The following is a 118,683-nucleotide window of genomic DNA, read 5'->3' on the forward strand; positions in this document are numbered from 1 at the left end:
TCACACTTGGTACTCTTATCCTAATTCTCAGGCTCCATGAGGTTTGTGAGAACAACTTCTTAGTAGTGAGGATAGTAGTGAATGAAATTGAATTACCTTAACAATAAGAATGAAAGAGTTTCCATAAGACTGATGGTGGGAGAATATTATTTGAATGAAGCAGTATAATTCTAAGAAAGATTCTAAATATATTAAAAAGTACTTTGTAAATGAAATGTTGATCACTCTAAGTTAGTGTGGATTTACTAGGAATATATTTTGCTAGACCAGTAGACCAGTGTTACCTATACTGTTGTCCCTTAGATTATTGAATGTTAATAGGGTAGTTCTGCAAAAAGAAAATATGTCTTCTATGACCAATCAATTTAGGAAAGATGAGATTAAGCAAAGTGAAACATATGTCTTCACATGTACATGTGAAAAGCCACATGCACTCTGTAAATTCTTGCAGAGTTTTAATACACTAAAGTGTATTATAGATTTCCAATAGGGTAAACATAATATATAGTCTTTCCCAAATGTGAGCACAAAACTATTTTGTTGTGTGTATGAGTGCATTGCTTATCAACATTATTTCAAACTAATATTTTATAAAATACAGTTTTGGAAATACAGTGCTAATTTAAGTTTCTTTATAGAATCACTAGAGTAGTAGAAAGGAGAATGAGCAGACATATTATATTTTAATTTTTGGAAGGAATTTGAAAAAAATTATTTTGTTATTAGTATAAGATGGAAAAGTGTCTTCTAGATCAAATTTAAACATTATGCTTTCATTCTTTCTAAAATATTTTTGAAAACATATGTATCACTCACATTTTTAAATAGACAGAAAATGTTTTTATCATCATTTTTAAATTATTTAAAATATTTTGGATCTCAGATGCACAGAATTGACTTTATTACAAATATTTTCACATATACACTCTCTTGATTGTTCTCATACATGGAGTACTTTTAGTTATTTATTTTAGTAAATCAGTTTTTATAATGTAATAAGCATGCACAAACCCAACAGCCAAAATGAAAGTTAGACCATGACAATGATTTTACATTTAACCATATATTTTCCTCCTGCTATTCCACTTCTTTTTTTTTATTTATTTATTTTATTTTTTATTTATTTTTTTCCACTTCTTTGGGTGACTTACCTTGATTCCATGTTTAGTGTTCCCTGGATTTCTACTTTATTTAGCTTTATTGAATTTAAATGTATTCTGAAGATGTATATAATTTTAGCTATTTTTTTAATTTAAGAAAGATTTATGCCATAAGTAATCTTTTAAAACTTAATATTTTCATGCAATGTTATATTGCTAACATTCATTAAGTTTTTATGTCTCTTTAGTTTATTATTTAAAAAGAAACATTTAATTATGTAACATATATGAGACATACATAACAAGAAAAGTGTCCAAATCAAATGTACAGCTTCATTAACTTAAATAAACACAACTATGTAACTACTACCTACATCTACATAAATAATAGCTTTATTATTGGGGAATGAGAGACCTAAGATGGTGGTGTAGTAGGAGGACCCTAGGCTTGCCTCATCCCTCAAACACAGCTAGATAACCACCAAATTAACCTGAATACTCAAGAAATTGAATTGAGAGCTGATAGAACAAACTGCACAAGAGGGACAGGAAAGGCCACTTCAAGGAAGGTAGGAAGTGAATGCTTTGGGGGAGAAACAGATCATGAGTGCTGTGGAGGGGATGGAGCCCTGTTTGCAGAGAAATGCAAGAGAGAGAGAAAGGAGAACACAGGAGATTGCTTAAAGAGAGCACTTTCCCAAAGGCATTGGCTGGGGAAAATGAAAGGGAGTGATTTTCATGAGTTTTTGCAACCAGTGGGGCTCAAAGACTGGAGTCTTAGAGGTTCATGGCATGGCTGGAATAGAACCCTCAGGGCACTGCCCTATTTGTGGAGAGAAGGCAGGCAGGTATCCCTGTGGCAGACAGCATGATCTATTACCTAAGATGAAACAGGAGAGACTGTTCCCTCTTCTTAGAGTGCATCTGTGAAAGGCAGCATAGCCTCTTCAGGGACAAAAGAGCTGGTAGGTGCTGTTTCCTCCCCTGCTCCTCAGCATAGGAGCGGAGACCCCTGCTAAGGGTGGCTAACCCAGACACTGTTTAGCTTGCTTTGCTCCAAATCCCAAGCCCTGATGCTGTGCCATGAATGCCCTTCTGGGTCAAACCTGAATTTTTCCCAGTGAGGTGAGACCCTTTTCCAGAGGACCAGCACAGGTCCTTGCCACACCAAGTCTCCGAAATTTGGCATTTTAAAAGTCAGCAGGCCTGGATAGGGTAGAGTTCAAGGTATGCTGCACTTGTGTTCAGGCAAGCAAGTAACCCAGAAACAGACACTATGAAATCAACAATCTGAAAAATTCCTGTGATGCACAAGGGGAAGTTATTTGATACTCTGAAAGAGCTTCCCTGAGAACAGCAAACACAGAATCCCCTCTCCAGGGATCAAGAAGCTGGCTGGCATTATTATACACTCCCACCCCTCAGCATAAACCAACTTCATTAAACAACATAGTTCCAACACTGGCTGCCTAAACTGCTTGTACCAAGTCCCACCCTCTTGCACTCCACTGATACTACTTCTCTTCCCTCATGCAAGTGCACCTAATGACCAGTGCAGCAAGTCCCAACCCCCAGAAGATAAGCAAAACAGTTCTGCACACACTATGGCTACTGACCATAGAGTTCTACAAAGCTTCAGTTCTAGTGGAAATAGAATCATGTCTCTTTTAGCAAGGAGACCAGAGCTCACCTAACTTAAAACTCCTGACACCCTAACCAAGGTCCAAACACTGCCCACTGCAGGCAACGAGAAACAGTACAGACGATTGACCTGAGGGATACAGCAGCTTAAACACAGCAGCAAAGTGCACACAGCACAAACCAAAGACACTTCCTGTAGCACCAGGCTTTGGACAATATGTGACCTTTTCTTCATAAAGGCATTGTCTTCAGGAGCAGGTAACATAACCTACTCTGAACACAGAGAAGAGGACAGAGACCTAGACAAAATGCTAAGACAGAGGAATTCATCCCAAAAGAAAAAACAAGAAAAGGTCACGGTCACAACCAGGGATCTAATCAAAACAGGTATAAGTAATATGCCTGATCCATAAATTAAAGCAACATCATAAGGATACTAGCTGGACTTGAGAAAAATAAGAAAGATTTCAGGGAGACCCTTGCTACAGAGATAAAAGAGCTATAAAAAACTAGGATAAGATAAACAATGCAATAACCAAGATTCAATGACAATGAGGATGGAAGAAGCAGAGGATCAAATAAGTGATATAGAAGATAGAATTATACAAAATAATAAAACTGAACAAAAGAAGAAAGTAAAATTTTAGGCCACAAGAGTAGACTTAGGGAACTCAGTCACTCCATCAAAAGTAATATTTGTATATAGGACTCCATAAGAAGAAGAGAGAAAAGGGGACAGCAGGTTTATTTGAGGAAATTATAACTGAAAAGTTCCCTAATCTGGGGAAGGAAACATATGTCCAAAATTGGGAGGCACAGAGAACTCCCATTAAAATCAACAAAAGCAGGCCAACACCAAGATATATTGTAATTGAATTTGCAAAATATAACCATAAAGAAAACATCATAAAAACAGCAAGAAAAAAGGAGTCCCTCCTTACAAGGGAAGACCAATAAAGTGAGCAACAGACCTCTCCACATAAACCTGGCAAACCACATGGGAGTGGCATGATATATTCAATGTGCTGAATGGGAAAAAAAATCTGCAACCAAGAATACTCTATCCAGCAGGACTGTCATATGGAAGAGAAGGAGAGAGAAGAATTTCCCAGACAAATAAACACTGAAGGAGTTCATGCCCACTAAACCAGCCCTGCAAGAAATATAAGAGGGAACTCTCTGAGTGGAAAGGAAAGAACAAAAGTGACAAATACTGGAAAGTAACAGAGAAAATCTCCAGAAACAACAACAAAAAAGTAATGAAATGGCACTAGATATATATCTATCAATAATTACTCTGAAGGTAAATGGAATAAATTCTCCAATCAAAAGATACAGGATGTCAGAATGGATAAAAAACAAGATCCATTTATATGTAGTCTGTAAGAGACTCATTTGAGTCCTAAAGACATATGCAGATTGAAAGTGAGGGAATAGAGAAACATTTATCATACAAATGGCCATTAAAAGAAAGCTGGAGTAGTAATAATTATATCAGACAAACCAGATTCTAAACCAGACTATAACAAGAGAAAAAGAAGGGCACTATATTGTTATAAAGGGGACTATATACAAGAAGTTCTAAAACTTGTAAATATTTATGTTCCCAACATGACAGCATCAAAATATATAAATCAATATTGGGGTGCTTGGGTGGCTCAGTTGGTTAAGTGTCCAACTTCAGCTCAGGTAATGATCTCACAGTTCGTGAGTCTGAGCCCCACATCAGGCTCTGTGCTGACAGCTCAGAGTCTGGAGCCTGCTTCAGATTCTGTGTCTCCTTCTCTCTCTGCCCCTTCCCCACTTGTGCTTGCTCTCTCTCAATGATAAATAAACATTTAAAAAGTATATCAAACAAAAAGTAACTGATTGATAATAATGCAATTATAGTAGGGTAATTTAACACCCCAATTACAGAAATGGAAAGATCATCTCAGCAGAAAATAAACAAGGAAACAATGGCTATGAATGGCACACCAGAACAGATGGACTTAACAGATATATTCAGAATATTTCCATCCTAAAGCAGCAGAATACACATACTTTTCAAGTGCTTATGGGACATTGCTCAGAATAGATCACAAACTGGGTCACAAATCAGCCCTCAACAAGTACAAAAAGACTGAGATCATACCACTCATATGGTATTTCTGACCACAATTCTATGAAGCTTGAAGTTAACCACAAGAAAAAAATTTGGAAAAACCATAAATACATGCAGGTTAAACAACATGCTACTAAACAATGAATGGTTCAAACAGGACATAAAAAGAAATTTAAAATTACATGGAAAAAAATGAAAATGAAAACCCAATGGTTCCAAACCTTAGGAATGCAGCAAAAGCTGTCAGTAAAAGTATACAGCAATATAGGCCTATTTCAATTAGCGATAAAAATGTCAAATAAATACCAGAAACCTAAACCTAAAGGAGTTAGAAAAAGAAAAAAAAATGAAGCCTAAAGCCAGCAGAAGAAGGAATATAATAAAGATAGAGCATAAATAATTGATATAGAAAGACAAAAAAAGCCAGTAGAACAGAACAATAAAACCAGGAGATGGTTCTTTGAAAATATTAATAAAATTGATAAACTTCTAGCCAGATATATCAAAAAGAAAATAGAAGGAACCCAAATAAATGAAATCATAGATGAGAGATAAGCAATAACAACCAACATCACAGAAATACAATTATAAGAGAATATTATGAAACATTATATGCCAACAAATTGCACAATTTAGAAGAAATGGATTAACTCCTAGAAACATATAAACTACCAAAACTGAAACAAGAAGAAATAGAAAACTTGAACACACTGATAACCAGCAAAGAAATGGAATCAGTAATCAAAAATCTCCCCACAAACAAAAGACCAGGGCCAAATGGCTTCACAATTGAATTCTATCAAACATTTAAAGAAGAGTTAATACCTATTTTTTTCTTAAACTGTTCCAAAAAATATATAAATGAAAGGAAAACACCCAAATTCATTCTATAAGGCCAACATTACCCCAAAGCGAAAACCAAACAAAGACTCCACTAAAAAAAGAACTACAGGCTAATAGCCCTGATAAACATGGTGGCAAAAATTCTCAACAAATTACAAGCAAATCAAATCCAACAGAACATTAAAAGAATTATTCACCCAGACAAGTGGGATTTATTCCGGGGCTACAGGTGTGGTTCAATATTTGCAAATGAGACAACATGATACACCATATTTGAAAAGGAAAGGATGAGAACCATATGATCCTTTTTATAGATGCAGAAAAAGCATTTGACAAAGTACAACATCAATTTAAGATAAAACTCCTGAACAGAGTTAGAGGAACATACCACAACATCATAAAGGACATGTATGAAATACAATAGCTAGTATCATCCTCAATGGGGAACAAATGAGAGCTTTTCCTCTACGGTCCAGAAGAAGATAGCAATGTCTACTCTCACCATTGTTATTTAACATAGTACTGGAAGTCGTAACCTCGGCAATCAGAAAACAAAAAGAAATAAAATGCATCAAAATTGGCAAGGAAGAAATCAAATTTTCACAATTTGCAAATGACATGAAACTCTATATTGAAACCCAAAAGACTCCACCAAAAAATTGCTAGAATGGATACACAAATTCAGTAAAGTCATAGGATACAAAATTAACATACAGAAATCTGTTGCATTTCTATACTCCAGTAATGAAGCGCAGAAAGAGAAATCAAAGAATCAGTCCCATTTATAATTGCACCTAAAACCATAAGATACTTAGGAATAAACTTAACCAAAGAGATAAAAGATGTGAAAACTCTGAAAACTATAAAACAATGGTGAAAGAAATTGAAGATGAAACAAAGAAATGGGAAAACATTTCATGCTTATGGACTGGAAGAACAAATATTCTTAAAATGTCTATGCTATCTGTCTTTCTCTGTATGGCTTATTTCACTTAGCATTACACTCTCCAGTTCCATCCACGTTGCTACAAAGGGCCATATTTCATTTTTTCTCATTGCCACATAGTATTCCATTGTGTATATAAAGCACAATTTCTTTATCCATTCATCAGTTGATGGACATTTAGGCTCTTTCCATAATTTGGCTATTGTTGAGAGTGCTGCTATGAACATTGGGGTACAAGTGCCCCTATGCATCAGTACTCCTGTATCCCTTGGATAAATTCCTAGCAGTGCTATTGCTGGGTCATAGGGTAGGTCTATTTTTAATTTTCTGAGGAACCTCCACACTGCTTTCCAGAGCAGCTGCACCAATTTGCATTCCCACCAACAGTGCAAGAGGGTTCCCGTTTCTCCACATCCTCTCCAGCATCTATAGTCTCCTGATTTGTTCATTTTGGCCACTCTGACTGGCGTGAGGTGATACCTGAGTGTGGTTTTGATTTGTATTTCCCTGATAAGGAGCGACGCTGAACATCTTTTCATGTGCCTGTTGGCCATCTGGATGTCTTCTTTAGAGAAGTGTCTATTCATGTTTTCTGCCCATTTCTTCACTGGGTTCTTTGTTTTTCGGGTGTGGAGTTTGGTGAGCTCTTTATAGATTTTAGATACTAGCCCTTTGTCCGATATGTCATTTGCAAATATCTTTTCCCATTCCGTTGGTTGCCTTTTAGTTTTGTTGGTTGTTTCCTTTGCTGTGCAGAAGCTTTTTATCTTCATAAGGTCCCAGTAATTCACTTTTGCTTTTAATTCCCTTGCCTTTTATGTGGATCCTGAGAAACTTAACAGGAACCCATGGGGGAGGGGAAGGAAAAAAAAAAAGAGGTTAGAGTGGGAGAGAGCCAAAGCATAAGAGACTGTTAAAAACTGAGAACAAACTGAGGGTTGATGGGGGGTGGGAGGGAGGGGAGGGTGGGTGATGGGTATTGAGGAGGGCACCTTTTGGGATGAGCACTGGGTGTTGTATGGAAACCAATTTGTCAATAAATTTCATAAAAAAAAATGTCTATGCTGCCCAAAGGAATCTACACATTTAATTCAATACCTATCAAAATATCACAAGCATTTTTCACAGAGATAGAACAAATTATCCTAAAGTTTATAAGGGACAACAGAAGACCTGAATAGTTAGAGCAATCTTGAAAAAGAAAAGCAAAGCTGCAGGCATCACAATTCTAGACATCAAGTCATATTACAGAACTGTAGTTATCAAGACAGTATGGTACTGTCACAAAAACATACAAATACATCAGTGGAAGAGAATAGAAAACTCAGCAATGAACCCACAACTATATGGTCAACTAATCTTTGACAAAGCAGGAAAGACTAGCCAATGGAAAAAAGACAGTCTCTTCAACAAATGGTACTGGGAAAACTGGACAGCTACGTATAAAAGAATGAACCTGGACCACTTTCTTATACCATACACAAAAATAAATCCAAAGTGGATTTAACACCTAAATGTGAAATCGGAAACCATCAAACTTCTAGATAAGAATACAGACAATAAGCTCTTTGACATCAGCCATAACAACCTCTTATTATTACATGTTCCAGTATGCTGCATTTTCACCATTGAGTTCAAAATTTTCTAATTTCAATGGTGGATTTTTCACTTTCATTCATGAATTGTTTAGAAGTAGTTACTTAATTTGCTCAAACATATGGTAATCTTTTAGTTTTCTTTTTGTTATTGATTTCTACTCTAATATATTCTGTATGCATTTAAACCATTTGAAATTAATCAAGACTTAATAAGTTGTGCAACATGTGTCAATTTTTGTAACATTTCATGTGCAATTTTATTTTTGTTCCATGATTTCATTTAATTTCCAGATAATTAACATATAATGCAACACTAATTTCAGGTGTAGAATTTAGTGAATCAGCACTTACATATGCTGTGCTAATCACAAGTGCCCTCCTTAATACCAATTACCTACTTAACCCTTCCCCCACCACACACACTTCCCCTCCAATAACCCTCAGTTTGTTCTCTATAGTTAAGAGTCTGTATCTTGGTTTGCCTCTCTTTTTTATTTCCCTATGTTCATTTGTTTTTGTTTCTTAAATTTCACATATGGGTGGAATCATATGGTATTTGTCTTTCTCTGACTTATTTCACTTAGAATAATACTCTCTACCTTCATTCATATCATTAAAAATGGTAAGCTTTCATTCTTTTGAATTGCTGAGTAATATTTCCATTATATATATATATATATATATATATATATATATATATATATACCACATCTTCTTTATCCATTCATCAGTTGATGAACATTTGGGATCTTTCCATAATTTGACTATTGTAGATAACACTACTATAAACATCAGGGTACATGTATCCCTAGATTCACTATTTTTGTACCCTTTGGGAAAATATCTAGTAGTGCATTTACGGGATCATTGTGTAGAGCTATTTTTAATCTTTTGAGGAACCTCCATACTCTTTTCGTGAGTGGCTGCCCCAATTTGCATTCCCACCAAGGGTGTAAGAGGATCCACCTTTCTCCACATCCTTAACACCTGTTATTTCCTGAGTTGTTAATTTTAGCCATTCTGACAAGGCTGAAAAGTATGAGGTCATATCTCATCCTGGTTTTGATTTATATTTCCATGATGATAAGTAATGTTGTGCATCTTTTAATGTGTCTGTGAGCCATCTGTAGGTCTCCCTTGGATAAATGTCTATTCATGCCTTCTGCGCATTTCTTAATTGCATTATTTATTTTTTGGGTGTTGAGTTTGATAAGTTCTTTATAGATTTTGGATACTAATCCTTTTTTTTTTTCTTTTGCATCCGTTCCCTGCATGTCCCTGTCCAGGTTTCCAAATACCATTCTTTAAAAAGTCAAATCCATGTTAGTTAACATATAGTGTAATAATGATTTCATGAATAGAATTTAGTGATTCATCACTTACATATAATACCCAGTGCTCATCCCAACAAGTATCCTCCTTAATGCCCCTAACCCATTTAGCCCAATACCCTACCCAACACTCTGCCAGTAACCTTCAGTTTGTTTAAGAGTTTCTTATGGTTTCTTTCCCTGTTTTTTTTTATTGTTTTTGATTCACTTCCCTTATGTTCATCTGTTTTGTATCTGAAATTCTACATATGAGTGAAATCATAGGATATTTGTCTTTCCCTAACTGACTTATTTCAATTAGCATAATATGCTCTAGTTCCATCCACATTGTTGTAAATTGCAAGATTTCATTCTTTTTCATCACCAAGTAGCATTCCAGTGTGTGTGTGTGTGTGTGTGTGTGTGTGTGTATCAACAAGTGCCCTCCTCAATGCCCATCACTCAGTGCCCTCTCCCCCACTACCATCAACCCTCAGTTTGTTCTTTGTATTTAAGAATCTATTATGGTTTGCCTCCCTCCCTCTCTGTTTGTAACTTTTTTCCCCCTTCCCCTCCCCTATGGTCTTCTGTTAAGTTTCTCAAGATCCATATATGAGTGAAAACATATGGTATCCGTCTTTCTCTGACTTATTTCACTTAGCATAATACCCTCCAGTTCCATCCACGTTGCTACAGATGGCCAGATTTCATTCTTTCTCATTGCCAAGTAGTATTCCATTGTATATATAAACCACATCTTCTTTATCCATTCATCACTCGAGTGACATTTGGGCTCTTCCCATAATTTTGCTATTTTTGATAATGTTGCTATAAACATGGGGGCGCATGTGCCCCTTTGAATCAGCATTTTTGTATCTTTTGGATAAATACCTAGTAGTGCAATTGCTGGGTCATAGGGTAGTTCTATTTTTAATTTTTTGAGGAATCTCCATACTGTTTTCCAGAGTGGTAGCACCAGTTTGAATTCCCACCAGTAGTGCAAAAGGGTTCCTCTTTCTCTGCATCCTCACCAACAACTGCTGTTGCCTGAGTTGTTCATTTTAGCCATGCTGACAGGTGGTAGGTGGTATCTCATTGTGATTTTGATTTGTATTTCCCTGATGATGAGTCATGTTGAGTATTTTTTATGTGTCTATTAGCCATCTGGATGTCTTCTTTGGAAAAGTGTTTATTCATGTCTTTTCCCATTTCTTCACTGGATTAGTTTCTTTGGGTGCTGAGTTTGATAAGTTCTTATAGATTTTAGACACTAACCCTTTCCGTGATATGTCATTTGTAAATATCTCCTCCCATTCTGTTGGTAGCCTTTTAGTTTTGTTGATTCTTTCCTTCTCTGTGCAAAAGCTTTTTATCTTGATGAGGTCCCAAAAGTTCACTTTTGCTTTTGTTTCCCTTGCCTCTGGAGACATGTTAGGTAAGAAGTTTCTGTGACCAATGTCAAAGAGGTTGTTTCCTGTTTTCTCCTCTAGGATTTTGATGACTTCCTGTCTTACATTTAGGCCTTTCATCCATTTTGAGTTTATTTTTGTGTATGGTGTGAGAAAGTCATCCAGGTCCATTCTCTGCATATCGCTGTCCAGGTTTCCCAGTACCATTTTCTGAAGAGCCTATTTTTTTCCATTGGATATTCTTTCCTCCTTTGTCATAGGTTAGTTGACCATACATTTGAGTGTCCATTTCTGGGTTGTCTATTCTGTTCCATTGATCTATTTGTCTGTTTTTGTGACAGTACCATACTGTCTTGATGATTGCAGCTTTGTAATACATCTTGAAGTCTGGAATTGTGATGCCTCCAGCTTTGATTTTCTTTTTCAGGATTGCTTTGGCTATTAAGGGTCTTTTCTGCTTCCATAAATATTTTAAGATTGTTTGTTCTAGCTCTGTGAAGAATGTCGGTGTTATTTTGATAGGGATTACATTGAATATGTAGATTGCTTTAAGTAGTATCGATACTGCCCAAATTGTAGTACAATATTTGTTCTTCTAATCCATGAACATGGACTGGTTTTCCAATTTTTGTTTCTTCTTCATTTTTTTTCATAAGCTTTATATAGTTTTCAGTGTATAGTTTTTTAACCGCTTCAATTAGGTTTATTCCTAGGTATTTTATGATTTTTGGTGTTACTGTAAGTGGGATCGATTCCTTGATTTCTCCTTCTTCTGCTTCATTATTGTTGTATAGAAATGCAACAGATTTCTAAACATTGATTTTATATCCTGTAACTTTGATGAATTCATGTATCAGTTCTAGCAGTTTTTTGGGGTGCAGTCTTTTGGGTTTTCCATGTAGAGTATCATGTCTTCTGCAAAGAGTGTAAGTTTGAATTCTTCCTTGTTGATTTGGATACTTTTTATTTCTTTGTGTTGTATGATTGCTGAGGCTAGGACTTCCAACACTATGTTGAATAACAGTAGTGAGAGTAAAGTGGACATCCTTGTCATGTTCCTGACCTTAGGGGGGAAGCTTTCAGTTTTTCCCCATTGTGGATGATAATTAGTGGTGGGTCTTTCATATATGGCCTTTATGATGTTGCAGTATGATCCTTCTATCCCCACTTTCTTGATTTTTTTTTGTCAAGAAGGAAACCGTATTTTGTCAAATGATTTTTCTGCATCTATTGAGAGGATCATGTGGTTCTTATCCGTTCTTTTATTAATGTGATGTATCACATTGGTTGATTTGCAGATATTGATTTGTGGATATTGAATGAGATCTGCATCCCAGGAATAAATCCTACTTGATCATGGTGAATAATTCTTTAACTGTATTGTTGGATCAGGTTTGTTAGTATCTTGTTGAGAATTTTTGCATCCATGTTCATGAAGGAAATTTGTCTGTAGTTCTTTTCAGTGAAGTCTTTGTCTGGTTTTGGAATCAAGGAAATGCTGTACTCATAGAATGAGTTTGGAAGTTTTCCTTCCATTTCTGTTTTTGGGAACAGCTTCAAAAAATAGGTGTTAACTCTTTTTTAAATGTTTGGTAGAATTCCCCTGGAAAGCTATTCGGCCCTGGACTCTTTGTTGGGAGATTTTTTATTATTGATACATTTTTGTTTTACTGGTTAGGAGTCTGTTCAAATTTTCTGTTTCTTCCTGTTTCAGCTTTTATACATGTTTCTAGGAATTTGTCCATTTCTTCCAGATTGCCCAATTTGTTGGGATTTAATTGCTCATATTAGTCTTTTATTATTGTTTGTATTTCGACAGTGTTGGTTGTGATCTCTCCTCCTTTGTTCACCCAGGTGCCTCAGAAGAACAAATATTCTTAAAATATGTATACTACCCCAAGCAATCTACACATTTAATGCAATCCCTGATTGCATTAAATTGTGAACATTTTTCACAGAGCTAGAACAATTCTAAAATTTATACAGAAACAGAAAAGACCCTAAATAGCCAAAGAAACCTTGAAAAAGAAAAGCAAAGCTGGAGGCAACACAATTCCAGACTTCAAGTTGTGTTACAAGGGTGTAGTAATAAAAACAGTATGGTACTGGCACAAAAATAGGCACATAGATCAATAGAACAAAATAGAAAACCCAGAAATTAACCCACAACTATATGGTCAATTAATCTTTGAAAGAGCAGGAACGAATATCCAATGGGAAAAAACAATGTCTCTTCAACAAATGGTGTTGGGAAAACTTGACAGCAACATGCAAAAGAATGAAACTGTACAACTTTCTTACACCGTACACAAAAACAAATTTAAAATGGATTAAAGACCTAAATGTGAGGCATGAAACTATTAAAAACCCTAGAGAACACAGGCAGTAACCTCCTTGACATTGGCTGTACAGCTTCTTACAAGCTATGTCTCCTAAGACAAGGGAAAATAAAGTATTGGGACTTCATCAAAATAAAAAGCTTCTGCACACCAAAGGAAACAATCAACAAAACTAAAAGGCAACCTAGGGAAAGGGAGAAGGTATTTACAAATGACATATCTGATAAGGGATAGTACCCAAAATATGTAAAGATGTTATAAAATTCAACAGTCAAAAAATGAATAATCCAATTAACAATGGACAGAATAGACATTTTCCCAGAGGAGACATACAGATGGCCAACGGACACATGAAAAGATGTTCATGATCACTGGTCATCTGGGAAATGGAAATCAAAACTACAATGAGGTATCACCTCACACCTGTCAGAATGACTAAAATCAACAACATAAAAGGGGTGCCTGGGTGGCTCAGTCGGTTAAGCCCCACATCTGTCTGTCTGTCTGTCTCTCTCTCAAAATAAATAAAGTTTAAAAAACACACCATAAGTAACAGGTGTTAGTGAGGATGTGGAGGAAGGGGAACCCTCTTGCCCTGTTGGTGGGAATGCAGAGTTTTGCAGCCACTCTGGAAAACAGTATGGGCATTCCTCAGATAGTTAAAAATAGAACTACCCTATGACCCAGCAATTGCACTACACTGTATTTACCCAAAGAATACAAAAATACTAATTCAAAGAGATACACACACCCCAATATTTAAAGCAGCATTGTCTACACTAGCCCATTTATGGAAACAGCCCAAGTGTCCATGAGTGGATAACGAAGATGTGGTATGTATATGTGTTATATATATACACACATACCATGGAATATTACTCAACATAGAAAAGAATGAAATCTTGCCATTTGCAACAACATGGATAGAGCTATAGACTATTATGCTAAGTGAAATAAGTCAGTCAGAGAAAGCCAAATACCATATGATTTCACTCATATGTGGAATTTAAGAAAAAAAACAAATGAGCAAAAGGGGAAAAAAAGAGGCAAACCAGGAAACAGACCCTTGACTATAGAAAACAAACTGATGGTTACCAGAAGAGAGGTGGGTGGGTATGGATTATATAAATGATGGGGATTAAGTTGGGCACTTTTGATCAGTGCAGAGTGTTGTATGTAAGTGTTGAATCACTATATTGTATACCTGAAATTAATATTACACTACACTATATATTTACTAAGAGGAAATTTAAATTAAAACTTAAAAAATGTGTAGTAAGGCTGCTATTCAGAATAGAAACAAACAAGACAAACAGATAAAAAATGTGCAAAAGTTTTGCACAAATATTCCCCTAAACGACATACCCAAAAGGGCTCTTAATATATTAAAAGGTGTGTCGGGGCACCTGGGTGGCTCCGTCGGTTAAGTGTCTGACTTTGGCTCAGGTCATGATCTTGTGGTTCTTGAGGATGAGCCCCACATTGGGCTCTGTGCTGACAGCTCAGAGCCTAGAGCCTGCTTCGGATTCTGTGTATTCCTCTCTCTCTGCCCATCCCTGTCTCTCTCTCAAAAATAAACCTTATAAAAATTAAATATAATATATATATATATATATATATGTTTAAAAATATATATATTTATATGTTAAAAATTATGACAATGATAAAAGCCATTCCTCATCATGCAGGAGGACTAAAAGAGAAACACATGGTCCAGAATGAGGATCCCTTAGTACTCTACACCATGGTAGTCATATCATACTTGGAACAAGACATTTAGTTTTGGGGACCACCCTCTGCAGAAGAGAGAAATTGACAAACTGGAACATTATTTAGAGGAGAGACTCTGGACATATTAAGCATATTAAGGCTAGTTAAAAAAAAAAAGACTGGTTAGAGAAACTGGAAATATTAACTTGGAGGAGAGAAGGCTTCCTATTGCAAAGGCTTTCACAAGAATAGAAATGAGTTGATAACTATGAATTATTAGTATCAAAGGAACATAAAAAGAAACTGCTCAGCTAAACCTCAGAAAAAAATTCTAAAATTTTACCTTGAACAAAAACAGTATAGGAATGGTTCAGGAATTGTGAGTTCACTGTAACTGGAGGTGTTTGCAATTAATACCTGGATGACCACTTGTTGTTGTTATTGTCAGGGTGTGTAAGGGGCTGGGAATTTGATCTCTGAGGTCCTTTTCGGATCTTTGATTCCTTAAATTGTGGAATTGTGGTATGGTGTGGTGTGTATATGTGTGTAAGGAAGGGATCTGAAAGCAGGCCTCATTTGTAAGAACTAATACTTGGAAAAGCACCCTCCAACCTAGACCATTTCATCTCTTTGTGATGCTAATGGAGTTATCCTCACAGGTTGACTCACTACTCTTCTGGAATCAGTGACACCCAGTGAAAGATTAATGGGCCAGTAGCCCTTACTGCAAGTATCAGCAGGTTTTAGAAATAGTTGTTCTTGCCTGGAGTTCTGTTCAGTTCCCTGAGACCTTTTTTGTGTTACTGCTCAAGGACAATGGATAAAATAACGTTCTACCTCTCTGCTGGAATTCTGTACAGAGCTGATAAAAAAAATTATCTTTAAGTGTTGCTTTTTCAAGCACAGAACATTTATTTTTCATGGGTGTGTGGCACCCTGTAGCTGCTACAACTATGGTCATAACATCTTGGATGAGATCAGAACTCTGGACCCAGTACTTCCAAGATGTCTTCTGGCACCAAGTCCTAAAGTTCCTGCTGATGCACATCACCATGTAGCAGGTGACTGAAACAGGCTTAGAACTCCTAAGCACAATTCTCTGTTATTTAACGTACTCTGTTTCCACTGCAGATAATGCCATTGATGGTGACACTTGGAGAGAACAACAGTAAGTCCTCCAAAGTGCAATATTTTTTTAAATTTAGATATGTATGTGTTAATGCGTTGTCTGTTAATAAAGAAAAGATATATTCTTAATCTTCCACCTGCCAGAGCAGATGGAAGCATGGAGACCAGGGCATCACTGAATAACATTGTTGGTGGTTTCATCCAACACTGTTTGATGAACACTGTTCAAACACTGTTTGAACACTTAAAAACCTAGGCACTCTTATTTTGGAAACACCACTCCACAGTGTATCAAAATTTTTAAAAATTCAAATGTGCCTATCTTCTTACTCAAATATAAATGTTAAATAAAATATTAATATTTTATAACTTTGTTTTTTTTAATTTTTTTCAATGTTTATTTTTGAGAGACAGAGAGAGACAGAGCATGAGTATGGAAGGGGCAGAGAGAGAGGGAGACACAGAATTCAAAGCAGGCTCCAGGCCCTGAGCTGTCAGCACAGAGCCCGATGCGGGGCTTGAGCCCATGAACCGTGAGATCATGACCTGGGCTGAAGTCGGACGCGCAACTCACTGAGCCACCCAGGTGCCCCTATAACTTTGTTTTTAATTTTAAAGTCATTTAGCACCAAGTAAGTCATTAAATTATGCTTGACAGTGATTTCTCTACAACCATTATATATATTTGCGAATTCTGCTGCTGTAGAAGAAAAATCTAAACTGCAAATTGTTTTCAAGTGAAGTAAAATACTGATAAATGTTAAATTTAATGTTTAAAAAAGCTGACATGGTAATGTTTTCCATCTATTTCACTATTTCTTTTTTTTTTTAATTTTTTTTTTTTTAAACGTTTATTTATTTTTGGGACAGAGAGAGACAGAGCATGAACGGGGGAGGGGCAGAGAGAGAGGGAGACACAGAATCGGAAGCAGGCTCCAGGCTCTGAGCCATCAGCCCAGAGCCCGACGCGGGGCTCGAACTCACGGACCGCGAGATCGTGACCTGGCTGAAGTCGGACGCTTAACCGACTGCGCCACCCAGGCGCCCCTATTTCACTATTTCTTAATTATGATTTTGTAGTCTTCTTTTTGTATTATGGGCTAAATAATATTTTCACTTTCTCAAAAGTTTAAAAATGGGAAATTTTCTGCTTTTGTCAATAATGGACTGGGTGATCCAGAACAACCTTCTTGCAAAAGGCAATTTAAATGTTAGAAGACACTTTACAAAATCTTCTTAAAAATATCAAAGACCTAGTCAAAAAAGTGAGGAATTACCAGGGTAAGAAAAGGGGATGGATTACAAATCCAAAGAACTCAGTGATAAATTAGAGCTGCTTTTTCCCATGGGCCATTTGCTGAGTAGGAAAATGAAGCTTCTAGGCAGACCTTCTCTCCTGAAGATAACCCGCCTGAAGACTCCCAACCCTGAATGGGATGTGACAGCATAAGTAGTCTCTACTTGAGAAGGGAAAGTGCTGCCCTGAAGAAATAAGTATCAGTTCAGGCAAGGAGGTAGAAAGAATGGGGAAAAGGTTGAATATGTAGAAGAGTTTTCTCATCATAAACAGAACCCCCAGTGGAATATAGTGAAAAGGTTTGAGAGGGAGGAAATATGGAGATTGAAATTGAGGTAGAATTTCTGAATCAGATGTCTTCTAGCTCTTACCCTATGCAAGATGCATGATCCATTTCTACCAGAAATTATGAGACTCCCATTATGTTAACTCTTCCATATCACAGATATCCTCAATCTTGTCTTCTTATTCTATCTTTTCACCTATACTCCAATTTTATCACTGTGTGTACAGCTCACTGAAATTGTCCTATACCCTCCAGCTCAGCAGTTGGCCTAAAAATTCAAAACAGGGAACCAAAATGTATATTTTGAGTAGTGGTGTACTCATTCTGACACCATTACTAGTATGAGTATCTGGCTCGGCAAAGGGGATTTGGGACAGAGAAGCATTTGTAGGAACTTACCTGCATATCAGAAAAGTGCTAAGGTTAGGAACTTATATCAGAAAACTCAGTGAGGGAGGAGAGGGGAGTAAAACCTGCTAAGAAGTGTCGTTAGACTTCAATATCTAAGACCAAGATCATAAAATCTCTACTCATACCTCCACAGCTCCATTCTTGTGATTGGGGTAACATCAGATAGTTCCTCAAGGAAATCAACATTCTTTTCCAGTCTAGACCAGGGCAATGCTGGGCCCAAATGATAACATTTTAATAGGCTGGAGTGCCTATCTAGTTTGCCAGCAATTCCACATGTAAGAATTTATTCCAAAATAACTATTAGAGGTGTGGACAAAAATTTGTAGATAAACATATACTGCAGCATTAACTACAATATAGAATAATTCAAAACAAGCAACATGTCCAATAGTACAGAACTGGATAAATAACTTTTGGTATGTTTGTGAAATGGAACCATGTAAAACCATTAAAAATCATGTGGAATAATATTTCCTGACATGGGATAATTTTTCAAATACTTTGTAAGTGAAAAACAGTAATTTACAAAATAGTATGTATCCTATGATAATTTTTAAAATGTGTTTACTCTCTTCCTTCCTGCCACTTCTCTCAACCCTTCACACCCACTCTCATCTATCCCTGACTAGACTTAGAAGGGCTTGCACCAATGTATTAAAGATGGTTATCTCCAGATTCTTTCTTTCCAATATTTGCTAAATTTTCTGAACACAGCATGAACTTATTTTATAAATTTTGAAAAATACTAACATTTGGTTAATAAATCAGTAGATTTCCAGTTCCATCCATGTTGCTGCAAATGGCATGATTTAATTCTCATTACCAAGTAGTATTCCATTGTACACATATGCTGAGTGAAGTAAGTCAGTCAGAAGGACAGATATCATGTGTTTTCACTCATATGTGGATCTTGAGAAGCCTAACAAAAGACCATGGGGGAAGGGAAGGGTAAAAATAGTTACAAACAGAGAGGGAGGGAGGCAAACCACAAGAGACACTTAAATACAGAGAACAAACTGAGGGTGGACAGGGGTGGGAAGAGGGAAAATGGGTGATTGGCATTGAGGGCACTTCTTGGGATGAGTACTGGGTGTTGTATGTAAGCTAATTTGACAATAAATTATATTTTACAAATATAAATAAATAAATAAATAAATAAATAAATAAATAAATAAATGGTATCTTATGGCAATAAGTCACAAATACTGTTTGAAAATTCTTTGATCCATCTTACTTTAATCAGGCCATAATCTTTCCAGTAAAATTATATTAAAATGATTTGGGGAACTACTTTATGTAAGATTAAAATGAAGCAAAAATGTCTATTCTAGAATATACATTCCAGGGATGGTTGAATATAGTAAGGTATAAGTCTAATATAATCTATAATGTTAATTTCTAGGATAAAAATATTGGTAAAGCCGGTCCCCTCATGTATCCCAAGTATTGTCAATAAGGGACAACAGATTTTGTTTATTGGTGAAATTTTCACTTAGATTAATATATCTGGATTTAAAATTAATTAAATACCAGGAATCATCTTCCCATTCCTGAGAGTTTCAGATAAACTGAACTCATTATTCATTCTGCCATCCATTCTCTGCAGATGTAAGTTTATTTTATGAGTATGTAGAATAAGTACAAGAGTTTTTCTTTCTTTCTTTTTATTTTTTCAATTCAAAAGAGACTATGGGTCAAAATGTCCAAATAGAATACATGTTGACCACTAAGAGACAGGAGTCTGGGCGATATATGTATATGAAAAATTGTGTACATTTTGCCAAATCAAAACCTGAATGAAGATTTTCTTATCCTGTGGACTGGGAAGCACAATAACAGTCACCCTGAATTAGACAACAATGAAAGTAGCTTATCACCCTGATTTATTTCTGCCTAATCATTTGTATAATGATTTTGAGTTGTATCTAGAGAAGGAGTTAGACACATGAAGAGGACAGAAAAGAGTAAAAGGGTGTGGGAGAAAAGTGAAGAATGAGAGAAAAACAGAAAAAGCATGAAAATGAGAATAAATATGGTGATTTCAATGGGGAGTCAACAATGATTATGTAGGGAAGTTAGTTTGGAGGAGGAAGGGATAAGACTATGGCTAGTGTAGGGCCAGATTATGGAAGGAGCTCCTTAGAAACATAATTTAGGTTTGATTTGATAGTCTATGGAGAGCTATGTTTAGTGATATATGATAGTAATATTTTAAATTTTTTAGTGTTTATTTTTGAGAGAGAGAGAGAGAGAGAGAGAGAGAGAGTGAGTCAGAGCATGAGCAGGGGTGGGGCAGAGAGACAGGCAGACACAGAATCTGAAGTAGGCTTCAGGCTCTGAACTGTCAGCACAGAGCCCGATGTGGGGCTCGAACCCACAAACTGTGAGATCATGACCTGAGCCGAAGTTGGACACTTAACCAACTGAGCCACCCAGGTGCCCTGTATGAAAGTAATATTTTAGAAGGAAAGATAGGTAACTATTATTGAGTACTTTACTTATTCTGGTCAATGTGATACAGGATGGGCAAGAGGGTGGCCTTTGAAGTTGGTTGACTTAAGGTCTAGTACTGACTATGGAATTTACCAGCTATATGACATTGGGAAAATTACTTATTTTCCTGAGTCTCAGTTTCTTCATCTGTAAAATTGTTGTTATAATATCCACCCTTCAAGGTTGTTGTATGGATCACACAGATTGAAGAAGGGAGAACCTATGAATAGGGAACAGTTAGGAAGGTATTACAATGAATGAACCTAGACAAAGGTGATTACACCACTAGAATGGAGAGGGAGGAAAAAACTGCAAAGGAAAAGGAAAGAAGTAGGACAGATAAGTGACTACCTCACCTCACTCTTATTCATCTTGCAAGTTTCTTATTTCTGTTCATATGACATAATCTGGGATAATGAAATTACACTCTGAAGTACAGGGTCCCTCTCTAGACATTATCAATTGTTTATTAATTCCCTAGAGTTATAAATAACCGTTTATTTTCTCTGTTCATCATTTAAACATCTCTGCAACATACGATTCAAACTCCCTTTCTTCAGTCAGTTAAAAAAAAACAAAACAAAGCAAAAAGTCATTCACTTTCTTACACTGTATTTTCAATTTTGTTATTGTTTGCAATTTCTTCCTCCATTATTGAGTTTGCCAGTCAGGCCTCCTGTGAATTTTCACAGAGACAGGATTCCCTATCATAACAAAAAGTCAAACAGAAAGAAAACTAGTCCTGCCGTTTCTGGGCTTAGAGAAACCTGAAACTTCTTAAACCTTCTGTGTCATTGGTTACTTCTTCAGTGCCTAATTTCTGCTACCAACTAACATTAGATAATCACTACATAATAGGAGTCTTAAAATGCACAAGGCTTGGAAGGCATGGGCTTTCTTACCAGTGTCTGTATTCAACATAGAGCGTCTTATTTCAAGAAAGGTCTGTCTTATTTGCATACATTTCTGACCAGGAAGTTATGCACAGAACTTTTAGTTTCTGTGGGAAAATGTCCTTCATTTTAATATAATTTAATTCAACGCTTTCTTTTGTTTTTTCTTTCTCCTCTACCTCTTCTCGGGGAGAGAATAGTAAAAAATAAATGTTTCAACAGATCTCGCGGTGTTATTCGAGATTCCCTAATAAAAAAAAAAAATAGAAATGATGCAAATGAGCCTGTGTTTTCCAGGCTTTGGGGCTGAGACTGCAGTGTTCTGAGCTCAGTGAAAGCAGTCAAGGGAGGAGGCGGGTCTCTGGCAATTTCCCTTTCTAACTTCCCCCACCCTTCTCTTCCAACCTCTGTTCCACCTCTAGCTGGATTCCAGCCTTTGCGGCAGCTGCTCTCTAGCCCTTTGCAGGACCCAAACAACAGCGGCCGGCCATCGTTCCCAGGATGGTGATCCGTGTGTATATTGCATCTTCCTCTGGTTCTACGGCGGTAAGGAGGGTGGGGAGACCACTTTGTTTTCCTACATACCAGTCTCCTTCTGCCCCAGAACCCTTAAACTGAAGTTCCTCTGGCAGCTGTTTTTTCAGAAGACACACACATCTTCCACCCCTCCTCCCCTTCTTCTGTTTCTTCTCTTTGTTGCATCGATTTCATTTTTCCATGGGGTTTAGCATTGTTTGCCTTATGTTAGAACCACATTTCTTCTTTGAAGGAAAAAGGCGGCTACTGAGTTTTGGTAGATGGGAGATGGTGGCTTAGGGTCTTTAAGGTTAGGGGAAGAAGGCAAGTAAAATCACACACTGGTGAGTTTCTGGAGTGGGAAATTTGCCATTTGTGCTTCTAGGTACTGAGATCAAGGGCAGGAGTGCAGTTCTGTAAGGATGCAAAACATGCTAACTGAAGATAATTGAGTGGAGGCCTATTTAGGCATTGTGATTATTTTTGAAGTGAGACCCCTTTAATCAGAGAGTTATATTGCCAATGTGTGGGAGAGGGTGTTTAAATTCAGCCTAAAAAGTGTTAGAACTAGGCAGAATGGGAGGGGATTTTGGGAACAATGATGCAAAGTTGTGGGTTTTTTTTAACTTTAATGTGACAAGGGGCCTGTTTTTTCCTTCCATATTGCCCCTTATTTTGATTTTTTTCTTTTTTCTTTTTTCGAAAGATTTTACTTGTAATATTTCTAACTGCTTCAACTATATTGAGAACTAAAAATGGAACTAAAAAATAAGTGGCTTCTTGTGTAGAGGCAGACTCCACTTGCTTTTTTTTTTTAATTTTTATTTATTTTTTTGAGAGAGAGAGAGAGACAGAACATGAGCGGCTGAGGGGCAGACAGAGAGGGAGACACAGAATCTGAAGCAGGCTCCAGGCTCTGAGCTACCAGCACAGAGCCAGACATGGGGCTCGAACCCAGGAACCTTGAGATCATGACCTGAGTTGAAGTAGGACCCACTGAGCCACCCAGGCACCCCTCCAGTTGCTGCTTCTTAAAATGATAGGACAGGTCCCCCCTGGATTCATGTGCTTTTAATTTAGAATAATATATCAGCAGCTGTGGGGAGCAATAGGGTAAACTGGGGTGAAAGCTGAGTGTATATACATGATAAATGAAAGTACCTGTTTTTCACAACTCAAGAGAAAAGCTAACAGTAAGTAGCACATTTCTTATGTGTGAGTTCAGGATGTAGGATGTAGGAACTGCATCCCTCTTCTGAGCTTTAGAGCAGCAGCTATTCCATGTTTTCACTGTTACTGTTTATTTTTGTTTTGTTTATTTACCCCCTAAGTGGGTTTGGGATAAAACTGAAGGTTCTGGGGGTGCCTGGGTGGCTCAGTTGGTTGAGTGTCCGACTTTGGCTCAGTTCATGATCTCACGATTCTCGTGGGTTCAAGCCCCGCATGGGGCTCTGTGCTGACCTCTCAGAGCCTGGGGCCTGCTTTGGATTCTGTGTTTCCCTCTCTCTGCCCCTCCCCTGCTCGCACTGTTTCTCTCTCTCTCGCTCAAAAATAAATAAACACTAAAAAAAAAATTTGACTGAAGCTTATGTGAAATCACAGGAACCTTGAACTTTGAACTCTATCTTCTCTGGTCACCGTGTGTGGGTATGTTCAGACAGTTTTCAGATGGAATACTTAACTTTACATTTTTTGGGCAAGTTTAGGTTGAAAACATAAAGAGAACTTTTTATATTACCTTTGAACTTTATTTTATGAGCTTCTTGCCTCATTATTATCCATATATATTCTGATATTTCAGAGTAACATTTGAGTTGCTCAGAGTCTCAAGTCCAGTATAACAATTGTAAAATTTTAAAGACCAGCTTAATAACTTTAGTTAAATTCCTGATTAGATTGAACAGATCAGGAAGTTAGTTTCATTTTGGGTGATACGCAGTTACAGTACTGCTATTTATTCTTTGCTTTCTTGTTCTTCTACCCCTCCTCCAAAAGTATATTCAAAAAGAAACTGTATTCAGAATTTCTGTTAAAGTAAGAACAATTGTACCTCTCTCTTTATTAAGATTTAAGTTTCTAAGGGCCTTAAAAAATAACTGCTTTCTCTTATTATGTACATTGTTAGACTAGAATGGTGAAGATTCTACAAATAGTAAATATTTATGCTATTTGTGTTTTGTTTCAATTTTTTCTTATGCGTAATTAGATTCTGTTATTTAAGTAATTATAGTTCTTTTGAGCCTGTTATCAAAATTATACATATTGACAAAATAAATTCTTATTTTTTTATAAATTATGGATACTTTTAAATAATACTAAAATGGTATAAAGTGAATGTACTTCAGGAAGAGCTCATTTATAACATAAATGGGAAATATTCAAGTGGCAATACTAAGTTTTTCCCTTAAGATTGCTACCATATAGTTTTTAACACACAATTTAGAAAGTTTGGGGTAAAAATCATAATGGGAACCCAAAAATTACTCAAAGTGAGATAGTCTTATAAGTGATTTAGTGTAGTTCTCTGAAGAGCATTTAAAAGAAAGCTTTTGATTTTGGACTGATAATTTCTGATGGTTTTCTGACTCTTCTTAATGGTTGTTACAAAATAACCAATATTAGATATTTTGTCAGGCAGGGGAGGATCTATGATAATTCTAAAACAATATTAAGTTATTCTGTTTTTATTTCAAGACTCTTTTTCCCTCATAGCTTGATTTAAAAAACAGAAAAGTTTTCATTTACTCAACTCTGTCCCAATACAGAAGAGTAACACTTGCTTCTCAAAAATTTAGAAATGAAAGTATGTTAATTTTTGCAATGGATTTCTAGAAAGCCATAATAATAATAGTAGTGGGAACACTTAATTGTGTCAAGTGCTATCTAATTTTTTTCTTGACAATTTTTAGTCCTATGAATCAGGTCTTATGATTATCTCTCTTTTTAGGTTAAGGAAATACAGGTTCAGAAATGTTAAACAACTTTCCAAGGTCACATAAGTAGGAAGCCACAGAACTTGTATCTAATACAAGCTGTTTAAATCCAATAACATGTGTTTAACCATATTGTTCCACTGGTGCATCATAGCTAGGAGGCATGAGAAGATAAATGTGAATATGAGGTGAGAGGCACAGAAATAACTATGCCCTTTAAGTGGAAGAATTGCCTGACTATGTGTGTGTCTGTGTACACACACACACACACACACACACACACACACACACACCCAGAGGTTAGAAAAAAAGAGGAGCTGATGTGGAGGAGAGATAGTATGTCCAAAGCTGAATGCCAGTAAATGGGGTAGATGACCATTCACTCAAGAACAGGGAGATAGAGACATGCCCATTTGGAACTGTTTTTTATAGATCAAGGTATGGAAATTCAGGCATTAATATTGTTTCTTTTTATGGAAACAATTTAGCAGCAATGCAGTTCCAAAGTTGTTTGTTCATAGGAAGTGATTTAGTGATTTCTGCCTGTTCAGAGCTGTTTGTGCATGTCTTGACCCACTGTAACACAGAGGTATACACCATGGTTTTTTTTTCCTTGAGATTGTAATGCCCTATAAATTTGTATTTAATGGAAAAATAGTAAGCACAGACCTATAGAAATAAATTTCAATAACTTTTAACAAAAAATCAATATTGGCCTTTGATCAGAATTGCTAGAGTGATGATTGCTTAGAGATTTTTAACTGGTTTGAGAGGTTTTTTTTTTTTTTTTTCTCAAACTTCTTTTCCTTGGACCCATAATAATCTCCATTGTTTGGTCTCTATGCATTCTAGGTGTGCTTGGTGTAGAAATGTTAAGATTGTGGTAGGATAGATCATTTCTAGGGGTTTTATTTATGAAATAAAATTTGTAAGATGATCTCTTTTATGACTGCTAAAACATAAACTATTACTAATGAATAAATTAAATATACATAATTTTTCTTTACAACAGTATCTGCTATACAAGTTATAAAAACATTTAAATAAAACAAATGCTTGTGATTGCCAAAGCATGAGTCACAGTATTTTTTTTTCATTTGGATAATATAGATGTGGAATAATTAAACTACAGCTATTCATCTATATGATTTCCAAGTAATTGTATTTTAGGTGACAGAGTATTTTGCTGTTCTGACTCTGCATTTATAAATTGAACATTGATTTGATGTATGCTATAGTCTTTGTTATAACTGTCAAGATTTGCTTGAATGCTGTTTAAAGGTATTGATAAACTACTTAAAAGGGCAAAATCAGAAACTGTTCATCATATGAATGCATTGACATACTTTTTGGATGTTCTAAACAGTGGGAAATGATAACTTTCACTTGGCAAATGCAGGAACTCAATATCAGCACCTTCAGCCTGATGCTCTATATTTGATGACTGACTTCCTCAATTTCAAAACAATAATGACAAAGTTTTTGGAATAATTTTGCCCAACTTAAAGAGGCTTGGAAAACACAATTATCGGTGATGATTTTTGAGCTTTTAAAAGTCAAATGGTTTCAGAGAAGAATGTATTTTGGAAATTTAGTATAAAATTAGATTTATAATCTGGTAGAAGAGAAAGATAAAGTGGATTTATCTCTAGCTCAAAGACTAATTTCTCTACTAAGGAGGAGTTTCGATCAATAAACTGTAAGGTCAATTCTCCCCTTGAGTTGACCTGAAAAAAAAATTGATGCCTCAGATACAATCAGGTCAAGTGTTCTAATTCTCTGTGGTTAATCTTTAAATTCTTCTCTAAAATATATATCGCACAGGCAAATATATATCTTTTTTAAAGTTTATTTATTTATTTATTTATTTATTTATGTTTTTAATTTTTGTTTAATGTTTATTTTTGACAGAGAGAGACAGAGCATGAGCAGGGGAGGGGCAGAGGGAGAGAGAGACACAGAATATGAAGCAGGCTCCAAGCCCTGAGCTGTCAGCACAGAGCCTGATGCAGGGCTCAAACTCACAGACCGTGAGATCATGACCTGAGCTGAAGTCAGATGCTCAACCTACTGAGCCGCCCAGGCGCCCCAAGTTTATTTATTTATTTTTGAGAGAGAGAGGGGGAGAGTGCAAGCTGGGGAGGGGCAAGGAGATAGGAAGAGAAAATCCCAAGCAAACTCTGTGCTGTTAGCACAAAACCCAACGAGGGGCTTGATCTCATGAATTGTGAGGTCATGACCTGAGCTGCAGTCATGAGTCAGATGGTTAACTGACTGAGCCATTAGGTGCCTGAAACATATACCTTTTATAGAAATATTTTCTGCTTTAATTGAATTATCCATGGTTATATTTCGTTTCTTACTGATAAAATTAAACAGTGAGAATCTGTTGGTGATTATCTTACCATCTGCTTTCAGTTATGCTTTATAGCCCACCAGGAGGCCTTTTAAACCTAGTACTGAATTATTTCCTCCAATCCAGACCAAGATTAAACAAACGTATATTTAGAGAGAAGGGGCAGCTCATTTATTATGACTTTTTATTAATAAGAGAGCCCAAACTGGCATTTACACTTGGCCAGTTGAGCAGAATTCTAAGCAAAGGGCTAATTTGCTAGCCCAGTCCTTCACATTTTGGCTTTATTAGGTTGTTTAAAGTTTTGCAGATTGCCAGAACCATTAGGCAAAAATTAAATATAAATTTTAAAAAATCATGACAAATTCAAAGATTGTATATATAAAAGTATACAGTGTCAGTGTTGCTAGATTTTTTATTTTATTACTCATTCATTAATGTGACTAATCGAGATTTGAGTCTAGTAATAGTAAAGGCTAACATTTATTTATGCATTATATATATCAGGCACTGTGCCCAGTGTTTTACATACATAATCTTTTTTTTTTTTCAACATTTATTTATTTTTGGGACAGAGAGAGACAGAGCATGAACGGGGGAGGGGCAGAGAGAGAGGGAGACACAGAATCGGAAACAGGCTCCAGGCTCTGAGCCATCAGCCCAGAGCCCGACGCGGGGCTCGAACTCACGGACTGCAAGATCGTGACCTGGCTGAAGTCGGACGCTTAACCGACTGCGCCACCCAGGCGCCCCTACATAATCTTAATTAGTTCAATCCTTATAATGACACTGGGGTGTAAGTACTATTATTATATCTATTTCATGCACTTGGAGAGAGTATCCCTAAGACCCAGAACCATTAGGTATATTCTTCAAGATCAAGGAGTTACAAATGGCAGAACTGTGATTAGAACCCAAGTTGTTCTGACTCCAGAAGCCACTCCTAAACACTGTATAATTTACACATCCTTTTAGTGTATAGGTATTGAACAAAAATTAGGTCAATAGTACATTAAAACCTTCTCATGTGACTATGGATCTATAATTGTCATTTAACACTGGATGATGCCTGGGTCGCCTGGGTGGCTCAGTCAGTTAAGCGCCTGACTTCTGCTCAGGTCATGATCTCACGGCTTGTGAGTTTGAGCCACGCGTTGGGCTCTGTGCTGACAGCTCAGAGCCTGGAGCCTGCTTCAGATTCTTTATCTCCCTCTCTTTCTGCCCGTCCCCTGATCATGCTTTTCTCTCTCTGTTCTCAACAATAAATAAATGTTGGGAAAAAAAAAAGACTAGATGATGCCTAACCAGGGAAATGTGTCTTCATCCATAATCTGTACATGAATTAGGTGCAACTGAGGGAGGTAAGGGGGTTGGTTAGCAGCATCAATTTCAGATACATTTTAGTTCTTTCTTTAAAATAAAAATAAAATTGCATAGGGGTGCCTGGGTGACTCAGTTGGTTGAGGGTCATGAGATTGAGCCCTGCATCATGCTCTGTGCTGTGAGTGGAGCCTGCTTAAGATTCTCCTTCTCTTTCCCTCTGCCCCTCTCCTGCAACTTGTACTCTCTTTCTCTAAAGTGAAAAAAAAAATTGCCTAGCCAAGGACAGATTTTAAAATAGCATTTGTGCCATGTATTGAAGTTTTATGACTGATTCTTTTCTCTAAAAAAAATTTTTATGTTGCTATAAACCAACATAATTCAGAGATGGCTTTCTTTGATTCTTACCTTCTAAATTTATTAGGAAGGCAGTACTAGTATGACTTGTAAACTCTGGTTCTGGATTCTAGTCTGAGTTCTGGCCCTTTGGTTTAGTCCTTTCTGAAAATGAGACCCTATCAGAGTTGGAGTTAAAACCAAACATTTTTGTTTAGGGGATTTCCAACAGTGAGTCAAAACAAATAGAACTTTACCTTTTAAATACCAGAGAATATTTATTTCAGTTAACAGTTACAATTTAGGAAAATTTTGTCTGTTTTACCACCACCACTTAGACAATTATTTCATCATTAAGTGCAGCATATTTCTCAATGTTAAAATTAAAACAGTAAATATAGGGGCACCTGGGTGGGTCAGTTGGTTAAGTGTCCGACTTCAGCTCAGGTCATGATCTTGAGGTTTGTGAGTTCGAGCCCCACGTCAGGCTCTGTGCTGACAGCTCAGAGACTGGAGCCTGCTTCAGATTCTGTGTCTCCCTCTCTCTCTGTCCCTCCCCCACTTGTGCTCTGTCTCTCTCTGTCTCTCAAAAATAAATAAACATTAAAACAATTAAAAAATAAAAATAAAACACTAAATATATACTTAATAGTAGCTGCAATATCAGAAACCATTCTATCCAGCGTGGTATTTCAGTTTATTTAGAAGGAAGAAGAGGATAGGTTAAAAATATGATAAATTATCTCACTTTAAATTCTCACGCAAATAATTTGTCAGTGAGCTCTTAAAATGTACCAGGGATAGTGGTAAGAACTTTACATACATTATATCATTGAATTCTTTTGACAACTCAACAAAGTCAGTACTCTTAACATTGTCCATTTTTTTTTTATGAAATTTATTGACAAATTGGTTTCCATACAACACCCAGTGCTCATCCCAAAAGGTGCCCTCCTCAATACCCATCACCCACCCTCCCCTCCCTCCCACCCCCCATCAACCCTCAGTTTGTTCTCAGTTTTTAACAGTCTCTTATGCTTTGGCTCTCTCCCACTCTAACCTCTTTTTTTTTTTCCTTCCCCTCCCCCATGGGTTCCTGTTAAGTTTCTCAGGATCCACATAAGAGTGAAACCATATGGTATCTGTCTTTCTCTGTATGGCTTATTTCACTTAGCATTACACTCTCCAGTTCCATCCACGTTGCTACAAAGGGCCATATTTCATTTTTTCTCATTGCCACATAGTACTCCATTGTGTATATATACCACAATTTCTTTATCCATTCATCAGTTGATGGACACTTAGGCTCTTTCCATAATTTGGCTATTGTTGAGAGTGCTGCTATGAACATTGGGGTACAAGTGCCCCTATGCATCAGTACTCCTGTATCCCTTGGATAAATTCCTAGCAGTGCTATTGCTGGGTCATAGGGTAGGTCTATTTTTAATTTTCTGAGGAACCTCCACACTGCTTTCCAGAGCGGCTGCACCAATTTGCATTCCCACCAACAGTGCAAGAGGGTTCCCATTTCTCCACATCCTCTCCAGCATCTATAGTCTCCTGATTTGTTCATTTTGGCCACTCTGACTGGCGTGAGGTGATACCTGAGTGTGGTTTTGATTTCTATTTCCCTGATAAGGAGCGACGCTGAACATCTTTTCATGTGCCTGTTGGTCATCTGGATGTCTTCTTTAGAGAAGTGTCTATTCATGTTTTCTGCCCATTTCTTCACTGGGTTCTTTGTTTTTCGGGTGTGGAGTTTGGTGAGCTCTTTATAGATTTTAGATACTAGCCCTTTGTCCGATATGTCATTTGCAAATATCTTTTCCCATTCCGTTGGTTGCCTTTTAGTTTTGTTGGTTGTTTCCTTTGCTGTGCAGAAGCTTTTTATCTTCATAAGGTCCCAGTAATTCACTTTTGCTTTTAATTCCCTTGCCTTTGGGGATGTGTCGAGTAAGAGATTGCTACGGCTGAGGTCAGAGAGATCTTTTCCTGCTTTCTCCTCTAAGGTTTTGATGGTTTCCTGTCTCACATTTAGGTCCTTTATCCATTTTGAGTTTATTTTTGTAAATGGTGTGAGAAAGTGGTCTAGTTTCAACCTTCTGCATGTTGCTGTCCAGTTCTCCCAGCACCATTTGTTAAAGAGGCTGTCTTTTTTCCATTGGATGTTCTTTCCTGCTTTGTCAAAGATGAGTTGGCCATACGTTTGTGGGTCTAGGTCTGGGGTTTCTATTCTATTCCATTGGTCTGTGTGTCTGTTTTTGTGCCAATACCATGCTGTCTTGATGATGACAGCTTTGTAGTAGAGGCTAAAGTCTGGGATTGTGATGCCTCCTGCTTTGGTCTTCTTCTTCAAAATTCCTTTGGCTATTCGGGGCCTTTTGTGGTTCCATATGAATTTTAGGATTGCTTGTTTTAATTTCGAGAAGAATGCTGGTGCAATTTTGATTGGGATTGCATTGAATGTGTAGATAGCTTTGGGTAGTATTGACATTTTGACAATATTTATTTTTCCAATCCATGAGCAGGGAATGTCTTTCCATTTCTTTAAGTCTTCTTCAATTACCTTCATAAGCTTTCTATAGTTTTCAGCATACAGATCCTTTACATCTTTGGTTAGATTTATTCCTAGGTATTTTATGCTTCTTGGTGCAATTGTGAATGGGATCATTTTCTTTATTTGTCTTTCTGTTGCTTCATTGTTAGTGTATAAGAATGCAACTGATTTCTGGACATTGATTTTGTATCCTGCAACTTTGCTGAATTCATGTATCAGTTCTAGCAGACTTTTGGTGGAGTCTATCGGATTTTCCATGTATAATATCATGTCATCTGCAAAAAGCTTGACTTCATTTTTGCCAATTTTGATGCCTTTGATTTCCTTTTGTTGTCTGATTGCTGATGCTAGAACTTCCAGCACTATGTTAAACAACAGCGGTGAGAGTGGGCATCCCTGTCGTGTTCCTGATCTCAGGGAAAAAGCTCTCAGTTTTTCCCCGTTGAGGATGATGTTAGCTGTGGGCTTTTCATAAATGGCTTTTATGATCTTTAAGTATGTTCCTTCTATCCCGACTTTCTCAAGGGTTTTTATTAAGAAAGGGTGCTGGATTTTGTCAAAGGCCTTTTCTGCATCGATTGACAGGATCATATGGTTCTTCTCTTTTTTTTTCTTAATGTGATGTATCACGTTGATTGATTTGTGAATGTTGAACCAGCCCTGCATCCCAGGAATGAATCCCACTTGATCATGGTGAATAATTCTTTTTATATGCTGTTGAATTCGATTTGCTAGTATCTTATTGAGAATTTTTGCATCCATATTCATCAGGGATATTGGCCTGTAGTTCTCTTTTTTTACTGGGTCTCTGTCTGGTTTAGGAATCAAAGTAATACTGGCTTCATAGAATGAGTCTGGAAGTTTTCCTTCCCTTTCTATTTCTTGGAATAGCTTGAGAAGGATAGGTATTATCTCTGCTTTAAATGTCTGGTAGAACTCCCCTGGGAAGCCATCTGGTCCTGGACTCTTATTTGTTGGGAGATTTTTGATAACCGATTCAATTTCTTCGCTGGTTATGGGTCTGTTCAAGCTTTCTCTTTCCTCCTGATTGAGTTTTGGAAGAGTGTGGGTGTTCAGGAATGTGTCCATTTCTTCCAGGTTGTCCAATTTGTTGGCATATAATTTTTCATAGTATTCCCTGATAATTGTTTGTATCTCTGAGGGATTGGTTGTAATCATTCCATTTTCATTCATGATTTTATCTATTTGGGTCATCTCCCTTTTCTTTTTGAGAAGCCTGGCTAGAGGTTTGTCAATTTTGTTTATTTTTTCAAAAAACCAACTCTTGGTTTCGTTGATCTGCTCTACAGTTTTTTTAGATTCTATATTGTTTATTTCTGCTCTGATCTTTATTATTTCTCTTCTTCTGCTGGGTTTAGGCTGCCTTTGCTGTTCTGCTTCTATTTCCTTTAGGTGTGCTGTTAGATTTTGTATTTGGGATCTTTCTTGTTTCTTGAGATAGGCCTGGATTGCAATGTATTTTCCTCTCAGGACTGCCTTCGCTGCGTCCCAAAGCGTTTGGATTGTTGTATTTTCATTTTCGTTTGTTTCCATATATTTTTTGATTTCTTCTCTAATTGCCTGGTTGACCCACTCATTCGTTAGTAGGGTGTTCTTTAACCTCCACGCTTTTGGAGGTTTTCCAGACTTTTTCCTGTGGTTGATTTCAAGCTTCATAGCATTGTGGTCTGAAAGTATGCACGGTATAATTTCAATTCTTGTAAACTTATGAAGGGCTGTTTTGTGACCCAGTATATGATCTATCTTGGAGAATGTTCCATGTGCACTCGAGAAGAAAGTATATTCTGTTGCTTTGGGATGCAGAGTTCTAAATATATCTGTCAAGTCCATCTGATCCAATGTCTCATTCAGGGCCCTTGTTTCTTTATTGACTGTGTGTCTAGATGATCTATCCATTTCTGTAAGTGGGGTGTTAAAGTCCCCTGCAATTACCACATTCTTATCAATAAGGTTGCTTCTGTTTATGAGTAATTGTTTTATATACTTGGGGGCTCCGGTATTCGGCGCATAGACATTTATAATTGTTAGCTCTTCCTGATGGATAGACCCTGTAACTATTATATAATGTCCTTCTTCATCTCTTGTTACAGCCTTTAATTTAAAGTCTAGTTTGTCTGATATAAGTATGGCTACTCCAGCTTTCTTTTGGCTTCCAGTAGCATGATAAATAGTTCTCCATCCCCTCACTCTGAATCTAAAGGTGTCCTCAGGTCTAAAATGAGTCTCTTGTAGACAGCAAATAGATGGGTCTTGTTTTTTTATCCATTCTGATACCCTATGTCTTTTGGTTGGCGCATTTAATCCGTTTACATTCAGTGTTATTCTAGAAAGATACGGGTTTAGAGTCATTGTGATGTCTGTATGTTTTATGCTTGTAGTGATGTCTCTGGTACTTTGTCTCACAGGGTCCCCCTTAGGATCTCTTGTAGGGCTGGTTTAGTGGTGACAAATTCCTTCAGTTTTTGTTTGTTTGGGAAGACCTTTATCTCTCCTTCTATTCTAAATGACAGACTTGCTGGATAAAGGATTCTCGGCTGCATATTTTTGCTGTCTAGCACCCTGAAAATCTCGTGCCAATTCTTTCTGGCCTGCCAAGTTTCAAAAGAGAGATCAGTCACGAGTCTTATAGGTCTCCCTTTATATGTGAGGGCACGTTTACCCCTTGCTGCTTTCAGAATTTTCTCTTTATCCTTGTATTTTGCCAGTTTCACTATGATATGTCGTGCAGAAGATCGATTCAAGTTACGTCTGAAGGGAGTTCTCTGTGCCTCTTGGATTTCAATGCCTTTTTCCTTCCCCAGTTCAGGGAAGTTCTCAGCTATTATTTCTTCAAGTACCCCTTCAGCACCTTTCCCTCTCTCTTCCTCCTCTGGAATACCAATTATGCGTATATTATTTCTTTTTAGTGTATCACTTAGTTCTCTAATTTTCCCCTCATACTCCTGGATTTTTTTATCTCTCTTTTTCTCAGCTTCCTCTTTTTCCATAACTTTATCTTCTAGTTCACCTATTCTCTCCTCTGCCTCTTCCATCCGAGCTGTGGTGGTTTGCATTTTGTTTTGCATTTCCTTTAAAGCGTTTTTCAGCTCCTCGTGACTGTTCCTTAGTCCCTTGATCTCTGTAGCAAGAGATTCTCTGCTGTCCTGTATACTGTTTTCCAGCCCAGCGATTAATTTTATGACTATTATTCTAAATTCACTTTCTGTTATATTATTTAAATCCTTTTTGATCAGCTCATTAGCTGTTGTTATTTCCTGGAGATTCTTCTGAGGGGAATTCTTCCGCTTGGTCATTTTGGATAGTCCCTGGTGTGGTGAGGACCTGCAGGGCACTTCCCCTGTGCTGTGGTGTATAACTGGAGTTGGTGGGCGGGGCCGCAGTCAGTCCTGATGTCTGCCCCCAGCCCACCGCTGGGGCCACAGTCAGACTGGTGTGTGCCTTCTCTTCCCCTCTCCTAGGGGTGGGATTCACTGTGGGGTGGCGTGGCCCGTCTGGGCTACTTGCACACTGCCAGGCTTGTGATGCTGGGGATCTGGCGTATTAGCTGGGGTGGGAAGGCAAGGTGCACGGCGGGAGGGGGGGCAGGCTTAGCTCGCTTCTCCTTAGGTGATCCACTTCAGGAGGGGCCCTGTGGCAGCCGGAGGGAGTCAGATCCGCTGCCGGAGGTTTGGCTCCACAGAAGCACAGAGTTGGGTGTTTGCACGGAGCGAGCAATTTCCCTGGCCGGAACCGGTTCCCTTTGGGATTTTGGCTGGGGGATGGGCGGGGGAGATGGCGCTGGCGAGCGCCTTTGTTCCCCGCCAAACTGAGCTCTGTCGTCCGGGGGCTCTGCAGCTCACCCTCCCTTTGTCCTCCAGCCTTCCCGCTTTCCAAGCAGAGCTGTTAACTTATGACCTCCCAGACGCTAAGTCGCGCTTGCTGTCGGAACACAGTCCGTCAGGCCCCTCCGCTTTTGCAAGCCGGACTCGGGGGCTCTGCTTGGCTGTGGAGCCGCCCCTCCGCCCCGGCTCCCTCCCGCCAGTCCGTGGAGCGCGCACCGCCTCGCCGCCCTTCCTACCCTCTTCTGTGGGCCTCTTGTCTGCACTTGGGTCCGGTGACTCCGTTCTGCTCAACATTGTCCATTTTTAAGAAGAGGAAACAGGGTCAAGAGAGCTAGCAAAGCACCCCTCCCCCAGGTTTGTCTGATGCCAGAGCTCATGATCTTAACAACTATGCTATTTGGCCTTCTGGTTGATATTTACTGATTATCCACTATGAATGTGGCTTTGAAATTAATTTATAAGTCATTGCAAAATTGCTTTTCTGATAAACTGGGAAAATCATGAAAAGTACTTCTTAATTAATTGCTTTATAGCAGCACCAAGAATAATTCTGGTGGTCTGTTATATCATGTAGAGAACTTAGAATTCGTCAGAGCAGAAAATCAAAGTCATAATAGCTCAATATGTTCTATTACTTAGAATGCAGAATATGTACTTTTATCTCAATATAAGAAAATTACTTGTGTAAGGCAGTCTAACTAAAAGTAGATGAGAGAAATTGTTTTTAGAATGGATTTTAAGCTTTCAGCTAGACCAGGTAGCTTTAGGGTGAGGTATTGCCCATGTGATGTGTAGGTCGCTAAACCTTTCTGTACTTCTTGTAACCCCCAGAAATGGAATATAGCTGTCATAAAATGAGAATATCATGGAAGAAAGCTTCTACAAGTGTTTTAGAAATCCATTACTGAAAATTATAGTTTATGATTTCACACTTTCAGAAACTTAAATATTTTTGGTCTTGTGCATCAGCTAACTATTTTGAACTCAAAAGATGCAGTAGTTGGGATGAGGCTTTTTCAATAAATTTCTATTTAAAAATTTAGGAATATTAAGTTTATATTTTCTAAGCAATGTTGAGAGGACAATCAAGGGTGGTGGGATGATATACAGAGTTTTCCAGAGACAAAGACTTGGTGAATTTTAAAGGGAATAAGTAGGAAGTGTGACAGGATCTGGAATAAAGCCAATTCTATACCAGACTTGGAATTTTTTTTTTTAATTTTTTTTTCAACGTTTATTTATTTTTGGGACAGAGAGAGACAGAGCATGAACGGGGGAGGGGCAGTGAGAGAGGGAGACACAGAATCGGAAACAGGCTCCAGGCTCCGAGCCATCAGCCCAGAGCCCGATGCGGGGCTCGAAGTCACGGACCGCGAGATCGTGACCTGGCTGAAGTCGGACGCTTAACCGACTGTGCCACCCAGGCGCCCCCAGACTTGGAATTTTTAAGAAAAGCCTGTTGAAAGACAAGTACAAAAATATTATGAGGAAACTGTGAATAAACATTGACTTATTGTCCAGTTGCATTAGTACTTATGATTACATTTGGAAGTTTAAATAATAAGTTTTTTTGGTATGTGCTTATATCCCCTTAAAAATTGGTTATGATCAGACTCTGCATGGGAACCTTAAGAGAGAAGTTTATATATCTCACTTGAAATTCAGTCTGACTACCAAAAGGTTGACCTCAAGAACTAAAACTACACATCCCAGGAAATTCTTATATTGCCCAAATATCAAGGACTGCTCTGGAGAGGTCCTACCTTCCATACAGCATATGTGTACTTTTGAAAGCCAGTGACTCTAGATTTCATAAAAAGTAGTGCACTCTATGATGCTTCAAAACACAAAGGATCTAACACAATCTTATCTAAATAATTTATGTCTAGATGACCAAGTAAATTTTCTATAAATTAATTTCTAATTACTTTTTGAAAATCTCTCATATATAGAGATGGATTTGATTTTTTTTTACTGCATAATGTGGGTGGATAAAGAAATATTAGAACTGTCCTTTTAGGATAATGTTTAAAACCAGGTAAACAGTTCACAAGCATATTATTGCTTGGAATATATAGAGAACATCTCAAAAGGGGCTCTTGGTACAACAATTAGTTACCTTAATGTGCAATACCTCATGCTGAGAGATTCTGGGGGAACAAAAAGCAAAATCTGAATTATTGGGTTGCCAAAACATGAACTGCTTCAACAATTATAAAGAAAAGTAGTTAGAATATCTCCTAATGAGTGAGGCCATTATGACTAATTTTATACCCGCACTTGCAAAAAGGACCATTATTTGATGCCACTATAATATTTCCTGAAAATATTTGAAGTTGAAATGGTAAGCATTAATTTATGTGTCTATTTTGGTTTTGTTTTAGTAAAAATGCATAGCATCATTTATTTCATGTGATTACCAATGAGCCCTTATTTTGTAAAAGCATATGATAAAAAAGATTGCATGTTGTTGTATTTCACTCATAATGTGGAATTTAAGAAACAAAACAGATGGGGGCGCCTGAGTGGCTCAGTTGGTTAAGCATCCTACTTTGGCTCAGGACATGATCTCACGGTTCATGGGTTCGAGCCCTGCGTCAGGCGCTGTGCTGACAGCTCAGAGTCTTGAGCCTGCTTCAGATTCTGTATCTCTCTGTTTCTCTGCCTCTCCCTTGCTCACACTCTCTTTCTGTCTCTCAAAACTAATAAACATTAAAAATTAAAAAAAAAGAAAAAGAAAACAAGTGAACTTAAGGCAAGGGAAGGAAAAATACGATAAAAACAGAGAAGGAGGCAAACTATAAGAGACTCTTAAATACAGAGAACAAACTGAGGGTTGCTGGAGGGAAGGTAGGTGGGGGGATGGGCTAAATGTGTGATGGGAATTAAGGGGGGGCACTTGTTGGGATGAGCACTGGGTGTTTATAAGTGATGAATCACTGGATTCTACTCCTGAAACTAGTACTGCACTGAAACTAGTACTAACTTGAATTTAAATAAATAAGTTTAAAAAAATAGACATTGAAAAGGGAAAAAATAGCATTAGAATGTTTTTCTAAACATTTTCTCAAGCGATAGAGATTGTCTTTACCACAGTAATTAAGTCATATAAAGTGGGTTTCTGTATATAAAAGAACAGATTTTGAGGCCAAGTCAATGTTTTTACAGTTTATGTCTTAGCTTTCCTCCTCTCAGAATGACGGGCCTGTCAAAATTTAAGATCCTTTGTAGAGCTCTACTTTAGAATAGTACTATTTCAAAATTCAACGGAGATAACAACTTACCTACCTTCTCCACCAGACCATGAGCTCCTTACTGTCCAGAATATGCTTATACGTGGTAAGTTTCTAAATAAATATTTGTTGATGCATAAATGGATGAGATGTTTAAATTCAAGTACAAACATATCATCCAAATGGAGATATGCAGTTGATAGTGAGAAATGTGTGACTAGAACTTGGGGAAGTTGGTGGCTAGAGGACAGGTTTTAGAGTCATTCACAAAGAAGTGCTTGAAACCATAGGAAAGAAGACCTCACTTGGAGGGAGGAATTATAAAGTGAGATGAGAAGAGGGCTGAGAACAAACACAGTATCTTGGTGGATGTTCACATTTAGGATGGTGTGAAAGGAAGCAGATGCAGAAGGAAACAGGAGGATTCATTAAGAGAGATCAGAGTAACATCCTTTAGTGGAAACGAGTAGGGAAGAGTTTTGAAGAAAGGTGACCATTGTTGGCTGGTACCATACAGAAATTGTAAAAAAAAAAGAAAGAAACTGATTTGAAAAGGCCATTGAATTAAAAATAAGGAAATTATTAATGATCTTGAAAATTTCATTTTCAGTGGAATTCTGATGACAGAAGCCATATTAGAAAGTGTAAATAAATGCATTATGTAATGATGAAGAGGTGAGTATGTAGACTAACATTTGAGTAGTTGGATGAAAAGAAAAAAGGAAGATAGTTGAAAAGAATTAAAATAACATTATTTTAGAGTGATTAAAATAGAACAAAACTAAGTGAAGTGGAATTTTTCCCTGAAAAATCCTATTTGCCACTTTCCCCAGCCTAGATTTATCAGAACATTGGTTTTTTTTATTTAATTGTAGAATCAATTTTAAACTAACTCAATTACTAGTGGCTGAAATAGTGAAGAATTAATATTTTAGAAATTATGACACAGAGAGAAGATGAATATTTGTGATGAGAAAACAATGAAACCAAATAAACATCTTTATTTTATTTATTGAAATTTTCAATCTTCTTTATCAAGACATATCCAAATTACTTCAGAAAGCATTCTCTTTAAAGTATAGCCTTGGGGTGCCTGGGTGGCGCAGTCGGTTAAGCATCCGACTTCAGCCAGGTCACGATCTCGCGGTCCGTGAGTTCGAGCCCCACGTCAGGCTCTGGGCTGATGGCTCGGAGCCTGGAGCCTGCTTCCGATTCTGTGTCTCCCTCTCTCTCTGCCCCTCCCCCGTTCATGCTCTGTCTCTCTCTGTCCCAAAAATAAATAAACGTTGAAAAAAAAAATTAAAGTATAGCCTTTGCTAATTTCAGTGACCATATAAAATCTGTGTTGACTATGTAGCAAAATGTCTTTATTTTTAGTGGTAAATTTAAATTACCCTTGTAAGAGAATAGGCGGGAAAGTCAAAGTTCTTATAGTAATTATAAAGAACAGCTGGACAATTTACCTTACTCTTACTTCAGTAAGAGTTCAGGCAAACTTCAGCAAAGACTACTTTCACTCTTTAGAAAATATTGCTCTTCTCAACTCTAACTTCTATTAGATGGATTATTTTAGTCATAAGAAAGTACAATTTATCCTTTTTTTTTTTTAGTTTCTTCTTTTACATTTAGTCCCCCTACTCTCAATCCTAATATAGCTTCCAAGAGGCAAGAAGGAGTATAGGGCTGGGAGATGAGTAGTCAGATAACCCCCTTAAGATTTCTGGGCTGACTTGGGATCTGGTGAAAGCAATTAAAAAAAAAAAAAAAAGACAAAGAAAGATAAATGAAAAGAAATTAGAAATGTGGGAATCCACATAAATTATTAAATTCAATTTTATAGTGTTTATGGAGCTCTGGTTTAGTACTTCTACATTTAACAAACTTTATAATATGTGTACATACATATACTATATAAAAATTTGGCAGAGATACTCAAGTGCAGAATCTTAGATAGGGTGGACAGGCCCTGCCAATTCTAGATCTCTAGGCTGTACTGAGGATTCTCTTATTCCAAAATTCATTCATTCATTCATAAAATATTTACTGTCATCCACTGGGCTAAACTCTGGATCCGGGTCCTCGAGGGCAAAAAACAGCCAGGAATAATCCTCAGCCTCTTCTCTGAGCCAGAATAAGGGAGAACATATAGAGACATCAATTTGGGGTACCAAACTATGTGGTTTATGAATAAGGAGGTATATATGAGGGGCTCAAAAGCAGAAGTAATTTAGGGACTACTTGTGTGCAAGTTGGTATGCTATCTCACAGGAATTATCATTCTCTTGCCCATCAACAAATGTCCCAAGGTACTTTGTCTACCTCTTCCAGTTGCCCTGACAATGATCTTCACCTTGAATAACTATTCCAAAAGCAGTGATAGTTTATTAATTGAATTTAACTTTTACTCAGTTTTCCTGCCATTTCACTAGAGAAGGGTGTGGGAAATAGGTCCTAAGCACAATTTACACTTTCATCTTATTTTTGAACATTTTGCACAAGTATGATTATTATACAGTTCTGATTAAAGCCAAATGTAGCAATGGCAACAAGATGAAGATTTGTGGTTTTATTGCCTTACTATTTCTATCAGTTACTTTGGGATTCTGGAACAAAGATGCTAGACTCCTGTTTTATTATCTAAAAAATACCTTTTAGACCACTCTATAATCCCTTCACTTTGGGATCACCCCAGCTTTGATCTTTTGTGTAAACAGTTATGTGTTACAAAAATCTGACTCCTTTATTTATACTACCTCAACCATCTTATTTTTGTCTCTCCCTTTGTGCTCTTCCTGGATCTTTCCTTCTTTTCCAAGGATTATAGGATTCCCAACTACAGTATATGGTTCACTGTTTGGTTCAGGGTTCTTCATATCAACGTGCTTTATTTACTTTGGATTTAGCTCATGCCATTGCTACAATTAAATTTGATAAGGACTGTATCTTAAGCTAGACTTGAATAGCTAGGCTATTCAATATGTTTGCCTTTGATTAAGTATATGGCAAAGAGGCTAAGTGCTGAAACAATATTTATCCTCATGTTTCCACCAATTATTAGATAATAAAGATAATTTTAGTCCCTCCTTTCCCCTTCCACCATATTTCTAACTCCCTGCCACAAACATGTAAATTCTGTCAAAAAAAAAGTTGTTGCCTAAATACCAAGAGTTAATAAGCATTGAAATCCAGTTGGACCCTGTTGTTGGGGTGGATAAATTTTCTCCTAGTACCAGATAGTTCTTAAAATAGCATTAAGGCTTTCAAATTTTTATAATGGTGTTTTAGTGAACTAAAAAAACTATTTATAGATGGAAAAGACATGGAAAAATATTTTTGGTTGTTAATGTCACTTGTTATTAAGAAACCTAGAGTTTAACATTGAAAGTTAATTCTCCTTCATAAAAAAAATGGCTTTCAGTATCTTCTATTTTCATCAACATCAAATGTACTGAAAATAAACTATTAGAAGCATCTAGGTAGAAGCCTAGGAAGTCATCCAGTCTATCCAAATAAGGACTGCCTGTGAACTATTCCACCAAGATTGTAATCAATTTCCTCTTAGTAAAATCTCTAAAGAAGGAAATCTTCAACCTCCCTTGGTAATATGCTGCAGTACTTCTTTCTTCTATTTTCTGTTGTCTTAGACTTGTGAACTTAGATTATGGAACTTTGCATAACCAATGAAGAATATGTTTTACCTTTTTCTGTGTAGTAAAGAGGGAGATCAGATTCTTGTAACCATGGATGCAAAGGAAGTAAAGCACTGTGCAATTCACAGAAATCAACTAGTTATCAGCTCAACATATATTTCCTAGTATCTGATGACAAAATATTTAACTCTGTGAAGGACAAGATGTTTGTCCTGAAAGAGTTTACAACCTACCTTGTTTTTGAAAGCTTAAAATATGTTTGATGGTACTTTTTCTCTTCTTTTATATCACTCTTTTTTGGAGGGAAACATTCTGGGTGTTGTTCATGCCTACAGATCAGTACCCTCTAATCTCATGGCAAAAAGGAATATTCCAATATATTGGTTATTTCATGAGACTTGTGATTTATTGATTTTAATCTCAAAATCAGCAGTTTAAGCACCTTCAAGTTAGTAATTCATTAAAGCCCAAGTACTAGGCATTGTTCTTATGATAGTTGATGGTGTTATTAATGAAGAGAATTATATGGCATGGCTAATGTAATATCTAATGTAGTGACTTTAGAAGGTTTAATTTCCAGAAAAAATATTTTGTTGTGAAATTATTATACTACTTACTTGCTGTTATAGAGAAAACAACTGTTCTAGAACTCTTTTTTTATTATTATGAAAATTATTGTCAAATTGGTTTCCATACAACACCCAGTACTAATCCCAACAGGTGCCCTCCTCAATACCCATCACCCACCCACCCCTCCCACCCACTCCCCATAAACCCTCAGTTTGTTCTTAGTTTTTAGGAGTCTCTTATGTTTTGGCTCCCTCCATCTCTAACCATTTTTTTCCTTCCCCTCCCCCATGGTCTTCTGTTAAGTTTCTCAGGATCCACATAGGAGTGAAAACATATGGGATCTGTCCTTCTCTGTATGACTTATTTCACTTAGCATAACACTCTCCAGTTCCATCCACGTTGCCACAAAAGGCCATATTTCATTCTTTCTCATTGCCACATAGTATTCCATTGTGTATATAAACCACAATTTCTTTATCCATTCATCAGCTGATGGACACTTAGGCTCTTTCAATAATTTAGCTATTGTTGAGAGTGTTTCTATAAACATTGGGGTACAAGTGCCCCTATGCATCAGCACTCCTGTATCCCTTGGGTAAATTCCTAGCAGTGTTATTGCTGGGTCATAGGATAGGTCTATTTTTAATTTTTTGAGGAACCTCCACACGTTTTCCAGAGCAGCTGCACCAGTTTGCATGCCCACCAACAGTGCAACAGGGTCCCCGTTTCTCCACATCCTCTCCAGCATCGATAGTCTCCTGTTTTGTTCATTTTAGCCACTCTGACCTGCATGAGGTGGTATCTGAGTGTGGTTTTGATTTGTATTTCCCTGAGGAGGAGCGACGTTGAGCATCTTTTCATGTTCCTGTCAGCCATCTGGATGTCTTCTTTAGAGAAGTGTCTATTCATGTTTTCTGCCCATTTCTTCACTGGATTGTTTGTTTTTCGGGTGTGGAGTTTGGTGAGCACATTATAGATTTTGGATACTAGCCCTTTGTCCCATATGTCATTTGCAAATATCTTTTCCCATTCCATTGGTTGCCTTTTAGTTTTGTTGATTGTTTCCTTTCCTGTGCAGAAGCTTTTTATCTTCATGAGGTCCCAGTAGGTCATTTTTGCTTTTAATTCCCTTGCCTTTGGAGATGTGTCAAGTAAGAAATTGCTGCAGCTGAGGTCAGAGAGGTTTTTCCCTGCTTTCTCCTCTAAGGTTTTGATGGTTTCCCGTCTCACATTCAGATCCTTTATCCACTTTGAGTTTGTTTTTGTGAATGATGTAAGAAAGGGGTCTAGTTTCATTCTTCTGCATGTTGCTGTCCTGTTTTCCCAGCACCATTTGTTAAAGAGACTGTCTTTTTTCCATTGGGTATTCTTTCCTGCTTTGTCAAAGATTAGTTGGCCATACGTTTGTGGGTCTAGGTCTGGGTTTTCTATTCTATTCCATTGGTCTATGTGTCTGTTTTTGTGCCAATACCATGCTGTCTTGATGATGACAGCTTTGTAGTAGAGGCTAAAGTCTGGGATTGTGATGCCTCCTGCTTTGGTCTTCTTCAAAATTACTTTGGCTATTCGGGGCCTTTTGTGGTTCCATATGAATTTTAGGATTGCTTGTTCAAGCTTTGAGAAGAATGCTGGTGCAATTTTGATTGGGATTGCATTGAATGTGTAGATAGCATTGGGTATTATTGGCATTTTAATAATATTTATTCTTCCAATCCATGAACAGGGAATGTTTTTCCATTTCTTTATATCTTCAATTTCCTTCATAAGCTTTCTATAGTTTTCAGCATACAGATCTTTTACATCTTTGGTTAGGTTTATTCCTAGGTATTTTATGCTTCTTGGTGCAGTTGTGAATGGGATCAGTTTCTTTATTTGTCTTTCTGTTGCTTCATTGTTAGTGTATAAGAATGCAACTGATTTCTGTACATTGATTTTGTATCCTGCGACTTTGCTGAATTCATGGATCAGTTCTAGGAGACTTTTGGTGGAGTCTCTCGGGCTTTCCATGTATAATATCATGTCATCTGCAAAAAGTGAAAGCTTGTCTTCATCTTTGCCAATTTTGATGCCTTTGATTTCCTTTTGTTGTCTGATTGCTGATGCTAGAACCTCCAACACTATGTTAAACAACAGTGGTGAGAGTGGACATCCCTGTCGTGTTCCTGATCTCAGGGAGAAAGCTCTCAGTTTTTCCCCATTTAGGATTATATTAGCTGTGGGCTTTTCATAAATGGCTTTTATGATGTTTAAGTATGTTCCTTCTATCCCGTCTTTCTTGAGGGTTTTTATTAAGGAAGGATGCTGAATTTTGTCAAATGCTTTTTCTGCATCGATTAACAGGATCATATGGTTCTTATCTTTTCTTTTATTAATGTGATGTATCACATTGAGTGATTTGCGAATGTTGCACCAGCCCTGCAGCCCAGGAATGATTCCCACTTGATCATGGTGAATAATTATTTTTATATGCTGTTCTAGAACTCTTAACTGAAGACTGTGACCTTTAACATTGTTTAGTAGTAACTTGTTTGCAATACTTTCCATTTTTAGTGTTCTAATCAACAAGAAAGCCCTGGATTAGGGAGTATACATGTTAGAATAATGGGTTAATCTCTATGTTTTTTTTCCCCATTGTAAAATAGAAGAAATGACCTTATCCCAACTTCCCTTGAATGTTAGTTAGATTTTTTAAATGTTATTAATAGTAAGTACTTTGAATTCCTTTGAAAGAAAATAATTTTCATTAGCAGCCCAAAATAATTTGTTAAAACTGCCAAGGCAGGATGGCCTTTCTATTTTTCTGTTATAACTTAGAATTGTATGTTTGTTTTTACTAGTTCAAGATTAGGTTTCAAGAAAACGTTAGCTCTTCATTTTATTTTGAAATTCTAATATTGGGCATAGAAGAGAATCCTTATTCTTTTTCCTTTGAAAAATGAACTCTTTTTTAAGAAGAAATATTGTAGACTTTTCTGTTCTCTCTCACTATTTCCCTCACTTTCTCCCTCCCCCCTTCTCTCTCTCTCTCTCTCTCTCTCTCTCTCTCTCTCTCTCTCAGGTTCTTTTCTATGCCCTTGTAAGAATGCACAGTGATTGGGGCACCTGAGGCTCAGTCATCGGTTTAGGTGTCTGACTCTTGATTTTGGCTCAGGTCATGATATCTTGGCTCCAGACATCCAGCCCCACATCAGGCCCTGTGCTGATAGCATGGAGCCTGCTTAGGATTCTCTCCACCCCCTGCCCCTCCCATGTTCGTGTTTTTTCTCTCTCTCTCAAAATAAATAAAGAATGCACAGTGATTTGCAGTTAGTTGAACATGACATTTAATAACAAATTTGTGTCTCAAAGAAGTTGTATTTTAAGGAAGGAAAAGGGTACTAAGAAAAAGTCATACAGGACCTTCAACTCTAGAAAAGTAGGCTAATAATGCTGCTTATTATTTTCACATTTCCAAATTAGAATTGTCACATATAGACTTCAGTATATTTATTTTTGTGTTCTGGAAAGGGAATCCCATGCTATTGAAAATAATCACATTCTTTTCATTAATAATCTTTCTCTTTTTGGATATTTTCTTTCCCACCCTCCATTTCTTCTGAATCTCTTAGGACCTCTTATACTTAATTGTAAAATATTAAAAATCTACTCTGAGTATTTTTCAACTATTTCTGGCAAATTTGCAGTAGGTACCAGTCTCAAGACCATCCTAAATTATAAACAAATTTTGTGAAACCCTATCATATATACCCCAAATATGACTTCTTTAAAATACAATTTGTGAATCAGGAAGATGAGCTAAAGCACAGGTTATATGCTTAAACCGGAACCACATAGGTGGAGGCAACACTGAGAGTTCATCAAGAATAGTTATCAGGGGCACCTGAGTGGCTCAGTCAGTTAAGCATCCGACTTCAGCTCAGCTCAGGATCTCACTGCTCATGGGTTTGAGCCCTGTGTCAGGCCCTGTGCTGACAGCTCAGAGCCTGGAGCCTGCTTCAGATTCTGTCTCCTTCTCTCTGCCACTCCCCCACTCTCACTCTGTCTCTCTTTCAAAAATAAATAAACATTAAAAAAATTTTAAAAAAGAATAGATATCAGAAGACATTATTTCAGGTCATAATTAATCTGGGCAACCTGAGATTAAGATGTTTTGTATTTAATAACTTCATTTTATACAAAAAATCTTATTTTTAGTCTCCCTTATGACCCCACTGCATTTTCCTTATACTCCATTTTTTTTACATAATATAATAAAAAGACCACTAATTACCCTTTGTTCAGTCATTTTTTTGTCAATAGTCTTTTTTCCTTCCTTTTTCTTCAACTCTGGGATTGGAAACACAGATTTTTTTTTTCTCAGTAATTAGAGAAACCATGAAGGAGGTGTTATAGTTTCTTCTTGGAAATTGCTGATTTAAAGCTGACTCAACTTCAGTCTTTTCTAAAGAAGACAATGGATCAGATAATGACCTGATAAATGATATGTAGAGTTAAGTAAAGCTAACTTCTTCATAAAAGCTCTATACAAGTAGAGACTATATTTCACTCAATACCTAGGCCTTTTCTCAAGCCTTTCAAGCCTGAGGTAAGTTCTGCAACCCCAGTTCCAATTCTGTTAATTTTATATGATTAAGACTAAGGAAATAGAATGATCCTAGTTGGACTGTTAACCAAAGTTATGGGTCACTACAAATTATACTGTAAATAATTTCAAGGCCCCAGAAAAAGAAATGCTGCACCTTAACCTAAGTATGGGCAGATAACTAATATTTTTCCAAAAAACAATTTTTTTAATTAGGCCTTTGTCAGATTTACTCACCTAAATTTATCCCATTTCTTTTGTATATTCTTTGATGAATCTTTTGAATTTCCAAACATTAACTGAAATTTTGTTCCCATGAAAGTTTTTTTTTCATTATGGCTGGGGTTATGTTGATAATATTTAACTTGAGAAATAGGAGGTCATGACTTAAGAATCTCAGTACTCATTAAAAGTGTATACATTTCCAGTAACACCTTGTGCATATTTTTATATCATTGCATATTGTAATTTTCTGCTTATATTTATCTTCTCTATAAGTCTGTGAACTCCTTGGACTCAGGGACTTTGCTTTGTTTATCTCTGTTGTGTTCTCAGACTGTAGCACAGGGCCCAGTCACCAGAAAGTGTGTAATGAATACATGCTTATGGAATCAATGGATGCATGCATGAATAAAGAACTTAATTTATCCCATACAATATTATCTGTGGAATCATGGATTTAATATACTAATTATTTTTTCTATTACACATTAGTATGAACACAAATAAACATCTTCATTCATGTATTAAAAATCATTTGTGTGTAATTAGTAGAAAGCATTGTATTAGTGGCACTCTTTGGGTCAGACAACTGGGCTTACCACTTCCTGAATGTGCCAGATAAATCCTCACTTCTGTGCCTTTGCTCCTCATGTTTCCTCCACCTGAGTTATCCTTTTCCACCCATTTCATAGGCTTTGGTCTTATTTATTACCCCTTCTCACAAATAGTCTTTCCTGGATATTTAAAGTAATGTAGTTCTCTCTTCATCTAAACTCCTTTAGCACTTATTGTCTATGTGTTTCACGAGGACTGCTCATCATATTTTCCATTATCTTTTTATAGCTATGTTCTAACCATTCCACTAAACTTTATGAGAATAAGAACTATATCATATATGTCTTCAATCCTGAAGCCAAAAGAGATATTCAGTAAATGCTTGTTGATCAATTGCTTTACTTTTATTAATGATGTTGCTGCCTTAGTAAAGTAAGCAGCATTAATGTAAGGTCTTATGTGGAAGAAATTGTATCTATCGGCAAAGTCTAATTCTAGACTCATAGAATCTTCTGGGTAAACTGGACCTACAGCCCAGTGTGTCCAACATTTTATTCAGTGCAACATCCTTTTTTAAATAGTGTTTTAAATATTGCCTTCTTCATTAATACTTCTAGTAATTCTTCAGATTGTTTCATTGTTAAACAGCTCCAGTTAACTTTTACTACTAACTACTAACTGTTCATAACTACTACTATTAATGACTAAGTTAATAAATACAACTTCTACTAATTATTCAAACAGGTTGTTTCATTGTTAGACAACTCCAGTTATTAAATGTAATTTTAAGGGGTGCCTGGGTAGCTCAGTCGACTAAGCATCAGACTCGATTTTGGCCCAAGTCATGATCTCACGGTTCATCAGATCATGCCCTGAGTCAGGCCCCATCATGTGCTGACAGTGCGGAGCCTGCTTGGGATTATCTCTCTCCTTTCTCTGCTCCCCCCAACAGCTCCTGTGCCCTCTCTCTCTCTGTGTCTCTCAATAAATAAATAAACTTTAAAAAATAAAATAAAGGCAATTTCAAATTAAGCCAAAATGTGGTTCATTCTAAGTTCTCCCTTGTGGTCTGGATTTTTTTTTTTTTTTTTTTGGTACTAAATCCTCTCTTTGATATCAGAGCCCTTCATCTAAGGGAATACCCACATCATGTCTCCTTATAGTTTTTTGAAAATAGTTTTTGAATATCTGTCTCCAGACTGAGCATTCTTAGTTCTCTCGAGTATTCCATATAATGCATATATTTTAGGCCTTTTACCATCTTGGCTGCCACCTTCTAATTTGAGCTTCACTAATTATCTTTAAAGTTTTTAATCCTGAAAAATTACTGTAAATATTCAATGTACTTTTGAATATATATACTTGTATTTCTGAGAAATTTAATAAATTTTAACAAAAGCATATTAAGATTAATGGTGTGTTCAGATTGTCCTTGTGACTGAGAGAGACTCTGATGGCAGTGACACTTGGAATAAATGTGATAGAGATAAGAGCTGTGCCTATGTATTATAATTAAGTGGAATAGTAATTTTCAAATCCCCTATTTTCTATTAGGGCAAATTGAAGAGGCATTTTTACAATCATTGGGCTACTATGGCCACCTTTATTGGGTGAATTCACTGAGTGAATTTACATAGATGAATGCCTACATACAATCACAATGGATTAATTATTAATTAGTATTAAGACCAATTATGGTAGGCAGAGTAATGGCCTCCCAAAGATGTCCACATCCTAATCTTTGGAATCTGTGACGGTATTACCTTACATGGCAAAAAGGACTTTGCAGATGTGATTAAAGATCTTGAGATGGGAAATTATCTTGGATTAACCATAAGGGACTGATGTCATCACTAGTTTTGTTATAAGTAAAAGATAGAGACAGGAGAGTCAGTATCAGATTGATGTCATATGAGAACAGTTTGACAGGCATTTCTGGATTGAAAATGGAAGAATAGGCCATGAGCCAAGGAATGCAGACAGCTTCAGGGAAGCTGGAAAAAGCAACAAAATGGATTCTTTTCTAGAGCTTCCAGAAGAGAATGCAACCTTGCCAACACCTTGATTTTAGCTCATTATAACATGTTGGATTTCTGACCTCCAGAAATTTAAGATATCAAATTCGTGTTAGTTTAAGCCATTAAATTTGTGGCAATTTGTTACAGAATCTAATAAACCAATGTTCAAATTAAATAGTCTCAGTTTAGAGAATTGAAAATAGAGGATTAAAAATAGGAGGTTTTAAAATATTGTCAGTAATGAAGAAGTAGGATATTTCCTTATAGGAAATAAGGAACAGTTGAGCATTTTTCCAATGATTTGATCATTTGTCAATTGTCTGTATGAAACTGTGATCAGAGCCCTGAACTATCTAATCTGGCGTCATAGGAATTGTGCCTGCATGCCTGCTTATTTTATTGAGAGAGACACATCACTGGGCAGAGTGATTATGTTATGGATTGTCAATATAACTTAATCTCCATATGAACACTTTCTGACTATGTCATATAGAGAGATATGGACACAGCTTGACAGAAGGAGCCCAGCACAGACCTATTTTAATGTCTAATCTCCAAAATTTTCTTCCTCAAGAGAGATTTTAAGCAAGTTTCCTGCTTTTATATGCTTAAGATCTTTGTGACTAAACAAATGGGTCACATCTCATATTAAGGAGAATTAACAAGCAATATAATACTCCCTATTCTCCAAGCTTCATGAAGATGGCAAACAATAGAATACTTAATTTATATGAAGGTTGTTAAGCATCAATGAATGGCAGAAAACTAAGATATGATAATATTAAGTGACTAGCCCTGGAATTCTTAAAGAAATGGTAGCAGAGTGACGATTAGAAATTTTGCTAGTTTCAATTAGTATTTTTAGATTGCTCTGTATTTCACTATAATAAGGACATCTATTCTAGGTGGTGGTTATGTCCTTCATGGTAATAACTTTATCTGAAAGGAATTTTTAATTTCATCTTGTTTAAACTTATTTCACACGTAAAACTGAGTTTCAGAAGGATAAAAAGACTTGACCAAGGTCACACAGCACATCAGTGACATCACTGGGAGAACAAATGTGATTTTACATAAATTGCCTATATCAAAACTAATCTTCATAATTCAGATGCAGTCTCCAATAATTTTTTATCTATAGAGGTAAAAATGTTTTGGGAGTAGGATGGGGTGACGTAGGGATAAGGAATTATCTAATTTATCTAGATTTTTTCATTTGCTATACTTGAACTCACTAGGTAATTACCAGCCATCTTTTTCTTTCTTTCTTTCTTTCTTTCTTTCTTTCTTTCTTTCTTTCTTTCTTTCTTTCTTTCTTTTTTTTTCTTTTTTCCTTTTCTTTCTTTCTTTTTTTCTTTCTTTCTTTCTTTCTTTCTTTTATTTATTTTTATTATTTTTTAAATATGAAATTTATTGTTAAATTCGTTTGCATACAACACCCAGTGCTCATCCCAACAGGTGCCCTCTTCAATACCCATCACCCACCACCTCTCCCTCCCACCCCCCATCAACCCTCAGTTTGTTCTCAGTTTTTAAGAGTCTCTTATGTTTTGCCTCCCTCCCTCTCTAACCTCTTTCTTTCCCCTCCCCCATGGTCTTCTGTTAAGTTTCTCAGGATCCACATAAGAGTGAATACATATGGTATCTGTCCTTCTCTGTATGACTTATTTCACTTAGCATAACACTCTCCAGTTCCATCCACGTTGCTACAAAAGGCCATATTTCATTCTTTCTGATTGCCACGTACTATTCCATTGTGTATATAAAGCACAATTTCTGTATCCATTCATCAGTTGATGGACAATTTAGGCTCTTTCCATAATTTGGCTATTGTTGAAGGTGCTGCTATAAACATTGGGGTACAAGTGCCCCTATGCATCAGCACTCCTGTATCCCTTGGGTAAATTCTTAGCAGTGCTATTGACCAGCCATCTTTTTCAAATGTTGGTATGTAGGCCTGGCTTTTACTCTACATCTTGGTCTACTCCTGACCATCTTAAAGGTAGAACTTAACAATATGGTTTTTTACTATGAAAATGTTATGCTGTGTTGAAAATTGACTCAAATACTTTATCTATATTTTTATTTTTATTCTATGTTCATTTAAAGAAAATTGTCATTTTAAATTAGAACATTGATAATCTGTTTTAACAATGTGTAAATCAGAGAGACAGAGAGACAGAGAGAGAGAGTGTGTTATTTATTTTGCCAAAATCCCAGAGTCACACAGAAAACCAATAAGAACTCATGGCGGCCATACAGCCATGGGCAAGTCATCCTTGGTTTAGTAGATGAAGCATGAATGTGCTTGGATTCAATTTTATTCTGATATAGGCTGAACTCTAGCTCCCAAAGATATCCAGGTCCTAATCTCCAGGACCTGTTAATATTACCTTATATGGCAAAAGGGACTTTGCTGGTATGATTAAATTAATGATTTTGAGATGGGGAGATTATTTTAGATTATCAGGTGGGCCCTAAATGTAATTGCAAGGGTCTAATAAGAAGGAGACAAAGGAAGATTTGATGACAGAAGGGTGATTAGGACATATAATGATGGGAATAAGAGGTTGGAGTGATGCAAGGAAGGGGTCACAAACCAAGAAGTGCAGGTAGCCTCTAGAAACTAGAAGAGGCTAGGAAAATGAAATTCCATCTAGAGCCCTCAGAAGTAACTGGCCCTGCCACCATTTGATTTAAGCCCCATTAGACTATTTTCTAACTGTCACCTCCAGAGCTGTAAGTGAATAAATCTGTGTTGATCGAAGCCACTAAATTTGTAATAATTTGTTATTGTGACAGTAGGAAACTAATAGAATTCCCTGCTCTTCCATTGATAAATCATATATTCTCAGCCAGTTCACTTGATTCTGTCACTACTTTTATTTTTCTTAGGTAAAGTTGGATTTAACATTGCCTGTATTACAGACCCCTTAAGCCTATCATGAGGAAACTTGTAAAATTGTACCTGAAATAAATGCTTTGGGCTTTTCACAACAATGGTATCATTGTGAAAAATGGAGTGCCAAATGCCAAATGTTGAATAATCGCTTGCTAGACCCCAAATCAGTTAAAAACATGCAAATTTTTCAGTTTTGAATTTAAAACTGCCACATTTTATTGTGATCTGAAGGTGATTACTAAAGCCATTGCTAAAGCATATAATTAATCTCTCATTTAAGAGTTCCATTTTATTTTTCTACTTAAAAACAGCCAAAATGTTTTGTTCTTTACATTTCTCACTACCATATGCCCTTACTCTGCTAGATTTACTTCAGAATAGAGAACCTGCCTAATTTCTTGCAAAACCCTTGGGGCTTGAGTGTATGTGAAGAATGCACAAAAATTCTTGAACAAACTATCAAATGGAACTTTTGATAGCTTTCTAGCATAAAGAAAATCAGTTTTTACTTTTGCTTTACAAATGACTTATTTTCTTACTTGCTGTCTTTGGTTAAGTCTTAAAGGCACAATAAATCCATTTGCTATTTAAGCTTTAAGAAATAATAACTTTTAAATTACAAATACTCTTTAAATAATGTAATTGAAAATAAATTGTCATTGTTTTTTTCAGTTTTGGTAAGCTTTACATGCTGTTAAATAGCCTAAGCCAAGAGTGGGCTTAGTACAATAAATGGTGAACTAATGTCCGTAATGTTAACTCACAGGATAACATACTTCACTCATTTTTTTGGATTTCTGCACTCTCTAATTTACAGAAATCATTACAAAATAAACTGACAGAGGGTGGCTTCATTCTTTTGTATATTTTATCAAGCAGGCAATTTTAGATACTAGGGCTCTAGAAAACATGATTACAGGGATTGCCCATAAATATGTATAGACTCGCCTAGTAGTAATTATTATTAGTGTGTTTACAAGAAGAACAGTCCATTTTAAACTATGGTACATAGTCAATCCACTTTACTTTGTTCATATTATTTGAATATATAATTCTATTTTTTCAACAAAATGACATTAGTATGACACATGAGCTATAGCTTATAAATTACATTTTGGACTTAGAGATTTTAAGATATGCTATTATTAAAATTTGGGAGTCCTGAGTGGTTGGATGAAATGGAGGTACTCTTTTGAAAAGAACATAGACAATTGGGTAACTCTTTTTTAAGGAAGTCTGTAATGTATATTCATCTCTTGTGCCTAGAATTCATTTCCAGAAGCTATGGAGGAGGTGCCAATGACTAAATGATATGGCATTACTAGTAATTAGGGAGTTTCTAGACATGTGGTGTAGTAGAAAGTACATTGGATTTTGAGTAGGAAATTCAGAGGTTGAGTTTTAGTTCCACCATTCATAGCTATGTTATAGGTCATTTCATTTCTGTGAACCTGAGTGACCTCAACTAGAAAATGAGTATACCAGTAGTTGCTCTTCCTATTCCAGAGGTTGTTATAAAGAATGAGTGAATGTATATTCATTCATTATACTTTGAGCATTTTCTATGTGCTTGGCTCTGTGCTAGGCCCTGGGCATTCAGCAATGAACAAGATTGATAAAGCTTTTGCTTTCATTAAGCTTACATCTAATGGAAAATAAATATACTAAAGAGGTAAACACATAAAGAAATATGTAATTACAACTTGTGATAAGTGCCATGAAGGAAGAGGTCAGGGTTTAGTTTAAGAGCATAACAAGAGACTTACTTCAGGTAGTGTGGTCAGGGAAGGTCCCACTATTGAGATGATAATTGTATAGTCCTAAAGGAAAGAAGGAAGAACCAGGTAGATGACATACAAGAGAAAAACATTTCAGGAAGAATAATAGCAACTGCAAAGACCTAGAAGAGTAAATTAGTTTGGCATATTTGAAAATACAGGCAATCCCTGATGTGGATAGAGCAAATTGAGTAATTTGAGATAAAATTAGGATACAAGTCACAAGATAGGTTAAATAGAGCCTTGAGAACACTATGGTAAACTTTATAAACTCTAAAATCCTCTACAAGTTTAAAGTGGTGATAATATTGTCAGTACTATTTTCTTTTTTTTGTTTATTTACTTTTGAGAGAGAGAGAGAGAGAGAGAGAGAGAGTGAGAGAGAAAGACAGAGACAGAGATGGCATATGAGTGGGGGAGGGGCAGAGAGAGAGGGAGACACAGAATCCCAAGCTGGTTCCAGGCTCTGAGCTGTTAGTACAGAGCCGAATGCTGGGCTTGAACTCACAAACCGTGGGATCATGACCTGAGTTGGCAGTACTATTTTCTTAATTTTTTTTAACATTTATTTATTTTTGAGAGACAGAGAGAGACACAGCATGAGTGGGGGAGGGGCAGAGGGAGAGGGAGACACAGAATCCGAAGCAGGCTCCAGGCTCTGAGCCGTCAGCACAGAGCCCGATGTGGGGCTCGAACTCGTGAACCACAAGATCATGACCTGAGCCGAAGTCAGACGCTTAACTTACTGAGCCATCCAAGCGCCCTTGGCAGTACTATTTTCAACATAAAAACCCTGAATACTTTCATCTCTGTAATGTGTGGCCCTGACTCTTAGACATGAAGATACGCCAGTGGATTCCTGTATTTCAGCTTGAATCTGAGCCAAATGGGATGAAAGCTGGGTTTCTCTCACTTGCCTTAAGATCAAAAATATGCTAGGCATCTTCTATAGTTACTTTCCCCCAAATGAGATTATTGATCTCTTGGAGTTCCGAATTAGGTCACAGTAGGTTGGAGAGTTTTAGCTGTTTGTACTTCTAACATCAACGATTTCATCTCTGTAAACTAAGTAGAGAACTATTCTGTTGAAAGAGTGGTCACTAGAAGGTATACTTCTTTATGTAACACTCTTCAGGAAAAACTTATTTTTCCAACTTATTTTTCTAGAGGAGATAAAGATTCAGGGAGAATTGCACATCACTTATTCTATCTGGCTTTTCTGTCTGTTAAAGTGGAAGACTTCATTAAACAACAGCATGACAGAGTAGGAAGCTTCCTTGGAAATTAGCTATTTAAAATACCTCATTATATATAAAGAGCTACAGCTCAGGAACTAGATTCCAAGTCAACTGACTCCCAGGTTAGTGCTCCTGAGAACAATGTGTTGACATATTGAAGGCTGATACATTCACTAGTTGGTAGTCTGTGGCTCCACAGGAAAAAAAAAAAAGCCAGAAAAACTATAGTGGATTGCTCTTGAAACATTTTCACATAGAAATAAGTTTAAATATAATTTTAGTAGAAGCCTGTGAATATAAGTGTTGTTCACTCTTACTCTTTTAGGAAAATAGTTTTCTGTTGACAAGAATGACACATTTCACCAGACATATACCTAAAAATATGGATTTGCAGATCAAGTTCTATTTGTAAATTTGCAGTCAAGTGAATACTCATCATGCCTAACTCTGTGACATTAGGCTTTAAATGAAGAAAATTGAATTTCATTTTGTATAAATTATTAGCTTTTGAAGATATCAGTATCTGTTGTCATTTTTAGAATAGAAAAATTAGGTTATAGTTTTGGACATTTTCTTTTTTTAATCATTTCTATTTAAACTAGGGATCTAAATAAAGTAGTAAACTATTTTATGGGATTTTTGTCCTCTGCTACAAAACAGTTGACTTTTTGCTATAGCTGATTAGAAGGAGGATTCCTAACTCTTACCAACTGCTAGCAGTTATTAGTTTAACTAAAGTGCTATTAAATGGGGATTATATCATCAATTTTGTGATGAGCTTGTCAAATTTTTGCTGAAAAGTTAAGTGTAGTTAAGTTCAAAACAGAATGATCAATTTCAATTTGTGCAAAATTAATGTGCTAACAGTTTTCACAATGACTTGTCATTTAAATTTTAGAATTCCATTGTGGTATAACATATATATGTGTATGTATAGATATACATATATATGTGTATATATATGTACGTGTGTGTGTGTGTGTATATATATATATATATATATATATATATATATATATATTCCTTTGTTCCTGACACAGAACTCCTAAATCTTGGAGTTTCCTGAATGATAAGAGTGCTTTTTGTTATTTATAATGACCACGCCTAATTTTATGCTAATATGGTGGCTCTTGGCAGGGCAAGACCTCAAAATATCTTCAGAATGAGAGCTGAGCTACAGAAGAAACAATCAAATGATTAGAGAGTTGGAACTTTCATTCCCACCCCTAGGGAGTGGAGATGGGCCAGAGATTGAGTTCAATCACTAGTAGCCAGTGATTTAATCAATCATGCCTATATACTGAAATGTTCATAAAATCTTCAAAATGACAGGGTTTGGGGAACTTCTGAGTTGGTGAATATATTCACATTCCAGGAGAATTGCTGATGCACGAATTCAATAGGGACAAAATTCTTGCACTTGGCATTCTTCCAAACCTCACTCTATGTACCTTTTTATCTGGCTGCTCATTTCTATCCTTTACAATAAACTAATAGTAAGAGGTTTTTTTTTTCCCTAGAACTTTCCTAAGTTCTGTGAATTGTTCTAGTGATCTTGAGCAGGGATAGTTGTGGGAACCCTTGAATTTGTAGTTGGAAGTATGGGCTTCCTGGGATTCCCACTCATAGAAATAAGTGGCTGGCATCTGAATTGAGGGCAGTCCTGAGACTGAGCCCTCCAATTTGTGGTATCTAATCTAACTACAGGTAGTGTCAGAATTGTATTGTTGGACACTCATTTGATGTCATATAATCGGAAAATTGATTATTAGGGTAGAAAAATAACACATAGTTGTCAGAAAAAACACACAAGCATGCTAGGTAGTTTGTTTTGAGATTAAAATGTGAATATATTGGGGCGCCTGGGTGGCGCAGTCGGTTAAGCATCCGACTTCAGCCAGGTCACGATCTCGCGGTCCGTGAGTTTGAGCCCCGCGTCAGGCTCTGGGCTGATGGCTCGGAGCCTGGAGCCTGTTTCCGATTCTGTGTCTCCCTCTCTCTGTGGCCCTCCCCCGTTCATGCTCTGTCTCTCTCTGTCCCAAAAATAAATAAACGTTGAAAAAAAAAATTAAAAAAAAAATGTGAATATATTACATTTAAATTCCAAGAGTCCTCTTTGGTCTTGGTTTTGTAATGTTTATTCGTTTTCGTAAGTGAGTCTTATATGAAACTCAGCCACATAAACAATAATGCCAAGCTGTTAGAAGACCCCAGTTGAAAAAGTGTCAGCTTTGGGTACAAGGCTGCAGTAGCAATATTCTCTGGACATTAGCAAATGAAATTAAATGAAATAATGTGTGTGGTAGTTAGCATAATACCTGTCATATAGTATATGGTAAATATATATGTATATTCATATATGTACATATGTGTGTATTTTAAAAATGATTAAACAATTTAGGTAATACAAACAAACTTTACTTAACACTTCATGAAGCAGACAGTCTCCATTTAGAGAACTGCAAAATGGGCATGAAGAAAGGCAGGAAGCTTTTATAGGATAAAGAATAAAGAACAAGGAAGAGAAAAATAGAAAATATCTAGTTGGTTGGGGCCACATAGTCAAACTTGTTTGGGGTGAGAAGGCCCAGAGTTGGCCTGGCATTTTGGGATTGGCTGACTGGATATACTGTGTTTCTGGCCAAGTGGAACATGTATAGGAACACAAAAGTTATCTCAATTTTAGTTTCCTGACATGGCACCCCGGTCAGGAATGGCTCCATCTTGTGATTAGAAATTTGCTTCAAATAGACACACACACACACACACACACACACACACACACACACACACTTCTAAGCCTCAGTAAGTCAGAGATAATAATACCTACCTTACTTGGCTATTCTAAAGTTTAAATAAGATAATATAGTTAGTACAGTGCTTAAAGCAATAACTGTTTGATGTTATTTGATATTATTGCTTTTGTTATTATTATTCTTACAGATATATTTGGATAAATTCATGTTGTTTATAAAATCCTTTACTAGGTATAGCATTGTATACAAGTTCCTCTCTGAAACTCACTTTATAAAATGAAGGTAATAGGTCTACAAATACATCACAGGATCATTATGATGACTAAACAAGAAGCTCTCAGTGGAATGCTTGGCATACAGTAAGTATTCAATAAAGAGTAGTGATGATAATGATGATAAAGATGATTTGCCTTCCCTTTGGAAAATAACAGGGTATCTGTAAGCCTTCTTGAACATCAAGATTTGTATTGCTTAATTGATACTCACCCAGAACTTTTTTTCTTGTTACTAAATTCGACTTTTCTATTCCTTTTTATTAAAAATTTTTTAATGTTTACTTATATTGAGAGAGAGAGAGAGAGAGAGAGACAGAGGCAGAGCACGAGTAGAGTAGGGGCAGAGAGAGAGAGGGAGGCACAGAATCTGAAGCAGGCCTGAGGCTCCAAACTGTCAGCACAGAGCCCAATGTGGGACTCAAACCCACGCACTATGAGATCATGACCTGCCAAAGTCTAACACTTAACCGACTGAGCCACCCAGGCACCCCACTAAATTCAGATTTTCAAATGCATACCCATCTCTTTCTCTTCTCATTCTCTCTTCTGTGCTTGCTCTGGTTTTTGCATGCTAAGACAGCAGTTTTTGTGAAATCACTCAAGGCATACGTTAGCTTGCGCTTTCAAACATTTAGCTGAACACTTTATAAAACACTTTTCATATTGTGAAAAAATGATACAGTATTTCCTTTTTCCTTAGACATGCAGGATCAAATTCTTTTTTTAAAAAAAATGTTTATTTATTTTTGAGAGAGAAGGAGAGACTGAGCTTGAGGGGCAGAGAGAGAGGGAGACACAGAATCTAAGCAGGCTCCAGGATCTGAGCTGTCAACACAGAGCCCAATGTGGGGCTTGAACCCACAAACCGCAAGATCATGACCTGAGCCAAAGTCAGATGCTTAACTGAGCCACCCAAGTGCTCCCAGGATCAAATTCTTAATATGTTTATGAACCAGCATCTGACCCTGCACTTAACCTAACTTACTTTACCTAACTGACTTCACATACCTAACTTACTTGACCTTAAGGCCTTGTCGGATTGTGTCTATTTAAAATTTTGATTTTTTTCATCATATATTTTTTGCATTAATTTTTATTTTACAAATTTCTTTAAAATATTATTTATATTGATTATCAAGATTTTTGGAGTCCCTTAAAATTTTACTATAGGTGAGTGCCTCACTTTCACCCTAGTCCAGGTCTGCTGTAAACAACTGGAGAGCATCATACATCTATAGAGCCACTTGTAATAGTGGGATACAGCTTTTCAGAATATAAATATGGAAATAAACCATAATAGTAGTTGAATTTTTATTATCCATTGATTAAGAAAGTAAATAATAACAAAAGCTACCATGAATTTGGTAGCACTTTGAAATGAATTTGTATTTTAAGTTACATAAGTCTCTCTCTCTCTCTCTCTCTCTCTATATATATATATATATAGGAAAACATAGTCAAATGTTTCAGTGCAAGACTTATTCTTTCAGTCTCTAGAAAATGCTTCCTGTACTTAGAGCTTTGTAAATCATTTACAGTAACAACTCTGTTTTTCCCTCCTCACAGTGATCTCGACCACAGATCAGAAACCACTGCTATAAGAATTCAGATACTATAAGGAAAATCAATGTGCCTGAAATATATTCTAGGAAAGGTAGAACTTTGGGTTGAGTTTGAAGAATGCGTAGAAGAAAATGAGGAAATGGTTGTGGAAAGACTTTCTATTTATTGAGTGTTTTGGAGGTACCAAGTTCAAAGTCAGGCACTTCACATTCTTCTCTCATATAGTCCTTACATCGCTGTGAAATAGGTATAGTATGCCCATTTTACATATAAGAAAACCAAGTCTCAAAGTATTTGGGTAACTTGGTTGGGGTCTTATAGCCAGTAAATTTGCAGAGCCAGGATCCATACCCTGGATTTTACTTTAGCATTATTCTAATAGGAAGGACAAAAGTCAGCTACTATTAATGTTGGTAAAGAAAATGTGAATTTTAACTAGTAAACTTGATTTCCACAGAAATTATAGCAGTGGTTTACTTTTGTACTTCCTCATTTGGCAGGCCTGTCTTAATTACCGTATTGTTGTTTTTTTTTTTTTTTAATATCCTGTTGGTTAAACTTGTGCTGTTTCTAGACCATCATTCAACAGATTATTTCATCTTTGATTGACTTTACTATTAATGTTTAACTCTACTGCCTAGGCTCTTTCCATGATCCAGACTAATCTATTTTTCACAGGACTTTAGAAACAGGTCACAAAAACACAGGTGGCCACTTGATTGGCCTTTTCTTTTTTTTAAGTTTGTTTATTTTGAGAAAGAGAGTACAGCGGAAGGGCAGAGAAAGGGGGGGAGAAAGAGAATCCCAAGAAGGCTCCATGCTGTCAGCACAAAGCTGGATGTGGGCCTTGAACTCATGAACCATAAGACCACAACCTGAGCTGAAATCGAGAGTTGGAAACAACCAACTGAGCCATCCAGGTGCCCCTTGATTGGCCCTTTATAAATTCCTCAAATTGTGTGTGAGGAAGTTGATTCCCATTATAAATAGGTTATACCAAAGTAGAAATACCCTTAACTTGCTCACTTGCTAAAAGTAATGGAGTGAATATTATAAAGTCAATTCTGAATTATGCATGAGGAAATGGTTTTCTTCACTTTCTTTTTAGTTATCTTTGATGAATTTATAAAGAACATTTATGAACAGTTCAGTGCAACTTTTCCTTTTTAAACTTTTAATGATTTATTTCTTCCAATGTTCTGATTATTTTGCTTCCAAAGACAGCCAATAGATGCTATTGTTGATTACATTGTTTTATAACTTATTTTACAACAAAATGTTCTCCATTGCATATTTTTCCTATAACATGGAAAAAACTTTCTTCTGTTGTGAGATGATGCATGATATTTAACATAGCAATAGGCCTTACAGAAATTTAAAAGTTCTCATATGTGACTTAACTGGAGTTACTCATTTTTTTCAATTTTGTCTCCCTCTAAAATCATTAAACTTCTCTGGATCTTGCAGCATGCAAATACTTGATCATGAGTGTATAAGCTTGGTAATAGGGGTTTACCAAGCATGTTCTAATATCATGAAGGATTTTAATTCTAGCTTTGAACTAAGTCCTTTTGCCTTCCTTTAAAATTTTTGTGGCAGTGTCTTTGACTTATGCCAGTTATTGTAGACAATAATGAGCTTATAAGTAGTCATGAAATATCTGAGTTTCCACCAGCTATAGGGTTGAGCAATTAAGAGCGCAGAGTTTAGGTTCTGACTGCATGGGTTCGAATCCCATGTAGTGGCTTAAACTATCATATTCTGTTGGTTATACTGAGAAGGTTACTTAACTTTTCCCTCTCAAAGCCTCTATTTCTTCTTCTGACAAATAAAGATAATAATATCAACCTTACAGTTTTCTTTTGAAGATTAAGAGAGAATGTGATATGCTCCATGCCACCTAGCACATAGTGGGCACTTGCTAAAATGTAAGGCGATGATGATGATGATGATGATATTTAACTTTAACAAAGAAAAAATGTATTTATGAGCTTAAGCATTCAGGAAATAGTATGTCTGGCTGAGACCACTCCCAAACTGTCACAGAAAGGTAGTTGCTTTCATATTTTGGGAAGTTTAAAGGAGTTTAATTTTAAGAACCCAGAGCTTGCAAGGATGAGGCAAAGAGGAAAGAGTTCAGTGAATTTATCTTTTTAATGTTTGGGCCTGCTAGGTAGTTGGATACCTCTGAAAAGATGACATGGATATGAGGAGAGGGAAAGAAATAGGACCTCAAGCAAGCAGTGAAAAGCAAAGTTCACCGTTTCCCACATATAATTTACAGACTGCCCACTTGCACTGGTTCTTTTTTAAATGCAGATTCCTGAGTCCATGTCTAGACTCCCTAAATTATATTCCAAGTCACACTAAGGTCTGAAAATCCACTAGTATGGTGAAATTAGGTTGCTCTGGGTTCAAATCCCTATTTTGCCACTTATTAATTATACCCAAGCCTTCTACTCCTCTCGTGTGTCACTGCCAACCCTACTGTTAGCTCTCTTTCTCTCTCTTATTTCCTCTTTGTTATTTGTTATATGGCCAATCCCAACTGCATAAGCTCATTTAGGTAGTTGTGTAACCAGCCATCTTTTTCCCTGAGACCACTGGGGTTATCACTTGACTATTCCTTACTAGTACAGTGTTCTAGCTAACAGATGTTTTTTATTTACTTCTCATTATCAGTAGTTGGTGCTGATATAGATGCCAGTATTCCTTTCCAGTTTCTATTAGCTCAAGGACAGATACTCAGATATAAAACTTTGGTTTGTAAAGCCCAGAGACTCTATGATCTCTCAATATTTCCTTCCTTGTACCCCAGTGCTGATAATGTTCCATATCTTATTCAATAGAAATGGACATTTGTGTTAGGTATGGGGGAAATTGACTAGGAGACCACATTTGAGCTGGATCTCAAAAAATAAGCAAGGTTTTTACAATTAGAGATGGAAAGAAGACAACAGTAAGAGCAAAGATATGACTAGGGGACTGGTGAAAGACTCAATATTAAGTTTTCTATAAACATTTCATTGTTTTTTCACAGTGTACTGAGGGGACTACTGGCTTCAGAAATCTCACAGGATTCTTGTTCAAAATATCATTCATGGATGCTGCAAACCTATTGAATCTGTAGGAATGTGACTCAAGAGTCTACATTTTGAGCAACATATGCAACATCAAAATGAATCAGGTAGCTACATGTAACTAAGGCTATGGAGCTGAGGATCTGGGTAGACTAAGCTAAGTCTTTCTTAAAGAGCTGAAAACTACACAGTTTGGAGAATGAATAATGACTTTATAAAAGAAGTGGTAGGGTTTGGAATTAGTCTAGGTCCAGGGAACTATTTAAGATACAATACATAGGATTCTAGGAGAAAAAGAAAGAAACCGATCTGAAATCCAGTAAGTTTTGTGGTATGTGTGTGTGAGAGAATAGAATAGAATAGAATAGAATAGAATAGAATAGAATAGAATAGAATAATAGTGCAAAGAAATCTTAATATGGTTTTGACGTACCAGGGAACCCTCAGAAAGCAGACACAGCCTGGATAGTTGGAACCATTGGGATTAGATAGACTCAAGGGAGAAGTACAGTAGTGGGAGAAAAGTCAAGAAATTTTATTGAATTAAATCCTTATTATATTTATAAAGTCCTTTCACATATATTATCATATTTCACATTAATACTTCTAACAACTTATGAGCATAAGTACTCATGTCACTCTTTCGGACATTAGGACACTGAGTGAGGCCCAGAAAATTTAAATGACTTGCTTGTGATCATATTTTTTGAACCTAGTTTTTTTACTCAAAGTTGAGTCAAAATACACCAGTATTACCGATACACCAATACCACTTCCCTCACCTATGGAAATAATAATATCAGTAATAACAAAAACTAACATGAATTACTTAATGTGTATCAGACATTGTTTTTAGCACATTGTATGCATTAATCCATTCAGTCTTTTTTTATAGAACCATTTTTATCTGCCCAATTGATTTTCCGTCCTGACTTCTAAAATCCTTGTGTCTGACATATGTGCCTTTACTATGTAGATCCTTATAACTCTTTATGAAACACAGACAAAAAAAAAGTGGAAGAGAAAGCTAAGGAAAAGGATTGGTGAAAGGACACTTATAAATTACAGGATCAGACAGGTCATGTTTATTTGGGACTATGTTCAGGTAGCGATCTTTGCTGACCAGTTGTAAGGCAGTAGTTAAGTAGTAAGACACCACCTAACTTTAAAATGTTGAACAACAGTGCACATTTCCATGAATATTTTAATTGAGCCTCATCTTTTTTTTTTAATTTTTTTTAACATTTATTTATTTTTGAGACAGAGAGAGAGAGAGCATGAATAGGGGAGGGTCAGAGAAAGAGGGAGACACAGAATCCAAAACAGGCTCCAGGCTCTGAGCCGTCAGCCCAGAGCCCGACGCAGGGCTTGAACCCACGGACCGTGAGATCATGACCTGAGTGAAGTCGGAGGCTTAACCGACTGAGCCACCCAGGCGCCCCTAATTGAGCCTCATCTTTTATGAACTTTTGGATATTGTGCCTATATACGGCATGTAAATTCATGCTTGTTGCCACAGGGTGTATTTTTCATTTTTGACTTGTTTACCTTCTCAAACTATACAGGCAGGGCTCAAAAAACAGTTGTACATATATAGTCATCTTTGAACTTTAACCAATTCTAAATAGATCTTCTAGTGGCTCATGTATAAAGTATTTGGTTAACAGCTTTAAGAAAGATTATTTAATGTCTACAAACAAGACCTTTTAGAAGTTGGGGAGAGGAAGATAAAAACCTGGGAAGAGTCAAACATGCTTATAAAGCATTTTTATCTACTTTATCTCTTTGCCTGCCTCTTTTCTGGCTTAGTTTTTGGGACTGAGAATTCATTTATTCTGCTTTTCTCAAGTTCTTTGTTTTCTTGTTTGGAATTGGATCAAAACAGGTTTTGACTGAAAGATAAAAATACTACTACTAACTAATTTTACAGTGGTTACAGTGCCAATAGAATAAATCCAGTTAGTATTCTCATGACAAGAACCATCAAAGTGATGCTGTTATGGAACCAGGCTGGAACGCTGGCAGAAAAACCAAGTGGCACTCGGCTATCATGGTGGATCCGAGATTTATTTAACACCGGCCGGCTCAGAGGGGACCATTTCTTGAAAGATCTGAGCACCGAATGCAAGTGGGGAGGGTAATTTATAGTTGTCAGATTCCATATCTGTGGGGGGTTTCGCGTGCTCAGCAAACAAAGGAAGAAGAACCCAGAGGAGGGGTCTCTAAGCCAGAGACCAGAGTCAATTTTAGCCCCATCCGCCATCTTTGGCATACTTTATTCACTTCTCCAACATTCCCCCCTTTGATGCCTTTTAGAAAAAAAACTTTTAGTAGGCATCACCTTTCAGTTTTACAGGTTGGTACTCTCAGAAGGCTAAGATACGTGCTGTCGTTTGGTGAGCAACAGTGTTTTCAATAAAACGTACCACAGCATTCAGTATACAGGGACTGATGGATACAAGTAAAATTATGCAGAGGAGGGGCCCCACCAGGTCAGGAAGCCAGGATGCCCAATCTGTGAGATCCCATCCTTTTCATTGATTGATACTTTCCTGTTGTCTATATTGAATTCTTTTCTTGAGTTCCTTAACCTTAGTTGTAACTATTCCTGACTGGTTTACAAAATAGCAACATTCCTCCCCCAGAGAGATGCAAGTCCCTCCTTTTTCTGAAGTGAGGAGGTCAAGGGCTCACCTATTTTGGAGGGTCATTGACGCCAGAGAGTTTATTTGGCTTTGTAAGGTTACCAGAGAATCTGCCACCCATTCCATGTCTTCATTTAGCTCTTGAGATAGTCTATGGTATAGTCCTATGGATGAACCTATGCCCCCTATTCCGGCTCCTATTCCTGTTGCAATTCCTGCTCCTATCAGAACGGGTAGCAGGATTCCCCGTTTAGCCTGGGACTTGGGGCTAAAGGCTGTTAGGAACTGATCTTCAGTGTATACGGATATCTCTGGGGTTTGGAAGACAGAATAACATATCTGAGTCCAGTTGGCCTCTAAGCATCAGTAGGCCAAATTAGAACACAGTAGAACACCCCAGGGGTTGAACATAGGGTTGTATTCCTCTTTAAGGTTATATTTCTTCCACATAGAGAGGTACCATTCATAACTTCAGGGACTGTAAAGATTAGATTGTTGGCATTTGTGAGACGGATCCCAGTGGCCAGGGGTCCAATTAAGACAGAAGTGTTGGTTTTGAGATTTTCAGGAGCTTCCAAGGTCAAAGGGATAGGAGTGGCTAAGTAAGCCCTCTGGCTGAAGGGCAAGCACATCCAGCAGGTTTGGGTGTGATTATCTATTTTATAGAGGACTTGTAGAGTAGTGTGGCCCAATGCTGGAGTGGGGAATTGGTAAGCATCTGATTGAGGGCTGAAAGATTCAAACCTTGGTAGGCTGCCGGGGGAGTGGTCGCCTTTATGGCTTGTATTACCCTATCCTGGGTATCCATTATAACTTTTTGAAGGGCCCTGTCTTGCACCCCTCCCCCGTCCGAGATCCCCCATTGAGGAAGGTAAGTGTAGCAAGCTCACTTCCCTCTCTGGAGGCCCTTGTTGTGACATGGGTTCCTGACATTTTGGGTTATCTCTATGGTCCAATACTTAGTTCTTGGGGTACCGGGTGACTGACAGAGAGTGGGTGTTTTCCCTTGTAGCAATCTTTGTGGAGGGAGGTGAAGGTGCTGAATGCCCTTGATCCCCTTATTGTCATATAACAATCCTGGGGGCAAAGTGGGTAAGTGGCAGTTGTGAGGGTGAGAGAGGTTATCATAATATGCAGGCAATACTTAATAATCCTCCCATCCAGAGGAGGTATGTGAGACCCAGCATGCATCTTTTGTCCCATATCCAGCTTGTTGGTGCAGTCTCTATCAGCCCAACAGTAAGAAGTAAGATCAGGGCTATGACACCAGTAAGAGGCAAGGGCTGGCAGAATTGCATCCAAACCCCTGGGCTAGGTTCACGCCCAGGGGCTTGATTCCTCTGGCTTCTGCCGTGCCCAGGCCAGCCAGTTTCTGGGGTGTGGCTGGAACAGGGCTGGGGATCTCAGGGTCAGCTTAAGCAGGTTGACTGGATCTGGATCACTTTGCCAGGTTGAGGTTACTCTGAGTTGGCCTTCTTAGCTCTGGAGTGATGGACCCATGGGATGGTACCTGAAAATGAATTCTCTATTGGTTGCATATCTGTAAATTCCATCTCCAAGTCTTCAAAAGGGGCGGGTTTCTGGTAGCTGTCAGATGAGGTTTAAGGAAGATATGGTTTGCATATTTAGAGATCCATCCTGTTTTCCAGTTGTTTAAATAATCATATGCCCATGGGGTCTTATTATTATCCCCATAGAATCACAAACAGAGAAGATTGCCTATACATGAAATACTGTGATAATTTTTCTGGAGTTTACCTCAAGTTGTCTAGTCTAGGCAAACAACAAACATTTAAAGACAATGATAAGTAGAATTTAACATCCATAACAGTGCATTGTTGAAACATAGTTGTTCTCTCTAAAAATTCCTCCTTTCCAGAGAGAGCCAAATTGAAACCAATGCATTTGCATTTGTAGAATAAACCCAGTCTTAACAAATCTGGCTCAGCAAGAATAGTGATTGATCATGAGTATCTTTTAAAGTTTGCTTTGCTGGAACCTTTTATAATGAATCTCCGGGTTGAACTTTTAGTAGCCTCTCCAGGCCAGAAACCAAGCCAAATACTTGCCATCAGACAGGCCTGCAGTGCCTGTAGAATTTGGCGAATTCCTCTTCATGAGGTCCTCAAGATATCCTGAGGTTTTGCACCTGCCAGGAAGTGACCTTCTTTACTCACCTGGTGAGGCTGCTGGGAACTCTGTAAGCAAGGCACCAGGCCAACATTTCCAAGGAGCTTTATGGCTCCATGTTTTATAAAGCCAACCCTGGTTCCTTAAAGCTGTGTGGTCATATCTGAGTCTATGAATGTCATCCTCAATTATGTTATTGCAGTCAAAGCCTTGGTAAAATAACCAGTATTTCCAACGGTGACCTGTTACAAGATGAATAGATTCTTATTGAGCTTATGCAAACAATTTTAATTGCCATGAAGGAAAGAATACTCATTGAGGGTTTTTGAATTTCAGGGGAATTATGTAGAGAGAAAAGATAAATGCTTCAGTTTACAAATGAATACTTTATGACATTTTTGTATATGATAGATATCTTAAGAGACAGTTTCCTTAATCTGGAAGAGGAAATGTTAGAGAACCAGCAATATTTTCAACAAGAATCACAAAACTATAATCTTCCTCAGTTCACTTAATCCCATGTTCCTAATTCTTGTTCAATTTGAATGCAGTTTTTTAGTTCTGGAAATTCTTACCCATTTTAGTATTAATCTTAAAGATGTCAAATACCTGCATTTGTCCTCAAGTCCTTTTTATAAATCTTCTTGAAGGAGAAACATGTTTTGTGAGAGAATAAGAACGATTATAAATGACAGAATCTCAAAATAAACATTAAAGATCTGATGAGAGTTCATTATGATGCAATTGACAAAGAAATTCGGTTATCTCTGTGACACATAACATTTCAAGTAATCAGAATATTGTGATGACCTTATATCAACACATTAAAACTCTATGAATTGCATATATTTGGGCAGTTCATTAAAACTTTATGAATTGCATATATTTGGGCAGTTACAACATTTACCTGTACAATATAACCTAAGGTTTACCATTGTATGACAGTGCTTTTCCAAGTAACTTAGCATCCCAAATAAAAGGGCCTACTTGGTCAAGAAGACTTCATTTAACATTTAAATCCTGAGAAGTTTGTTGAAACCCCAGGAAGTCATAAGTGCATCCTAAATAGGATTACAGATCATTACAAATCCTAAAATTTTATTTATTCAACCAAAGTGGCAATAAAAGATCCCAAAGGTGAATGTATAGCATTATATAGTTGTTATCAAAACCTAGCTTTAACATTGAGAAGTTTTAACTAAGTAATCAAAGACCTGATAAAGATGAAACCTAAAACTTTGATTTTCCCGGAGGACAGACCTTTGTTTGCATTGTCTTATCAAGAGCAGATCAACAGTTCAAGAAAACTTTGTCATTTGAGCAGAGAGAAAAGCAGAATTTCAACCTTATACCAGTGTACTTTTAAAATTCCATTCATCTCAACCTTCTACAACCTTCTTTTGCCTTCGAATTTTGTCCCAAAACCATTTCTCTCCAAATAACCAGTCTCATTTAGGACAGAATTACTTTCTTCTACCCTCAACAAAACTGTATTTCCATTCTTTATATCTTTCTTATATACCTCCTACTTTCCTACATACAGGGTTGCTTTTCTTTATTTTTATCAGTCTTAAGTACACTTAGCAGAATTTTAACTCTTAGGAAACCTTAGTCTCCAGTTGAGGATTTAGTAATCAACTAAGAGGTGTTTACATCAGAATTTTTTAAATGGTAAATTCATGAACCAATTAAGTACAAAGCATGTTTTCCAATAGGTCCGAATAGCCTTAATTTCTCAGCAATAAGAAGTTGAAAACACAAACCTATGTTCAGTAATCAAAGCTTTAGCATTCCATCCTATCTGGAAAGTTTCAGGTTACCAAGGACCTTGAAAGTTATCTTAATTACCCATGAAAACTTTGAGACAGAAAAAATAACTATCATTAACAAATTGCAAAAGAGATAACATGAGCTTATTTGACCTTTGCTGATAACTTTAAAGACAGGTCCAATAAACTTAAATTAGTTTAAACATCGAATATGTTTCACCTGCGTCCACGTAAAAGTCAATCAGTTTTTCCCCATTGTCAATTTTCATTTGGAGCACCAGTGGAGATATCTGAAATGGGTGGTCTAAGGGGGGCGCACTTTGTTCCTTGACTTGGAGGGTGGGAGGAGGAACCAACGGTGCCTGAGACATGGAGGATGTGGAATAGGACCACACCCAAGTTGGTGCAGAAACATGAGGGGGAGGGGAAGGTATAAGCAGCAACTGCTTGGGAATATTCCTTAAAGTCCCTGTCCTGGGGTAGACTAACCACAGTTGGCTCTAATTATAGCCATTAACCTGGGATATGAGGTAAAATCCTTCACATCTATTAGGCAGAGGAACAGGGAGAGAGAGTCAGTGTCCCCTTTTAGTCTGATTCTATATTGGCTAGACCAATAAGGTCCCCTTCTCAAGGTTCCTCCTGATATCAGCTGGGGTTTGGGGACTTTCCCTGGTTGGGACACTTATTCTTTTTAATGTCCTTTCCCCTTGCAGTAGGTTCATTGACCCCTTGCTAAGGAGGTTCTGGCGGCTAGACCTTCTCTGTCCTTTTGTCATGGCTCTTTTGTGCCTCTGGAGCAAACAGGGTGTAAGCCTCACATAGTTTCTTATAATAATCCCCGGGGGGAGGGGAATCCCCTTGCTTCTGGGCATATTTATGGCCTTCTCAGCCCCTGCTCTGATCCCCCAGAGAGCCTCTTGGTACCAGCGGATGTGGACCGGCATCTGGAGAGTGCCTGCGCATGGCCTAGGGCACAATCTGGCATCTGGTCCTTGTGGGGGAGGGTTCTCCAGGCCCAGAAGGGGAAGAGAAATGGGCGGTGGAGGTGGTGGACAGAGGGGGGAGGAGTTTCAAGCTCAGGGGAGTGGGAGGGAGCCTAATGAGTCATGAGGAGGCAGAAGACTAGGAGAGTGGTGGGTCACTTCTTTGGTTCCCTGGGTGAGTTTCCGGATAAAGTGGCTAAAACCTTAGCCTGGCTCTTCTTACTATGGATGAATTGCATCCAAGGTGGAGGATTTGGGGCAATTTCAAGCCAGGAGTCGATGCATGGACATTGATCAGGGTGACCTGGGTCTCTGCAGACAATATGCCAGATGCAGCAGACCATTGGGACATCCAAGGTTCCCCCAGAGGGCCCCCCCCACACCAAAAGTGGACCATTCCAACTCATATAGGGTCCCCAATGTGCCAGGGGCTACCGCAATTCCACAGTCTCCCAAAAACCCCCTCCTTGCTCTGTCCTGACCCCACAATGCTCCCACCAGGTGGAGTTGCAAAGACAGAGGGACAGGGGCACCCCCTCCAATGAGGAGACCAGCCAGATGCCCTCCTGTCTGTGTCCCGAAGGAACCCAGGCAATGCTCAGCCACAGCAGTCCCAGCCCTGCGACTCATGATCAGAAACCACTCTGATGCTGCCACAGACCTTGTGTCATCCATCATGAAATTTCAGATGGGCCCATTCAGACTCCGTGAGCCCCTGGGGACCCCAAGGGCACCCACCTGTGGAGCCACAGAATCGAATTTGGCAGGCAGGCTAGACCAAGTAGCACATTCACATTCACATTCACATACACACCAGAGGTTATTACATTCCCTCCCATAGAATTCCTACCTGTGAGACTTCTGAAGTCTCAGGGAGTGATCAGGTCCCCCTTCCACTCTTGTGAGTGGGCCTGACTAGATTGGGCCCCAGCCATAATGGTTCTGACCTCAGGTCCAGGTCCTCACCTGCCAAGTTTCCTCGAGTCCAGTGGGAATGGTGGAGCAGGGGCCGGCCTGAGGCACCTGAGCGGGAGACTGCTGAAATTCAAGCAGGACTTGCCCTCTCCCTTGCAATCCCTCATTCTGTCACCGCCTCACCATTTTCCCTTTCCCAAGCCAGTGGCAACAATGGGCCAGCGCGGTTGGGTTTTCTGGTCAGGGAACCAAATATCTTGTGGAATCAGGCTGGAACGCTGGCAGAAAAACCAAGCGGCACTCAGAGATCTTGGTGGATTGGAGATTTATTTAACACAGGTAGGCTCAGAGGAGACCATTTCTCCAAAGATCTGAACACCAAATGCAAGTGGGGAGGGTAATTTATAGTCGTCAGCTTCCATATCTTTGGGGGGGGGGGTTGCGTGAGCAGCAAACAAAGGAAGAAGAACCCAGAGGAGGGGTCTCTAAGCTAGAGACCAGAGTTTATTTTAGCCCCATCGGCCATCTTTGGTGTACTTTATTCACTTCTCCAGCAACGCATTGTTATTTAAATAAGGTCTTCTGTGTTGAAGGGGACTTTACCTAAAAATATTTAGTGAAGGGGCTCCTGGGTGGCTCAGTCCGTTAAGTATCTGCTTCGGCTCGGTTTGTGATCTCGGGTTTTGTGGGTTACATGGGTTGGAGCCCCATGTAGGGCTCTCTTCTGTCAGCACAGAGCCTGCTTTGGATCCTCTGTCTCCTTCTCTCTCTGTCCCTCCCCTGCTCTCTCTCTCTCTCTCTCTCAAAAGTAAATAAACATTTAAAAAATATATTTATTGAATACCCACAATGTGTGAAGCATTCTGGTATTCTGAGGGACACAAACACAAATCAGATGTGGGAACTGCCTTTTGAGGAGATTGTAATCTAGTAGGGATAACAATACTTGTATGTAAATGTGTGTGTGTGTGTGTGTGTGTGTGTGTGTATATATATTTTAGTCTTTTTTCCACACAAGGGCTATTAGGATTAGCAAGCCTGCATTGATGATGTGGTAACAGCTCTACAAAGACAAAAGCATTTATATTAACAGTGAACCGTAGGAGTAGGAAACAAAAGAGAAGCACAGTGCATTAATTTACCAATTGTTCATTACTTACTGTGAATAGCCATTATATGTTTATCATAAACAAAAGCCTCAGGCGCCTGGGTGGCTCAGTCGGTTAAGCATCTGACTTCCGATCAGGTCATGATCTCACAATTTGTGGGTTTGAGCCCCACATCAGGCTCTGTGCTGACAGCTTGGAGCCTGGATCCTGCTTCAGATTCTGTGTCTTCCTCACTCTCTGACCTTCCCTCACTCCTGCCCTGTCTCTTTCTGTCTCTCAAAAATAAATAAAACATTGAAAAAATATTTAAAAAGCGTCTTCACTTGTAAAGATAGCATTTACTGAATTTATCATCTTGTTTTGCTGTGCTTAGTTTTTGTTTTTTTTTTTTTCCCTTTGGTTGTTTGTTCAGATAGCACTTTCTGTTGTCATACTCATGGGTTGATTTCTCCTCCCTATAGAGGACTTATAGCTCAATTCATTTAAAACATAACTCATCATCTTTACTCTCTCTAATCCTTATTTCACCTTTTGCTTCTCAGATATACACAACACATACACATTTATATGATACACATATATATGGAAGGTCTGCCTTCATTTACAATGATGAGGGAGACAAAGACAAACTGAGGGCAAAGCACAAGCCAGCACGCCCCCCCTCCCCAGGTGGGATATGTGTGACATTTCTCAGGCACTTCTGGCAGCCCAAGAACAAAGGAAAGGGAGAAACCAAAGGTTATCTGTTAGAGATCACAGTCATGCAGGATATGAGTCTCCATCACTTTACAAATGTCTTAGTAAATTATAAGAAAAAGGCAATCTTATCAATAACCTAATCTTCAGAAACCTATAGACTCAGTTTCCTGGAGCCCTAACATCACCTCCCCTCCATAGTGATGTGGGGAGTAAAAGTGAGAAAGAAATGGTAGGTAAAATTAAATTTCTTTATAACCTGCAACCCATTGACAAATACTTGAGATAGGCAGAGTAAAACATTCCTCCAGGAACTCCCTACTGTCTTAATGTTAATACTTTGCTAGAGGGAAAAAAAAAAAAAAAACAACTTAGCTTGACAATAGCTAGGCCTCCAGTATCTTATGAGTCCTCTTTAGCATATGAAAGTCCTTTTGGAAGCCTCCCTTTTGCCTTTACCTTCTCCAACTCCATAGTATATAACCAGTTCACAACCCCAGTTCAGCTCTTTCTGTCCACAGGTCCTGTCCCTGTGCTTTAATAAAATCACTTTTTTTGCACCAAAGATGTCTCAAGAATTCTTTCTTAGCCATTGGCTCCAGATCCCCACCACCACTCCAAAACCGCATCAACAGTGTCCTGCTTTTTACCAGTGGTCCCATATTATTGTCAGCATCATCTTTTAATTAAATGAGATCATTTGTTTTAAGAGCCTAGTCCATTAATTAGGATTTATTTAGTTCCTTTACACTTGTCTACTTTGTATTTTGGAAGTAATCTTTCACTTTGATAACTGATAATGTATATCAACTAATTAATATCTGGAATTATTTCATCTATTATTAATAATTAAGCTGATAACTACACTTATCCTGGTGAGCATTTTGTAATGTATATAAATGTCAAATTACTATATTGTACACTTGAAACTAATAAAATATTATGTCAACTATACCTCAATTTAAAAAATAATTAAAAGCCACTTATACTGGGTGTTGTATGCAAGTAATGAATCACTAAATTCTACTCCTGAAACTAATATTACACTGTATGTTAACTAACTAGAATTTAAACAAAAACTTGAAACTAGAAAAAAAAATCCTGCTTACTTTGAATCTCTGCTCCACTGTTTTCTAGCTGTGTCTTATTAGAAAAGGTTAACTGTTTTCTGACCCATTAAAATGAGATAATGCATTAAAGTGCTTAGTGTAATATTTAGCACATGGCGTAAGTATTTAAAAGTATATAAGTATCATGAGGCACCTGAGTGGCTCAGTCAGTTAAGCCTCTGACTCTTGATCTTGGCCAAAGTCATGATCTCAGGGTTTGTGAGAATGGGCTCTGTGCTGATGGTGTGGAGCCTGCTTGGGATTCTTTCTCTCTTCCTGTCTCTCTGACCCTCCCCCACTTGCTCTCTCTCTCTCTCAAAATAAATAAATAACTTTAAAAATACATAGCTATCATAAATATTTTACTTAAGTGTGGAAATTGAATTTAGTGTCTTTAACTTAAAGTTTTTCAAACAGAAATAGTATTTTGTCCTATTATGCTCCCCAAAGAGCTAAGCAGTGAAACAGGAATTCATCTACAGGATTGGGAGGAAGGGTGGATTTCATTACCAATATATGAGCATAGACTGAAGAAAATAGAAAAAAAATGTTAATTAAAAAAATCTTTTAATTAAGTACAAAATAGCAATGAATCTCTTTATTTTTCACCATTTTACTTGTTTTTATTCCAAGAAGTATGGAATTCCACACATTTTGGAAGGCTGGGAATATTTTTATATTATTCCCTGTTGCCCTACAAAACTAGTCACTAAAATGTTTGTGAGTCTTCAAGCTGTTAAAAAGTGCAGGATTCTATGATGAAGAATCATTGACATATATCATGCAGATGTTTTAAAAGGTCCATCAATGTTTTTTAATGTGTATTTATTTATTTATTTAGAGAGATAACATGAATGGGAGAGGGCCAGAGGGAGAGAGAGAGAGAGAGAGAGAGAGAATCCCAAGCAGGCTCTGCATTAACAGCTCAGAGCCAGATGTGGGGCTCAAACTCACGAAACTGTGAGGTCATGACCTGAGCTGAAACCAAGAGTCAGACGCTCAACCAACTGAGCCACCCAGCTGTCCCAGAAATGAAGTACTTTTAAAAATCAAGGTAAAATGAATATTTTAATTTTTGCAATTTTATTCCCTATGCCATATGCTTACTTGTAATATTGATTAAAATTAAAACAAACTATAAAAGCAATTCTGTTCATATAACATTTTAGTAGTAACATTGGCATTACAGTCCTTTTTTCATAGACTTTACTTTCATAAGAATTCTGTAGTGATAACTGCCAGGTTTTTTTTTTCTCTTTTAAACTTGACTATTATTAGATTTATTTCAACAAATAATTTCCTAAATCAGGATGAAAATAAGGCAAAAGCATGTTTACAGAGAGAATAAATGCTTTGCAGCTTGTCTAGACTTCAAAATGAGGTCATGATTTACTTTTTGTGTTTTGGCACACATATGGATATTCGGGTTTTGAATTAGAGAAGTTAAAGATGTAACATTGGTCACAAGAATTGATTTTACACATAAGCAACCTAACTTATGAGGGACTGCTGATGAATGTATTATCCCTGGGGGAAGAAGAGTTTAGTCTGGCTTGATGAATTCTTGAATAATCCATGATTTCTGTTTTTAATAGAATTTCTATACAACTCAACTCCCACAATTTTCTTTTCAACCATGTGAAATGATAGGATTTCATCAGGCAAAAGTACGTTTGATGTTCAGATTAGCTTCCTCTTCAGAAACCTAGAAGAGTTGAGAACCTTATAAAGCCAAATCAGTTGTAAATAGTAAATGTGGGCAGACAGTTCTCCATTAGTTTCTTGCATTTCTGCACATCTTGTGAGCAAAGGCACTGACTACCATTGTTCTGTATTATCTTTTCAAGGATAAAACCTGCCTTGAAAGATGACAGTGTCTCTCTCTAAACCAAAGTGAAGATTTGTGTATGGCTCTGTATAAAATACCTGGGTTCCCTAACATGGCTTCCTGTGTCACCATAAAGGAATTAAGGAATAGGGAAAAGGTAAAAGAAAATGCTGATACTTTGGATACTACTCTTGTTGTGATGGAGAAGTCTCATGTTTTCTGCCACCATTCTTAAAACTATGGCAGGCTTATCTGTTACTGTGCAAGTAGGATAAAAATATCAGATCTTTCACAATTCTTGACAGTAGTTTTTATTGCTGTTCATGCTGTTCTTGACAGTCATAATCCAAATAACAATGGTAGCAATTAAATTGCACAGAAACTCACTAATAAACCCACAGAACTGCATGGCCCAAGCCGATTTTGTTTAGCAACATTAGTTTACTATTGGTTAACTTCTTGGACCACTTGATCCTGGTCTTATTTAACTAATCAGGTAACATATAACCATTATTCTCAGCTGGTCAGTTTGGAATATGGTTTATTGGCTCGAGTCTGGGAATACATTCATAGTTTTCTCCGGAATGTTCACCTGGGGCACACTGGTCAGCTAAGACTTCAGTCTAGTTATTTTTTCCTATGGCAAATGAATTTGTTTTGGCCAAGATACAGAATTCTCTACGTTGCCATACTCTCTTAAAAGGAAAGTGTTTAAGGGCACCTGGATGGCTCAGTCAGTTAAGCCTCTGACTTCAGATCAGGTCATGATCTCCAAGTTTGTGAGTTCAAGCCCCACGTCAGACTCTGTGCTAACATCTTGGAATCTTGAGCCCATTGCAGATTCTGTGTCTCCCTTTCTCTCTGCTCCTCCCCTGCTCTCTCTCTCTCTCAAAAATAAACATTAAATTTTTTTAAAAGGAAAGTGTTTAATTTCCTAATGAAATATTATCACTTCACCAACTAAAAGGGAAAAAAACACACCACCGCTAATGTAGTCTGAAAGGGTTTTGTTTACTCTTTTGTTTTTGTGTTTGCTTTCTGAAGTCATAGGCTGCCCTTTAGGTGTAAAGATTATTCTAGGGATTCATCATCAGTTGGATATGGTTAGCAGTTGTTTTCTTTCTTTTTCAAGTTTTTATTTAAATTCTAGTTAGTTAACATATATAGCAAAATTGGTCCCAGTTGTAGAATTTAGTGATTCATCACTTACATATAACATTCAATGCTCATCACAACAGTACACTCCTTAATACCCATCACCCTTTAGTCCATCCCCCCACCCATCCCCTCCATATCAACCCTCTGTTCTCTATAGTTAAGAGTCTCTTATGGTTTGCTTCACTCTCTCTTTTCCTCCTTTCCCCTATGTTCATCTGTTTTGTTTCTTAAATGACATATGTGAGTGAAATCATATGGTATTTGTCTTTCTCTGACTGATTTATTTCATTTAGCATTATACTCTCTACCCTATCCATATTGATGCAAATTTCAGGATTTCATTCTTTTTTAAGGCTGAATAATATTACTACACACACACACACACACACACACACACACACACACACACCACATCTTCTTTATCCATTCATCAGTCAATGGATATTTGGGTTCTTTTTGTAACTTGCCTATTTTTGATGCTGCTGCTATAAACGTTGGGGTACATATACCCCTTCAAATCAATGTTTTTGTATCCTTTTGTATCCTTTGTGTAAATGCCTAGTAGTGCAATTGCTGGGCTGTAGGGTAGTTCTATCTTCAACTTTCTGAGGAAACACCATCCTGTTTTCCAGAGTGGCTACATCAGTTTGCATTCCCACCAACAGTGCAAAAGTGTTCCTCTTTCTCCACATCCTTGCCAACGTCTGTTGTTACCTGTGTTATTGATGTTAGCCATTTGGAAAAGTGTGGTGTAGCATCTCATGGTTTTGATTCCTATTCCCTGATGATGAGTGATGTTGAGCATTTTTTCATGTGTCTGTTAGCCATCTATGTCTTTGGAAAAATGTCTGCTCTTGTCTTCTGCCCATTTCTTATCTGGATTACTTATATTTTTTTGGGTGTGCATAACTTTTTTTGATAACTTCTTTATAGAATGTGGATACTAATCCTTTATGTAATATGTCATTTGCAAATATCTTCTCCCATTCCAGAGGTGGCCTTTTGTTTTGTTGATTGTTTCCTGTGCTGTGCTGAAGCTGTTCATCTTGTCAAAGTTTCCCAATAGTTCATTTTTGCATTTGTTTCCCTTGCCTCAAGAGACATGTTAGTAAGAACTTGCTACAGCAGAGGTCAAAGAGGTTGCTGCCTGTGTTCTCCTCTAGGATTTTGGTGGTTTCCTGTCTCACATTTTTTTTTTTTTTTTGGCATCCATTAGCGTGATAGATGATTCTCCATCCCCTGACTTTCAATCTGGAGGTGTCTTTAGGTCCAAAATGAGTCTCTTTTAAGCAGCATATTATATGAGTCTTGTTTTTTGTTTTTTTTTTTTATCCATGCTGATATCCTATGTATTTGGGGCATTTATTCCATTTACGTCGATAGTAATTATTGATAGATAAGAATTAAGTGCCATTGTATTACCTGTAAATTCACTGTTCCTGGAGATTTTTCTCTGTTTCTTTCTAGTCTGTTGCTTTTGGTCTTTTTTTCCCACTCAAAGAGTCTGCTTTAATATTTCTTGCAGGACTGGTTTAGTGGTCACCAACTCCCTGGGAAGTTCATTATCTGTCCTTCTTTTCTGAATGACAACCTTGCTGGATAAAGTATTCTTGGCTGCATATTTTCCCATTAAGCATATTGAATATATAATGCCACTCCCTTCTGGCCTGCCAGGTTTTTTGTGTCGAGATCTCCTACTAAACTTATTTGTCTTCCTTGTAGGTTGGGTATTTCTTTTCTCTTACTGGAAATCCCTTTCAGGATTTTTTTTCCTAAGATTTTTTTAATGTTTATTTATTTTTGAGAGAGAGAAAACATGTGTATGTGAGCGAGGTGGAGCAGAGAGAGAGGGGGACAGAGGATCCAAAGCAGGCTTCTTGCTGACAGCAGAGAGCCCAATGTGGGGCTCGAACCCATGAACAGCGAGATCATGACCTGAGCTGAAGTCAGACACTCAACCAACTAAGCCACTCAGGTGCCCCCAGGATTCTTTACTTATCTCTGTATTTGGTTAGCAGTTATTTTCCCAGGAAGATCCAGAGAGGGTGACCAAGGACATACTTTTTACATGTATGGAAGGTAATTGGACAAAGAATTGCCTACCAACTGAGCCTGGAGAACTTAAATAGTCATATAAGCAACTTTTAGATTTTTAAACAACATTTAATAATATACATTTCTTTGTAAAGATTGTTGAAAATTCCTTTAAAAAGGCAAAAAATATATATTGAAATAATCATATGTTTGTGTAACACTACTTAAAATCCTTGACCTTGGGGGTACCTGAGTGACTCAGTTGGTTTAGCATCTGACTCCTGATTTCAGCTCAGGTCATGATCCCAGAGTCATGGGATTGAGTCAGCAGGCTCAGCATGGAGCCTTCTTAAGCTTCTCTCTCTTTCTCCTGGGGTGCCTGGATGGTTCAGTTGGTTAAGCCTCTGACTTTGTCTCAGGTCATGATCTCATGGTTTGAGCCCTACATCGGGCTCTATGCTGACAGCTCAGAGCATGGAGCCTGCTTTGGATTCTGTGTATCCCTCTCTGTCTGCCCCTCCCATGCTCACACTGTCTCTCTCTCTCTCAAAAATAAATAAACATTACAAAGAATGTTTTTAATTGTCTCTCTCCCTCTCCTGCTCCACCCCACTTGAGTGCTCTCTCTCTCTCAAATAAAATAAAATAAAATATTCTTTACCTTGATTAGACCGTAACTGAGGGTGGCTGTATTTTTTTTTCAGTGTGTAAAAAAAATAAAGTCAGGCCTATTTGTCTGATTATATTACATTAATAAACCATGCTGTTTAATTATACAAAATTTTCATTGTTTTGATAGCTGACTCTGTGATCTAAAAGTATGATAGAATTATTTGTGAAAGCCACTCAGATATTGTGTGTGTACAAAGATTTGCTATGTCCTATTATCATGCATTTAATAGAATGGTAATTTTTAAAGGTAAATAGATTGAATTTGAGTAAGTTATAGGGGGCATTTTGTACCATTTCCATGAATTTGAACAACATGCAAAAATATTGTGTTTTTTTCCCACATTTGATGGTGGACAATGGAGATATTCTCTTATTTGAATGTCATTAGCAATAGACCAAACCTTCCTAAATCATTCTATTTTGTTCCTTCTCTTTCTGTTGTCACCACAATACTACTCTCTAGTTTGAAAAAGCCATTGCCTTAAAATATTCTTACTGTACTGAGACAGAATTTGGTCACAGCAAAGAGATGTTTTACCTGATTGAAAATGCAGTAGTACATATGCAAAAGCAGTTACCTTTACCTTTGGAAAGGTACAGGGAAGTGGAGAAATCATTTTCTTTCAACCTAGAGTTATTAGGAATTGCATTCATGAGAATTTGCATGTGTCTTTTTATTTGGGAGTGTTATTGGTCTTCTTCATAGAATGATTTTGGGGGGCTTACAGAGATTAATTCAGTGACTTCGTTACTCATTGTTTCACATTTTTTTTGGTCTATTTCCTTTTTTAAAATTTTTTTTAACATTTATTTATTATTGAGAGACAGAGAGACACAGAGCGTGAGCAGGGGAGGGGTAGAGAGAAGGAAGACACAGAATCTGAAGTAGGCTCCAGGCTCTAAGCTGTCAGCACAGAGCCTGATGTGGGGCTCGAGATCATGAACTGTGAGATCATGACTTGAACCGAAGTCAGTCGCCTAACCAACTGAGCCACCCAGGTGCCCCATGGCCTTCCCCTTTTAAAGGAATTAAATGTTGGTGGACTTTTATAGTGAACACTAGCTAAGTGTCATGGGTATAGGGTTCGTGGTTCAAATTGACTTAACCTTGGAATTTTTTCTACTGCTTCAGATTTATCTGTCATTTGGGAGTGGTAATTATTTCACATTTGGAGCAGTTTAATAGATACCAGATAAAGTAACCAATATAAGAAAAAGAGCAGTTTTATAATTTGGCAGGAAATTTTTTTTTTAAGTAAGCTCTCTGCCCAACATGGGGCTTGAACTCATGACCCCAATATCAAGAGTCACATGCTCTACCCACTGCATCAGCCATGCATCCTTGGCAGGATGTTTTGAATGAAAATTTACTCTAAGACTCAAGAAATGTATTGTTTGGCAATATATAACCGTCAGACAACTTTCTATTAGACTCTCTTACATTAGAAGGACATTTTTATGGATATTATCAGATAAAATTTCTTACTTTGACACTTTTTCTATACACAACACTTCTGGAATTTTACTGTGATGCAGTAAACAGTTTCATCTTTTTAAGGTTTTTTTTTTAGGAAGAACTTTAAAGTCTGAGTGGCCCCTCAAACATTTGCTGGGTGTGTGTGCTTAACAGCCCATCTTGCTTCTCAGCGCCCCAGCAAATGAGTGAGGGAAGTCATTAGACATTTTGAATGTTGAGGTGTCATCCCGGCACTTTACAAAGCATTTGTCTGGTAGTGACTACCTAGTGACTACACTATCTGCTTTAAACACCTATTTATCATCCTCATGTGTAATTTCTATTGATATTGATAGCTGCTTATCAAAAAGTTACATTGAATGGTGCAAATACAATATTCATAAGTTTGATTCTAGAGCCTGGCTCTTCATCGGCAATCCCTTACTATATAGCTCTGGAAGGACTGTATTGTAATAGGATTGATGTACTATGGTGTAATTCATTGTTTTTAATAACTTGAGAACAAGGGTTCTTTATGAATATTTAAAATAGGTAGCTACCATTCCTTGAGAGTTTACATTTATTTATTTATGTATTTATTTATTTATTTATTTATTTTCTCACTTGTTACACATTTATAGAACACCTGCTGTAGGTAAGATATGATAATGGGTACTGGATAACATGATGAGCAAGATAGACAAGGTTCCATCCATGAAAGAGCTTATTGTTTACAATCCAGCCTATTTTATTGTAGGCACTATGAGAGGTACATTGCTTCTCTCATCTATATTTGTTTCTATAATCATTCTTGGAAGTGAATGCTATTACTCTCACCTCATAAATGAGGAATTTGAGACTCAGAAAATTTAATTAATTTGCTTAGTCACACAGATAAGAAATGTAGGATACAAATTCAAACCCAAGTCAGTCAGGTCTTGTATTAATTTTCTATGCTATGTAACAAAGTACTATCATTTTAGTAGCTAAAAACAGTGCACATTTACTATATCACAGTGTCAGTGCATCAAGGAATCTGGCATAACTTAGCTGGGTTCTCTACAAGGCCTAAATCAAGGTGTCAACCAGGACTGGTTTGTCATCTAGAGGCTCCACTGTGGAAGAATCCACTTTCAAGCTCATGGTTGAGGGCAGAATTAATTTCCTTGAGGCTGGAGTACTCATGACAGCTTGCTTTTTCATATGTAACAAAGGAGAGAGAAACTCTAGTGTGGGTTAGCAAGAAAGGTCAAGCCTTACAATATCATCACTAGAGTTACATTCCATCACGTTTGCCATATTCTGTTAATTGGAAGCAAGAAACAGTTCATTTCCATACTCCGGGGGAAGGGATTATACAAGGGAGTGAATCCTAGGAGGTAAGGATAATGGAGCCCCATAACAGTGTGTTTGCCACAAGTTCCATACTCTATTGTCTTTGCATTATACTATTCTGCTTTTATTAAGAGCTCTATATACATAAATTGATTTTTGAAGTATTTTTTAACGTGTGTAAAGCATTATAACACCACTAAAAAAGTTTGGCAAGGGAATCCCCATAATCTCATGATCCTAACACCACTCAGTCTCCTGAGCAAGTTGTAAAGAGATAGCACTCCTACTATCTGTATAAGAGGTAATAATAATTGTGTTTGAATTCCTATCTGATATTTAAAAAACACAGTTTTCCTTGTCACAAGTTGGATTCATAGCAAATACATGATTCTCTAGACTTCTTTTTGCACTGTTTATATCATAAATGTTTTTCCTTGTTGCTACATAATCACACAGTGGTCAGTTTCAATTGTACTCAGCAATCTTTTGAATGATCACACCATTGTTTACTTAACCAAGTCCAAATAGTTTGATGCAGGCAATTTTTAATCTTCCACTGCTAAAAAAATAAATAAATGACAACAACAATAAAAACACACCAAAACATTGCATAAACTCTTTAGGCACAAGTTCTATCCTCTTTTGCATTATTTACTTAAACTAGGAATTCAGAAGTGATATTACTGGATCAAGGAACATGAATGTTTCCATGGCTTTTGATGCACACTCTCAAAATGCTTCTAATTTTATTTGACTTTAACTGAATTAACCAGCCTTCAAAATTGTAAAGGCATATAATTCTAATTGAAATTCTATGATCACTGGACAGACAGTATCTTAACTGTTGCTATTACTGCTGTAGTGGTTTTGGTAGGGCAAAGGGGAAATTATCTTTTCTTTATGGCCATGGACCAGATCTCAAGATGTTGTTCTATCCTGGAGTTCAAGTGAGGAAAAGGATTTCCTCAGGACTTATCCTTAGTACCAAAGGATGTCACTTACATGGATATTTTTCTTGGTCATAGTGCAATATAGTGCCTTCCCCTACAATGGGGCAGAAGCTATTCACATGAGATACTTCAGAAATCTACATTAGTTTCTGTACAGGGACAGATTTAATTAATTTATTTCTTCAGATGCAATACCCTGTTGTTGAATGTGTCCATGTTGGCAGCACATTTCACAGTAGCTTTTCTTATAGTTGAAAAGGAAAAGAATAAAAAGATGGAGCTAATGTAGTACCCAGTATATTGGCTCATATTTGTCATCTGCTACAGTAATAAGAACAGATTATTTAGTTTTTTATGATTCAGGTACTGATAGTTTGGAGTTGGTGGTTACAGACCCCCCCTTTTTTTTAAGTATCTGTTGTGAGCTGGAGAATTTAGCTACCATATTTGGTTTTCATATGCCTGCCCTGTGACCTTACATTAGCCTGTTGGAGGATTTCTGTGTTTTTGCTTATCCTTATATGGGAAGGCTGCCTGGAGAATCTGTCTGACCAGAATTAGAAGCCCTGTAGCATTTGCAGGAAGTGTGGCTTTAGGAAGAAGCTGTCATTTGTGTAATTAAGTTTCCTTACGGCCAGAATTTGTTGCATAAAGAGATGGTGAGTTAGAGAACATTTTTGCTAACTATAAAATACCTCTTCATATGCCAAATTTCCTTTATTCTAATAAAATTCCCCTAAAGAAGATTGAAATCTCTTTGTACTGAGCTTGATAATGATAAGTGGTTGGAGCAGGGAAGTGGAGGCTGGAATAGATTGATAGTTTATTGTTATAGTTTATTGTTAAATTCTTAGTGCAAACTTAGTCTGAATTATTTTGGAACATAAGATCCACATATGTTAAACTCGCACTTGTCACAAATATTTAGCTTTGATATTTGATTGTAACAATGTGATTTGTGTCAAGCAAAATTTTTGCTTTAATGGCATTCCCAAAGCAGCCAGAACAGTCTAAAATACCTGTTACCCTATTTCCCCCTTAGCACTAATTTCCTGTAGCTACCTATGGCCACAAGTCACTGACACTTTTGTGGAAGCACTTCGGAATGTTCTTAACTTCACACTTTATTTGTTCAAATATGTGACAGTTTTAAATGGAGAACTTTATATATATATATATATATATATATATATATATATAGGCACTGGGTTCATATGAATAACAGCTTCTTCACTGTAACTTTTTCTTATCAAGTCTTAAAGTTCCATAACGGCTTTACTACTTGTGCCATGTTTGTTTCATTATCACAGAACTTCAGAGTGGGAAAGGATTAAAGGGATTATCTAGAAAAATATACCCTGTGTATAAAACCTTTGAAACAATCAATGGTTTTATTGCTCTTACTTTAGGCCAAGCTTTGGAAGTAAGAATGATACAAAATATATGAACCATCTCTTCACTCAAAGAGCCATCATTAAGTTGACAGTATAATTAGTATGAGATAACAAGTGTGGTAGTGCACTATTTTGTTATTCATCATGCTTAGTATTTAAGTGGTGCTTTTCACTCATACAAATCTTGGGCAAGTGTGTGCTTTGAAGAAAGTTTCTAATCCATTTGAGCATTAGTTCCTTCATCTGTGAATATGGAATGAAAATAATAGCAGCTGCCTCATAACACTGTTGTGGAAACAAAATAAGATAAGCATGTGAAAAAAAGATAAGGATGTAAAGGGCTTAATATAATGCCTGGCCCATAAAAAACCTTAATAAGTAATAATTATTATATTAAACTTTGGAGTTAGATTACACTTGGTGCAATGCAGACAGGAACCTAGTTCATATAAAATTCTGCAGCCCATTGTTAGCAAACCCTAAAGTGAAGTCTGTCCTTTTGTTTCCCCTTATTACCCCAGCCCTAATACACCCACTTACATCCAGCAGAAAGAGGCCAGACTTTGATTAAGGGCCGGCTAGTTTCCATTGCTTAAATTATCTGCTAGTATGGAATTTATAATCCTATGATTATAATTTATAAATTTCTTGAGACCATAAATAATATGTATTTTATTTTATTTTTACTTGTATCAGGGTAAGAACAATGGCCTTGAGGCCCAGTATGTACTTAGAAACTACATTTTTTTTAATAATTTTTTTATTTGAGTATGGTTGACACATAATGTTACAGTATTTTCAGGTGTACAACATAGTGATTCAACTTCTGTGTACATTATCCTATGCTCACCAGAAGTGTAGCTACCATGCTTGATTGAATGGTAGCCCCTAACATTACCTAGGCAGGGATCCAGCACTAATCTTTTTCAAGCAGCAAAGGATCCTAATGTTGGATTTGGGTATTCTAGTTACTTTTTGTTCATAATGATGTGGAGATTGATTAAATTGTGTGCATACTCATTTGGAAGATAATGGAAGCAAAATTATAGTCCAGTAAGTAGAATTTAGCATTAAATTATATAGTAAGAACACATCAAAAAGTGTTGTTGCTCTTTGTAAGAGATTGTTAACCTTGTATAATTCTTTTTTTAATCTATTTAAGATGTCATGAAGATGGATATGGAATTGTAGTGTACTAATTTAAGCTTTGGAGTTAGAGATATCTAAGTTTGCATGCCAGCCCTGCCAGGCACTAGCTTTGTGACTTTGAGTAAATTTACTTCTTTTTTTTGGGGGGGTGCAGCGATGCTTTATTAAACATAGAAAACAGACAGAAAAAGATCAGTTTCAAAGGTGGGTGTTGGTTACCCAGGGCCAGGACATCTCTCATAGTGATTTGTTTCTTTTTTTCAAAAATGTTTATTTATTTTGAGAGAGAGAGAAAGAGAGAGAGAGAGCAGAGGAGAGGAGAGGCAGAGAGAGGAAGAAAGAAAAGCCCAAGCAGGCTCTGTGCTGTCAGTGCAGAGTTGGACGTGGGGCTTGATCTCACAAAGTGTGAGATCATGACCTGAGTTGAAATAGAGTCAGATGCTTAACTGACTGAACCCACCAGGCACCCCTCTTTGTGAATTTCCTTATGCATATTCCTTTCATGCCATAGTGGAAGGAACACTGTCCTCTCCCTAAGGAAGACAGATGTAACAGTGGGGGTGACCAGGTATCATGTAAAGTACGTGCTTTAAGAAAAGACAAAAGAATACTCAATGAACATGAAACAAGAAAGATATCCACACAAGGTGGCCATTCAAGCACAGGCTATTTGGGATCTTTATCTCATAAGTGTTCCAGCCCCAAGGCCCATTCTAATGTGGCTGAGTAAAGGTAAAAAGACTGTGCATGTGAGATAGTCATTTGGATTAAAAAAAAAAAGGTACAGGGGCGCCTGGGTGGCGCAGTCGGTTAAACGTCCGACTTCAGCCAGGTCATGATCTCGCGGTCCGTGAGTTCGAGCCCCACGTCAGGCTCTGGGCTGATGGCTCAGAGCCTGGAGCCTGTTTCCGATTCTGTGTCTCCCTCTCTCTCTGCCCCTCCCCCGTTCATGCTCTGTCTCTCTCTGTCCCAAAAATAAATAAACGTTGAAAAAAAAATAAAAAAAAAAAGGTACAATTGGAGATGTAAAGTTAGACTGGAAACCCTATGAAAAATATTCTCTTAAATAAGCTTTTAGTAATGTGAAAATATACATTCTCTGAGAAAAGATAAAATTTTCACTGCTGTGATGTTACAATTCCAGGGGTAAAATGAAGTCATTTTTATTGTTTGTAACAATAATTGGAATATCAAACATTTCTAGCTGTTGTCTGTCAAATCTGCACTCATTTTCTTCTTAATGTGTGTTTCTAAAATAGTACTGTCAGTATCTCTTTTTGAATGCAAAATAATGTCATGTCTGAAGGTGAATATAAGGTCATTTTATTTTTTTTAAGTTTATTTATTTTGAGAGAAAGAGACAGAGGCCAAAGGAGAGGGGTAGAGAGAATAGCAAGCAGGCTTCATAGTGTAAGCGCAGAGCCCAATGGATACAGGGTTGGAACTCATGAACCGTGAGATCGTCACCTGAGCCAAAACCAAGAATCGGACACTTAACTGACTAAGCCACCCAGGCGCCCCTCTTGGGGACTGATTTATAGAAACACCCCAAGTTCTTTTATTTTTTAGTTTACCTCTTCAAGTTCCCATTAGCCCAATCCCCACTGCTGTCCCACTTCTTTTTTATTCTGTACCTTTCTATAAAATTCAGAAGTGAATTTGTAATCCATGCTGGTGAGAGTTTACATGCTACATGGATAAGTTCAGATTTGCCCAAGTCTTTTTTTGAAGCTACTATTTATTTACAACAATTTCACCACGTGGAGTACTGGGTGTTTATATTAATTATTTCTTTCCCCCCCATTTATTTATGTATTTATGTATTTATGTATTTTTAATTTTTTAAATTTATGTTTTTATTTTTTTAAATTTACATTGAAATTAGTTAGCATATAGTGAAGCAATGATTTCAGAAGTAGATTCCTTAATGCCCCTTACCCATTTAGCCCATCCCCCTGCCCACAACCCCTTCAGCAACACTCAGTTTGTTCTCCATATTTATGAGTCTCTTCTGTTTGTCCCCCTCCCTGTTTTTATATTATTTTTGTTTAACTTCCCTTATGTTCATCTGTTTTGTCTCTTAAAGTCCTCATATGAGTGAAGTCATATGATTTTTGTCTTTCTCTGACTGACTAATTTCACTTAGCATAATACCCTCCAGTTCCATCCACATAGTTGCAAATGGCAAGATTTCATTCTTTTTGATTGCCAAGTAATACTCCATTGTATATATATACCACATCTTCTTTATCCATTCATCCATTGATGGATATTTGGGCTCTTTCCATACTTTGGCTATTGTTGATAGTGCTGCTACAAACATGGGGGTGCATGTGCTCCTTCAAAACAGCACACCTGTATCGTGTGGATAAATGCCTAGTAGTTCAATTGCTGGGTCATATGGTAGTTCTATTTTTAGTTTTTTGAGTAACCTCCATACTGTTTTCCAGAGTGGCTGCACCAGCTCGCATTCCCAGCAAAAATGCAAAAGAGACCCTCTTTCTCTGCATCCTCACCAACATCTGTTGTGGCCTGAGTTGTTAATGTTAGCCATTCTGACAAGTGTAAGGTGGTATCTCATTGTGGTTTTGATTTGTATTTCCCTGATGATGAGTGATGGTGAGCATTTTTTCATGTGTTGGCTGGCCATCTGGATGTCTTCTTTGGAGAAGTTTCTATTCATGTCTTTTGACCATTTCTTCATTGGATTCTTTGTTTTTTGGGTGTTGAGTTTGATAAGTTCTTTGTAGATTTTGGATACCAACCCTTTATCTGATATGTCATTTGCAAATATCTTCTCCCATTCTATCGGTTGACTTTTAATTTTGCTGATTGTTTCCTTTGCTGTGCAGAAGCTTTTTATTTTGATGAGATCCCAGTAGTTCATTTTTGCTTTTGTTTCCCTTGCCTCCAGAGATGCATTGAGTAAGAAGGTACTGAGGCCGAGGTCAAAGAGGTTGTTGCCTGCTTTCTCCTCGAGGATTTTGATGGCTTCCTGTATTACATTGAGGTCTTCCATCCATTTTGAGTTTATATTTGTGTATGGTGTAAGAAAGTGGTCCAGGTTCATTCTTCTGCATGTCGCTGTCCAGTTTTCCCAGCACCACTTGCTGAAGAGACTGTCTTTATTCCATTGGATATTCTTTCCTGCTTTGTCAAAGATTAGTTGCCATACGTGTGTGGGTCCATTTCTGGGTTTTCTATTCTGTTCCATTGATCTGAGTGTCTGTTCTTGTGCCAGTACCATACTGTCTGGAAGATTACAGCTTTGTAGTATAGCTTGAAGTCTGGGATTGTGATGCCTCCTGCTTTGGTTTTCTTTTTTAAGATTGCTTTGGCTATTCGGGGTCTTTGTGGTTCCATACAAATTTTAGGATTATTTGTTCTAGCTCTATGAAGAATGCTGGTGTTTCTTTGATAGGGATTTGATTCAATATATAGATTGCTTTGGGGAATATCAACATTTTCACAATATTTGTTCTTCCTATCCAGGAGCATGGAATCTTTTTCCTTTTCTTAGTGTCTTCAATTTCTTTCATAAGCTTTCTATAGTTTTCAGCATATAGACTTTTCACCACTTGGGTTAGATTTATTCCTAGGTATTTTATGGTTTTTGGTGCAACTGTAAATGGGATTGATTCCTTGATTTCTCTTTTTATTGCTTCATTGCTGGTGTATAGGAATGCAACTGATTTCTGTTCATTGATTTTATATCCTGAAACTTTGCTGAATTCGTGGATCAGATCTAGCAGATTTTTGGTGGAATCTTTTGGGTTTTCCATATAGAGTATCATGTCATCAACAAAGAGTGAAAGTTTGACCTCTTCCTGGATGATTTGGATGCCTTTTATTTCTTTGTGTCGTCTGATTGCAGAGGCTAAGACTTCTAATACTATGTTGAATAACAGTGGTGAGAGTGAACATCCCTGTCTTGTTCCTGGCCTTAGGGGGAAAGATTTCAGTTTTTCCCCATTGAGGATGATATTAGCATTGGGTTGTTCATATGTGGCTTTTATGATCTCGAGGTATGATGCTTCTATCCCTACTTTCTTGTGGGTTTTTATCGAGAAAGGTTGCTGTATTCTGTCAAATGCTTTCTCTGCATCTATTGAGAGGATAATATGGTTCTTGTCCTTTCTTTTATTTTTTTTTATTTAAAAAAAAATTTTTTTAACGTTTATTTATTTTTGAGACAGAGAGAGACAGAGCATGAACGGGGGAGGGTCAGAGAGATGGAGACAGAGAATCTGAAACAGGCTCCATGCTCAGAGCTGGCAGCACAGAGCCCGACGCGGGGCTCAAACTCACAGACCGCGAGATCATGACCTGAGCTGAAGTCGGCTGCTTAACCGACTGAGCCACCCAGGTGCCCCTGTCCTTTCTTTTATTAATGTGATGAATCACGTTAATTGTTTTGCAGATATTGAACCATCCCTGCAGCCCAGGTATAAATCCCACTTGGTCGTAGTGAATATGTTTTTTTAATGTATTGTTGGATCTGGTTGGCTAATATCTTGTTGAGGATTTTTGCATCCATGTTCATCAGGGAAATTGATCTATAGTTCTACTTTTCAGTGGGGTCTCTGTCTGGTTTTGGAATCAAGGTAATGCTGGCTTCATAGAAAGAGTTTGGAAGTTTTGCTTACATTTCTATTTTTTGGAACAGCTTCAAGAGAATAGGTGTTAACTCTTTCTTAAATATTTGGTAGAATTCCTCTGGAAAGCCATCTGGCCCTGGACTCTTGTTTCTTGACAGATTTTTGATTACTAATTCAATTTCCTTATTGGTTATGGGTCTGTTCCAATTTTCTATTTCTTCCTGTTTCTCTTTTGGTAGTGTATATGTTTCTAGGAATTTATCCATTTCTTCCAGATTACCCATTTTATTGGCATATAATTGCTCATAATATTTTCTTACTTTTTTTTTTAAATTTCTGTTTTGTTGGTTGTGATCTCTCCTCTTCAATCTTAACTTTATTTATTTGGGTCCTTTCCTTTTTCTTTTTGATCAAACTGGCTAGTGGTTTATCAGTTTTGTTAATTCATTCAAAGAACCAGCTTCTGGTTTCATCGATCTGTTCTACTGTTTTATTGGTTTCAATAGCATTAATTCCTGTCTTCTGCTGGTTTGGGGTTTTATTTTCTGTTCTTTTTCCAGCTCCTTAAGGCATAAGGTTAGGTTGTATATCTGAGATCTTTCTTCCTTCTTTAGGAAGGGCTGGATTGCTATATACTTTCTTCTTGTGACCGCCTTTGCTGCATCCCAGAGGTTTAGGGTTGTGGTGTTATCATTTTCATTGACTTCCATACACTTTTTAATGCCTTCTTTAACATCTTGGTTAGTCTATTCATTCTTTAGTAGGATGTTCTTCAGTCTCCAAGTATTTGTTACCTTTCCACATTTTTTCTTGTGGTTGATTTCAAGTTTCATAGTGTTGTGGTCTGAAAATATGCACGGTATGATTTCAATCTTTTTGTACTTACTTAGGGCTGATTTGTGTCCCAGTATATGGTCTATTCTGGAGAACGTTCCATGTGCACTGGAGAAGAATGTGTATTCTGCTGCTTTAGGATGAAATGTTCTGAGTATATCTGTTAAGTCCATCTGGTCCAATGTGTCATTCAAAGCCATTGTTCCTTTGTTGATTTTTTGATGAGATGATCTGTCTACTGCTGTGAATGGAGTGTTGAAGTCTCCTACTATTATGGTATTATTGTCGATGAGTTTCTTTATTTTGTGATTAATTGATTTATATATTTGGGTTCTTTCACATTTGGCACATAAGTGTTCACAATTGGTAGGTCTTCTTGATCTATAGACCCCTTGATTATGATATAATGCCCTTCTGCATCTCTTGATACAGTCTTTATTTTAAAGTCTAGATTGTTTAATATAAGTATGGCTACTCTGGCTTTCTTTTGTTGACCATTAGCATGATAGATGGTTCTCCATCTGCTTACTTTCAATATGAAGGTGTCTTTAGGTCTAACGTGGGTCTCTTGTAAACAGCATATAGATGTATCTTGTTTTTTTATCCATTCTGTTACCCTATGTCTTTTGATTGGAGCATTGAGTCCATTGACGTTTAGTGTGAGTACTGAAAGATACGAATTTACTGCCATTATACTTGTAGAGTTGGAGTTTCTGGTGATGTTCTGTGATCCTTTCTAATCTTTTGTTGCTTTTGATATATATTGTTTGCTATTGATATATATATATATATATATATATATATATATATTCATCTTTTCTCCTCTCTCCCCTCAGAGACTCCTTCATAAAATTTCTTGCAGGGCTGGTTTAGTGTTAATAAACTCCTTTAATTTTTGTTTGTCTGGGAAACTTTTTCTCTCTCCTATTTTGAATGACAGCCTTGCTGGATAAAGAATTCTTGGCTTCATATTTTTCTGATTCAGCACACTGAATATATACCACCACTCCTTTTCTGGCCTGCCAAGTTTCTGTGGATATGTCTGCTGCAAACCTGATCTGTCTTCCCTTGTAGGTTAGGGACTTTTTTCCCTTGCTGCTTTCATGATTCTCTCCTTGCCTGAGTATTTTGTGAATTTGACTATGATATGCCTTTTTGATGGTTGGTTTTTGTTGAATCTAATGCGAGTCCCCTGTGGTTCCTGGATTTTGATGTCTGTCTTTCTGCAGTTAGCAAAGTTTTCCGCTATGGTTTGCTCACATAACACTTCTACCCCTATTTCTCTCTCTTCCTCCTCTGGAACCCCTATGATTCTGATGTTGTTCCTTTTTAATGAGTCACTGATATCTCTAATTCTTTAATAGTGCTCTTTTGCCTTAATCTCCCTCTTTTTTTCTTCTTCGTTATTCTCTATAAGTTGCCCTCTTTATCACTGATTCTCTGTTCTGCCTCATCCATCCTTGCCACCGCTGCATCCATCCGTGATTGCAGCTCAGTTATAGCATGTTTAATATCATTCTGGCTTTTTTTTTCTTCTTTTATTTCTGAAGTAAGGGATTCTAATCTGTTTTCAACTCCAGCTAGTATTCTTATTATCGCGATTCTAAATTCTGGTTCAGACATCTTGCTTCTATCTCTGTTGGTTAAATCCCTGGCTGTCGTTTCTTCGTGCTCTTTCTTTTGGGGTGAATTCCTTCGTTTTGCCATTTTGAAGGGATAAAAGGAATCAATGAGGTAGAAATATTGAAATAAAAAAATTAAAATAAAAAAAATATTGAAATTAAAAATTAAAAAAACACACACAGATACAAATCAAAAAGATTATTCTAGATCCTAGGTGTGTTTTGGTCTGGGTGTTGAAAGTGGTCTGACAGATTAGAGGGAAAAAAAGGGGGGTGGAGAAAAAAAAAGGAAATCGTTTGAGAATTTGAAAAAATGGATACACTAAAGTAGACTAAAATAGATGATGTGGGTAAAATAGAATTTGAAAAAAATATACACAAAAGTATAGAATATAGTAGAAAAAAAGAAAAATATTTTTAATGAAAATTAAAAAGAAATATGAATTTTTTCATTTTCTGTATTTAAGAAAAAAGAAAAGAAACGAACAAGAGAAAAAAGATAAAGAAAAAAGAAAAGAAATGAAAAAGGTAAAAAAGAAAAAAGAAAAGAAAAGAAAAAGGAAATCATTTGAAAATTTGAAAAAGTGAATACACTGTAGTAGACTAAAATAAAATGATGGGAGTAAGATAGAATTTGAAAAAAAATTACATAAAAGCAAAAAATACAGTAATAAAATTTAAATAAAAATATATTTAAAAGAAGTTGAAAGTAAAAATGAAGCTTTTATCTTTCTGCATTCAAGAAAAAGAAAAGAAATGAAAAAGAGAAAAAAAGAAAAGGAAAGAAAAAAGGAAGTTGTTTGAAAATTTGAAAAGGTGAGTACCCTGAAGTAGACTAAATTAAAATGATGGAAGTAAAGTAGAATTTGACAAAATTTACACAAAAGTAAAAAATATAGTAATAAAAATTAAAGACAGATATTTTTAATAAAAATTGAAAATAAAAATGAGTTTTTTCTCTTTCTGCTGAATTCTGTGGTTCAGCTTGTGCATATTGTTGTCTTAATCTTCCAATAAGTTTTCTAGATGTGTAGGATGGTTTAGTGTTGGCCTGGCTGTATTTCATGGACAGGAGACACACCGAAAGCTTCCATGCTGTTCCACCTTCTTGGCTCCTCCTACTTAACTTCTTTTAACTTCGGTATTCTAATCCATAAAGTGGAGGTAATATCTTCCTTATAGCATATTATAAATATTAAGTGAAGGAGTGCCTGGGTGGCTCAATAGGTTGAACATCCAACTTCAGCTCAGGTCATGATGTCACAGCTTATGGGCTCAAGCCCCACATCGGGCTCTGTGCTGACAGCTCAGAGACTGGAGCCTGCTTTGGATTCTATGTCTCCCTCTATCTCTGCTCCTCCCCCACTCATGTCTTTCTCTCTCAAAAATAAGTAAAAAGCGTTAAAATTTTTTAAATATTAAATGAAATAACATGTAAAAAACATACTTTGGCTGCTGTCACTTAATGGGCCTTTTATAAATGGTAATTGTGATTGATTGAAATAAATAATAAGACAATATGTATCTCCTAGTCTTGTCTGAAAACAACCACAATTTGAAATTCCTGTGAATTTGGGAATAATTAACAAATACCTTCTAATAACCCAAAGTATCTCTCTATGCTAGATGAACCATAACTTCTGTGAGCCCAGATATTCTAAATCTTGTGAAGCTTATGAGATTCAATCCTGACTGGAACAAAAGTACAAACGGTGTGGGGAATAAGCTTAGGAATCCCCTGGGCTTACACCAATGGGTTGACAAGGCATAAAGAAATACAAAGTCATAAAATTGCTCACACCCGATTTTGGGTAAACCAAATTGGCACCCCAAGAATAGGGGGGGTGCAAAGACACCCCAAGAATAGGGAGGCACAAAGGTGCCAGGAATAAGGAGGTGCAAAGGCACCCCAAAATAGGGAGGGGGTGCAGAGCCCCCAAGAGTAGAGAGAGAGAAGCAAAGTCCTGAAATAGAAACAGTGCAAAGATGCCCAATACATAGGAATAATATTAGAAATTCAGAGTGAAAGCACCCCAAATTTAGTACTATAGCAGAAAGCTGCTTTCATAGGAGAATAGGGCCAGGTTGGGTAAATTGGTGAAATTGGACTATGGACTACTGCACTGCAGGCAAAGCAGGCCAGAGCGGAGATGATTAACAAAAGAAAAGGTGTCTTGTCAACCTTGAGGTTATTCCCCTTATCTTTCTCATCCCATAGGCTAGCAAAGATAAACAGAGGTTCTGCCTCACTTCTGCTGTAAACAAGAAATTACTTTGGAGTTAAAAGGTTATTGGTATCCTCTTCAGCACATAAAAGCATTTGCAAGTGGACACTGGCACAGTCCAAAAATTTAAATCAATCTTTTGAAAAGAGCAAACACCCCTCACTTCCACCCAAAGAATGTGAAGTTATTTCAGTCCACATGTCAGGGTTGAGAATCAAGGTATCCTTCCCTCCAAAGACACAAAGCAGGGCCACTGAACAATTGTTACTTGGAAGAAACAGTTGCTCTCCTGCTAGCCTCAGTTTCTTGTCTGTCATGTCAAGAATCAAGTTTCTTTTATTTTTTTAATATGATATTTATTATAAAATTGGTTTCCATAACACACTCAGTGCTCATCCCAACAGGTGCTCTCCTCAATGCCCATCACCCACTTTCTCCTCCCTCCCCCCCAGCAACCCTCATTTTATTTATTAGACTCCACCACAAGTCTGCTAGAACTGATACATGAATTCAGCAAAGTCACAGGATACAAAATCAATGTACAGAAACCAGTTGCATTCATATACACTAATAATGAAGCAACAGAAAGACAAATAAAGAAATTGATTCCATTCATAATTACACCAAGAATCATAAAATACCTAGGAGTAAACTTAACCAAAGAGGTAAAAGATCTGAAAACTTTAGAAATGTTGAAAACTATAGAAAGCTTATGAAGGAAATTGAAGAAGACACAAAGAAATGGAAAAACTTTCTGTGCTCATGGATTGGAAGAATAAATATTGTTAAAATGTCAATACTACCCAAAGCAATCTACACATTCAATGCAATCCCAATCAAAATTGCACCAGCATTCTTCTCAAAGCTAGAACAAGCAATCCTAAAATTTGTATGGATCCACCAAAGACCCCGAATAGCCAAAGTAATATTGAGGAAGGAGACCAAAGCAGGAGGCATCACAATCCCAGCCTTTAGCCTCTACTACATGAAGTCATAGGGTATACATGAATTCAGTAGAATTGCAGGATACAAAATTAACATACAGAAATCTATTGCATTTCTATACACTAATAATTAAGCAGCAAAAAGAGAAATTAAGGAATCAACCCCAATTACAATGGCAACATAAACAATAAGATATCTAGAAATAAACCCAACCAAAGTGGTGAAAGACCTGTATTCTGGACTCTAAAACATTGACGAAAGAAATTGAAGATGACACAAGGAAATGGAAAGACATTCCATACTGATGGATTGCAAGAGCAAACATTATTAAAATGTCTATATTACCAAAAGCAATCTACACATTTAATGAAATCCCCATCAAAATGCCAATAGCATTTTTCTAAGAGCTGGAACAAACAATCCGAAAATTTGTATGAAACCACAAAAGATCCTGAATAGCAAAGCAATCTTGAAAAAGAAAAGCAAAGCTGGAGGAATCACAATTCTAGGCTACAAGTTATATTACAAAGGTGTAGTGACCAAAACAGTATGATACTGGCACAAAAATAGACACATAGATCAATAGAACAGAATAGAAAAAAAAACAGAAATAAACCCACAATTATATGGGCAATTAATCTTCGACAAAGTAGGAGAGAATATCCCATTGGAAAAAGACAGTCTCTTCAACAAAAGGTTTTTTTTGTGAAAACTTGTCAGTTACGTGCAACAGTGAAACTGGACCTCTTTCTTTTCCCATACTCAAAAATAAATTCAAAATGGATTAAAGACCTAAATGTGAGACCTGAAACCATAAAAATCCTGGAAGAGAGCACAGACAGTGATATCTCTGACCTCGGTCATAGCAACATTTTTCTGGATATATATCTTGAGGCAAGGGAAACAAAGGCAAAAATAGACTGTTAGGACTACGTGAAAACAAAAAGCTTCTGCACAGTGAAGGAAACAGTAAAAAAAACTAAAAGGCAACCTTCTGAATGGGAAAATATATTTACAAATGACATATCCAATAAAGGGTTAGTATCCAAAATATATAAAGAACTGATGCAACTCAACACCCCCAAAAATAAAATAATCCAATTAAAAACTGGGCAGAAAACATGAACAGACATTTCTCCAAAGAAGACAGATAGTTGGCCAATAGATGCATGAAAAGATGCTCAACATCACTGTCAGAGAAATGCAAATCAAAACTGCAATCAGTTGTCACCTCACACCTGTCAGAATGTCTGAAATGAAAAACACAAGAAACGAGTGTTGGTGAGGTTGTGGAGAAAAGGAAACACTTTTGCACTGTTGGTGGAAATGCAAACTGGTGCAGCTACTGGGGAAAACAGTTCCTCAAAAATGTATAAATAGAATTACCCTATGATCCCGTAATCACACTACTATTTACCCCCAAAATACAAAAGTGCTAATTAAAAAGGATAAGTGCACCCCCTATGTTTATTCCATTATGGTATACGATAGCCAAATTATGGAAGCAGCCCAAGTATGCATTAATAGATAAATGAATGAAAAAAAGTGGTATATATACATAATTGAACATTATTCAGTCATAAAAAAGAATTAAATCTTGTCATTTGCAAGGACATGGAGCTAGAAAGTATTATGCTAAGCAAAATATGTCAGTCAGAGAAAGGCAAATACCCTCTGATTTCACTCATATGTGGAATTTAAGAAACAAGACAGTTGTGCAAAGGAAGAAAAGAAGAGAAAGACAAACAAAGAGACAGACTCTTGACTATAAAGAACAAACTGATGGTTACCAGAGGGGAGGTGGGGGGTGGGAATGGGTGATATAGGTAATGGGGATTAAGGAATGCACTTGTGATGAGCACTGGGTGATGTATGGAATTGTTGAATCACCTGAAACTAATATGACACTGTTAAATACACTGGGATTAAAATAAAAAGTTAATTAAAAAAAAGAACTGGAAAAATGCTAGCAGGTATATATTTTTAAGAATTATTCTGTCATGAGAAAGATCTAAAATCACTTAGAAGCTATAATAATTATGGACTTTTTAATTTAAAAATACAAAAATAAAAATTAAAGATAAAATTTAAAGCAAAAAAAAGGACATAATCTCAAGTCATTTGGAAAGATTTTCTATGAGGCTGAAACTAAGAAAAGCTTGTAGATAATCAGAAAGCAAAGCTTCCCACTACTCAGTTTTGATTTAACTGCACTTTAGGTTATTGATATGCATTAGCTAGCCTCACTTCTGCATCATTAGATGTGGGAGTTTTCTTTGGATAAAGAAAAAAATAGGTTTATATACGGATTTGTAGACTTAAAGCTATTCAATCCACTTGTGAGACATCATTAACAACAAAATAATAAAGAAGAAAAGCTACATATCTTCTGTGAAACCACAAATCTTGATCCGTGTCTGAATTAATTTCAGCTAGTTCACAAACACTGGCTTTTAATTTGAAAAATAAAAACAACAAAATCTTTTTTTCAACAATATAGTTTCTTTGTCCTTTGGGTTCTAGATTAAGAAGAAACAGCAAGATGTGCTTGGTTTTTTAGAAGCTAACAAAATAGGATTTGAAGAAAAAGACATTGCAGCCAATGAAGAGAATCGAAAGTGGATGAGAGAAAATGTACCTGAAAACAATCGACCAGCCACAGGGTACCCCCTGCCACCTCAGATTTTCAACGAAAGCCAGTACCGTGGGGTAAGAAACCAATTTAAACTCTTGTTTTATCGAAATGGATCACCTCACATCCATCCTATCCCCTTCACTACATCCCCAAATTTTCATACAGCCATTTATCCTGTTCATCTCTTCATCCAACCTAGGCAGCTAGGATATTTCTACCAGGAAGCAGATGGATGAGTAATCCATCCCTACCTCACAACTTTCCTGTAAATGCATAAATACAGACCTTGGGCACATAGTTTCCTTTCCCTTTTTTTAAAGTTTTTATTTTTAAGTAATGTCTACACCCATCCTGTGGCTCAGACTTACAACCCTGAGATCAAGAGTTGCATGCTTTACTGACTGAGCTAGGAAGGTGCCCTGCCTTTCCATTTCTTCATCTGAATTCTATCTAGAGCAATTGTGTTGTTTCTGTCCTGTCCATGAAGAAGTTTCTGAAAGAAGTCAGCTGCTTTACTTATTTAGATTAAAAGTAGTTTAAAAAGAGTAATATCTTATTTCCTGCTTGAATCTAGTAATACTTTTATTTTGATATTATTTAAAATATATTTTTTTTTAATTTGAGAGAGAGAGAGGGAGAGAGAGAATCCCAAGCAGGCTCTGCACTGTCAGCACAGAGTTGGATGTGGGGCTCCATCTCATGAACTGTGAGATCATGACCTGAATGGAAATCGAGAGTTGGATGCTCAGCTGACTGAGCCACCCAGGTGCCCCTTATTTTGATATTATTAATGAATTTTCATAAAATCTTAAGTTAGCTAATTGAACTCATGTAAGTAACAAGGGAAACAAAAATGGAGTTTTTGCTTTGTGACTGGTGTTTTCAAGTATGCCATCTTTAGTTCATTTAAACCCTAGAGTAGTTTCCTTTATTCTTTTAGTAACATCTGTCGTCTCTGGCAATTTTAGATACTATGGCAAGTGCAAGTATAAATAAAACAGTCTTTTCTCTTAAGGAGCTGGTTGGGAGTGAGATGTTGGAAGAATCACACACACCTGAAACAATTGGAATGTGGTTATAAATATATATCCATGTGATGACACGGTACAGAAAGCATATGGGAAGGCTATAGGAATTTCTAGTAAAGAATTGTTTGCACTTCTATGTCCTCAGAATTAGCATGACTGAGAGAAAAATGTATTAGAGCCAGCAATCCAAATCTTCTACTTGATAGGTTTATATGGAAGTAAGAAGGACACTTTTGGGTGGGGATCTTTTTTATGTGCCAATTCAGAAAATCTAGGGGAGGAACCATGGAAAAATTGAGAACTTTATTGGCATAAAATATTTTCTCTGTGAATTCAATTTGTTCAGTTCTGAGGAGCATCCTGGAGATTTCATCTGTTGCTGCTAATGGGGCCAATGTGTAAAGACATACTCTGCAGATAAGGAAAAGACAATTAGGCTCTTCATTTAGATAGTGAAACCTCAGTGCCTCTATAATGGAAATTTCTGCAAATTATTGAATACCAGGAGCTGGAAGAGGCCTCAGAGGCCATCCAGTGCAATCTAAGCCAGCATATATTCTCTTAACTTTTTTGAGTCAGAAATTTTAACTCATTTGACTTTGAAAACAAGCACATTTTAGGTTATAAGGGTAACGTTTGAGAAGCATTTACCTGGTTTATTTCTCCCTCAGAAGCCACACTGTAAAGGAATGGAGAATGTTATAGAAATAAGGTATCACTGAGAAATAAGGAGATGGAAAGGAAGGGGCAGGAGGTGAGACTTGATCAAATAAATATTTGTTAATGGAAAGAGAATCCAACTTTTACTGAATGCCTGCTATATACCAGACACTAAGTTAGGAATTTAATAACAATAAGAATTAAAATTTATCCCTATACAGACTCATATGGAGAAGAATATATAGTAACTATTCATAGAAAACATATGTATGATATGTCAGCTATTGTGCCACATGCTTTATGTGTATTATATTAATTAGTTCTCATACTAATCCCATGAGGTAGGTATTGTTATTCCTGTATTATAGATGAAGAAATTGAGGCTTAGAAGAAGGCTAACTGACTTGCTAAACCATACATAGGATTTAAGCCTAAATCTGTTTTATTCTAAACCTCTTACCTTTGCTGTTGAAACACTGTGTATTTCATTTTCCTATTTATGAAAAGATCCCATTTTCGTTCTTTTTTTCCATTCTGTATTATGGGGGAGGTTGACCTCAGTAAATTACATTTCCTAATCTCCATTGGTGACTGGCTACCTATTAGGTTTGGCCAATAATAGGAGATACTGGTTGGTAGAGTAGAAGACAGAGGAAAAACCAAGGTATTCCTCTCTTTCTTGCTTCTGGAAGTGTCCATGACAGTGGCTATGTCTCCTTTGTGGTACTACATGTCTCAGCTCCTGGATTTGTAATATCTTCTCTACTCTTTCCTTTAACCTTGTAGCTGTGGTAGTAGCTTCTTGCTGTTGTTAATCTTTGGGTTTCCTTATCATTTCCTGTTTGCCTTTCCTCTATCACCCTCTCTCTCTGCCCCTCCCCCACTCACTTGCATTCTCTATCTCTCTCAAATAAATAAAACATTAAAAAAGAATTAAAAATATTCTGTTTACTCTTGTATTCTTAGCACCAAAAAAATGATTGGCATGTAGTAGGTGCTCAATAAATATTTTCAGAATAAATTAATTAATCTGGGTTAATTGAGAAACTGGTAATGTTCTTTTGTCTCAGAGTTAGAAACCTGTTTGGGCTTGCAAAGTCTAAGGCCAAAAAAAGATAATATACTTTGATCCAGGGCAACCTGGGTGGCTCAGTCTGTTAAGTGTCTGACTCTTGATTTTGGCTCAGGTCATGATCTCACAGTTTGTGGGATCAAGCTCCGCATTAGGCTCCATGCTGACAGTGTGGAGCCTACTTGAGATTTTCTCTCCCTCTCTCTCTGCCCCTCCTGCATAAAAATAAACATCTAAAAAATATATATACTTTGATCCCAAAACACTTGAACTAGAGTTGCATTTCTTGATCAGTAGAGTACAATTTTATGATCAGATTTAAATATAGTTGAAGACCTACTTTCTTCCACATGAACTTAAAGACTGATAAGAATTGTTTTTGTTACTTTGAACAAGAGGTAAGAAATACCTCTTCTACAACTGTTGGACTCTTTCAACTAACATTTTGTTTACTTCCAAGTGGTTGAGTTTAGAAATGATGTATATTGTTTGTATATTGTTTACCTTGAGTGTTTTAAAGGTAATGTGTCTCAGTATGAAATTGTTTATCAGTATCCAATTAGTTTCACTTTAGAATAGTGAGCTCAAAGAGTGAGCTCATAGGATACTGTTCATATGTGCCTACTGTGTAGGGTTTATTCCTTTGTCAGCATCTAGGGTACATGATAAGGTGCTTTGAGTCAATCCTTGGGAGATTCCAGTAGGGCTAATCAATTCTGACTGTGAAAAGAATCCCTAAATAAGAGAGAGAAATTCTGATGTTTCTTGAGGTGAGGTTCCAATTTAGGATCATCCATTGCTTGAGAGATCCTCCAAGTATCAGGAACTATACATATATCTAAAATTTATATCTCCAGATCCTCCAAGTACCAGGAATTACACATACACACATAGAAAACTATAATTGATAATCTGTTGGTGAGGAAGTCTCTAGAGAAACCAGAAAATTATGAGTGCTCTTCACCTCCAATAAATCAGCCAAAATGCCAGACTTATTTCTGTGTGTTTTAAATTAAACAAAGTAAGGCCAGTTATAGGCAGTAGGTTTCCAAGTTTTCTAAGTAGGTTTGCTATTGATTATATGTCATAGTTAAATTTAGGCAATTCTATTTGTTACTTGTAAAGCATGCTTAGTGGCTTAGAGGATGACAGTGGGAAGCCCAACCAAATTCAGTCATGTAAGGCTTTTCATGGATCCCTGAATTGAAACTTTTTTGTGGTCCATTTGCTCTTCTGGTCATATTTCATGAAAATCTCATTCCCTCCTTCCAAAAACAGCACAGATTTATTACTCTTATGGTCTTGGGCATATATAGCTAATATTCAGTCTACTGAAGGTTCTGAGGATATCTCTATGTTAATAAATAATGAAAGAGAAATAATGGGGAATGGAAGAAATAGCCTCCTACTAGAAATAAGCAACCTCTTGCTGGCAAATAGTTGGCTGCTTTAGCTGTGGAGAAAGCTACTTGGCCTGAGGCAGATTTAAACGCTATGTGATATTAAATAATCTGTTTTGAAATTTCTGCCCCACAAAATAGCATATATTCTAACTCACATTAAATGGGATCTAACATGCCTTGGCTCTTTACTACATTTCCCAGAGTCCTAGCACTATGGAAATTCAATAACCTATATGCCCCCCAAAAAAAGGTTCACAAATCAGTTAGTTATGAATAAATTTACTCTTTTATTTCCTTTGTTGGTTACATATTGCTTATTCTCCTTTCCTTCTTTTCATTAAGGACTATGATGCCTTCTTTGAAGCCAGAGAAAATAATGCAGTGTATGCCTTTTTAGGCTTGACAGCTCCACCTGGTTCAAAGGTATGATTCCTTTTTTTCCTTGCTTTATTAGCCATTTTATTGCTGCTGGGTTTTTTAGTCCATGAGATGTCTACCCTTATTATGTATTCAGATTAAGCTAGAGGCAGTGTAACATGGCTGAAAGGAAATGCTCCTTTTTTGCATGCATTTAATTCCTGGTAGGGCAGACATGTGCATAATCAAATACATAAAGTATGTGAGTGGGAGGTAGGTGGAGTGACTTCCCCATCAAGTTACCCAAAGCAGTAGATTTCTCATTGACCCATTCATAAATAAGTGGTTACCAACTTTAAAGACTCCATTATTTCAGCTGTCATGAATGGTTTTACATCAACAGAACACATCTTACTCATAGTAATCTTCTTGGCAGCATCTATTGTCTTTGTGTGAGAGTAAATGCTGGAGTCACCCATTCAAATTAACTAAGAGCATTGGGGCACCTGGGTGGCTCAGTCGGTGGAGCCACCGACTTTGGCTCAGGTCGTGATCTCACGGTTCGTGGGTTCAAGCCCCGCATCAGGGTCTGTGCTGACAGCTCAGAGCCTGGAGCCTGTTTCAGATTCTGTCTCCCTCTCTCTCTGCCCCTCCCCTACTCGTGCTCTCTCTCCCTCTGTCTCAAAAATAAATAAACATTTAAAAAATTACATAAAAGTTAAGAGCTTTTGAGTTTCTAAACTGGTCACTAAATTGCTGGCTAAATTTGGGACTTTCTCCCTGCCAACAACAAATAATTTTTCAAATGGCAGTGTTTCCAGGGGAGATCATATAAAGAAAAGAATCAAAAATTAAATTGCTTATTTAATGAAATGTCTCAAAGCTATGAGCTTTAAATATACCTTTGCTTTTTACCATAGGTCTTTTCTTTTTTAAAATATTTTTAAATGTTTATTTTTATTTTTGAGAGACAGAGCATGAGAAGTGGAGGGGAATAAAGAGAGGGGGACAGAGGATCAGAAGCAGGCTTTGCGCTGATAGCAGCAAGCCCAATGTGGGGCTCGAACTCATGAACCAAGAGATAATGACCTGAACTGAAGTTGGCTGCTCAACCAACTGAGCCACCCAGGCACCCCATGCTTTTTACCATAGGTCTTTTCTACACAGGCTGGCTTAATCAGAATGTATACCTCCCTGTTCTATCATTTTATGTTTTGTTTGTAGCAACTAATTTTATGTTAAATGGATTCTTTGAACTCCAGCTCCTTCTCCAATTTCGGGAATCTGTGTTATTGCTTGTTTTCAACTAGAGATCATTTGCTAACATTGTTGTCTGATTCACTGTGAAATTCTGTTTCCTTCCTGAAATTTCTTTTCCCATGAATAAAATGTCTTATTTTAGGCTTTGTATAATTTAAGTTGGAAGAAATGTTAGGTAAGACATTTCTGTTTAATCAAGTTAGTAAAACCCAAGTTAAATCATTGATTTCAGTTCAGATAAGAGGAAGTATGAAAAGAAGGATTATCTGTTTTCTGTGACTGATTACTCCCTCTTCTTTAGTTAAAAGTAGAAGTCATTCATTCAGTAAGTATTTATTGAGTGCCAAACACTAACTTGACATTGATGGTGAGACAAATATGGAGAACACAACATAATCGCTACCTTCAAAATGTTTTTAACCTAGTGAAGGAAAAGTATACAAATAATTATATAACAAATATGACTACAAATAATTATAATCCAACACATATTATAGTAAATTCTGTATGCTGTGAAAAAAAGTGCCATAGGCATCCAGAGAAAATAATAATAAATTATTATTAAGGAATTTGGGGAAAGTTTCATAGAGGAAGTGACATTTGAGCTGTTAGGGATTCAAAAATACTGAAATGACACTAAGGTGTCTTTCATAGAGGCAGAACAGGAACTACTGCATGTAGCTTCACATGATGATATTTTCAGGGAGCAAAGTGTAGTGCTGCATGTCTCCATAATAGGGCATATTAAATAGAGGAGGTGAGATTGACTAGGTAGGTTTGGACAAAATTATGAATGCTGTGTTAGGTACTTTCAGTTTTATCCTCTAGGTATCTAAAAGCCAAGGTAGGAACAGGGGGAATACAGTGATAAGATTATCTCTGTACTTTAAGATGTGATTTGATCTATGTCTTAAGAGAATAAATTTGAAAGCTGTATGGATTATAAAATATTGGAGAAATGAGATATTAGAGATAGGCCTACCCATTAGAGGGTACTTTAGAAGTCCAGAAAAGTCATGAAGAGGGCTTAAAGTGGTGTAGTGGCCATGGAAAGGAAAAACGAATTTAGGAGATATAGAAAACTCATGTATAATAAGATATAGAAATTTATGAGATGTTTGTGTATGTAAAGAACTGGGAAGAAGTGAAGCTATATACAGGGCGTCTAACCTGAGTGACTGGAAAATAAAACAAACATCATGGAGGAAACAAAAAAGTGAGTGATCCAGGGGAAGAGTTAGTCTTGGAAAGGAGAGGACATGCATTTTTTTCTGACATTGGACAGAATGAGAAGAGAAGGATAAAAATAGAAATTTTAATGTGCAGGGAGGTTAGAGAAGTTCATATTTTAAAATGTCTTATATTTAGTGTAAGGTCATCTGCTAGGTGTGATGGGAAACTTAAGGTATTAGAACTTTGAGGAGAATTGAAAGGATTCAGTTGGTGAAAATAGGCTAGGGTAGATTAAGATTGTGAATGGAAGTATGGCTGAGCAAAATAGAGAGTCCAGCTAGAGTTGATGAGTTCATAGTGGAGCCAGTCAGCTGATAGTTTTTTTTTTTTCCATCCTCATTTAAGCCTAGGAGTAAGAATAAAGTAAAACAGTGCATGTTAGCAAGGAGAGAGTGGATAGACTGGGATAAGAAAAGATCTTGAGTTGACAGTGGAGTTAAGGGAGAATTGGTAATAGGGAGATTGTTTTATTTTGTTTAATTTGTTTTTACTTGAGTATAGTTGACACACAATGTTACATTAATTTCAGGTGTACAACATAGTGATTCAACTTTTGTACGAATTATGGTAAGCTATCATTTGTCACCATGTAACACTATTACAGTATTCCCTATATTCCCTATGCTATGTCTTTTATTTGGTGATAGGAAGATTTTGAATGCTAGTATTTCATAGGTTTTTAATAGGTTTTTTTCCAAGACTAAAAGTGATAAATTTGATATCGGAATGATGATTTTTCTATTCTTCAGCTTAGCTTTCAGAGTTTTTCCCCCTTTAATTTAACATGACAACAAGCCTTCCAGAAAGAACTGACAAAGAGAAAGTATACAAAATAAGGGGTGACTGTGTGGCTTAGTCAGTTAAGCGTCCAGCTCTTGATTTCAGCTCAGATCATGATCTCACAGTGGTGAGATGGAGCCCAGCATTGGGCTCTGTGCTGATCATGGAGCCTGCTTAAGATTCTCTCCCTCCCTCATCCTCTGCCCCTCCCCTGCTCATGCTCACACACTCTCTCAAAAAAAGAAAGTATACAAAATAAGAAATACAACTAGTTAACCCACATTAGAAAAATGCACTGACAATAAAGACATGTGATAAAATGAGATTCAATTTTCATCCATGAAATTAGTAAATATAAAACAAAGGATAATACTCAGTGCTAAGAAGGGTGCATTAAAACGCTCACATATTGCTGGTGGTAGTATGAATTGGTACTCTCTTTTGATAACCAGAATGGCAAACAGGTATCAAGGACCCTAAAATGTTTATAGTTCTTCACCCAGTAATTTCACATGGGGTATTATAGTCTTCATTAATGAAATAATTCTATACATGGAAAAAGTTTTATGAATAAAAACATAAATCAAAATGTTATTTGCAATACTAAAACTTTGGAAGTAAATTAAATGTCTAACAGTGGGGTCAACCAAAATAAATCAACACTGAATGAATTTTATGGATAAAAATATGTTTCAAAGCACTATATATAATCCTGAAACTTTGAAAACAAGTTAAATGTCCAAAAATAGTGTCGACAAAAATAGTTTATTCACTGAAAGAACTAGTGCTTTCATTAAAAAATGAGTTTGTAAAAAGATACATTATAATAAGTTATATAATTGTTTTTACTGTATGATTAATACTCTATGTTAAGAGACTGAACTGAACCATAGCTAAACATGAATATTTTTCTCCTTTCTTTATGTTCCAAATAACTTGCATACATTCTATTTACATTTAAAAATTATTCAAAACCAATTCAGTGGAGAACTTGGTATTTAAAAATATCTTCTGACAAATATTTCCATGAAACAAGGAATCCTCCTGTGAAAGATAATTTTTATATTATTTTGTATATGGATGTATTCAAAACAGGGTATATTAATATTTACTATTTATTTTATTAATATGGAAGATTATTCCTTAGCACTAGCATTTCTTTATAGAAGGTGATGGTTTTCAGATATGAAATAAAATAACATTTTTTTACTAAAAAATAAAAATCTGGTGATGTTCATGTTGAGAGAAAAAATTATTGACCCATATTCACTAGTAGTATATTGAGGGAGTAGAGAATGTTGGTTGCAGAAATGTTCTCATTAGCTTTGGTTGAACCACACTGCTTCAGGGAGGAGCAATGGAGTCTGCCTCTGCTGTGAGATTTGAAACATTCCTATTTCCACTAAGCCCATTCTATTTTGCCACATCTCCAAGAGAAATTTTATATTAATTTCACTTAGCTGTGGTGTTGGTCCTAGTTAATTGGCAAAAAGTGGAGAAAAGAAAAGCAGGAAAGAAGGATGTATGCTTGAAATGGCCAAGCACTGAGCTAGACCCTTCACATACAACTCATTTTATCCTTAAACCATCGTTATGAGCTAGGTGTCCTCAATGACATTTTATAGAAAAGGAAACTGATGCTCAGATAATTTAATTAATTTGTCCAAGGTTACATAATTATTAAGTAACAGAGCTGAAATTTGAACCCAGGATTATCTGATGCAAAATTGGTACATTTATGGAATGATGTTTATATTAGGAATAAAGGGGGAAGATACCTCATATGGCTGTTTCCAAATCTCTCAGTTTAATTAGATAATCCATGAACTATAATTATTGGCTACTTACATTTATGTACTAACAAATATTTTAGCACAATTTATATATTTGATGGATAAAATATAATTAGAAAAGTAAATAATTTACTTTAAATATAATGTATTATTGCAAAGACAAATTACAAAAAAATTGAATAGCTTTTTTGTTTTGGATGTCTGTGCCAATAATTTCTTCCATTAAAAGGGATAACTGAGAGCTAAAGGATTTATAACTAATTACAGCAAAGAGTGATAAGATGTGACTTTAGGGATTTAGGGTGTTTCCAAAATACTAGTTACTCAGAGGCATTAGATGTGCATAAAAAGAAGGACTTCACATTAGGACATATTCACATTTTTATTTCTATTTCTATTGTATTTTATTATTATTTTTTTTAGAGAGAGAACACGAGTCAGAAAGAGGGGCAGAGGGAGAGAGAGAGAGAGAGACAGAGAGAGAGAGAGAGAGAGAATTCTAAGCAGGTTCCACACTCAGCACAAAGCTGTACACAGGGCTCCATTCCACGACCCTGGGTGATGACCTGAGCCGAAATCAAGAGTTGGATGCTCAGCCGACTGAGCCACCCAGGCGCCCATATTCACATTTTTATATAACTACTTCCCCAATGATATGAGCTAAGCTTTTGAGGAGTCTTAGTGTAAAATTCATTATGTTATGAGGAAATTCTCACAAGCTTGTTCCATAAAATGAAACAAAATGCATAATGAGGGTCTAAGATATATTCATTTTGACAACGTAACAGGATATTTAAAGTTTTAAAAGCGCTTAGGATCTTTTTTTTTTTTTTTGCCAAGGTTTCTGGAAGGTAGTATTTTACATCTGTTTTGTTGAAAATGTATTAAGAATGAATTACAGGGGTTCATGGGTGGCTCAGCTCAGTCAGTTGAGCTTCTAACTTTGGCTCAGGTCATGATCTCATGGTTCATGTGTTTGAGCCCCAAATCAGACTTTGCACAGACAGCATGGGGCCTGCTTTGGATTCTTTGTCTCCCTCTCTCTCTGCCTCTCCCCTACCTGTGCTCTCTTTCTCTCTCTCAAAAATAAATAAAATTTTTTTTAAAAATTAAAAAGAATGAATTACAGTGTCCTCTTTTGCATCCTTCTTTCTTTCATTTCTACCTTTTTTTGTTTTGTAAGAATCTAGGCATCTTTCATTTTTGCTCTTTCCCCCTTCTTCTGGGCAGAGTATCAGAGGCTCGTTTTGGAGTATTCAGATGCTCCTACTCCTCCTGAGACCATCAAGTATTCAATTTATGACACGTGTTTAGAATGATATTGTCTAGTATGCATGATTTCTACAACCTAACTCTGAAGTTTCTTTCACCAAAGTCACTCTTACCACCCATCTTTAGTTCCATAAACTTTCCTTGAAGTGTATTTTGTGTCAAGTAGTATGGTAGGTTCCAGAGCACACCTATAGTTCAGAGTTCCTATGGTAGAAATACTCATTGCCCAAAGGAGAAGAAAGAAAACCTGACCTGTTTTCCTGCCTACCGTTATAAAATTTAAAGCAAGAACATTTTAATAAATATCACATTTTTTAAGTAATTTAAACCTTAATTAAACAAAACAACTAACTGTAAACTTTAGGTGACAATGTTTTTGAACACTCAATTTTTGATGAAAAATCACAGAGAAAGGAAATCATCTATTTTTTAAAATTTGAACTATAATTGGAAATCACTGGCTTTTATGGAATTATTTCACACAATTAGTAATGATTAGGCAGTCTTCTATTACATCTGCTTCTAAGCAGAAGTTTCTATTTTATAGTTTTTCTATTAAGAATTTTTAAGCAGTCTTCTCTGGGAACCATTTGTTTTTGTTTTTGAATATTCTTAATAATTTGAGCTAATATAGTGTAACCAAAATGTACATGGATGTCTGTTTTGTGATATTTAAATTTATGTTTTGTGTGTTTTTCATTTCAGGAAGCAGAAGCTCAGGCAAAGCAGCAAGCATGAACCTGAAACATTCTGCCTTAAGCATCCTGAAAAAGGAATCTCTATTGCTCTTAAAATTATCTTCAAAAGAAATCAGCTTAATGTTGAGATAATAGATTATTTGGTGTTTTCACATGCAAACAATCAAAATGAATAATACATAATTAAAATGTGAATATTATGATGAGGAGAATGAGAAGTGAACAAAATTTTTAGATGTCATGGAATAGTATTGTTATCTGCCAAGGCATTTTATATACTTCAGTAATTGTAAAAAAGAAAAAAAAGACCTGTGCCTTTTCTGGTATTATTATTGCAGCTTTTAAAACAGAGCAAAATAATCTGTCTCTTGTTCCAAAATTGCCTCATTAATTTTAGTTAATAAAAATATGTACCCTTTGATATAACATTATTGTGATTAAAAAGCAGTTGCAGGTAATTTTTATATGTCAGACATTGTAATTTCTTATGGTAATTATAACATTCCCATTATTTTGTAATTGAAACTTTTATGTACTAAACAGGTTTTTTATGCTTCTAAATGTAGCCCTTTATTGTTTACTTCAGTGATCAGAACAGATGATCTCCTACAAAAAAAAACAAAAAACAGATATGTTCAATTGACAAGTTCCTCGCTTAACTGCAGAGCTATGATGCAATTATGTTTCTAAGTTGCTTGCCTCAGTGAAACATGTATACATATATATATATATATATATATATATATATATATATTATGAAAGTGGGCTAGCATGTAATTTTAAAATGGCATTCTTTTGCAAAAAGCTCAGACCTCTAATTAACTATTACAAAATAGGTCAGCACTCAATGCCCAAGTCTGGTTTTCCTTAGGTCTTTGCTAAAAAAAATCTTAATGGTTCACACTTTTAAAACAACTTGTGGTCATGAATGCCACTACCTCTCAGATATTTGACATGTTTGTTTCAGCTTGGGCACATATTGTATGAATATGTAAATCTAAGCAGAGAGAATCTTTTCTATGCTTCTATTCCAGTGATAACACAAGTATCAGATAAAAGAGTCAATTTTTAAAATATTAATTATGAAAACTTGTAAGAAAACAAAAAACACTATGACTTAATTACTTACCCAGAAGATATACATATTGTACCTTAGTTCCACACTACTTTATTACTTAAAAAAAAAACACCTTTTACTTTAAATTACCTTACCCTATCATTTGATGTGTGCAAGTCTGTGTTCTATGCCAAAATCAACATACAGTGAAGACATAGTTTTGTTTACTGAGATTCAAACTTAATGTGATGCTTTACAATAAACTCAGTCCTTTTAGAAACATATTTTACGTGTTCCTGGAGTTTCTAAATAGTATAATAGTAATTTTAGATGAGTAATACATGTTTTAGAAAGTGGGAAAGGAGAAAAGAAAAAAATGACAGAAAATAATTTAAATGTAATTTCTAAATTTCATTTTTTAGAATTCTAAATTTTGCTATATACACTAGAATTAAACAGAAGTATTCCATTGTTTTGTCTACAAAAATATGCCATAGAGAACTCTAGAGAAAACAGGGTGCCTTGTAATTGATTCTGGAAAATGCTAGAAAAATGTTTGGTCAATATTTTCTCCTGAGCTTTATTAAATGCTGATTTATGAAGTTTTGGGATGATGAGGGACTCATGGGGTCCAGAGCCAATGGCCAAGAGAGAATTCTTGAAGATGTCTTTGGTGCAAAAAGTTGATTTTATTCAAGCATGGGGACAGGACCCATGGGTAGGAAGAACTGCACTGAGGTCGTGACAGGTAACTCATTATATATCCTCAGGTTGGGAGGGGATCAGGGATAGAATAAGTCTCTAAGGAATTTTGGAAGCAAGGTTTCCAGGACCTTGAGGGGCTAGTGGTTGCTAGGAAAATGCCATTTATTACTGTTTAATAAAACCTCAGTCATAAGACCCTTCAGATGTATATCAGGAGACCATAAGCTTGGAGTATGATTGCCAGCATGTATCTTGGGGCAGTTGAGATAAAGGAACTTGACTTACAGGATCCTTGAGGCTGGGAAAAAAGGTAAGATTCTCTTTTGCCCCTAGCAAATTGTCATCATCTAAGCAGCTGAGCTGAGCTCCTAGAGGGCGGTCACTCTGCTGATTTCAAGGACTTGTCAATTGGCTGTAGGCAGTAAGGGAATTTAATTTTTCATTTGCCTTAGTTTCCCACATTACCATGGCAAGCACTTAAACCCCTTTCCTTTGTTTTTGGGTAGCCAGGAGTGTCTGAGAAATATCACACATATTCCACCTGGTCAGGGGAGTTGGGGGGAGAGCCAGCCTGTATTTTGCCCTCAGCTTGCCCCAAGTTCCCTCATCACTGATAATGTTTCTTGCAGTATTCTAAGTAGACAATTATTTTATACTTATTCATTCAAAATCATATTTCAATTCATTTGAATTATGAGAAAAGTAATAGTACTAAATTATAATATTCTTAAATGATAATGACAAATAGTACATGGCAAATCCCTATTACTTCTGTTGGCTCACTATCCTATCATTAATCATGGTGAATTATTTTGATATTATAAATGGGAGTACAAGAAATAATACTATGAACATGAAGAGTTAATCATTCCTCCAGCAGTTCAGTGTCTTACAAATACCTTCTTCATAATTTTTGAAATCATTGCTGATGAGGTTTTTGGGGTGATGGTGGAGTTTGTAGGGTTTGGAGCTTATGGCCAAGAAAGAATTCTTGAAGACGTCTTTGGTGCAAAAAGTTGATTTTATTAAAGCACAGGGACAGGACCCATGGGCAGAGCTGCCCCGAACCCTGTGGAGAGACTGGTTATATATATTTGGGAGTTGGGGGAGGTAAAATCAAGGGGAGCTTCCAATGAGATTTTCATATGCTAAAGAAGACTCACAGGATACTGAAGGCCTAGCTATTGTCAAACTAAGGTGGTTTTTCCCTCTAGCAAAGCATTAGCTTTAAGACAGTAGGGAGTGCTTAGAGAAAAGTTTTACCCTGCCTGCCTCAAGTATTTGTCAATGGGCTGCAGGTTATAAGGAAATTTAATTCTATCTGCCATTTCCTTCTGCCTTTGTTTCCCACATCTTTCCCCCTGAAAACTTTTGACTCAAAATCTTTAAGGTTTCTGAGGGTGGAAGGTATTTTCTTCTGTAACTTCTTCCTGCTGAACAGGGGTGTAGAGATGTCCCTAACTGTGTGTCAACATTGGTCAGTTGGGTGTTCATATACAGGAGTTACCAAAGGCAAAGGCAGCCAATCTAAGGTAGACAACATATATGAACCTCCTTGAGTAGAAAAGATCATCTGTCAGCTAGAGGTTATGGTGCTGAAGGAGTCTTGGCACCAGGCAGACACCAGAAAAGACAACAAAATAAGGTTAATATTATGAGAAAGAGAAGCCAAAAAAAAAAAAAATCTCCAGTCCTTTATTGTCATTTGAAGAGAAATTTAAGGTCTTCCACTGGTTCACAGGAATAAGAAGGAATGTCAGCTGGCATACTATGATTGGAAAAAAAAAAGGATGAAATAGGCAGAGAGGGAAAGGACTAGGATCTGAGGTCCCTGGGTGGGGAAAGACACATTTTGGAACAATGCTGGGAGTGTCTGACCACAGCAACCCACCCTGGGCATAAAAGTTCCTCTTAAGAATGTAACAGGCACTGCCTACTCCCCCTCAGGTTTCCCCTCTGGAATTTGACAAAAGACCTAAGTGCGGCCATAGACAACCCCTCATAACAACAAAAACAAACCAATCAGGCATGGACAACCCAGCACCTAGAGCTATCAAGACAATAAGGGTAGGGGCGCCTGGGTGGCTCAGTCGGTTGAGCGTCCGACTTTGGCTCAGGTCATGATCTCATGGTCTGTGAGTTCAAGCCCTGCGTCGGGCTCTGTGCTGACAGCTCAGAGCCCGGAGCCTGCTTTGGATTCTGCGTCCCCCTCTCTCTCTGACCCTCCCCCGCTCATGCTCTGTCTCTCTCTCTGTCAAAAATAAATAAACACTAAAAAAAAAAGAAAAGACAATAAGGGTAGAACCTGAGAAGGAGTAAGGGAGAAGGGAAGAGGGAGGGCTGACCAGAACCTTATAAAACAAGGACCCTTGCCTAGAGTTCTCAGGCATTCACTTCCGAATGTCCCTTCTCTGTAAACAGAGCTTTCCTACTATTCTTCCTTTCTAATTCTATACTCTAATAAATTTTTGCCTGCTGCTCATTTTGTGTCCACCTCTTTGTTCTTCAAAGTGGCAAGGCAATGAATTCTGTGTATTGTGGTAAAAAATCCTGCAACAATACTAGATTCCTGTGAGGAAGGTACAGGTTTAATTCTTTAAAAAAATTTTTTTTAACATTTATTTATTGAGACTGAAAGGGCGGGCCTACACCGGCCAACTCCATCTTGTTCTGTGTCCTTGACCTTGATCACGCCTCCTCCCCTTGAGTAACCTCCCGCTCACCTGCCTAACAGGACTCGGACCCTTCCCCAGCCGGTGCAGGTAGGGGATTGATCTCGAGCTAGCTCAAATAAAGGCTCTTTTGCTTTTACATCAGACTCGGCTCCCTGGCGGTATTTGGGGATCACGAATTCTGGGCATAACAGAGACACAAAAGAGACAGAGCATGAGCAGGGGAGAGGCAGAGAGAGGTGGAGACACAGAATCCGAAGCAGGTTCCAGGCTCCGAGCTGTCAGCACAGAGCCTGACATGGGGCTTGAAGTCACAAACTGTGAGATCATGATCTGAGCTGAAGTCAGATGCTCAACCGACTGAGCCACCCAGGTGCCCCCAGGTTTAATTCTTGATATAGGAGTCCATGAGTAATGGCCTTCTAATTTAACTACAGTGGGATTCCATAATATGACTCAGTAGGGGCCCTTCCATTTTGGAGTTAAATCCCTTACCTATAGTAGACTTCTAATCCTTTAAATAAACCATATTTCCTTCGTTTATATGGGGTGGGTTTCTAATAACTACAGATAAGGTTTAGGGAGACTATGACTTGTATATTCATTTAGAGATGTATGAGTTAACCTGGGCTCAAGGAATAATTTAATAAAGCACTATAGTCTTTTCATAAAATTGTTGGGGAAATCCATCCCATTCTAGTTTTTTAAATAAATAATATACCCATTGGGACCTGTTACTATCCCCACAGAATAACAAGGAAGAAGATTGTCCATACCTGTTCTATTGTGACAATATCTCTGAAGTTTACCTCAAGTTGTCTAGCTTAGGCAAACAACATTTAAAGACTATCAGAACTAAAATTTAACATCCAGAAATGTGCATTATTAAAATAATTTTTCTCTCTAGTAACCCTCATTTCTGGAGATAATCAAATCAAGACTAATTCATTTGTAAAAGAAGTCCAGTTTTAACAAACTTGGCCTAATTATTTACATGAACTCAGCAAGAGTAGTGATTGATCATACAGATCTTTTAAAATTTGCTTTGCTGGAACTTTTCATAAGAAATCTAGATTGAATGTTTAGTGGCTCTCCAAGCCAGAAGCCAAGTATTGCCATCAGACATGCCTGCAATACCTGTATATTTGGGCAAATTCCTCTTCAGAAGGTCCTCAAAGTATCCTGAGTTTCCTGCAACTGCCAGGAAGTGACATTCTTTACTCAACTGGTAAGACTGCTGGGAACTCTGTAAGCAAGGCACCAGGCCAACATTTCCAAGGGGCTTTATGGCTCCATGTTTTATAAAGCCAACCCTAGTTCCTTAAAGCTGTCTGATCATATCTGACTCTATGAATGCCATCCTCAAATAAGACATTCCAGTCAAAGCCTTGGTAAAATTACCAGTATTTCCAACAGTGACCTGTTATAAGATGAACAGATTTTTATTGAACTTATGCAAACAATTGTAATTCCCATGAAAGAAAGAATACTCATTGAGAGTTTTTGAATTTCAGGGGAATTATGTAGAGAGAAAAGATAAATGCTTCAGTTTACAAATAAATACTTTATGACATTTTTGTATATCATAGATATCTTAAGAGACGGTTTCCTTAATCTGGAAGAGGAAACATTAGAGAACCAGCAATATTTTCAACAAGAATCACAAAACTATAATCTTCCTCAGTTCATTTAATCCCATGTTCAGTTTAATTCAATCCCAATTATCATGTGAGCAACACGTTAAAGTTTTAGGTTACAGAAGACTGAAAGCTATCTTAACAATTACCCATGAAAACCTTGAGACAGAATTAACCATCATTTTAAGTCATCTTTTTTGTTAACAAATTGCAATAAAGACAGCACGAGCTTATTTATCTTCAATAATCCTAGATAGAATAAGAGTTTTATATTTAATGTTGATAACTCTAAAGATATGCCTATTTTAATTAAACCAACAAAATTAAATTAGCTTAAACACTAAATATGTTCCACTTGCATCCACTTAAAAGACAATCTGTTCCCCATTATCAATTTTCACCTGAGACACTGGTGGCAAAATCTGAAGTAGGCAGTCCAAGTGAGTGCTCTTTGCTTCTAGACAGCCAGTGGTGCCTGAGGAGGCACCGAGAATGGTATAGAATCAGCTTTTCAGGCCACACCCGAGGTGGTGCAGAAACAGGAGAAGGCAGAAGAGGTGAAATGCTGCCAGCAGGTAGAGAAAGAGTTCCCAGTTCTACATCTTGTCAGCTCGGACAGAGGAGCAGATGCCTTGTTTTTTTGTTTTCCACCAACTAGTGGAATTAGGCAGTCCATGTCAGGTCAGAATAGACAGGGAATTTCCCCAAAACAAAGGGAGTTTGGGCAGCTGCTCTGCTTGGGAATATTCCTTAAAGTCCCCGTACTGGGATAGACTAACCATTTGGTTCCAATTAAAGCCATTACCCAGGATATGAATGAAAGAGAAGCTCCCATTATTAGGAACAGTGAGAGAGAGAGTCAGTATCCCCTTCATTAGGGATGGCCTGTGTTTCCTCCAGCAACCTGAGTTTATTTGGAGGAGGCCAGTTTAGATAATAAGAGGCCTTTAGATCCAGGTCATGATTTAGAGCCATGAAGGTCTGGGCCTAGGAGACTTTTGTCGATTTTCCCTGTTTCCTGCAGAAGAGATCTGTTAGATCCTACAAAGGCCATGCAGTGTTACAGGAT

The 118,683-nt window shown here is 36.9% G+C and overlaps 1 protein-coding gene across 2 annotated transcripts; it reads left to right on the plus strand.

Annotated features, from left to right (window-relative positions):
• Positions 1-21,839: 21,839 nt before the first annotated feature.
• On the plus strand, positions 21,840-112,884 carry SH3BGRL (SH3 domain binding glutamate rich protein like). Of its 2 annotated transcripts, none has more exons than XM_030305518.1 (4): positions 21,840-22,057; positions 99,876-100,061; positions 104,493-104,573; positions 111,551-112,884. In XM_030305518.1, exons 1-4 carry the CDS (start codon positions 22,013-22,015, stop codon positions 111,581-111,583), a joined length of 345 nt encoding a protein of 114 aa, XP_030161378.1. In that variant the 5' UTR covers positions 21,840-22,012; the 3' UTR covers positions 111,584-112,884. The 2 variants fall into 2 exon arrangements, with proteins under 2 accessions (XP_030161378.1, XP_030161379.1); XM_030305519.1 differs by lacking the exon at positions 21,840-22,057 and adding an exon at positions 85,171-85,244.
• The last annotated feature ends 5,799 nt before the right edge of the window (positions 112,885-118,683 follow it).

Source organism: Lynx canadensis, chromosome X (genome assembly GCF_007474595.2).
Source record: "Lynx canadensis isolate LIC74 chromosome X, mLynCan4.pri.v2, whole genome shotgun sequence".
Taxonomy (NCBI): Eukaryota; Metazoa; Chordata; class Mammalia; order Carnivora; family Felidae; genus Lynx; species Lynx canadensis.

Excerpts from the sequence above, each read along its gene's own strand:
- SH3BGRL (XM_030305518.1), top strand. The coding sequence starts at position 22,013 with ATGGTGATCCGTGTGTATATTGCATCTTCCTCTGGTTCTACGGCG. Across the intron at positions 22,058-99,875 it reads CTTCCTCTGGTTCTACGGCG|ATTAAGAAGAAACAGCAAGA; the intron begins GTAAGGAGGGTG and ends TTTGGGTTCTAG. Across the intron at positions 104,574-111,550 it reads CAGCTCCACCTGGTTCAAAG|GAAGCAGAAGCTCAGGCAAA; the intron begins GTATGATTCCTT and ends TTTTCATTTCAG.